This window comes from Rousettus aegyptiacus, unplaced genomic scaffold (assembly GCF_014176215.1).
Source record: "Rousettus aegyptiacus isolate mRouAeg1 unplaced genomic scaffold, mRouAeg1.p scaffold_m13_p_17, whole genome shotgun sequence".
Lineage (NCBI taxonomy): Eukaryota > Metazoa > Chordata > Mammalia > Chiroptera > Pteropodidae > Rousettus > Rousettus aegyptiacus.
The window spans coordinates 15,040,971-15,160,913 of NW_023416292.1; the positions used below are offsets into that span (position 1 = coordinate 15,040,971).

Here is a 119,943-nt window from a genome sequence, read left to right on the forward strand (position 1 = left end):
ACATAAATAGTAAATGTTAACTATTGTAATCATGTTATAGTTTTTGTATAGTTTTTTGAGTTGCTTTAGGGCAGAATCATGTCTTACTTTTTGGTTTCACATTACAGTGTCTGCAAAGCACAGCATCAAAGGCCAAACTTGGAAGGAGAATCATGCCTGAGAGATGAGGACTAGGGTCCCCATAAAGCTGAGAGATGGGAGGGCACAGGCATGCAAAGCAAGACACAGAGAGGACTGACTCTACCAACCATTTACACAGTTTGGGTGGCGAAGGCGTTCTGTCTCATTCATTATTCAAGTTAGAATCTGTTGGTTGAGCATAAATTAAATCAGAAGGCTTTGGCTAGAAATAAATAATATTTATTCAAAGGTTTTAATGTTTACAACCAGAAATAAAACTGGGCAGAATAAGAAAGAGAAGCTGAGGTTCTTATAGTAAAAAAGTACATTCTTAAGAAGCAATACTGCATTCTTAGCCTCTGGATTGGTGGGAGATGGTAATCTTCTAGAATGGCAGTCCCCAACCTTTTTGCCTCCAAGGTGTGGTGCTCTCATGAGAAGCTATCACTCGGTGATCTGAGGTGGAGCTGAGGCAGTGGGAGCAGCGACAAATACAAATGAAGCTTCCATCGCTGGTCCCTAGCTCACCTCATGTTATGAGGCCTGGCTCCTAACAGGCTGCGGTATGTCCCCGCCCTCCCCAGCGAAGGGGAACTGGGGACACCTGTTCTAGAATACTGGTGGTGTAGATAATGGATGTCAGGTGAGCTAAGTAAGTGAGCATTCTTTCCGTAGTCTTTGAGCGGTATAATCAGACGTTACCTGCTGATTGGATGGGTATCCAGCCATTGAGGCAGGACTGAAAAGTGCGTAAATTTCAGTCTCCAGGCTAGTTTAAACAAGAATGATCATGTTCTCGGAACCCAACCTACTTGATTTTAATTTAGCAGCTTGACTACAGTAGCTCCATTTTATTTCTACACTCTGTGCCAAACTCTCAAGCAACAGATGCTGGGTTCAGAGGCCTCTTTGGGGTCGCCAGGGACACACAACACTGCAGGCAGGGGCTCAGGCGGAACCTTCCTCCTCAGTTTCCTGTTTCCCACGACTCCGCTTCTATTGCTACACAACCATATCTAAGGCCTTCCCTCGCCCGGTGGCCTATCTCGACAACGGGTTCCGAAACTGTGACTTGTTATTGCAACCAAACAATTAACGGACACCCAAACGACTGAAGACAGTTTCTCCGCGTAGCGTCTCCCCACCGCGTCCCAGGAGCAGGCCTTAACGCGTGACGTGTAACAGGGAACAGCGCACACCAGCCCCACTGGCGCAGAGCGCAGCCGGCGCGTGCTCACGGGCGCGTGCTCGTGCGCACGCCGCTCGCGCTCACGTCGCCCCGCCCCTGCCGCTCATCGTTTTCTCTCTCGGACCTGCTGGCTGCGTTTCTCCCAGACCCCCGAGCGGTTGGAGGGACCCTAGGCGACCCTGAGCGTATAATTAGCTCCGGGAAATCAGAGGAAACTGGATCTGCGGAGAAGGGCAGCGGAGGAGGGTAGCAGAGCCTACCCTGCACGCTGAGTAGGGGAAATGGGAAGGAGACAGAGTTAGGTGAGGGAACGCGGAGTAAGTGAGCTGGGGTCGGACTGCAGCTCCGGCTCGGGACCCAGACTGGTCGGCCAGGCCCTCTAGCCGGTGTTACACCCGCTCTGAAGAGGGCAGAGCGGACACAGGCACGGACCGGGCAAGGACACATGGCCTCTCCATTCCTGCCCGCGGGGGCCACCACTGGCGACAGTGGCGGGGAGCTGAGCTCAGGAGACGACTCCGGTGATGTAGAATCCCTCCAGAGCCCCGAGACCGAGGCATCCAGGAGCCTGGCAGAGCTGTTTGAGAAGGCTGCAGCACACCTCCAGGGCCTGATTCACGTGGCCAGCAGGGAGCAGCTCTTGTATCTGTATGCCAGGTACAAGCAGGTAAAGTCGCAGGGAGGGGGTGGGTGCGAGAGCGGCCAGAGGCCTTTTTCCAAGAAAGACTAATAGTAAATGTGCTTGGTTAATGGCTAGTAATGAAGTGAGTGTGCGTGTGTGTTCTGTTTTGTTTTGTTTTTAATCTGCACTGAATGATGAGCATTCTGGACGTGGAAAGGACCAGTCTGCTCTCTAGGAGTGATGTTTAGCTGGACACCCAATGGCAGTTTCCCTGTGTCTTCTCTGACTTGCTCCGTGACCTTGCACTTTTTATCAGCTTCATAACCTTTGTAAAATGAGGATGACAAATTAAGATTTCTCATTCACTCTTGCCAGAGGGTCCAATGGATGTAAATATGGTAATGTTTAAAACAATGTTTTGAGATCCAATAGAATGATATGGTTGTTAATTAAAAGAGTGATGCAATACAAAATAAAGTATTATTACTTTTACTATTTAAATTTTTTTAACTCTAAAAATCATAACTCGTGTTTTGACTGAATCCGCTTCTGTCTGTTAGATACAATTACAAAAATTTTAGAGCTAGTAAACACCAGATGAAATAATGTCCTTCTTTAACCGAAAAGGAAAGGGATGCCCAAAGAGAGTAGATAACTTGCCTAGGGTCATACAGATAAATCAGTCAGAATTAAAACTAGCTTGTAGCTCCAGACTCTTTCTAAGGCTCTGAACTTTACCTGGAAATATGGAAATAAAAATAATAATGTTATATAAGATTTATCATTCAAAGAGTCATTGGTTAGGTACCAGAAAGAAAAATAATTGCTTTATCATCAACAAATACTTATTCAACACTTTTGTGTGCAAAATACTTGGATGTTATGCTTACATCCAAGAAGCAAAAGCATTATGATACTTGTCTTGAAGAGACTTACAAAGATAATTGAGGAGTCTATATGTAAACATTGAAAAATTGCTGACATTGTTAAGTAACAGTTCAGGGAAACTAGCTGTTTGGAATACTGGAAGCAATGAAGTGTTAGATAATAGCCCATTTTATTTTATTAAAATTTTAAAACTTCTTTGGCCTCTTGGTATCTATTTTCCCATTTATTCTTTTTTAAAAAAATAGTTGCGAGGTTCCTCTGTAGTCAACTGAAAATATTGAATACAGCTGAATCTTCTTTTGAGGGTAGATGAATATCAGTTAAAGTGACCTGAGAGATATAGTTGTAGGTACAAAGGGTATAAATCATTGTGTTGAATGAAAATTGCCCCTGTATTGGCCTTGGAATTTGCTTTCTTTCAAAAGCTCTAAGTATCTATTTTCTGTTTGGTCATTTACCCTGTCCTAATAACATTAAAATGAGACTTGATTATTTAACAAGAATTTTTTGAATATTGTGGTAGGACCTGTTACATGTCCAACTGGTGACTTTTCTGGGCAGTAGCAGACTAACTTTCTCCAAATTCCCTAGAGAAAATTTTTTTTCTTTCTAGGACTTTATCAATATCAGTGTCATCATTATTAAATATCCGATTTCCAAGACAGTGAACTCCAGTCACCTGGCATCTGGCAGTCATTCTCTCTCAGGTGTACCCACTTCATCCAAATAGTCTGGAAGAGGCGTATCCCTCACCCTTTCAAGAACTTGACATTAGGGTGTTTAGAGATATTCTGTATCTGGAAAATAAAATTCTTCGTTATTAGAGAATAAGAATATGCTTACTTACTTATGACTTCAGGACACCGTTGTCATCAGTCTCGTCTATATATTATTTTTAACAGAATTCTGAAAGTGTTAAAAATAGTGTCTTTGATAGAATAACAAAGTTGAAAGACCAATATAATTTTTGTAGGCTGAATGAGGTAAGGTTGTCAGCAGAAAAATGATAAAAGTATGCTGAGATCTGAATCTATTTCTCTCAAGCAGAGCCCGAAAGTTACCTAACGTAAAAGCTGATTTAGTCTCAGATAACTCTGTGTCTTCAAAATTATCTTTGAAGTTTCAAAAAGATCATACCAATTAAGTTTTTTTTTTTTTTCTTTTCGGTCCTCTGAGCATTAGCCTACGTTCTCCCAGCAAAAGGTAATTGATCCTGGTGAAAACTATAGGACAATGAAAATTTCAAACTCCTGTTGGTTTCATTTAATGGAACCTTCAGCGCCAGCACAAGTGAAGCTACTTAGCTTGTCCTCCTGCTTTACCCTGGGTTCACTAGGTTCATTGGCTTTTGCCATTGTCAACCTTTGTTGAAATAATCTGTTCTAAAGACACTGGATATAGACATACATACATACATATGCACATACATACATACATCTATATGTATGTGTATATATATATATCAGATAACAGTATTTAGGTGCTCTGTTAAAGTGGTACATTTTATAACTCTGCTTTATAACTTACAATTCATTATCTAGTGATTTGGAAACTTGCTCATGATGTCCTAAAATTCCCGTAGTTTTATTTCTTAGTCTTTTCTGGATCCAGAGCTATTCTTTGAATTTGGGAATACAAAAGCTGCTTCATCAGTTGGAATACAAGGTCAGCTGCTGAATGTTTATTTTCAGTTCACGTAATGGTGTGGAAGTAGGTGATCTCAGTCTGGTAGGGTGTTCCTCTTCACGAGATCATCCAGGGGCTCAGTCCTTTTTCTATCTTGTACCTCAGCCATCCTCTAAAGGCATTTCTCAAATTATTGTCTACAGACCCCAGAGAATTGCTGAAACTTTCTCAGGGGATCTATCAGGTGAAGCTATTTGCAAAATAGTACTAAGACCCAATTTGCCTTTTTTCGATGCTGTATGGTGGATAAAACTGCAGATGCATTGGTATGAATCAAGGCCCTGGCAGTAAACTGTACTAGAGTCATATTTCTTTACCATCATGTACTCAGAGTTAAAAAAAAAAAAAGCCAGTTTTACTTAAAAATGTCTTTGATGAAGCAGTAAAAATCATTGATTTTTATTGAATATTAACTCTTGAGTATAAGTCTTTTTAATATTGTGTTTGATGGAATTGGGGGTACACACTAAGTATTTCTGCTGCATACTGAGTTATGTCAGGTATTTTGAGGAAAAGCCCTTGTGTAATTTTTGAGTTGCAAGCTGTGCTATCCACTTTTTTAAATTAAACATTATTTTTACTTAATGGAACAACTCACAGATAAACTATGCTTATTTGGATTTGAGTACTTGGCAGACAGTTTCTTGAAAATGAATGAAACGAGCCTGTCATTTTAAGGAAAACAACTGACAGTATTTGTTGCCAATGATAAATAATATTTGAGCCTTCAAGCGAAAATTAGAAAATTGGAAAATCTGTATCTGCCAAGTGAGTTTGACAGCTTCCTAATACTTAAAACACTTTTTTGATGAGATTGGTGATATCTTTAATGGTAATGAACTTTTGCTATTGTGTAATGAAATGTGTCAACATTTGGAAGGTCTGCATAAGTCAGTGAACCATATTTTCCAAATATTGCATGGAATGATATTACAAATTATGTTAAAAACCCATTGAGTGGAAGTCAGACCAATGAATTTTAATGTTAACAGTATGAAATTTTTTTTGATATGAGTTCAGATTCCAGATTGCAACTAACCTTAAAGAAGCTGCCACTTGTTGAGTTTTGGTGTGGTATCAAAAAAGAATATCCAAAATTATCTGAAAATGCTACTAAAATACTTTTTTTCTATAGCATATCTGTGTGAAGCTGAATTTTCTTCATATACTTCAGCCAAAGCAGCACATTGCAATAGATTGAATGCAGAAGTAGATTTAAGAATATACTAAGGCAGATGTTAGAGATTTGCAAAATGTAAAGCAGTGTCACTTTTTTCACGAAATTTTTTTGCTTTAGATTAGATAGTGATTTTTCATAAAATTTCGTTATTTATGTTAACATGTAATGAGTTTATTATTTTTAAATTAATACATATTTTATAATGTCTTCGTTTTTAATACAGTAAATATTAATAGATATAACCCACGTAAACAAAAGTTCTTTGGGGTCCTCAGTTTCTAAGAGAGGGACAGGTTCGTAAGACCAAAAAGTTTGAGATCTGCTGCCATAAGATCCCCTTTCCACGGCCAGAGAAGGTTCATCATCACCACAAGCAAGTTTTAGCCATGACAAAGGGAAAGGAAAGGACAAGCCCTTTCCTGTATTAGGTGCAATGATTGAGTTAAAAACAGTTTCTTAAAGGCTGTATTCTAATAGGAAGATGAGGCTTTATACAAATCTTTTCAACACAAAGTAAAAATGATATCATAGATTGTATTATACAGAGTTTATCAAAAAGAGAGATTACGTCTGGTGGTGGGAACCAGGGGCTGTTTAGCAATTCTGCACTTGTGCATTTGCATGAATTTCATTTATGCTTATTCACGGTGTGGATAATTATACTTTAACTAGATTAGAAGTAATGAGATTATTATGGAATAGATAGAATTTATATTGTTAAGAAACCCTTGAAATTTTTTTTGCACAACTTTCAACATTTAAATTTGTATTGATTACTTTCGTAGTAGGGCACTTTCAAAGGAGTGTGTTTGGGGTAATGAAATGCTGATAGTGTTATGAGAATGAGCATAAACTGTAAAGCTTGTTTATTGCATGTTTAAAAATTCTATGTAATTGGTAATAAGGATTGCATAATCTATATTTATAATTTGTCATATATAATTTGTCTATTAACTTAGGAATGCAACTGTTTGTCACTCCTATTTTTAAATGTATTATAGTATTAGATAACAGTTGTTTTGTGCAGTAAGTCAAAGCAGCCTGAATTCCAAGTTTGTTTTTTTGTTTGCCTTTGTAAAAAATGTTAAAATTTGTTATTCTGTAGATGTAAATATTTTCTAATACCTAGTTATTAAGTATGCATTATAAATACAAAAATAAAAAAGTTTCTCTGGAATTTCATGAAAAATAAATTCTTGATTTCCACCCTCCCCCCCCTTCATTTAGGTCAAAGTTGGAAATTGCAATACTACTAAACCAAGCTTCTTTGATTTTGAAGGAAAGCAAAAATGGTAAGACATTCTTAGAATCTAATGAAGTTGTTGGAAATGGTTTAGGTGTTTAGGAATTAGAGTCGTGAGCAGATTAAAGAATTATTTTTATATTAATCCCTCCGCTGTAGACTGCTGAGGGCAGGCGATTGAGAGAGATTAAAAGCAGATCCTGCTTTCAGCTAAGTCTCCTAAAGGATTCTCATGCCATGGTGTTGGTACATAGTTCACAACAGACGTACATTCCTTACATAAGAATAGCTTCTTGGAGATTTTCCTTACTCAACATACAGTCCCTAGTGGGTCACCACTTCTCCCTCTGAGGGGTCTTTGGAAGGCCAGGAGGACAGAAGAGCAGGGTAGATCCCCATTTCTTACTGTTCTCCCTGCCTCAACTTCCCATCCTTTCTCCAGTCCTCTTGCGTTCCTTGCCCCTCCCCACCACAGTGAGGATGTGCTTATCATAACCTCTTGGGAAGAAGGAAAAAGAAATCAGGTACTGAATTCACTTCTTTCCTGAATACATACAGATTATGCCCTCCTCAATTTTTTACTTATGATTCAGAGGTTCTCTTATCATATGAAACTTTACCTACTCTAAATGAAAAAAAGAGAAATTACACACAATTGGAAACCTTAGTTATAGCAGGAGGCACTTTGAAGAATTAGCCCAGAATTAAATATATAGAGGGTAGGGTTTTTTTTTTTTTTTAAAATGAAATATGGTTAGAGAGAAGTATTAAAAATGGATTCCAACTTTACATTCTAGAGCAGTGCTGCTCAAAATGTGGTCCCCTGGACAAGTTGCCTGTGTGCGAACTGTTTGTCACTAAGTTGCAAGGAGATGCAGAGCTTGAACCGGATGTAAATCAGCTATGGCGTTAAGTGCACTATTTAGTTCAACTGACGTGTGTGTATATAGGACATTCTCTGAAGAAAGCAGTGCTTCGATTTGCATTCTGGCACAAGCTTTCTTTGCCAGTGATAACGAGAAGTTCTCTGACTGGCACTTTATTACCGTTGTAGAGAATACCTGACATAACTTTTATTATGAGCGAGTTTTGTTTCTAGAATTTCATAACCACCATTTTTTTTTTTGCAATAGTTGCCTGTTTTTCATTTCTTAAAATGATTTATTAAGTTTAGGTTTTACAACCATTATAATAAAAATTCAGGCAAGAATCATCATTGGATGCTAAAACCATGAGATGAAAAGCTACTGGGGAATAATATTTATGCAGTGGGACCCACAGGTTACTTAATCACAAAGAAGAAAGTGGGAGAGACCACTTTTACCAAGTCGTCTGTCTTATCGTTAACGATGGGACAAACTGGTAACACGTGCCTCCTGACATGATGCTTTGTAAGGGATATGTCACCCATATTTTGCTCTTAACAAAATGTTCAACATGAGCTAATCATGATGAATTGTTTTGGGGACAAAACACTCTGTAGTTGAAGAAACAATCAGACAAATCCAAAGTGAGGGATATTTTATAAGCAATTGGTTTGGACTCTTAAACATTCAGTATTATGGAAGACAAAAAAGGCTAAAAATACATGCAACTTAGTGCTGTGTGTGAATCTTGATTGGCTCCTGGTCTGGGAGAAGAGCTATAAAAGATATTGGCAAATCAGGGAAATCTGAATGGCTGTTATACATTTACATAATAGTAATGATGTTAAATTTCCTCACTTTGATATATGCTGTTATATTTAGGGATAAAGTTTTAGGATGTAAACAAGGAACTCTCAAGAGAGTCAATAAAAATAAATTAGAAATCTTCAGAGTTATATTCATCCTAGGAGCAAGAAGGCAGAAAAAACTGGGGTTGAGTTCTGTTTTACAGTGGATCAGTGCATCTGCGTCCTGGTTGGAAGCAGAAAAAATTGATGGGGAAAAACTGAGAAGGAGCTTGTCCTGGCAGCTTGCAGAAAAGAATAAAAAGATGACTTGGAAGGGGACTCAGGACTGAAATATTACTCTTGGTATTTATACTGCAGGAAGTCCCCACCTTCTTACTCAGTATCATTGCCGTCCTTACCAGCTCTTATTTTGAAGTCCCTCCCTGAGGCTTCAGGATCCACTACTAGCAACTTATAGACTAGATATGAATTTTTTCAGGGAATATTGTTTTGTGTGATGATTAGTTTCCATAGTACCATAAGCATAATTAATTCATAAGATGGGAACTACTTTTATTGGTCTGTACATCAGCCATTTTCAATAGGGGTGAAAGTTGGGGGAGTTATAAAATCTTAGATATTACAGTGATTCATGGTCTTCAAAAATTCAACAGATATGCATTATTTATGGTTATTAAAATTTCATGGGAGAGGGTGATTAGGAAAAAGACATCTAAAAAGGCTCCTCACTTTGGGTGATGAGGTCTGTATGGCTGTAGACCAATGTGAATGCAAAAAGAGAGGGTACTCATCTATGGTTTATTGTATCTATATCCCCAGACTCGTAAAATGTATATGTCAATTTATTTAATAATGAAAAGAAGTATGCAGTTTGCTTTACTCACAGTTAATGATGGATCATTTTGAATATTCTAGGGAAGCGTGGAAGGCGCTTAGTGATTCAAGCCCGAGCCAGGCAATGCAGGAGTATATTGCGGCAGTTAAAAAATTAGATCCAGGTTGGAATCCCCAGGTAAGATCTAATGGTTATCAATAATACCTCCCAAACACATATCCTCTTTGTCTCAAATAAATGTTTAAAACTTAATTTAGGCTTAAGTAATGTTCTTAAAGTTTTATATTCTCAAATCAAAATAATATAAACTTACTGTTGTTTATCCATCCAAAATACATTGCTTAAATTTTAACGTAACTAGCTACTGATACTGAGGATATCTCTGAATTGTAGAGAATTTTTAAAAGCATAACAATAATTTCAATCATGTAAAAACATTTCAAAATTTGAAAGAGTTTAAAATGAGATCATTATTATCTTTAGAAATGGTAGGTTTCTCTTTTTTATAAGCACCTGTGCAAGTACAAAATTCTTATTGATAAGAGATAAGATTTGAATAAGACACGCCTTCTGCCTGCATGTAGTTGAAAGTATATTAGAGAAGACAAAACATACTAAAATATGATAATAGCATAAAACAACAACAACAAACTACTGTGGGATCCAGCTTCGGACTTTGAGGGCATTGGATATTGTTCACTTAAATGTACCCTCTTTTTCTAGTATATATATGTATTAGAGAACATCTAGAAAGAATTTAATAAAGGTGGGGTTGCTATTGTATTAAAACATTTTTAAACCATGGTTGACAGGTGCTTCACTGGGGTAAAGGCTGGATGAATACAATGTCACAAATACAAAGTGAATCTGTTTCTTTTCAATAAAAATATTCAGGCCAAACTTTTCAGTGGTAAATGAATTGAGCAGTTTCGAATGCTTTTAGTGATTAGTGGTTTTATGGGTATGTATTATCAGTATGAAAGAATTTTGTTCCATGAATCATAGAATCTTAAAATGGCAGAGTTGTGAGGAACAGTTAAGATTCTCTATCATGACATATAAAAGTGTGTCTTAATTATGAGTATAAAGGGGTGGAGATGACCAGCCTAGGATATCTTCAGTGACACGACTGCCTTGTGGAGGTCGCTGAAACATTCCCTAATGTCTTTGATGTGCATAAGTATTCATTCTTAGAAATATTCCATTTTATTAATATCGTTTATAAAACATCAAGTTTGCATACAACTACACATCAGAAAGCTAGAAACTTAAAATCCGAAATTCAGTGGTCAAAACAGGTTCCCCTGTGAGCTGAACTCAGCCTGAACACATGGCACAATGTTTGAAAAAACAAAGCCAACCGCGAATGGGAACGCCTTTGGGCGACTGCTTCATCCTCAGGTGCAGTCTGTGGTCTCAGTTCTTCCTATTGATTTACGCTCAGCTGTTCAGATGCCTGACCTACAGAGGCATTTGAGTTTGTAACTTCTGATAAATGACAAAACTTATGATTTCTTACCTTAATTACTGAGTAAAATTCTGTTAACTCTGACTCTTATAAATGCTTGCAGAGTCCATGTGGTTAGGTAGTTCTTCCTTATGGAAATCTAGATAGGCATTAAGGATGCTTGTTAAAAATATCTAACTCTTACCTATTGAATGTAAACTTGAGTAAACTAAGCAGAACCAAGGGCACTTTCAAATAAAGATGACCCTTCAGTACATTGTTCTGAAAATATTTTAACATAATCTAGTTGTAAAGAGGTATTTTGTATTTTATTTACATTTTAATTGTTAGATTAGACACCCTGAACTGGTCCCCTTTGACTCAGCCTTTTTTTCTCCTTGTTTTTGACTAGTATGGACAGATCATAACCTCAGTCTCAAGAGATTTGGTATTTATTTAGTTCATTATCTTTTAGGTTAAAGAATAATTTATAAAACAATAACAACTCATATGCTGAATGTGCTATTGTCCTTTGAAATTTTCACAAAACTTAATTAGAAACGATTGTCTGCATTTTAAGAATGAGAAAATTTAGGCCCTCAAAGGTTTAGTACCTTGCCAGCTGGTAATGGTGGTGCCGGGACTTGGACCTATGTTTGTATGAGTCCAGAGGCCCCGTCTTAACCACTCTGTTCTCTGCTCTATAACTGACATTTCGCATATATATCATGTAAGCTTATGTGCACATATATGTATAAAAATTTCAAGTAAAGGTAGTTCCTTTTTTAATCCAAGCTACATGGTACCTTCAAATATAAAATGATCAATGCTTTTTAAAATGCAACCCTTTGAGTATGTTTTATGTTATGTTTCATCTTATCTCAAGAATGTTTTGAATGTCTAATGTAATCAAGGCAATTCTTTTTTTTTTTTTTCTGAGGAGAGGAGGGTGCATTTTTATTTTGGTGGGGAGATACTTTGAGACTATGTAGGTATCTTTTTCCTAATCAGATTTCACCCACTAGTTTTAATATCCATTAATGATTTTCTAACTCCCTCATTTCTTCTTCATTTATTAGTTAGCATTCCACTGTAAAGATGGGCTTTCCTTTCTCCCCCATTATTTATTTATTCACTCATTGTCAAGAACTGTGCAAGGTCTAGGGTTGTACTCTACTTGCAAGCTAATAAGTTAGTTTATTACTGTTTCTTAGATGCTGCCAGAGGTGCGAGACTTCTGGGTCTGAGCCAAAGGACTTTATTACTCATGTCATAGCAAACTGCATAAGCTGCATTTGATTCGCATCAGGTTCTCGTGTGCCCTAAGTCCCCCAGGATAAGGCAGGTGGGCCTAGATGGATTTCTGCATACACAGTGCTCCAAGGAGGGAGCATTGAGCTTTGGGGATTCACCACTTTCAAAACAGGTGGAAACAAGCCTGCTCTTTGTCAGTGGCTGGGAAGACACTACCTCATCCCTGAAGGTAGCTTAACCCTGAGAAACTGCCCGGGTAAGGAGTGGTCACAGCTTGGCATAGTGAGTGAGAATGTGTAGGGACACTCAAGGCCGGTGGTTGATTGCTTCTCCCAACATTCATCTGTTTATATCAGTATTATTCATAGGTTTCTCTCTTATTCAACGGGTTGTAATCTATTATCAACATTATTTAATTAGCCACTGGGAGCCCCTTAAGATGACTTCTGTGTCCTTTTGATATGTCCTCATTATTCTTTGAGCATTTTCTTACTTTCTGGCACAAGATGTTTCAGGCTATGTTAGTTTCCTATGGTTGCCTTGGCAAACTATCACAAACTGGTACTTTGTAGTTTAAAACAGCAGAAATTTATTTTCTGGCAGTTCTGGAGGCTAGAGGTCTGAAATCAAGGCGTTAGCAGAGCTTTGTAGGCTCTCGGGAAGAATCCTTCTTTGCCTCCATCAGCTTCTGGTCGCCTCAGGTATTTCTTAGCTTTTGGCAGCATAACTCCAGTCTCTGTCTCCGTCTTCACTTGGCTTTCTTCCCTGGGGTCTCCGTATCTGTATCGCCCTCTTCTTTCTTTTACATAGACACCGGTCGTCTTAACGCACCCCCAGTTTTAATGAGATACAATCGACATATAACACTGTAAGTTTAAGGTGTACAATGTGTTGATTTGATCACCTTCATCATGTCACATAATTACTGTTTCTTTTTTTGTGGTGAGAACATTTAAGATCTCTCTTAGCAACTTCCAAGTATGTAATGCAGTATTATTAACTATAATCGCCATCTTGTACATTAGATCCCCAGGACTTACTCATCTTAAAACTGGAAGTTTGTGGTCTTAAACCAAGGTTTTCCACTCTTCCCTCTTTCCCCCAGGCCCCTAGTAAACAACACTCTACACTCTGTTTCTGTAAGTTCGGCTTTTTTAGATTCCACATATAAGTGACATACAGTATTTGTCTTTCTCTGTCTCATTTCACTTAGTATAGTGCCCTCAGGGTCCGTTCATGATGTAAGTGGCAGAATTTCCTTCTTTCTCATGGTTGAATGTTATTCCTGTGTGTGTGTCTTTGTGTATGTATATGTGTATGTGTGTGTATATGGTCTGGCAGGCATAAGTCATTAAATAAGTACGTAAATATTATAGTGTAGTAGAAGGTGATTAATGCTGTGGGGTGAAGGCAGGGGAGAAGGTTGGGGTTTACAGGAGCCGAGGTTGCAATTTTAAATAAGATGGTCAAGGGGCACATGGAATATTCTGTTACAAGGATTATGGCTCTTACTCTGAGTGAGAAAGGAAATACACTCTTTGATTATAAACTTATAAAAAGATACAGGTATTCTATATTGTCCAATAAATAACATTTTAATGAAAGTAGTACAGGCATATGGAAATAAAAATTCGGACAGTTCGGAAGAGTATTAAATGAAACTGAAGTTTCTTGCCCTGTACATCATATTCAGTCCTATTTTTAGAAGTGTCTGTTTGTGACTGATATTGTAATTCTGCATGGCTACCTCCAAAACATTAAACTCTAAATTCTTTCTTTTTAACAAATGTTCTTTGTAAATTGAACGTATATTTGTCTGACATAGATGAAGGTTAATTTGGATAGTTTCTGCGGTTTCTGTTTGCATTCTGCCTGTTCGTGCTCACTCAGTAAAACCTCGTGTGACCACCAGAGGGAGCAAAGTTCATTATAAATAAGACACTATGTTCTCAGGAATTCTAGGGCTGGTAGTATTGTTAATACTTTGGTTCTCACTGAACATCTAATCTTTTGCCTTTATTCTTTTTTTTTTTGACTCCTTAGATCTTTAAAACTTTTATGTTTATTTTGGATCTTATTAGTACCTTTATTTTTCTTCCCGGTATGACGACTCTTAGACTAGCATCCATTTGTTGCATTATATTTATATATTGTCCATGAAGATGAATAGCATAGATATGGAAACTGACACTCTACTCTCTTTTGTTTTGATAGCCAAATAAGTGGTTATTTATCCAGTACCATCTAGCCTTTGAAAACTGTGGTTTTTATAGTATTGTCTATTTATCTTTTACCTATAAAAATTCATCGAACATAAGAGCAGATAAATTTGCACATAAAGCATGCTTACCTATAAAAGTAGTTAGAACTTTTGGAATTTCTGTTTAGAAAATGATTCGGTGTCTATGGCCACGCCACCCTGAACGTGCCCGATCCCGTCTGATCTCAGAAGCTAAGCAGGGTCAGTCCTGGTTAGAACTTGGCTGGAAGACCACCTAGGAATACAAGGCGCTGTAGGCGTTAAGACAAAACAAAACAAAAACAATGAGGCAAATATGTTTTTTGCCAAAAATTTATCTTATTTGATTTTTTTCTCAACATTCAGATTTAATTTTCTGTTGACTATCTGATACTGCTGTTGAATTGGGTTTCTTTTCTCTAGCTTCGTTATGCTAGATTCGTTCTTCAAGCTGCATTTTCTCATGTGTTAAACTCTCATCTCAGAAAGAACCTCATCTGACCTTTTTACTTGATAGTACTATGTCTAGCTTAAAGGCTCCTCAGAGCCTAGGACCATGTCAGATTTAGCTTTGCGCCCCGACTGTGCTGTCCACAAGGTTTAGCACGAGGTTTAGCAACTGCAGGAGTGGTAGGGAGAAACATCATCGCGCGCTGAAATCTCCGGCAAAACAATATCTCATCATGCAGAGTTTTGCTTTATGATATTCCTGTGGTCTTTACCACATTCAAGTCTTAATTCAAAATGCACTTTCCCCGTGTGTGTGTATTTTAATCTCTTCAGCAACATTGTTAGTACATAACCAAAATGCTGAATTTTCTATTTATTAGGTAGTTTTTTTAGAAATTAAAATAGCATCCTGCATACCTCATGCAATATAAATGCTAGCTGAATTAAATAAACTAATCCCCCTAATTCTGAGCAGGATCAGTTGTGCCCTGGAACTTGAGGAAACAAGAGGGAGCCAGAAGAGGGTTAGAAATCAGGTCCTGAGTGTAAAGGGATTAGTGTGATTTGAGAAAGAAATCAGAATATTCTGAGAACTATTTAGCAGGTATTTAGCACAGAATAGGGTTGCAGTATTTACTGCCCTACATCTTACTGTTCTCTACCTTCTGATCTTGGTTCAAGTTGTATTCTCCTCTCTGCTTAACTAGATGAACTTTGCTCATCCTTCAAGAGTAAGTTCCGGGCACTTTTACCTCTAGGAATCTTGTCCTCATTCCTTGAACCACACTGAGATAGGCAGAGTGCCTCTTCCCTGGGGTCCATACTTGCACTGTACTTACCACTTTGAATCGAAATGACCTTTCTCTTCCATCATACTGTAAACGTTCCCGGATTTAAGATGACATCTCACTCATGTTTATATTCCCTGTACCCACGCAGTCTCTGAAACAGCTGGCCTGGCAGTCCCGCGTGTGTGACACAGAAAGACGGCTGGGGACAGTTCGAACCCACATGCCCCATATCGCAGTCGGCTAGATTACTTTAGTACCGAGTGTGCTCTTCGGCTTGTTTCTGCTTTCTGTAGCTTTCCCAATTATAATAGCACCAAGTTAATTTAAAAAATCAAGTTACAACCTTGTATACTTTAAATTCTGAAGTCACTCACTATCTTTGTTCCTTTTTACGTGGATTGGTGTGTGTCTATGTTTTCTCAGATATGTTCTATCTGGATTAATTGAGGTAGATTAATTGCGTTAAAGGCTGTATTCTTTAGCACAAACATGAAAAATAATGTCATATTTACTACAAATGGAATTGTGGGCGAGCTGAAGGAAAGCAGAGACTTTACAAGAGGTTGAAGGATATTTGAAATAGGCATTTGTCTAGGGTAAATCTATTTTTAAAGAAGAGCTTTATGGAACAGAAGAATTTTGCTTCTGGAAAATCCAAAATTCTTAGTCCGCATTGTATTGTTCAGATTTAGGTAAATTAAATTGTTTTTTAATCCAGTGGGCTATAGAGGGCAGTGTTTCACAGTTTAAAGTTACTGTGATTCCCTGCGAAGATAAATACACTTATATTGTGCTTACTTTGTATTTGTTTCTTTTATAGACACATATTACAGTAACTGTAAGGTTAGAAATTAATTTTTTTAGCTGTATGTAGTCAAAATATAATATTTCAGTGAAAGATAATGTTATAGCTTCAATAAAGAACATAGCTTTATATCCAAAAATGTTATGGCCTTAGAATAATAGATGAGAACTAAAAATGGAAAAAGACTTTGTTGTCTTGTTCAATTCACATAATACAAATAAGCAACGTAAATTTCACTTGGTAATCTAAATTTATTAGAAAATTTAGAGAACATTAGTATATTTTGTAACTAAAAATATCTTTTACAAAAAATTCTTAAGGCTTTCTTGTGCAATAGAGCATTATCTATTTCTTTGTAAATAAAGAAATTATACATTTGATTAGACTAATTAAAGCCACAGGCAAAAAAGAAATAATCTAGGAATAGTTCTTTTTATATAGGTTATTATTTCAGGTTTGTTTTAGTTTAAAAAAACAACTGGAATATATTAATTAGGAATTAGAAATTGAAACTGAATTTTTTCTCTAATTATTTTTCCAGATTATAAAGAGATTGTTTTTTCTACCAAAAGCCATTTGTTCTAGTAGCAGAACTCTATTATACATATATTTTATTATTAGGAACAGAGGTTGAATATATTTTGGGTCAAATTTATTAGCCTCCATAAGCAAGTAATTTCTGTTACAGTAAAACATCGTGAATTAGTAAAAACATAAAGTGATCTACCCTACTGACTTTGTAAAGGGTTGTACAATATGGAACTATAGAATTTTTAATGTTCATATGTGTTATGCGTGTGTGTGCGCGCGCGCGCGGGTTTGCCAGTTAAATCTAGTGGTTAAAAAATGGATAATATTTCGGTTAGCTTTAGGGGAAATTGACAAATTGATATTCATCTTATATGTCGTTGGGTATTTTTACATTCCTTCCATGCATTTACTTGTTTTCTCCTGTTATATTTGCCAGTCGAAGAAGCAGCATGTGTGTATATGCCTGTATAAAACTTTTGCATAGGATACAAATTTAGGGGATGGGAAGAGGAAACGTCTAGTATTTGTACAATAGTTGACTAAATCATTTCTACTACTATTTTAATCCTTGTATCCTTTCTGCATATTAATTTTTATACTCCATGGGGGCATTTGTTTTGTGTATGTTTTATTCTGTAGAATTATTCTATATTTTTGTTCATTGCTCGAGTACTATACTAGATTTCTAGACTTCCAAGTGCCATAGTCTTTGTTTTCTTTTCACATCGATTTATGTTGTAAAACTAGGGGTGACTGTGTTAATTTGTCCTTTGAGATTCAATTGAGCTGAGATTTATTGAGCCTTTCAGGTTGTATTTCTTAGCATAAACTAGTGCTGGAATCTCGCTGAAATCTTATAATAATAATGATTAATTATATGTCATCTGAAATTTTTAAAGAATTGATGCACTTTGGAATGTGATTTTCCCAGTAAATTCAAGATACCAAATCACTCAGTTTTTACTTCCTTCCTCTAGCATGCCCACCAATCGATGTAAAATCATGAAATCATCCAGTTCAATTACTGTGTCATTGGGCTATGACTTAAAAAAAATTGAACTAGAAGATTTTATGATTTTTTCATAATTATTGGTGACACACACACACACACACACACACACCCACCCCTATACTTCTGTGTTTGCAGTATCTTCCAAGGACATTTATATTGGGGGTGTTTCCCTTTAGACCAACACCTAACTGATCTTTGGCTTTATCCGGAGTGCTTTAACTGAGTCTGCCCTAAGTCACAATGCTGCCAGAATCTAATACTCTTGAGTCTTCTTGTCCATCTGTGGGGTGTGTAGCATTCTTTCTCAATCTAGCTTTTTGCCAGGTGTTACCTAACTGTATAAATCTGAGTGATGAAGTAATGGAAGAGTTAACATATTTGATATCTAAATGGCCCCAGCAGAGGATATGTTTACCTTAAAGAAAGGGTTTGACACTGTGCTTGGAACCCCCTTCAGTCAGGCCTTACCTGTGTATATGTAAGTTCCTAAAATTTCAGTACATCAGAAATAATATCAGATGCATAACTTTAGTAATTAGAAATGTGAATAGTTTTCTGTTTGCACAAAATGTGTATGTGTAGCTTTGAGAGGTTTTTGAGGAAACACATTGGTATAAACCTCAACTAAGGCTGAAAACCATGTGTCTTGAATAATTTGTTATACTAACCACACTTGTTTTTTTGTGTGATCATTTTTGTGCTTAGTTAAATCTGTACTCTCTTTACTACCTTATGCCTGTTGGAAGAGAGTTAATTGTCAGTTATCTCCTTCCAAGATGACAGATTAACTTTCAATATTTGTATCATTTAGGAATAAGAAAATATCAATTGCAAAATGAACAGGACAAAAGTTCTTAAGTCGCAAAGTTCTATTATGTTGTTTTCACAGTTTAATACAAAATGCTCTGAAATTTTGGAAAACTTAGAATCTACTTCTATTCAAATAACAGTTTGAAGAAATGGGTTTAACAAAACAAAAAATTGAATGAATATTTTAAGCCATCGTCACACAGTGGCATTTGGCTTAAATGCCATTTCAGTCATATCCTTAAAAGTCAATTCAACTTTATATAATTCTTTTAAAATATATTTTATAGTGACCTTTTAATGCCTGAATACAATAAAATGTTGTGGATGTCACATTTGTTAGTCTAAAATGGCAAAAGCTGTGTTGCTGACGTTTCTGGGCCTTTCATCAACTGTGTAAATATAGTATCATAGGAGGCTTGCGATCTTCTAGGTATTTGAAATGCTGTAATATGTACCCTGGTCTGTGTGTGCTGTTTTACAGATAGCCCTCATTTCATGCAGAGTCCTGTATTTAAATAACTCATATCATTGCTATTCTGCATAGTGCTTTTACAGTCAAACATCTGAAAGGTGATTGACTTTTTTTTCCCATAGCTCCATAATTTATAAGAAAACATAAAATGAAAAGACTAGCCCAAGATGATTTTGGTGCATGGATATAATCTTATTATCAGTATTGAAAATAAAGATTAAATCTGTTGTGGATATACTGGTTAGGTAACTGATCAACTTGAATTTCATAACTCCTTTTCATTGTTTAGTTTGTGTTTTTTTGCATTCAATTTGTAGGTGTCGAGTGTCTTTGATTTTATGTCTTTTGAGAAATTTATGATCAGGTACTTTATTTATGACATTGTAGCCTCAGCTTAGGCAATTGATTGAAATACAGTACAGGGAAATTTAGTAGGTATTTTTTTTAAAGCTTAAATTGGGAACATGAACCAACAGTGCCAATGTGGAGTTTTGAAGAAAGGTAAGGGAATGGCAGGTTAATTTCTTTCGGTCTTTTATTTTTAAAATCTTATTCGCAACATTTGATATGATTTGCCTTTGGAAATTTGTAGTGTATTGTCATGTTTTAAAGCTGTGAAGAAAGATTATAATTCATTGAGATTATAATGTAGAAAGGAGTTTATAAACTGTAGAGTGTAATGCAAATATAAATTATTTTTATTATACCAACTATAATATTTAACAGGCAAGAATTTTATTAATATGCTACCAAAGACTAAATGTGATGCAATGTTAGCGGTGCTGGGAGAAGTTAGTGGGTGATAACATAGCACACGGTAGGCTGTGTTGAATAAATGACTTGGTTGAAATTATAGAGAAATTATTCAGAGGGAAAAGTTAATATATTTCCTTTTTGTGACTTCAAACCCTGAATCATATAGAAGGGATTCAGTTACATCTAAGTCATATTCCTTGAATTTAGAGTTGGAAAATACAGTTTTTCTCCATATATATTGAATCTGTCAGCCGTATGAGTTAGATTGTGTTAACCAAGTGGAAAATAAATACATTCATTTAAAAGTGTATATCACAAAGGTCTGAGTTTAAAACACTGTCAGAATACTCTGTTGTTCCCAGTCTCGCTTTAGAGCCACCTTCTTCTGGAGTGCAGTTTTATTCACATGAATGTGAAGTAAGACTTGTAGCTATCTGATGCAATTTCCAATTTGAGACCAAAAATATTACTAACTTTACAGCTTTACAATCAAAGCTACTTTATGTTCGTTGATCTTTCAATTTTCAGACTATGGAAAAGATAAAAAAGAGAGTGGAGTGATGGATTAACCCTCGGGTACAATGCAGAAATCAAATTTTAAAGAACAATCAGGGTAGTTCTTAAAAAGAAAAAAGAGCATGGGAGGGAAAAGATGTTGTTATAAATTTGGGTCTGAATTTCTTGGTTTCCATCTTTGTATGGAAAAAGATTCTATATTGGAGACGGTTACCTTATGGTAAAAGCAAATTTCAACTGGACACTGGCAAAGAAGCTTAACACTTAGAGGTAAAGATAATGGCAAGCAGGGGCTGTCGTTCTGACTGATGCAGAGCTTTCTGAGTAGAGCTTGAGGACATGGAAACTGGATGGAAATGCAGACTTTTCTTCTATGCCGAAGTTTCCCAATCATGCAAAATGTAATTATGGAAACTGGGGATAAGGAAGTTGTCATGTTCTTGCCTTGTCCTTTTCTGTTATAGCTGTGGATAGAATAACCAGCGATGATTTCGTGATGCCATATTTAAGCTGATAGGCTTAAGGATCTGTTTTATAGGTACCTTGGAGTAATTTTAGGTAATAGGGCAGAACCGAGAGATAGATGGCAGGGAAAGAATTTACCCCTGAAATTTATAAGAATAAGCCATCGCCAGAAGAAATACAAATGCCAGTAAATAGTGAAAGATGCTCGAGCTCACTAATAATATCTATCTATCTATCTATCTATCTATCTATCTATCTAGACATAGATATAGATATAGATATGATATAGATATAGATATAGATATGATATAGATATAGATATACAGTGCAGCATTGTTTGCCTTCCTGAGATTTTGGAAGTAATCTAAATGGTCATCAATTGGGAAATGGTTAAATAATGATATATAATGGACAGCTATCCAGCAATAAAAAGAATGATATGGAACGTTTCCCATGATAAATTATGTGAGATAAAGTGCATGTTACCGTGTCTGGTTTGATCCCATTTGGGGAAATTAAGCCACCAGGCAATTATAGGTGTGTTTGTACCTACATGTGATTTTCAGAATTTTTCTCTAGGTAAATCTGTGGCAAAAACCGTGAGCCAGAGTTGCTTCATAGCACCATAGGATGGAAACAGTGTATAGAATTTTGTGTATAGAACTTCGTGCATAGAATATTAGTTCATAGGACTTGGAGGAAAAATAACGAAATATAACTTTAAAATCTAGGTGGGTTAAACTTTAATAGTATTTATCTACTGACATTATAAATGACTGAATACTTGTCTCTTCCCTTCTCTAAACTTTAAGCCTCAAGACCTATCCGTCTAGGTCACTGCTGTACTACCAGTTAGGAGGCAGTAACTATAAGTCGAATTAATGAATAAATGAGAAATAAAGGATATATACAGTGAAATATGACATCTATTTCCTGGGTCATTTGTAGAACTATACCTACTGAGCTTTTGGACATATGTTGTGATGTTGCTAAAAATGTTTTAAAGCTGTATAAGTGAAACTAACATTCCCAATTTATTTAATTAAACTGTCTGTTTCATATGTTCATCCCATTTCATAAAGCGAGATGGTGAACCACCATTCAGTTTTCACATTATACAGCCTAATTACAAACTCAGGGTCAGACCTATACTGGGAGGCAGCAGACCAATAAATCTTTATTACAAATGATATGCCCCAAAGGAGTGTTTACTGGTTACTTTAGCCAACTTGTAAATGAATAGCTTAAGACCAGGAGTGATTAGACAGGATCTGGAGTAAAGAATCCTTGTAAAATGAATGGCAGGTCTCTTGGTATCTGAGAGTCGTTATCTCCTTTATGCTGATTCTTTTTTTTCTTTTTTTCTTTTTTCTTTTTGGTAATTAAGTTTATTGGGGTAACATTGGTTAATGCAATAATATAATTTTCGGGTGTACATTATAATTTGACATCTGTATATTCTATTGTGTGTTTACCACCCAAAATCCAGTTTCCTTTAGCTACCATATATTTGATTCCTTTTACCTACTTTACCCTCCCCCTTCCCCCCCTTTATTTGACCCCCTTTACCCTATCTACCCTGCCCCTACTCCACCCCCTACCCTCCGGTAACCACTAGTCCATGTCCATGAGTCTCTGTTTGTCCTGTTCATTTGTTGCTTTTAGATTTATAAACCACATGTAAGTGATATCAAGTGATTTTCAACTTTTTCTGTCTGGCTTATTTTGCTTAGCTTGATTATCTTGAAGTCCATCCATGTTGTCATAAATGGCAGTATTTCATCTCTTCTTATATCCTTTATACTGATTCTTGTTCTTAGTTGTCACTAATATTCTCTGTGCAGGCATCTCAGCTTTCACTTTCAATAGTAAAAGCTAGATAATCTTGATTATAACTACTTTGAAATAAAAATAAATCACATGGAAGCAGCAGGTTTTCTGGGCCAATTAGAAAGTGTTTCTTAAACTTTGGTATTCATGGTCTGTTATTTTTATGCATAGGAAAACTAGTAATTAAAGATGAATTTTAATGACAATTCATTGTAATTGTTTTAATAATAAAACTAAGTACTTATTTAAGATGTAAATACACCCAATAATACATCATTAATTTCTTTATCCAACAAGTCAAGCAAACCAGCAAGTGTTGAAAAAGTGCCAGGCCTTTGCTGAATGAGCATTATAATCAAACTGTGAAGCCACTTACAGATCACTTGATAGATTGCCAGTGACTACCCAAAGCCTATGGACTTAAAAAACTTTTGATCTAAAATATTTAAAATACTGTCTCTATCAATCCAGATTAGGTAGAACTATCATCTAAAGCTAGACTTAGATTAAAAGATACTAAGGATAATTAATTTAATACACTTGGTATTTTTCTTTCTATGAAAGGATGATGATGCCTCATCTTTGAAATATTCGAAAATAGTTAAATGGAAAGACATAGTTTAAACCGTGTGTTGATCATTGTTTCACTTTATTTTATTCATTATGTTAATAGTTTATTTCTTTCTAAATGTTCTTTAATGTTCTTCTCAGTCATGATATTCTTAACTTAGTGGATGTTAGGGTAGCATCCAAAATATTAAATTTCTGTAATTTGCATTGTACTGCTATAATATAGCTACTGCTACATTTGGGGATATAAAAGTAGATAAGACATAATCCTTTCAGAAAGATCAAAATCTGGTGAAAGAGTAACGTTTAACCTGGTCATTATGGTGGAGTGAGAATACTGATGGCCTCGTGAACAAAGGGCTGCCTGACCTGAGGGAGGACAGTCGCTAGCCGGCCATCGGGAAGTCGCGAGGTAGCCGTTAAGCTGGGTCTCACGAACTGAGTCGGTGTGTACGGCGTGTTCGTAGAAGCAGGGAGTGGAACGGCGTTCTGGGTAGAGGCAGGAGGTGCAAAGGAGCAGAGGTAGAAGAGACTTTGGCATATTCAGAAAATGGAGAAAAGTTTATTGTGTGAGTCATCGCTTAGGAAAATGTGGATGGGTAGATGAGGGCTGGGGTGTTGTTTTAGCAGCATTATGAAGTTCTGTCTGGAGTGAAGAGAAACGACCCTGTACAGGAAAAAACAGTAAACATTAAAGCCTTTAAATTTTATAATTCATATATTGAAAAAATATTTAAATGCCCACTTTTGGCAGACCTTAGATTATTACTTGGGAATTATTAATGTAATGATTTAAACTTAATTGTAAGATGTTTATGTATTGATTTAGAAAAATTCACATGTGGAAAAACTAGGTTTTATGACTATATGAAAAAGTAAAGAGGTAGGTCGGAGAGTGTGAATGTATCTTTAGTGTTTAAATTTTTCAATTTTTAATGATATAGATTGCTACAGAAAAATTACAGAGCAGTGTGTAGGTCTAACATACTTAAAGAAAACTATTAAATTTTTTTTTGCATTCTGAGTGTGATGTGTTAATAACATTTTAATCTACACTTTTATCATAACAGTGTAATAAAAATGCATTGTTAAAGAATCATAAAATATGTTAAATGTTCATTTTTCCCATTGATTTTAGCATGCTTATACTTATCAAGATGTAAAAATAGAAACAATTTTGTCAAGGATGTTTTCTCCTTTAAACTTGTAATTTTAACTATCATTTTGTTTTACCAATATCTGAAGGATTCTTTTTCATAAACCTTTGGTATCCAGTACAGTCTATTGCCCCAGCTCTGTTGTGAGATAGACCTTATTTACCAGATTTCTCCCAGCGCTTATATCAACCAAGTTGGAATATCGGAAGGAACAACTTTCACCCTAGTTTCAAAGGGAACAGTCATCGGCAAATTCAGGAAAAAAGGAAGCCCACTCAGGTGATGATAACCTGGAGCGGTCGGCAGTTCAGGTTACCAGTTTTCCATCACGTGTTGAGTGTTGAATATACTGGACAAAATTCTTTCAGATTTTTAGTGGTTTGGAGTTTTTTTAGAATTACAGAACTCTTGGACATTATTTGATATAGCCTGGAAGTATCCTTCCTTCTGACAGTTTTAGAAGTGACAAAATGGACCCAGGTTAGGCTGTCAATTAATAACTTGAGAAATAACCTAATGAATTTCCTTTTGGAATTGCGATATTTCAGCCTTTTGGAATTCTTTTTGGAATTGTGATAGTTTAAAATCACTATCTTAGACTATAATGCTTATTATATATATTTAACTACATCGTCTATGAAAGTTTTTTTTAACTCATAAGATGTTATGTGTATTTTGAAAATAAATGACTCCAAATTTATTAATTATTATGGAGGTTATAACCCTGTTGTGAAAGACCGCTTCCAAGTCACATGTGTAGTAAATATTTTTATAGACACATGGTCATAAGTAGTTCCAGGAAATCCCTCTTGAATATGTTATATTTACATTTCAATTTTATGTTCTTGGTTTGTTGATTTAAATTTGAATATAATTAGAATAAATAACACGCTAATGACTTCATTTTACATTTTGAGTCAAAGCTTATTAAATTAAATCTTTATCCCCAGAATAACATCTTGAGGAAGCATATGCAGTTTACCAGGTTTAAATGTTTTCTTGAAATCATGTGTGTTTGATTTTTCCATCTGTAAAAGTTAGGAATGTTGTATAAATAAAACTAGATGCCTAACGCTCTTTCCCTTGTACAACGCTCTTTCTCTCTTTTAATAGAATTTTGAATAAGAGGAATTTGTGAATTAATTAACAAATTGACTTAAATTTTTCCTCTCCCCCATGGAACTTGAGGATCTTGGCATTGCACATGTGTTACCAGGTGGGATGCCGAAGTCCTCTGATTATGTGTGTTACAGTCAAACTAAAATGAATGTGTGGAGCATTTTCAAAAATGTACCAACAGCTGTAAGTGAGATCCCTAATCCCAGGTAAACAGACCTTTATGTCAGGAATAGGAGAGTCACAAAAGACCAGTCTTCTCATTTGCCTATCATCATCATCATCATCATCAGGATGTTCACTAGCCGTTCATCAGCTGTGAGTCCTCGCTGACTTGAGCTGAGTCTTAGCTAACCTAGGATTGAACTTTTGGGTCTGTGGCTTTAGGAACTGCTGTATTTGTTCACATCTAGGACACTCTTAACAAACTGCACAGATATGGGGGGAGGGGCGAATTTCGGGAAATAGAACAGTAAATTTTAACTATGGAGAAAGTACAAAAAAAGTTAAATTATTGACATGGTTTCCAAATTAGAAATGTTAAGGTGGAATGGTAATCCAGATTACTAAAATATTAGAGAATTCTCTTAAATAACTAGAATATCTTAAATTCTCTGTTGCATTACTAGGTTGCCCAATGAGTTTGTCCCTTTCCATATCTTGATATTATAGATAATTTTAGAGTTTCCTAATATGAATTGCTTTAGTGCTTTTTACTACTGAGATCCCAAAAAATCATTTCTCTTATTAGAACATTTGAAACTATATGTTTTAAAGTTTTAGATTTATACTAAACTTCTTAGGAACATTAACTTACATCTAAGTGTTTAATTCTTACTTTCAAGTCCTCTGTAACCTGTATCTCTATCCCCAGCGCTCTGAATCCAGACTTATCTCTGACCTTACATACTTTCTACTTAACGGTCTGTACTTGACGCCCATCTGACACGCCGCCCGATTGTCCCTCAGATGCCTTAGATTTAGTATGCCTCTCTCTCTCTCTTCATGCTCTTTCCTGAAATGCCTTCTTTACTGTTGCTCCCTTTCTTTTAAGCCATAATCCCTGTTCACTCCATGAAGCCTATAGTTTCCACTAATTTCCTCCTTTCTGTAAATCTACCACATTTATTGTCTGTAGTGTACACTTTAATATTTGATCTTATTTGTCTTAAATTGTTTCTTATCTGTTTTATGTGGCAACATCTTAAATCCCTGGTAATACTAAAAATGTCTTGACAGCAGGTACCTTCACTGATGTACGTTTCGGTGATAAGCTCAGTGTTTGAGAGTAAATGTTTAAAAGTACTGTGTTGAATTGAGTCAAGCTGAAACATTTAGGGATATTTTAACATAAATTATGCCTAAAAATATGGCATGTATGCTCTTCGAATATGGCTCTAACAATTATGTACATTTTTCATTGACTTTTTGAAAACATTCCAGTTGCTGAATCATGTTTATTCACTGATGGGTTATTTTGAGCCATGCCATAGGAGAGAGTTGTTAAACTAGGATGTATATTATCAACATTGTTAAAAAGTTAATGTTTGTGGTATGAGGAGACTTTTTTAATATAATACATTTGGTGTTTGTGTATGTCTGTACGTCCTTACATTTTATTATATGAGATTTGTCTTCTGTTTCTTCAATTAATTCTCCCTCTGTCCAAAGAAGCCGCTCATTCTGATTCATCTTAGCCTGTCCATCTCCTTCAATGATTATAATTTTTCTCTGACTGCTGATTGTAGGTTTCCTTAGCACTGATCTGATTTTGAGGTCTTTTGAGACTGAGAAGCAAAGGCAGAGGTAGTTTTTTTCTTAGTCTAGTGGGTTAGTGAGCTAGTATCCTCTGATCTCCCACGGAGAGGAGGTGAGATGGCGTAAGAGAGACCTTTCTCTTCTTAGGGCTCTGCAGGTGAGAGCTGAAAAAAGATAGGTCCCTTCAAAACAAAGATTTGGGGGAGTATGGCCCACCAGGATGGTTTAGGACTGACAGAGTAAGCAGGATTCATGGTGCATAGGACCTACGTGTATCAGGTGTGCCCCCTTCTGCTTGCTGAGGGAACCTGTCTTCATCAGGTGGTTAGGGCCCTGAAGGTTTAGGTTTTACTGCCAAAAGAAATTAACACCCCAGCCTTTGCCTCTGCATCCTCTCCTTTTAGGTGCAATCAGAACTTTTTCCAGGCCTGTTTTAGTTGTCAAGCTTCCCCAGTATGCTCTATGGAGAGAGACGGAGCCAAGGCTCTGTGTTTAGTCTACCATCTTCCTATTGTTTTTAGGACAAGCTTGTTGTTAATGCTTTCTTTCTGATGTTTCCAGAGTTTTCAGATTCAGAGTTTCTATTTAATATAATTTCCAAATACCCAGTAAGCTTTCGTTATGGTGTGATGTTATGAAAGATAATTTATTTGACTCTTGCTAAATAAAAATTGTTTGGTCATACAGATGGTCCCCTACTTACAATTTTTTGACTTTCTGATGATGCAAAAGTGATGATGCACATTCAGTAGAAAACATACTTCGAACTTTTTCTTGAGCTCATCATTATGATACTGTCTCAAGATGTTGGACAGCGGCAGTGAGCTGTCGCTCCCAGTCAGCCACAGGGTCAGAGGGTAAACAACCGATACTCTACAGCAATGGTCCCCAACCTGTTTGGCACCAGGGACCGGTGCTCCTATGAGAATCTAATGCCTGATGATCTGAGGTGGTGCTGAGGCGGCGATGCTAGCGCTGGGGAGTGGCTGCGAATACAGATGAAACTTTGCTCACTCATCCACTGCTCACCTCCTGCTGTGCGGGCTAGTTCCTAACAGGCCACAGACCGGTAGTAGTCCATGCCTGGGGGTTGGGGTCCCCTGCTCTACAGTGTACTGTGTTGTCAGCGTTTATTGGATATTGTGTTTTGTGTTTTTGTATCTTGTCGTGTCTCCAAAATGCCCATCTGTGTCTCCTACTTTTGATAAGAAGAGGAAGACAGTGACTCTTTAGATGAATCTCAAGATAATTGCCCCACCATAAGCTCATGTACATGTCTGAGGATGTTTAAGGTAGGCTCAGCCAAGCTATGATGTTTGGTAGGTTAAGTGTATTAAGTGCATTTTCAACATAGGATATTTTCAACTTAACAATTGGTTTTACCTCCATTGTAAGTCAAGGAGCATCTGTAGTCATCGTGTAAGCTTTTCTGATATTCTTGATAATTAAGTGAAAGGTGTCAGTGGAAATACTTTTTACTATTGCATATTAGTTGTTTCTGTTTCATGCTTTATCAGTCTTTTGTCAAAGGAATATTCTGCCTGCCTGCTGTGACTATAACCCGTGTGTTCACACGTTCCTAGACCAACTGCATCCAAGCTGAAGTTTGCCATGAATGCTCTTCGAGCTGACCCTCAGTAGTAACAGAAAATGCCAGAGCAATTACTGCACACACATTAATGGTCTTCTCATCTCCAACCTTGCATGTAATTGCTGCTGTCAAATACAATTACTGTCTGACTGTGTTTCTTACCCTGGGGGCAGTCATGCGTGCCATGCCTTGATACAGAGTTAGAAAATGAAGAGAGTTTTTAAAACTCTTTGAAGGTTTTGCTCATAAACTTATCTACATTGAAAACTATAAAAAACTGTAAAATAACCATTACCTGTTTTATTTTTTTAAACGACTGACCTGAGCAAGTCTGACAGTAATGAGAAAAATACCAGAAAAAGATTTGGGGGCTCATTGACTGTAATTATATTTCTGAAAAATTAGTTTTGAATAAGAATTCTTCATCTACATAAGAATCCTTCATTGTTTTAAGACAGGTTTTAAGTCTCCTCTTCTTCAGGCTGATATCTCTCATTTCTAAAATTGTTCTCCATCCCCATCACCATCAAGTCCCACTATCATCCTAGTCCTTTTGTATGAACAAGTTTCACCCTCAACACCTCTGTTACAATATGACTTTTGGAATCGAACAGGCTATTGGAGATATAGTGTGGCCACTATCGAATAAAACTTTCATTCGAATACTAAACTTTTACTGATGTAGCTTAAAATTATTTTAATATTTTTGGCAGCCACATTACAGTTAATTCCTTAGCTTTCAGAAAATCTTTTTGACACATTCTGTTATGCAGTCTATTCTGTATTAAGCTCAGTACTTTGTACGCATATTAAGTTCCATTTATTTGATTTATCATATTATTTCAACATTAAGATATCCTTTTGAATTGTGAGTGTGTCATACATTGTATGAAATATCTTTTGTTGATCCTGTCATCAAGACATTTGACTAGCATACTTTTTTGTACCTTATGCCAATTATTGATGAGAGTGATATATAGGATAGGGTCGGATACTGACTTTGCCACTAGAAACTTAACTGGATAATATTGATTTCCACCTGTGAATTTGTTATGGCATTAGTAACCGTTCTCTTGTGTACTTAAAATGAAAATATTCATGTGATAAATTTGATTTCATTTTTTGAATTCTGCTTATAGTTGACCCTTGAATGACACAGGAGTTAGGGTGCTGACCCCCCATGCAGTTGAAAATCCTCCAAAACTTTACTACTAACCTGCTGTTGACTGAGTCTTACTGATAACGTAAATAGTTTATTAACATTTTTTGTTTTATATATATTACATACAGTATTCTGTATGTAATATATATAGAGTAAGCTAGAGAAAAAATATTTTAAGCATAAGGAAAAGAAAATACATTTATAATATTTATTGAAAAAATCCACATATAAGTGGACCTACATAGTTCAAACCCATGTTGTTCAAGGATCAACTGTATATTAAATGTACTACTTTTGTTGGTGGGATTATTTCAACCAGATTTTGAACTGCGAACCGAGAAGTATGATTTTGCTATAGGTCAGTGATATCCAAGTGACTGATTCGTGGATCTGATTGATGGCGTTTAGGTCATGTGCTCGCACATCCTAGTTGCAAGGGAGTCTGTAAAATGAGGGGTCTGAGGATTCTGCTCTGAAAAGTTGGAATTCACACTATGGAAAGCTATGAAAATGTTGAAATAGTGTTCAGAAGACTTTGGTAAGCTACAAAGAACAGATGTTCACTAAACTTGCCTCTGTACCTCTCTTTCATGAAATCATCCATCCTATTACAATAGTTGGTTGAATGGAGGCAAAAGTAAGAGAAAAAAATGGAATGGAAATACACCTATTTTAGCAATACTAATTATTCATTTGGGTATTCCCATTTATGCATTTCATTAAAGTCATTCATGGTTATTGGAATTCTGGGGAGATGGCAGTGGGTATAGCATAGTTTTCAAGTATTCTCAAATGCTTCCTCAACAGAATAAACAGGGTAGCATAACCTTAGGTATATATCTATAACAAAACTAGTTGATCAGAGAAAACAGGGACAAACTTACATCAACCGCTACAACATTTGTGTAGCATTGGCATCTCTGTAGGAGGAAGCACGAGGGAGTCTGACCTGCGAATGTCAGAATCCTAAAATCGCCAACAGGTGACGTTCAGAGGGGTTTTTGTAAACTTCAATCTGTGTCATGGTAAGGTTCTCTAGAGCTTCTAAAATTAACCGACCAAAGCTCCCTTCTGGTTCAAAGCCTCATACAGAGAAATCTCTGGGAATTTAATCAAAACCAAGCAAAATATGGATAATAAAGACAAAAGGATACAGAAGAACCAGATACAAGTGGGAGAGGGGAACAGAGCCAAGTAAGCTTGAAAGTATCCCAGCGGCCAGATTTTGAAATACTTATTGAAAACAACAGAAAGGGTAGCATAGACCAAAATACCTATTGTGATCGACGTTTTAATCTTAAAAATTCAGGAACATTAATTTCATGTAAAGGTGAGGATTGTAGTTGAACCTATACAAAGTTACTATTCTTCAGGATTGTTATTTTTTTCTTATAATATTTATAAACTGTATTAATGCTAAAAATAAGGCGTGCTAATATTTTTAAACCTCTGTAACTTCAGATATCTAGTTGTCTGCTCATAACCATGGCCTGCTTGTCCATTTGAGTCTTAACATTTTTCTTACATAAGTGATTTGGATATATTGCTTATAATTTAAAAATATTAGCCATTTGTTTTATTTGCTTAAAATACAGGTCCTTTCTTATGTATTTTACTACTTATTACAGAAATGCCATTTTAAATATTTGAATCTGTTGGTCTTCTATGATTTTCTCTGGTGGTTAAAATCTAAGGAAAGTTACAATTTCTGAGCAGGTATGATATATACTATATTCAGAATTTTACAAAGAACATTTAAATCTTGGTCATTGTTACATTTCTAGAAAGTTAGTCATAATAACCTGAAGGTAATTTTCCACAGGAGCTGTTTAAAAATAACATTAAATAGCGTAAAAATACTTCAAAAAGATAAATACCTTATGTATTCTACAGTGGAAGCCAGGCATATGTACAGGTGATAATCTTTTGTACCTAGAACTTTTAAAGTTGACAATAGCCAGGAAATTAAGAAGACAAATTAATATATTTATTCTTAAATTACATTATAGAGTGATAAAAGAGCAATTTACCATTTTTCATTTTGTTGTACAGAGTGATGAAATTTACTTGGTGGATTACAAGGGACTGTAGGGTTCTGTTGGCCATTTTAATTATCTGGAAAAAATATTTCATATGTTTTAGTGATGCAGATTAAAGTATTTGGTAAAAAAATTTTTTTAAGTTTTTTCATCTTTAAAAAATTTTCATCACTTTTTAAGCTAGTATACATAGTATATATGCAAAAAAATAGGAAATGCTGAAATTTAGAGGTTTTGATAAAATATCTACTTACATGTATTATTTTGTCTTTCCTTTTATTTAAAAATTATTTTCCAAGAATAATTTAAGCATTTATGTAATATTTCTAGATAAGCGACATTCTTATTAAATGCCATTGTTGTGAAAGTTTTGGGGAATGATTTTTTAAACTATGCTTTGCCTTTGTAATTTTAAGAAAAACTAAGGTTAAAAAACATAGATTTATGGCATCTACTTTTTTTGAGAAATTTTATACATATTGTTATAATTAGCAACCAATAATATTTTCATGGTAAAGCTTTTATTAATGCTTTTAATGACAGATAATAGTTGAGATGAGATTAATATTCTTTTGTATGTGGAAATTAATAACTTCATATTTCAAGAAAACTACAATGAATATTTTTAAACCATGATTAGAAAAGTGTTCCTTTAAAAATGCTTAGAACTATCGTCTTAGTGTGTTTAATTGATGAAATTGTACATAATTTATCATAATAAATTAGCCTCAAAAAAGTGAAAGTGTTATATATTTATTTTAATTTAAAAGTTTCTTTTTGAACTAATATAGTACTTTAAAAAGCTTATTGTACACTTAATATAGAGAGCAAAATTTTAATTCAGAATATTGTAAATGTGTAATAATGCTTCCTAAAGTAGCTTGGAAAGGTCGCATAGTTTTGTAAAAAGAGCACAGACTTTAGATATCAGAAGATCATGGTTCGAATCTCAGTTCTGCCACTTACTACGTGGCATTAGATACTTTGCCTTTCTTATTTTCTGTTTTCTAATCTGTAAAATGGAGAGCTACTTCGCTAAATATAAGGCAGACAGTTCTTCAGTTATTTAAAAAATTCTGGATGTGTCTTAAAATTGATGGAGTGTATATTATATTTAATTGGCTGTGTTTTTCTTTAGCATTATATAAAATAATGGTGCTTTTTATAATTTGATATCTTAATATGAAATACAGTAAAAATGCCAACCTTATAGAATTACTTTGAAGTTGAAATTGGGTAATACATATAAAGTGTGAGGTACATGGAAGACACTCCTTAAGGCTTAGTTTTATTTCCTTTTTTTTTTTTAAATGACCGCATTGTTATGTTAGGTTTTTTTATTTGGTTAGTTAATTTTGGGGTGTGTTGTTTCATCAGGAGAATCAACAGTTTAAAGCTATTAGATAAAGACTCATGTTTCAATACTGTAAGTCGCCACCTCAAAACATCGTGTATCTGTATGGCTGAGACACTTTTGCTTTGCAGAAATGGCCATATTTGGGCTACCGTGTAGCTTAACACTTACTTATATAGTAGCTAACACCACTTTGTGCTGGGCACTGTTCTATTTTACATATATATTCTAATACTTTAAATACCCACATAAGGTAGCTACTATTATTCTTATTTTTATAAAAGAGGAATCTGAGGCAGCGAGGTTAATTTACCCAAAGTTCTGCAGCTAGACCTATAAACAAATTAAGCAAACAAGCCAATAAAACAGCAGCCAAAAAGATAGCACATAAAAGTAAGAAACCCCTCCTTGTATATATTTGCCTGATAATGTTTGGAATAGTTATTTTTAGGATGGAAAAGAAAGTTTCACAAGGTTTTAAGTCTTGACCCTGTAACTGACTAATGTGGAATCTGAATCCAAATGGTAAAGATCCAGCCAACAACCTATCTTTTCTCTTCTGAGTGAAGGAGCATTTCACTGTCTCAAATAATACAGCCTGAGGCAATGTAAGAGCTGGCAGATTTTATCCTATGGGCTGCCAAACTAGAGTCCCTTTCTTTAACTGCTGATGCAACATAAAAATAACTTAATGGATTTTGAGTAGAGAGAAATGGAATAAACTTCTTAAGCTGCTGTGAGAAACATTTCACTGCAGTGGAAACCTGGAAGCGAAAGTCGCCAGAGCCTCCCCCTTCTTGTAGATGAAGTGGATGGAGAGGAAAACTAATGCATCTTTGACAGCTTTATTCTGAATTCAGTCCGATAATGGCAGATTATTTTAAAAATATTTCTGCTTAAGATATAATCTTCCCTTCCCCCACACCTCCCAAAAAAGTTGTCACCAGCATTCTGACATGCTTCGTGTAGTTGCTTCAGAATGAGGAATTAATCACAGGAAGACGAAATATATTTAGAATACACTGTAATCAAATAATGGAATCAAATTTTTTCCCTGAGGATTCTAATTACAATTGTATTATGCTTTATGTACAACAGTATTCGTCATATCTTTATGAGTAGAAAAGTGAAAATTACCTAAATAATGGTTAAGTAAATTGTGTTATATTACTGCATGGAATGTTATGCTGGTTCGTTAAATTAATGTTTCTGGAACTCCAGGCATAGAGTAATAGGGATGGGATTTATCCTTTTGCCTAAAACAAGAAGGTAACCAGACATAATAGACAAAATGATAATTTTCAGACATGGCACTAAAAGTAATGTAAAACTAGGAGAGAACAGAAACAAAGTGAACTCTACGATTGCCTTAGCTTATTTATTACCTGCAAGCAATTTCCAGACTATAGCGAAGGGGAGGGGGCCCAAAAGAGCCTGGCAGTCTCACTGATTTGAGTTAGGAAATGCAGGACCAAATAATAGAGAGGATGTTCCTGCATAGGAGAGAGAGCTCCAGAGATCTGCAGTAGGGAACCTTTGACTGAATACTAATCTCTGTGTGTGAAAGGAAACTAACAGGCTGGGAAAAGAAATACAGGAAGGCAGTAGGCCAAACAACTCTTGGAGATGATATAGGACTGAGAATATTTCATTTCCTACTAGTTAGTGGAAAGAAAGATGTAATATATGGGGTATATGATAGAGGCCTCAGAAGGATTTCAGTTCAGTAGTGAGTCTAAATTAAGCTTGAAATTAAAGGCTGCTCTGCCCCTGCCTTAACAAAGCTTTAAACTGAGCCTTGAAAGGGTCAAATTGATTCCATATAACTGAATTTGTGCCAGAACAAAGTCTAACATAATTTAAAGGAACACAACAAAATCAGCAAACGAGTGTAAAATTTATAATGTCTGGATTACAGTAAAAGACTTTCAAGCATTCAAGGACAATAGGAAAACATGATCCATAACCAAGAGAAAAACCAATGAAAGCAGAAATGATAGAGATGAAAACAGCTGTTATAAACATATTCTGTATATTACAAGAAGTAAAGGAAAACATGAACATAATGGAGAGAGTAATGGAAGCTACAAAAACACCCAAATGGAACTTCTAGAGATGTAAGAAAATAATATCTGACATGAAAAATCAGCTGGATAGGATTAATAGCAGATTAGACACTATGTAAGAAAAGCTCTGTGAACTTGAAGATGTAACAAATGAAACTAATAAAAATGAAACAGCCCAAAAAGACTGAACAAAAAATGAGAGCCCTAGCAGAAAGAAGAGAAAAAGCAAAAGAGAGAAGACAGAAAAATTTAGTAAATGATAGCTGAAATTTTAAACATTTGCTGAAAATAATAAACCAGAGTTTTTCGGCCTCTGCACCTTTGACATTTGGGAGTGCATAATTCCTTGTTGTGGAGGGTTGTCCTGAACATTGAAGGATGTAGCAACTCTAGTGATGCCAATAGGACCACCAATTTACGACAACCCCAAATTGCCCCAAACATTGTTAAACATCCTTGGAGGGAAATGGGGAGCAAGAAGTCTCCCCTATTTGAGAATCATTGCCATAAACCCATAGATCCAAGAAGCTCAATGAACCCTAAGCAGAAAAAATGCCAAGACATAATCAAATTGTTAAAAACTAGTGGAAAAAAAGAGAAAATCTTAAAAGTGTCTGGACCAAAAAAAATAGAACAAAGGTAAGAACTACGGCAGAATTTTTTTTCAGAAATCTGAAGTCAGTAGAGGCAACACCAAAATGGAAAAACTTTCACCTTATAATTCTATACCATTTAAGATTGCTTTCAAAAATGGAGGTATAATTTACTTACCATGATAATGGACATTTATGAAAGAGCCATAGATGCATTATACCCAATGGTGAAAGACAGAAAGCTGTTCCCTTAAGATCAAGAATAAGACTTGGATACTGCCTTTTACCACTGCTATTCAGCATTGTACTGCAAATTCTACCTGGGAAAATTAGACAAGAAAAAGAAATACAGCATCCAAAAGGAAGAAATGAAACTATCTCTGTTGACAGATAACATGACCCTATATATGGAAAATCCAAAGGATTCACACACTACTAGGGTTAATAAAAGAATTCGGACAGTTGCAAGATACAAGAGCGACATGCAAAAATCAGTTGTGTTTCTATACACCAGCAATGAACACCGTAAAATGGAAACTAAAAAAACAATTCCATTTACAGTAGCATCCAAAAGAATAAAGTACCTGGGAATAACTTTAACCAAGGAGGTGAAAGATTTTACACCTGAACACTGTAAACCATTGCTGACACAAAAGAAGACTTAAACAAATGGAAAGACATCCCATGTTCATAGATTGGAAACTTTTATACTGTTAAAATGGTAGTGCTATCAAAGTGACCTGCAGTTTCAGTGCAATCTCTATCAAAAGTCTAACTGCTATTTTTGCAGAAACGAAAAAGCCAGTCTTCAAATTCATATGGAATTGCAGAAGGCTCCAAATAGTCAAAACAATGCTGAAAAAGAACAAAATTGGAGGATTCACACTTGCAATTTCAAAACTTACTACACTGCTGATAGGAATATAAATTGGAAAAGTTTTGCCGTAGCTAGTAAAGGTGAAAATAAGTATATGGTCTAACAGCTTGAGAAATGCATGAATGTATGCACCAGGATACATATACAGAAATGTTCCCAGCAGCATTGCTGTTAATAGCAGAAGTAGAAACTCTCCAAATATCCAACACAGTGAAATTAAAATAGTAAATTATTGTATAGTTATAGAATATGAATAACTAGACAGCAATGAAAATAAAGTTAAGGAACAATAACATTACTAACATTACGCTGACAAGACAAGAATAGAAACAGCATATATAAATATCAAAATGAGACAGATGTTAACTATATCGATTAGGAGTGTGTATTTAGATGAATTTTATTATCTTTATAAGGAAGAGCAAGGAAGTGATTAAAAGTCAGGATAGTGCTCACATCCAGAAAAAGACAGGAGATTGTGATGGGCTTCTAGGGTGTTGGCAAGATTCTGTTTCTTTCCCTGGGTCATAATTACTGGGTGTTTTCTTATAACATTTAAAGTGTACAATTTACGTTTTATGTAATTTTGGGTATGTGTTGTATTTCACATTTTTAAACCGAAAAATTGACACAGTATAGGTGAATAGATCTATAATCTGTGCTGAGGAAGGCATAAGTATACTATTAAATGTAGAAACTATAAAAAAAAATTTAATGTATGTTGTTTAAGGATGCACATAAGGTTTGTGGAAATAAAGGAAAAAGTATGTATGATTACTGTAAAAACCAAGCAGAAACCTCTAGGGGAGAGAGGGAGAGGAGTTACGGTCAGAAAGTCACACATAGACAACTTCTTGGTGCTGCCGATGTCTTATTCCTTGACCTTGGTGGTGACAACATCGGTGCTCACTTTATAACTATTTGTTTAATTGTATGTTTTATGCATTTTCAATATGTTTTTCATATTTTGCAAATGAAAAAACTTTTAAAATATGTAAATTGAAAGATACCTCAAAAAAAAAAATAACCTACTACAAAGCTGCAGTAATTAAAATAGCGTGGTGCTGGTGTAAGGAGAGACCAGTAGAATAGAATCGAATGTCGGTATTGCAGGAGATGTGGGCTTTTGCAGAGGTTGCAATTTAATCCTTTCAGACAGTAACAACATTCAGGTTCACCGCTTGCACGTTACATGTTTCGGAAGAATCTTATTTCTAAATTTAATCTCGTGCTTGTTGAGAATATTGAGGGGCGGAGCCTATTGAATACTTGATTTTGGAAAGCGTTTTCATGACAGTTTGCTTTCTTATTTTAGATCCCAACCTCTTTTGCTCCCTCCCTTCCACTTTCTCTTCTTTCGTCTTGCCACCTAAACTATTTTTTTGTTTGTTTTTCCTTATAATTAAATTTGAAGTTTTACTACAACTTGTTTTTTTCCTTTTTGGGGAACTTTAATATTGTTAATCTAGATATAATTTTCCTCATCATATTCCTGTCTGGTATTTATATTTCATATTTCATTTTCATTTTTCCACATTGAACATTCATATTTTCTCCAATGAATATAGCTAAAATAATCAGCAAAGGGAACGGCTTTTAGGTGGCTGTAGAAGGCAGAAGTAGAATGACCTTAGCTCACTAGTGGCTATTCATTCCACTCGTGATGATGGCCTGAGAGTCCTGTTGCCTTTCTGACAGTCTTGAAACTGTTACTTGGGCCTTGCAGAACTGGCGGACGGTCAAACCTTTAGTATCCCTTAGCAAATTGGCATTTTGTAACTGGCTTGAATATACACAGCTTTAATCCATATCTCTTTTTCTACCTCCCCCCCCCCCTCTCTGCCCCCCACAGTCGCCAGAGAAGAAAGGAAGAGAAGCAAATACTGGTTTTGGTGGGCCAGTTGTTAGTTCTCTGTATCATGAAGAAATCATCAGGTAATTTTCTTCTGGTCTTTTATAATAGGGATATTTATACGTGTGTGTGTGTGTGTGTGTGTGTGTGTGTGTGTGTTTAATCTTTAAACTTCCATCTGTGAAGAACTTTTTCTTAACATGAAACTGATTTGGTGGTGTCTCTAGTAGGATAATCAATGGCAGGAAAGAATTTTTAGTTATGTAATCTTTACAATCAGTGTGTCGGATCCATGCCAGACAGTTGCTCTTCACACCACATAAGCAGTTGATAGGGCAAGGTTCTGTCTGGGACAATCTAAAGCTATGGGTTTTAGTTGTTGTTAGTTTTCTCTAAAATGCCAGTTTTTTTCTTTTAAAGAATTTTTATAGTTCATTTACTCTAGCTACAAATTAAAAATCATTTTAGAATGTAAAATGGTGCAGTAAAGAAAATGTTGCAGAGGTTCCTCAAAAAATTAAAGAATTAATATGTGATCCAGCAAATCTACTTCGAGTTCTATAGCCAAAAGAATCTAAAGGAGAATCTCAAACAAATATTTGCGCACCCATGTTCATGGCAGCACTGTTCGTAATAGCCAAGAGGGGAAAGCCACCCAGGTGTCCATTGACAGATAAATGGATAAATAAAACATGGTATATTCTAAGAGTAGTATTCAACTTTAAAAAGGAAGGAAATTTCGAAACAGCTAAAAGATGAATGAACCTTCAGGACATTATGCTGAAGTGAAATAAGGCAGGCGTAAAAAGATGTACTATATGAGGTATCAAGACTAGTCGAATTTATAGAAAGAGAAAATAGAATGGTGATTGTCAGGAGCTGGAGGGAGTGGAAATGGGGAGTTATTTAATGAGCACAGAGTTTCAGTTTTGCAAGATGAAAAGGTTCTGGAGACTGGTTGCACAAAAATGTGAACATACTTAACACTGCTGAACTGTACACTTAAAAATGGTTAAGATGGCAAATTTTATATTATGCATTTTTAAAATCACAATTTAAAGAAATTTAAGGTCTTTTTTTATTGTTTAACAAAAGTCTTAAATTTTGTATGTTACCTATAAAATTTTTTGGATTTTTCTTCACTGCGTTTGTGTAAATCAGGAAAAAAGATTCTCTTCATCTTTGAAGTCACGTGACATTCTTTTAAGATTGTTACTTTACAAATAAAAACAAGAAATAAGAATCTCTGATGCTCTTACCTTTTTTGAGATATCTGAACTTTTTTTATTCATTAGCATAATATAAATGAGCCTAATTTTCACGTGGAAAATTGGGATTACCTGAATGTATTGAAGGGAAATAGTAGAGTGAAGAGGAAATTGTACCGAAAATTTATGCTTCACTCTCACCAGAAATGTCTGCCGACATTATCCAGGTTGTGATGAGAATGCCCAGGTAACATTCTGTGAGGAGAATTATTGATACCACTCTAAGTCAAAGACTGTAAATGCTTATAGTTTCCACTTAATGACCAGTCAGTTAATACCAGGGTCCTGTGTCAAATCTACTTGCATAACAAGCGCACCATTTTTACTTAGATTAAATGTTTATTTGGGGTGGGCTAGGGAAGGGCTGAAGGAGAATTGAGGGGAATGAGAAACCCTTTAAGGCTGCTACTGGCCTGGAGTACATTTGCCACCCTGATCCCTGTTGGGTTCCCTGACAATGCTGAGGAGCCCATACAGTTTTGAGGAAGCATAGTTTAAAAACCATTTTCAGAGTTTAACTCCCCTTCCCCTGAAATCTTATATATTCATAAAGTGTTTGGGGGTTCTTAATTTGTATATTCTGTCTTTAGATAGTCTTCTAAAAATTGGCATCTTAGAACCTTAACCCTACTAATTAAAGTCTAATAACTCTTCAAATCAAGTAATTTCCTCCATGATAGGAGAGGAGGTTAGTCATTCCTTCTCTGCTTTCCCATAGTCCTTTGTTCACATTTGTGTTACAGCATTTATCATGTTATACCACATTGAATTATAATTAAAAATAAAAACCTTCTCCTTTCCCCTAAACCTTTCGGTTTTGGAGGTCAAGGATCATTTTTATCCATCTCTGTATTCTCACTATCTGAGGAAGTTCCCAGAACTCTGTAGGCATCTAGTAAAAGTACTCAGAAGTTGGGAGGTATCCACAGCCTCCTGAGTTGCTGGTAGCTCAGTGCTTGTGCTGCATAGACTTAGCCTAGTGGCCTAAGAGAGTGCTGGTTTGGTTTTCCTGTGATGCACCCATCCTCCCCGCTTTTCCTAGGCAATTAAGAAAATGTATAGGCTATTTTTCTTTCCTAGGTAGATAAATAAATTGAGATAGGTTCTTGAGTTCGCTTTTTTAAAATCACCATACATACTTCCTAACAATATCAATCACTTATCTATAAGTAACAGTGGCCTCTGTTTTGTGTGCCAATTACTTTAAGGGCCCTCAGACTCTAGTATTTTTCAAAATGACATGCTGAATATGGATTCTTATGGAATGTCCAGTGACCTAACTGATCACAATACTTCTACAGAACAGTAAACAACTCACATGTACTCCAGCCAAAGTGAGAGTAGATATCTGGATAATTCGAGTATTCCTAAAATAGAGTTAACCTACCTGCATATCCCTCATCCAATTCCTAAAGAAGTGACTCTCAGATTTAGATCAATTGTTAAAATTTTGATCATGAGAAACAGTAAGAAAATAATATCACTTATTTTCATAAAGTAGAGATTTTAATTCAACTCAACACACATTATAAATCTGCGAGACAAAACATTGGATATTCGTGCCTCTCAGCTCCTTCACCTTTGAAAAGTATGTTCTCCATATTTTTGATGTCTACATGTATGTTTAATAAACACTATTGATTAATTGAATGAAATATGAACCTCTGCTATGGACAAAACTGGTTAGTCTTGATTTTATTTCCTTAAGTCATCTAAATATTAGTCTTCTTATAAGATGGTCTAAATCTTTGTATTCTGGAACATAATGTTAAAGTATGAAACAGTAAGAATGTGACAGAAATCTAACTATGGGAAGTGAACACACAGTGTAAATATGTGTGTGTGTGTGTGTGTGTGTGTGTGTGTGTGTGTGTATGCCTTACTGTTAGTGTACAGCTGAAACTTACTGGATTTCATTAACCAATGTCACCATAAAAAATAAATTAATTAATTTTTAAAAAAAGAAACATGAATGTGGGAGAGCCACTGAAAGCTTTTTAACTATTATAAACAGTAATTCTGTTACTATAGCAAATCAGTAATTATAGTTCCTAGTCATTTCTCATATTAGAGAATTCATTTTGTAATTGAACAGAATTCCAGCATCACAATCTAGATCACGATAAAAAATTATTCTATACTGGAGTGTTGGATTACTCCAGGGAAGGCCCAGATGTAGTCACTATTGTGTGGCGAAGGGAAATCCAGCTTTGGGTGGTGAACCCACAATGCAGCATACATAGCACGTATTGTTGAATTGTACACTTGAAACCCATTTGATTTTATTAACCGGTGTCATGGCAGTAATTTTAAAAAAAGAAAAAAAAGAATGCAGTTACAACATTGAAGACAGGCTATTTGTTCAAGTTTAGGTGGCCACATTTTACTTGTACTTTGGTGAAATATAGTATCCGGTGTTTTATTTTTTCCAAGAGAAAGTTGTGCTGAGGCTAAATGCAGTTTCCTGGCAGAATTTTGTTCAGCTGAGATGAAAGCGACAGTTTTAGAGTTTCAGAAACATCAAATGGTAAACTTGAATGAAAGAAAAAGTTTTCTTGTATAGAATCATTGCTTTTAAAAACATTTTAAAAAAAAGTATTTCAGAAGCTTTTACATATAAACCTCTAATTTTTTTTCACAGTTTTAACGATCAGGAAAACTAGTGTCTAATAAGCCCATTTGGTAAGGCTCGGGCTCCATTGTTGTGGCAGTTTTCCTGACCAATGTGCACCGTAGATGATAAGTTAAGGACCCATTTTAGTTTTATTGTAAATGTTTTTGAGCCAAGGACCGCCGGGGCCAATTTTGAGCTTGCTCCCTGCCTGTTTTGGTTCTGACCTTTCTTTCCACTCTGTCACAGAAAGTGACAATATAATGTCATAGTTACAGATCTCTGTGTTACTATTCTGGAGCCCGGACACCAGTTTCTCAATCTGAAGCTAGTTAATTGTTCTGTAGTATAATGGAGGGAATATAGTGTGAGGTTAATTAAGTATAAAAAATTACAGACCCAAACTACCAACATTCAAACGTTGGTTCTACCACATAATAGCTTCGTGACCTTGGAGATACTACTTATCTGTAAAATGGGGTTAACTCTAGTACCTTTCACATGTGGCACTTACATGAATTATAGGAATGCTAGAACAGTCTCTAGCATTCCTATAATTCTATAAAAGGCATCCTAGAAGAGTATCTGACACAAGTTACTATGTCACTGTTAGCTTTTATTCGTTTTGTTACTCGTCATAGACCCAGGACATAAGGGTTACATTAGGATCTAAAAATCACATGTCAGTCTGGTTTGAGTTAGGTACAGATTGTTTGCATTTACAGATGAAAATAGAAAACAGGGAAGGGAGAGCCACCACTGTTAGACCTGTGTTTGGAACTACAGAAGCAAGAGAGTGAGGAATCCCGTAACTCACAGTTACTCTGGTCTGGAGATCACTTGCTTCCTGTATACTGCAGACCGACAGCAAAAGCTTTGCGTGATAAGCATAGGGCTTTGCGAAGAGTCCATTGGTTCTGTACTTTGTAGATTGACTCACTTAACAAGAAATCACTTTCAGTGACTTGTATACATAAAAGGTTTTATCTAGACGTTGACACATAAATTGAGAATTAGGGCAAGAATTAAAAATATAATAAACGAAGCGTGTTCATATCCATACCACCCCGCAGTAAGATTTGATCTTCCCTGTATATTTTGTAGTTGGATGCTGTGTAAATCTATCAGAATTTTATTAATCCCACTTACACAGGCGGCCATCTGGACCTTCTCTGAGTAACACCAGACCAGTATACAACTAAAATGATTGATGGGCTCTGGAATTGATTAGTTGTTCTATGAGACAAATGAACTGTTTTGGCAGAAAATACCAGAGGTCACTGCTGTGGTCAGACACAAAAGCCTGTAGAATTTTAAAGAGATTCTTTCAACATTGACTTATAAAGTTAACATTTTTAAGCAATAATGGATTTTGAAAATATTTTAGAAATATCTTTTCATCGACTGATCTATAGTTCTGATTATAAGATGGAAGACTATAAGTCTAAAAAGCTAGAATAAAAGTGATTATTTTATGCTTTAATTTTGTATTTTTGGTGAAATATGAACGGAAATGAAAGTAGCATAAACGCCTGCCACTTACACAAATACCGTTCTCTGAAATTACCCTAGAAGAGGTGTGATTGGAGGAAAAAACTACAGCAGATGTTGTTCTGTTGTGATTTCTAAAGTCAAGAGATATCAAATTCCATTTAGTTATTTATTCAAAGCTTCACATTGTTAGAAACTCGTTTTTAACAAATCTGTATAAGACACTGAGGCTTCAATAGTATGTGTTGTTTACATAGTCGGTATTTTAAAAATTGAGAACATTTGGAATTTTATGCTTTCAATGGGCTACGTCATTCTGGGATACTACTGTCCCATCATTAAAACCACTCACTGCCCTTAGCACCGAAAAGACTGTCCTGCTTCCTTCCATCTCTGTGGCTGGTAATAGTGACATCCGTCCCTGTTTTACTGTGTTGCCCACGATCAACATTGTGCTAACACTTTGGTGATAGGTGATAAATTGGATGACATATGTCTTGTTACATTCTGGTTGTTCTTTGAGGACTACACAAGTGTGGATAGGCAAGTGGGAAACTCCCCCATGAGAATCTGACTGCTCAGAATGAACTTGAGTTATGGATTTATTCAGCCTGTAAAACCTCAGCTGGCATAAATAATTGAGAAAGCAAAGGTTTGTCTGTGGTGCATACCTCTGGGACTCATGGCTCCCTTCCTCCTCTCTACCTCCCTTTCTTATGAAAATGATCCCAGTTGCACTCCTAGATAATAACACACCAAGCAATTAAAAGCCATGGGTGGCTGGAGAGAGGAGAAAAAGGATTAGTTAATGAGCTTTTCCTCTTCCAGTGCCCATGAGAGCCTCAGGAATGACAAGGCGATTAAAGCAAAGAGATAATTATAGATTATGTGAAAATGGGTCCCTTGGGACAAGTGGGTCTTGACATAAACAGTAACTGTCGTAAGAATCTCCTGGCTCTCATAGTCACCCTTTTCTTATGTGCTTTATTTAGCTCCTGTGTCCTCAGTGGCATGATGCCAACCAAGCATATAGGCAAATCCACCTGTTTGCATATCAACTGCCCTTTTTGAACAAGAGGTCATTCAGCAACTAAACCGATCATCTTCTCTTCCCCTCTCCTTTTTCTTCCCCCACTTCCTTTTCTCTACTTTGTTCTCTCTTTCTGTGTACCCTTTCTTGTAATCTTTTCCTTCTCTCTTATATTTTTATCTCTACGTGGTACCTGTGAAGCGCCTAGGCACTTAGACTTGTTTACAAATTTAGTGTGCAAATGTGTGCGTGTGTGTGTGTGTGCGCGCGCGCTTGTCTAACGATGCATGTCGTCATGGGTATGTTGTTCCCAGGTCTCTGTGTCATGTTGGTGTACTCTTTCATCCCCTAACATATTAGACATTGTTTCTTCAGATTCTAAAATAATACACATTCGCCTACATTTTCATTATCACCGGTATCATGCCTTTTGCATTATCATCACTACTCTTAAACAGTCATCTCTTGTCCTGGACCACAGAACGGTTTGAGACTAGACTCCTTCCTTCCGATGCTGTCTCTTCCCCAGATTTATAACTCAGATCTCTTCATTCTCCCACTTAAAGCCTTTTAGTGATTTCCCATAGCACATAGGATAAAATTTTTAAATCCTTAAGATGTCTTACAGGGCCCCTCACCCTCTCATCTAGGGCCAGCTTTCTCTTCCCCACAGCTCCTTTGTTCACTCTGCTCCAGCCTTGGCTTTTTTTTTATTCCCTCGAAGGTTGGATTAACATTTGTTAGATGAGTTGATTGACAGTGTTACATAAGTATATATGAGAATCGACCCCAGTTTACAACCTATACTAAAATCTTAAGGTAATAATAATGTTAGCTAACCTTTGTTGACCACTTCTTATATGCTAGTAACCATGCGACGTGTGTTATATGTGTTGTTTCACTTAACCTTCAGAATGATCCTATGAGTTTTAGATATTATTAAATCTCTGTTTTAAAGATGAGGAAACTGAGACCCAGAGAGCTTAGGTTACTTGCCCAAGGTCACATGGTTAGTAACTCTGCTCTTAATTGCTACACTATCATGCTCCTGAAATGTTTGGAGAGTCCTTGTAATCTCCAATTAATGAAATTGAATTCGGCAATTCTTATTATATTAATATAGTAAATATTTTCAGTTTAAATGTTTAAATTAAATCTCTTTTGCATTTACTGTTTTTTTTTTTTTTAACGTGCTTTACTGGTTAAATTAGAGACTGTAGTCTTTCCATTTATCAATATACTGACGATGATGTTTTCTTGGATTAATTGTTTTTATTGATTTTAGACTTACCTTAATGGTTAAGACTGTAACTCAGCTCTGCAGAGCCTGTTAGCCAAGGGATTCTATAGATTTTTCTGATGTGGCCACTGGTTTTGCAGGAATTGATCACAAGTGAACTATGTTTTTTTATTGTAGGCATTTTGAGTATCAGAAATTTTCAACCAACTTTTTTAGAGTTAAGCAGATTATGAGAGGTGAAAATGCATTTTCAGTAACTGGAGTCTTTATAAATCATGGTGAAATAACTTTTCTAGTATAAAGAGTTATCTACAAGAAGTACCAGATACATTGATCTTTTCTTTGTCATTACTTGCTTGATAGAATGAGAGAAAAATATGTTAACGGCATATTAACACCATAAATAAGAAAACAAATAGGACTTTTTCTTTGAGGCTTTTAGAATATTCTAGTGTTAGAACTAGGTACACTGCCCCAGTCTCTTAAAATAGTTATTATTTGCTGAAAGATGTTGGCATAACCACACAACAGGAAGAGGAAGAACTGGTCAGTTATTTCTTACATGTAACTGTCTGAAGCCAGTGGCAGAGCTAGTAGCATTCTGGGTGGGGAGATTGTGATTCTTTATCTATGAATTCAGTCATTGTTCATTTGTCCACTTAGTGCTGTGTATTTTGAACCTACTCTATCACTTCATTGACTCTAAAGCACCATTGGTCTTAAAACACCATTATTTAAATACCATTAAGGAAAAAAATGGCACGAATCAATTATAAGATGCTACACGTTATAAGATCTATCAGAGATATAAAAATATGAAAAATTATGTTTTAGATTCAGTGAAATATGACAACTTAACAATTTCTGAATGTTATTTGCCATCTAGGATTTCAAGAATTATTTTAAGAACAACAGAACAAACGACAAAAACGTACTTTCCTAAGTGCCTAGATCTGAACACTCGGCATCATGAGCACCGTTAGTGTCCAGGTGTTTTACCTGCTCCAGGCCTTAGGATCAAGGTGTTTCGGAAGGGAGACACAGTGCTAGTTGGAGTTTGGACTCTCGTTTATGGTCTTTGGTGAGAATGAGGCTCAGAAACAGTATTTTACAGATGAAATTAGCATCTAAAATTTGAATTCGATATTAATTAAAAGTGGGTTTTTTTAATGTGCTAACTATGACAGCTATGACAACTATTTAATTCCTGAATTAGAAGTTGACTTTACCTATTTTGCCTTCCAGATAAGCCTCACACCAGCTTTGCTAAAACCCTTTAAGTAAGAACAGATTCTTTCTTTCAGGGAGAGAAGCAGCTATAAGTAAAATCATATTTGTAAATTAGAATATGCTTTTTTTAAATACAGAGAGTATTTTAATTTTCATGTAGACATTTTATCTCACCTTCTATAAAATATTGATGGTTTAGTCCTATCAAAGATTATATATGAATATTATATATAATCCTTATACATTACAATATTTATGTATTGTAATTTATAGTTAAATATAAATTATATAAAGATAATATTTAAAGGAATCAACATTCGACTTTGGGCTTTGTATTTGGCACACACGATAAGATGTCAGAAATCACAGTCAAATGAGGTCAGTGAGATGACATTTCCTGCCATCATATTTGGACAGAATAGTAGTCCTTTACCTTTCAGATTGACAACTTCTGGCCATACCTCCAACAAATAAATTAGGAACTTAAATTCCTACAAAGAAGTCATACTCACCAGCAGTACTAGTGAATTTTGTAAGACAGTGTTCAGGCTTTCATCCTAGAAAGATTGGTCCCTAAGGAGCTTCACAGAGTGGCTTTTTGGTGAATTTACCACAAATAAGAGTCCATTCTTCAATCTCAGAGATCTAGAAAAAAGATCCATAGAGCAGATTCTCAGAGACAGAGTAGCAATCATAAAATTCATCTGAAATTGAGACGTAACTAAAAGGCTTATATTATATATTTACCAAAAAGGTGTATCTTTGTAGTGACCCAAGTACTTAGGTGACCTGGGCACCCTCTCTCTGAGTATTGAGGAACCCAGAAAGACAAATTAGATGACCATTGGTGAACATGTAAATAGAGTGAGAAGGTGAATCATTTTGAGAGCTGCTTTAGCCAAGGCCCTAATGAAGCCTTTTGGTCTCCCAATGGAGAAAAATTTCTCAGAATGCTTTTTTATTTTTTGGTCAATGTTCAAAATTGGCTTCCCTGACTTTTTTCCCTGTGTGGTTCATTGCTGACCATAACTCCTACTGATGATGGTTGTTTTTGTTTTGTTTTTGTTTTTTAAGATGTGTTAAGGTTAGTGTCTGAATCAGGTAGTTCTTTGAGTCTGTCTAGGAGATAGTCCTTTTCCTTTCATTAGTAGCTTACTTAGCTTAAGAGGGCAGTCAGTCATTGTGCCCTTTATTCCAGGTTTTGGAAGTCAGATAGATAGCTTTTTGTTCCCCAGCTAACTCGTTCCTTACCTTTGTTCCTTAACATTGTATGCAGCATGACAAGGTTCTTCGTGAGCTTGTCCAGCTTATCCCTCCAGCCTTATCTCTGGACACCCTGCCGTAACCAAGTGCTTGCGGTTCCCCTGAACACTTCCTTTTGATGATAACTTTTTCTTTCTTTTCTTCAGAATCCTTCAGTGACACAGCTGTGTCATCAGCTCATCCTTCAAAGCTAGGCTGTAATGTGAGCTCTTCTGTAATGTTTTCTTTGATCATCCTTGGTTGTTAGTCTGCTCTTTGCCCCGGACCCCTACTTCTAGAATATCGAGTTAGAACCGTGATACTCAAACTTTTTGCCAGTGTAGACCCTAAGAGAATTTTGATAGACTGTGTTCCCTTTATATCTTTAAGATAACATCTAAATTTTTATTTAAAAGTGTAAATAATTGCAAAGGGAATTATTTCTGGCATTTTGTAAATAATAAAAATTTAAAATAAACATTGTTCATTTAGATGTATCCAATAGAATCTAAATGCTATTTTTGATGATCTATTTTTTAAAATACACGAACATGCTACTTTTCAGAGAAACTTGGAGAACAGTACACAGGGTCTCTGTATTATTTCGTATAGCTGTATGTGAATCTTCAATTGTCTTGAAATAAAAAGTTTAATTAAAATAAATAAAATTCTGATCTTGGCTTAAAAATACATGAACAAGTTTTTTAGCAGTGAGAAATTTTATCTTTTTTTCTCCTTTTATTCTACTTCTGCCACACAATCTTATTTTAAAGAATATATTTTTATGTAGTCTTATCACACTATCATAATTCTCTGTAACAAAAATATATATAAATTGGACTTTTAAAATTTTTAATTCTCTGTGATCCAGAGCTTTAAGCATTAAATTTTTCTCATTTATAATTATAATTATTTCTGAACAGTTGATCAATAGACATTATAAATTTTGTTAAATAATTATTAAGCGTAAGTAAAATTTTATTGAAAATGTGTCAGTGAGATAGATGAGGCTTTTTAAAATAGTTTATTTAATAGACGAATATTATTTTTTATTCGGATGAGTCAGAGTTCAGCATTAAGTCTGTTTTTTTGTTTCGTTTCTTTTGCCTCTTCTTTTTTCTAACCTTAGTTGTAGGAAGCTTCCCAATTCCCAACACCATTTTTTTCATGGAAATTATCCCTTTATTTGGTAGAAGATTTTATACCTCAAAACAGTACAACCTAGGGTTGATTTTTCTCCTCCAGACCTTTCCTAGTATATTAAACAATATTTACACAAAAGAGTAACAGCTTTAATTGACAGTTATATGCTACATCTTTGTAAAATGTTTTGGTTATACTTCCTGTAAGTATACCATCGTAAGAAGTGTGTTCCTTTCCTTTATAAATTGGGGTGGGGAGAGGGGCAAGTGATTGAGCAGAGTTGAAATGTTGAAAGGAAAATGGTGATGAAATATTTACCACAGGAGCCTTTTCAGGTCAATCAATTTAGGAAAGAATACATCTATTTAGAAGTCGAGCAGAAAATTGAGTCACTTAAAATTTTCCGTACCTACACATCCCTTTAAAGGTCTTCGTGTGCCCCCAGACTCCACAGATTTACATCCCGTGGTTGAGGAATTAGTGGCATTTGTTTATATTTATGTTGATATTGGCTTACTCTTCTTTGTGTTTTCATTAAGTCAAATAATTTTTCATTGTCTACGTACTGGAATACTGTTTTTATATCTGATTGCTAGTTGATCGACAAATATATGAATTGAGTTGAAATATTTATTGAATATACTATTAAATAGATATTTGAGCTGGCCCCATAAATGTTTTTTTTTAATTCTAGGAGGGAGATGAAGTGGTAGCAAATAGACTATAGGTGGCCTCCCATGAAACCTAACTCTTTGAAACAGCCTTTTGAGAAAACACAATCCTTGTAGAAAGTGGTACAGATAGCATTTTTATGGGTGAGCACAGGTCTATCTTCCTATGATTGGTGAAAGACAACCATACTTAAACACCACCCCTTTTTTCCATAACAGCATGCCCTCATATCTAAAAAAAAAAAAAAAAATCTGGTGATTTTTTTCCCTTCAGATATTTAAATGTATTTCCTGTCAATTTCAGAAAATTTGGAGTAATCCAAAGAGACTCCCTGTCTTGTGCTAGGGGTAATGTGGGACATCCCTGAGGATGGCATCACAAATATAACTCACACTCATCCACAGAGAGTGATTTGATAATTTTATCACTCACACTCAGCAAAGAGAGAGAGGACGATAACTGGGTAAGAATCATTAGAGAAAGGAAGATAAAAAGGAAAATGTAGATGGGCACCAACATTTATTAAGGCTCTGCTAGTTTGGTAATGGTCGAACTCATCTGCATATGTTGTTTCATTTAAGTAAGGATTGAAGAGGGAAAGATTGCCTGTGGAAGACTATTTACAGAAATGAAGTGGGAAAAAGGATCTGATTCATATGTTGTGCGTAATCTTGTTAGGAGGCAAGAAAGGAGTTGAAAATGCTGCTCCACGTGTCTCTCCATTTTGGCCACTAGGTGGTGACATTGTATTAAGACAGCTTGGTTGATGGCGAGTAAGATAGGAAAACTTGGAGTGCGGGTAGATAACTGTGTTTAACAACTAAGCCCAAAAGTATTATCACCTAATCGTTTTATACACACACACACACACACACACACACACATATGTATATACATATATATATATATATATATATAATTAGTCACTCAACTCTGGCACATTTGTGGTGATTTTATGGAAATTCTTTTTTGATATTTATATTGTATACTCTACCCTGAGGTATTTTATAAATCCCTCTATTTGCCAGACATATTTAGCAATGATAAATTACAGAAACAGGTATTCAGACAAAAAAGTTTCCCCCACCCTCTAAAAAAATTTATGTACCAAATCAAAATAATTGATATAAATGGTGCATATAAGAAATATATTGAACACATATTAAACAAAATAAAAATTTAAATATGTTGCTACTGTGTTTTCTCCTTTGCTGCCGTGGCGTAGGTATGCATGCACATTTGGGATTCAGGAAGAGGGGCCACTCAGAAGGTCCTCTCGTGGGGGTGTGTTACTGGGTATGAGTTACCTGCATCCCAAGGATCCTCCTTACTTTCTGTGCCTCACCACCAACTCCCCATTATTTTCAAATTCAAAACAATTGGTGAGTAGTGTATTTTTTTTTTACTGACTTCAAATGAAACAGTTCTTTCTCTCACATTTGAAGTTGCTGCCTCTTACAGGGTTTTTTCCCCCTCGATTGTAGGAACATAGATCCCTATTATTCCCAAACTAGAATTCTGAATGCACCTTTTCATTAAAAGTTTTTTTTTTTTTTTTTTTTTTTTTTTGTGATAGTTTAAAATAGCTAAAGTAGTACTATATTCAGCCTTAATTTTAAAAATCAGATTTCTCCTTTCTGGGTTTTTGGCTTCAGCCTGCTCTGTTTTCTTTCAGAGTAAATAATCTGGAAAAAGCATTCCCTCTTCTATAAAATGGACCTTTTCAAGAGACCATACATTCCTTTTCAACGTGATTTCTTCCTGGACACCTACCTCATTTTCTGCAGCTTGAAGCAGGCTATCTCTCCTCTGTACTCTTTTAGTCCTTTTTAAAGATCTGATTTTACCTTACGTTAATGTTTTATACATTTTATCATTCCAACTATACTGTACATGCATTGGATGCAAAGTTTCTTGTTTACCTTTGTTATCTGTTACCAACAGAATTTTGGCCTTGCATGTAGTAGCTGCTCAATTAAATTAATCAAATGCATAACGAAAACTTAGATGGTTAAGGCCAAAGTAGTGTGTTTTAAGTTAGTTACCTCTGACAGGAAATAATTTTTATAGAATATAAAGTATTTAAATTGACTTTGAAGATAGAAGGATTCCTATGGCCAGGTGCTCTTCTGTTGAATGGAAGCTGTGGCCTCAGAGGTTATAATACATACTAGTTATCATTTTTAGAACTCAAATTGCATTCTTTTATGCCTGTCTAGAAGATGCAGTCCACGTAAAAGCAGTTTTGTTGTTAACATTGCAAATTACTTATCCTTTTGAGAATCTCACTGAAGCTACTCTACCCCGCCCCCCCAACACACACAGTATAGTCAGAAAAATGCATATGCATTTACAAAGGTGATTCTGTATCCTATTTTGAACTTATAGACCTTGTATTGAGAATTGCTTTAGCTTTTGGAATAGACTATAGCTGACTAGTCAAGATGTAGCTTGTATAATAGAAAAACATAGTATGTACAGAATCAGTTGCTCTGAGTGACTTCTAGCTCTTGTCCTATGTTTAATGAATGCAGTGCCATTTGGCAGGTCATAAAATCTCTCCTGTTTCTTTGTGAAGTGAATTTGTTGAATAAGAGTAAATTAAATACTACATTGAAAGAATAGTGCTGGGTACGCAGTATGCTTTCCGGTTTTTGTTCTCAGTCTTTCTATTATCTCATGAAGGATTTCTGAATTTTGTGATGCTCTAATTAACTTTTCCTTAAGAAAATTACTGTGGCGTGTGTGTGCGCATGTGTGAAACTTGGGTAGCAATCCACTTATTCTCTTGTCTTGTAAGTCAAGTAGCATGCTGTATTCTGATCTTTTGATACCTCTGTGCAGACAACGGTAAATGACCTTTTCACTGCAGCGCTACAATTGAAAATTCTGAGTCAGAGGAAATATGTGCCCTGTCAGTGTGTAAAGTAACTGGGAGAGAAAGAACACTGAGAAAACTTACTCAAGATGTTGTATTCGTTTGCTAGTGGAACTTGTTAGAGCAATGAAGCTTTTTTCTATAATTATAGTTGCTAAGAACTTTAGTCTTTTCAGAATTGGGCATTTTCTGTCTTATTGGAAACTCATTATTGGTCATGTAAAATTCTTTGTAAAAACAGCGATTCCACTAATGTTTGTGAGTAGCGAACAGATTGTGTTAAAAATATGTAACTTTCATATACTACCTAGTAACACAAATACTTTTTGTTTTTACTCTAATTAGGGAAGAAGACAAAAATATATTCGATTACTGCAGGGAAAACAACATTGACCATATAACCAAAGTCATCAAATCGAAAAATGTGGACGTGAACATAAGAGACGAGGAGGTATGAAAAACATGCCGTTAATTATTTTCTTACACTTTCTTCTTCTGTCCTAATGCTTTTTTGTAAATGGCAGGTCTATGAACTACAACCCAAAGTACACTATGGTTAAGATATATCAGAAAATCTGAAAGAGATGGTAACATCTAGTTAAGATACTTTTGTGTCCCTACCCATCATGTTTCTGTCCGTGTTGCAGAAGTTACTAGGTGGAACTTGCAGCACTCAAATAACTTCTGTTTGCTCATCATGACAAAGGGAAATCTATAGGAAATGTAAACATATTTATTAATAGCTTTAGTGTCTTCTATCAATCATGTCTTAAACAGGTATATTGCCTTTTGCTCAGTAAATATATTTCTAGAAAACTGCCAAAATTTTGGTAAATCCAATCATTTAAATGAGGGTCCACTATTTAAAGGGATCCTATATTAAATTATTTTGTAAAAGATATTACTTCTTAAATTTATTTGTTTTGAGAGTAAACTTCACACATCGAGCATAAATCGTCCTTGAATTACAGGTGTTAAGAAAGAAGCAAAATTTACTAATTCACTTTTAATAATTTTTCTCATTCTTTGAAACAAACAGAGCTAAGAAAGATGTAGCTAGAAAAAAGCAGAAGCCCGATTGCAAAATAATAAAACAAGATTTTACGATTCCAACTAGGGATCATTTTTCGCCTTTTCCATTCAAAAAAGAAATTTTTTAAAGTAAATCAGGCATAATTACTTCCCTTGATTTTATTGTGGTTTCTTATTTTTGTGCTTGTGATTTAAGATTTTTATCAAGTGAATTTACATGTAGAGAGTTCTAAGAAAGTCTTATAACAGAAAACCATTCCCTTACCTGCATCTTTCTCACATTTGATTCTAGCTCCCTTAAGGGAAAAATTTTCAATTCTTTTAGTTGTTTCTTTTGCAGTTTACCTACATAATTCTTTATAATATACTTTTATCTCTTGATTTTTAAATTTTAGACATTATTGATTTTTTCTGTTATATTAGGATTTAGCTGTTTTATTCCTCCCCCCCCACTCCCTCCCCACCCCTGTAGCAAGTTATATCAACAGCTCTTAGTTTCAACTTTCTGACTCTCTATTGAATCAGTGTTTATTATTATTATTATTATTATTATTGCATAATTAATTATAATTAAGAATGAAATAATTGCATGATTGTAATCGAGTGTATTATTATGACTGTAAATATCGCCCACTCCCGAGCTGTGGACTGTACCGTGTGGATCAGCTTCTATGTTTCTATCATTCATTCTTTCCTCAAATTGCCCAGCAGAGGTCTTCTCAGTGCAGTCGAACATATCAAGTAATCAATCCCATGTGTTTTTCAGTACCATCCCTCCTGGAACCCTCTTTCCTTCTTCGTCTCTTCTCTGGGCTGGTTGCTCTCCAGGCGTGACGTGTGGATGTCATCCTGGGATTACGCTTTACCCCTGCCCGGGAATTCTCTTCCCATCTTTCCTGGATTCTTCTGTTTTTTGAACCCCAGGTCTTCATCTTTTATTGTTTATTTCTATGTTTCGATGGAGGATCTCTTCCAGTAGCTCTCTTTTATTTTTTGGTTTTGATGGAGCATTTCCTCCAGTAGCTGCTTGAGAAAAGTAAATGTTTTGGAAACGTCTCTGTCAGAGTTGTTAGCATATTCCAAATGCTCGAAAAACAAGATGAATTAATGAATGATGGGGTGAATGAATAAGTAGGAGCAGTATAGTATAATGGTTACTTTTACAGTACCCAACACACACATAATAAGTACTCAATAAATTTTAGCTATCTTGATTATTCTTAATAATATGAAGAATGATAATATAATGAAGAAATGAATAAAGAAGGCACTTCTTTTTTTTTAACTTAATTTTTTGAGAGCATTTTTGGGATTACAGTCAGATTAAGGAGAAGTTACAGAGATGACCCTTTACCCCTACCCCTATACATGAATGGCTTCCCTCGTTATGAGCATCACTTACCAGAGTGGTACATTTTTTACTTAGGATAAACCTACATTGAGACAGCATAGTCACCCAAAGTCCATAGTTTACCTTCGGGTTCACTCGCAGCGGTATGTGTTCTGTGAGTTTGGACAAATGTATAAAAATAGTACTAAAAGCCAGATCCACTTATGACCTTTGCAGAGATCATTGGACAGCAGTGATAGGGATAAAATAAATGTCTAGTATACAAATAGCTTGCACTGAATAACACAATTTTTTTTTGTGAAAATGAAAGGAACACTTGTAAAATGTATTGCTTCTGTCATTTGGTTACTTTGATGTAGTCTGCTTCCCAGGTCTTCCAGTTTGTTGACCACGCAGCTTCCTTCACCCCCAGCCTGCCAGAACATTGTGTTTCCATGAACAGATGAAGTGCTTACACATTCATAGACTGAGACGCCAAGAATTCAGTTGGGTTCTCTCATTGCTCCAAGCAGATTTCTGCCCTCTCAGCCATGACAGCTCAGGCTGGGCTTTGAATACTGATGGCAGGCCCTTTTATTATTAATCGGGGATTCGTATGAATTAATTTAAGAACATGAGGGAGACGAGAGCTTAAAATTAGAATTAAACTTAACATCCTAAATAAAATAAATGGCACTGTTTCATGATTTTTAAAGCTCTCACAAATAAAACAACTTGGTAAGCTTTGGAGGTGAACCAAAAGTATATAACCTCAAAGTTAAGTTGCTAGATTAATACTTTTAACCTCTTTATCAGAAAAAAAGAAACATTTCCCTACTATAAGTTGGGTAACAGTCAGTCTTGAAAGGACATCGGTTCTTTGTGTTTATCTCTGTGATATGGGAACTCGAGATATTTCACTATTGCCTAGGATTCTTTGGGATGGCGTAAGACTTGATTTAAAATGTTTATCCAGCAAGTTCAACTGAATATTAGATCCCCTTCGATGACTAAAAATTAAATTTATTGCACTTAAAATTCACTATGAACACATGAAGAAATTTATAGTCACAAAAAGATAAGCTACATTTGCATTCCCACATATTTGAAATAGAACACAATTATTTCCAGACATGCATGTATTTGGATCTATAAGTATCATAACACATGAACATATGTATAAGATGCCTTTTAAATAAAATATCGATATTTCATAATGACATTTTATTATATATATGTATAGTTCTAATATTTTTTTATTCAAGTTGTTATTACTACTGATAGAACAGGGCATATATTTCTAATCTGAGAAAATTACATGATATTTCCTACTAATAGAGTAATTAGGACACTGTCTAAATGTCACATAATAGAAAAAAATTTTTGGTATGCTAACTATTCAGGAAGCTATACATCAGATGTTTTAAGGTCCAAGTTTATATCATCATGGTATTATATGTGCTCATATTTTTATTTAAATTATAACTTTTATTACATTTTTTAAACATTTGCAGAACTGTTTAGAAATTGAGGTAGAGAATATAAAGAGAAATATAAAGGAGAAAACCTAAAAGCCTATTAATTTTTTTAAATGGTGGTTCAATTTTTATCGAGCTATATTAATGTAGCTCCCCACATATGCCAAATATTTATGGTTTTTCCAAAAAATATATCTTTTAAAGTTAAAGAATTATTTAAATAATTTGTAAAGTATATTTAAGATATGAGCAGAACATTTCTTATCAGTAGTCAAACACAGATTAATTCTGCATAATTCTTGTCAAACGCCTTATTTCTCAAGTCAGTGCTGTATACAATAGACACTAAATACATGCTTATTGATGATTAAAGAATATTTTAAACTTTTACAAGGACAAATGTAGCAAGCAATATAATAATATTTGAACAAAATATGAGTTTATTAAATACTGCATTTATTAAACAGAATCATACAATATGTGTCCTTTTGTGACTGGCTCCTTCACTTAGCATAATGTCTTCAAAGTTCATCCATGTTAGAGCATGTGTCAGAACTTTCCTTTTAAAACTGATTAATATTTCATTGTGTGTTCATACTGCATTTTGTTTATCCAAATATCCATCATGGACACTTGGGTTGCTTTCATATTTTGACTGTTGTAAGTAATGCTTGTAACATGGGTGTACATATTTTTTTTTCCTAACACTTTATTATGAAAAATTTTAAGCATACAGAAAAGCTGAATAATTTTTACAATGAATGTTTATATCCCTGCCACCTAGATTCTACCACTGATATTTTATTATGCTTGCTTTATCAATATCTATCCACCTCTCTAGTCATCCATCAATCTCTTACTTTTTGATGCATTTTTGATAATCAGAGTATTTTGCAGACAAAAATACTTCTAGATGCTTCTCAGTGCTTCAGTGTGCATATCATTAACTAATTTAGTATTATTTGGTTTTTCTTTGAAGATAACATTATATACAATGAAATGCACAAATCTTAAGTGCACATTCGATTAAATTTGACAAAGGCATATACTTGTGTAGCCGAAACGCCTATCAACATATAAACCTTACTTTCACCCCCAGGAACTACCCTCATGCTCCTTCCCAAGTGATTCTTTCTCCTAATTCTATAAAGGTAACCACTGTTCTGATCATTCTTCTGCTACAGACTGATTTTGTCTATTCTAGAACTTTATATAAATGGAATTATAATATGTACTTTTGTGTGTAAGGCTTCTTTCATTTAGCATAATGTTTTTGCGATTCATCTGTGTTGTTACATATATCAGTACTTCCATTATATTTCCTATAATGGAATATGTCATAATTTATTTATCTTATGATGGAGATGTGGACTGTTTTTATGGAAACTTATTATTGCTGTTATTACTTATTTTATACAGGACGAAGTCATATCTCCCTAGCTTATTCCTTAAGTCACTACCATTATGGCTTAGTGTATGCTCATGAAGGATTTTTTTTTTAATTCCCTAATAACTCAGCAACACCATTTCTCTCTTCTTTAGATCTTAACCAATGAAAGAGATCAAATAGTTGCTGATTTTAAATGTGTCCCATGTGTGTTTGTGTATGGTTTTCTTTTTTAATACTAGTAAATAAATTGTCCCATAGGAAGCTACTGGCTTCCGTGCTAGGCACATCCTGAGATCATAAACTACCTCCCAGTCGTACTCCCGTCCGTAAGTTTTTGAAACAACGTTGTCGGTTCACTGTTAAGGAGGTAGAAGTAGGAGGCATCGTATGGTGTCCGGGGGTCATACGTGGGGGAGTTCTCCCTGTAGGCAGCTACTGTAGCAGTAGCAGCAGCAAAGCGTTGAAGATAGGGATAGGGTAGAGGACAGACGGTCATTACAGGTTATGGGGAGCTCGAGTCAGTCTCTACTACAGTCGTAAATTGAAACTCAGTTTTTTTGCAGAGAGAAATTCAAGTCGACCTGTTTGCAGGATTCCATTTGATAATTAGACAGTACCGTACCCTGTCATCTTTGCTAGAATGGCAAGGTGACAGCTCTTACAAATTTAAACATACCAACCTTGCCATGTTTTGGTTTACTGTATGTGTAGTGTACGTGCTTTGTATCTGTTGTCAAAATACCAAGAGAACATCAAGACTTGTTTTACAATAGAATTTCTTTTTATTTAATTTGTGATATCCCAGAGAAAATCTATGTTTTAAAAAAAAAAAAATCTACGTTTTAAGGACAAGTAACTAAGGATATCAAAGAAGCATTTAAAATATTAAACCCACTCTGTATTTTCCAGACGGTATGAAAGTAATACTACTTAATAGGTGAGCTGCCACCCTGCACTTTTAAAGCACTTTAGACTCATCCATCTGTCTGAGGTAGGACAGTATTAGCACCCTTGCTTGGTTAATAGATGAGAACTCTTTACCCCCCTGCGTTTTACTGTATTTGAATTCCAGAATTTATCCAGAGCTATCTAAACAGTGCTTGTGGGCTTCTGGTAGCCTAACAAAGATTCCTTTTTATGATGGCTTTCTCCCCGTATTTCCTAAGTATTTTTGGGATATTTTTTCAGGAGAATAAAGAAGTTAAAACTAGATACAAAAGATTGTCAGTTTTAGTGGTAGCAGCAAAAATAAGTTTAACTTGAAAATTTGTAAGAGATGGTGTCATTCATAGAAGATAAAACAATTATATATGAGAACAGATGAAACAGTTAACAAATTGGGATCAAGTCTTTAAGCAGATAGAGCTTTAATGTGCACATCCCTAATCATGGTTTTCCTTTCCACAAACAGGTATGTTTGTGGTTAACAAAGAGAAAGGAAAGAAACCACAGGTGTTTATTTCCTGATTTTTCCATAAATGGTTATGAGGATAGTATTTCTGCAAATTACTGTCTGTCATTACTTGAACTAATAATTTTTAATTAGAGCATGTTTGTGGGAACTTACAATTTGGAGAAGTAAGGTATCATTGCATTCAGACACCTGGATATGCTGGTCTTTGTTCATTTAAATACAAAACATTTGGAAGGCAAACATTCCAAGGCCTGATTTATTTTATATATGCTTATTTACAAGTGTGCTTAAATCCTGCTCTTGTTTTTGAGTTTCTTAATACTCTGCAGTATTAAGTAAAATATTAGCCATTAGGTGGTCTTACTGTAGATAGCTTCAGCACTTCTACAGAAAGTCATTGTCAGAGAAGTCATTCTAATTCAAGGTTAATTAGTGTACCATTAAAATAATGTGTTACAAAAATTAATTACATTGCAGGTCAAGCAACGAGTTAAAAAGCACAGTGTAGATGTCTGAGAGCACATCATCTTCCTTAAAACATCGCCGTGTGGGCACCACCCTTCAGGAAAATACATCCAAAGTGAAAATCACTGCTGAGGTCCAGTCAGAGGTGTCCCCCTAAAGTAAATTTTTGGCACCACATATGGGAAATTTAAAATATAACGCCCATTAACAGTAAAATGTGTTGCTTGTCCGCTTTCCCATCGAAACAGCTAAGGATTTCTATATTAGTATTAATCGATGTAACCCTAGTGGCTTAAACAAGGAGAAATCAGGAACCTGGTGGAGAAGTAAAAATTATCTGTATATCTTGTGGTAAAAGTACTAGATATATTAATATATATATTTTTTTACTTAACTATTAGTTAATTCTGATAGGAGCCCTGTGAAAGTATGTCAGACATCATTTTAACTCTGTAGTAATTCTTGTTAACAGTTTAACTTAGTAGCCATAAAAGGTACTCTTAAAGTTAGAACTAAAAATGATAGAGACTTTGAAATTTTATCTGCTCCTTTTAATGTAAAATCTGTGAAACAGTTACATTGAACTATAAAATATTTTATGAATTGTTATTTGTTCTGAGAATCTTATTAGAATATTAATTATTCATAGGAGAGTTTTGGAATTAGTGCCCTGGTAACATCAGGTCAGTACACATTAGAGTTACAGAAATTTTAGCATAAGAAACTGTTCTCTACTCAACAGTGCATTTTTACTCGGCTTTTAGAATTGTCTCTATTTTTAAAACTTTTTTAGTGGGCTCTGAACAAAATAATTCTATTACAACAAACTGTGAATGATTTGCCCACATTTTTAATTTTCTGCTTCCTTTCCTCTTTGGATTCTGTGTAAGCCTATTATTGGAAGACATATTTATAGGTAAATAAAAATAAATTAAGCTAAAGAAAGAAAAAAGAAAAGAACAATTTGTAAGGAAGAAGTTCTCTTTGTTTTTTTGTTTGTTTCAAGAATGGATCCTGGTTTAATTAGTTGCACTAATAGGTGCTTCAGGAGAATCTGGAAGATAAAGAGTGTAAGTGGGTTTAGAAAAGCTTTCTTGAAAGATGCTTTTTACTTTAAAGCCATCTTTGTCCCGGCTTACATCTACTTAAATCTTTTCTAACAAGACATAAAGCCTAGATTTCAACTTAATGTGGAAAAACATTCCATCCCTTAAAAATGACAACATCACTACCACCCTCAAAAAGTAGTGTTAAGCTAGACATCACTCATTTCTTCAGAAAAGCTCTTAGCTTTGGGAGTTTTGTTTATTTGTTGGACCAAGTAGGCTTCTTTCATTAACTAAAGATTTTCCGATGGTGGAGAATGGAATTAACACGTCGAATCGATAGTAACTATGAGTTTTTGGTAGATGGTGGTTAAATTAATGTATACTTGGTACCTTGTCTCCTTACGCTTGATCATCTATTCTCTTTTACAGTCAGCATTTGAAGGTAGATGCCAAGTAGACTGCATTAGTGTTTTTGAGATATTTCAGAATGTAAATTTGGGATATTACGGGGAAGTGTTTAGTTTCCAACTGACTAAATTTTCTTACATTTCAAGTAATAAACTTGAGTAAATTTAGATATACTACATTGAGATTGTGATTTCTACCTAGGTTTAAGTACTCGTTTATCCAGAAGAAGTGAACATAATTTAAGAAAACTGTCTTTCGCATTTATAAAGAAGTACTTCAAAATGTACAGAGCATTCTCTTGCAACTCATTCCTTCAGCAAATACTGGTGGTATTGCTGTTAGTGTTATCCTTATTTCCCCTCCCTGGGTGAGGAAACCGGTCAGGCCAAAATAAGTCTTTGGGCTGGAACATAGCAGATCCCAGAGGTAGGACTCAGGATTTCTGAATTCAGAAGTCTCTTACTTTTCCCATAGAGCATTTTACATCATTCTTAGGCTAATGAACCACAATTTTACATATTACTTTATCTTTCTTAAAACGTTATGGCTTTTATATGGCCCCACAACTGGATTAACAAATTCTTTATCTTTTTCTGTGTTTTTAGGGCAGAGCTCTACTCCATTGGGCATGTGATCGAGGACATAAGGAACTAGTCACGGTCTTGCTGCAATATAGAGCTGACATTAACTGTCAGGTAAGAGTGATAACGAGGGAGCATTTTTAAAAACTTGAGGTTAAATTCACTGTATTAACCATTGTAAAGGGTACAGTTCAGTGGCATTAACACATTGAACAGTGTTACACAATCAGCACAACTGTCTTGTTCATCACCCAAAAAAGAAAGCTTGTCTCCATTAAGCAGTCACTGTCTATATCCCTTCGGTGTATTTCTGGGCTGCTTTTCTATGCCATTGTTCTGTTTTTCTGTTCATTTATTTGTGCTGCGCTTTTTAAAATATCTTAAAATATGTTTTGTAGCTTCAAAATATGTTTTAATATCTTTCAGGATAGATTCCTTCCTTACTTACAGAATTTTTCCTGTTATTTTTGCTTGTTTATTTTTCTGTGCGAACTTTGAAATCATCTTTCCAGCCATTGCATTCCCCAAGCGCCACCACCACCACTAAGTTAAAAAACAAACAAAACAAAAAATGAACTGTTGATGCACTCATGTCCTTCGTTTGGTTTGGATTGTTAGGGAATATTTTGGAAGGAAATGGCCCCAGGTGAGGCACAACCTGAGGTTTTTGCCTGTGGGTTTCATGTAGGGGTGGGGGTAGGGCAGGTAATATAAGACAAACAATCCAAAAATTGCCCTGTGTGACTTTATAGAACATTCTTTACTGAACATCAGCTTTAATGCAAAGTAAAAGTCCCATGTAGGTTTTTAGGATGGACCGTTAGGACGATATGTGTTCCCTTTGTAGTCACCTGACCACTCCATATGGACCATAGCCTGGATCCTCCTTTGTCGTTGACAGTCCTAATGCATGTGATCCAGCCTCAGTTAGGGAATACTTCTGGCCCTGTCAGTTTGGACTGCTAACATGCTTCCAAATCAGAGGGCTTTCGGAGATTAGCTCTCAGCAAAGCTTTCCTCTTGTAATTTCCTCTTTGATTTCGTTACTTAAAACTCTTTTAAAATATAGACAATACAAACATAATAAATGGAAGGAAAGGTTCATCTCCCTTATGACTCCGTCTTTCATAAACAACATTATTATTGACTGGCCAATTGGTTGCCAAAAAAGAAAATCAATTTTATTAGAAGTATTTGCTCGGCCACAGATCTTGGTTACTAAACCAGCAGAGACAGGCTGATGTTATCAACTATCTGAGGACTAATTTTTACCATTAGCCTGAAATGGAGTAGTAATTCGACATACGTCACAGTCTGCTCTGTGTTTTCATGTTATTTTTACCCTTCAGTATCTCTGTTAGATACTTTTATTGCTCTGCAGTTTCTATATTCTGTGACCCTGATGGAATTGGAACTTTGGGTTTTAGTTCTAAGATCCTTTATAGATTTCATTTGTTACCTAGCAGTATTATGGACAGAGTTTTGTCTCTTCCTCTGCTTGTTACTAATTTTTAGTTGAACTCTGGAAGCAAGGTCCTTAACCACATTTGAGATTAGGATATGGGTTAAATACATACACCATTCCACAGACCTCTTAAGTAACTTTGATCTTTCGAGCCCTGGAGAAAAATTGAAACTAATCCCAAAGTATTTGAATGCTAAAGATTTATTGCTAGGTTTTCTCAGATTTATTGTAAAGTAGCATTAAGGAGATTAGCGGGGTAGGGAGAGAAGTAGGAGCATTGGTGGTGTTAGGTGTCTACACTGCATACTGGATGTTATTAAATTCAAAAGGAAAATATTTTGTTTAGTCCTGAAATGTTTAAGGACCTTGGCATTTATAAATTACATAAATTCGTGGCTTATAGAATGGCATAGAGCAGCACACCCTCTCAGTGAATGCCTTGGTGACCATCTGTGTGTTGTAAAAGATTTCAAAAACATGAGAAAACATGGGATTTAACTAGACTGACTGTAGTGATCATTCCACAGTATATGCAAATATCAAAATCATTATGTCGTATACCTGAAACTAACAATGTTATATCAATTATATATCAATTTTTAAGAAGATTACATGTGGAATGAAAGAATAAATGAATGAATCTGGAAAAAAAAAAAGAAATTCCATGAACATACATAGTTTAATGAAATAAACAGAAAATGTTTTTTAAAAAAAGAATGGGGATTATGACAGTTCTAGATTTTACCAGGCAATTGTGGGGCTTCAGATGGCGACAGCAGGCCCTCTGCATCAAGGCCGCCCTGCCACTCCCGGCCGAATCTGCTCCTCCACAAGTCCACAGAGCATATTGCTGCCAGCAGAGCCTTCCAAGACTGCTGCTTATTACGTCACTGACCTGGTCAGCACTCTGTACTGACAGCACTGCCTACAGGATAACTTCCAGATTCTGTACATTTGAATTCAGAGTTCTCCATCATCTGAAAAAACAAACCAACCATGAGAAAGGTGTAAAGCACTGAATAAAATCACCTGTAACTGTTATGTGGCAGGGCGGCCAATATAAAAAAGTTTCTTAGTATTTACTGTGTACCAAGCATTTCATGTGTATTATCTCTTTTAGTCATCACATCAATCCTATAATTCAGGTATATTATTTCCTGCATTTTACTGACAAAGAAACAAGAGCTTTGAGAAGTCGTAGAGCTACTATTAAGTGACAAAATCTAGATTTGGATGTGCCATTCTGACCCCAAAACCCAAGCTCTTAACCTCTTCACTGTAAAATTTGAGTACATTTCATTCTCATCTTTACTTCCTCTACTTATACGTATATAACATCTTAAAGATGTCTGATGTAACTCATACAACTCAATAACAACAACAACAAAAACAAATGATCCAATCAAAAAATGGGCAGAGGACCTGAACAGACACTTCTCCCTAGATGACATACAAACGGCCTCCAAACATATGAAAAGATGCTCAACATCGCTAGCTATTAGGGAAATGCAGATCAAAACCAGAATGAGATACCATCTCACACCTGTTAGAATAGATACAATCAATAGGACAAGTAATAAAAAATGTTGGAGAAAGAGGAACCCTCATACACTGCTGGCGGGACTGCAAATTGGTGCAGCCACTATGGAAAACAGTATGGAGGTTCCTCATAAAACTAAGAATTGATCTACCATATGATCCAGCTATCCCACTGCTGGGTATTTACCCTAAAGACTTGAAAATCCATATCCAAAAAGATATTTGCACACCGATGTTCATAGCAGCATTATTCACAGTGGTCAGGACATGGAAGCAACCGAGGAGTCCTGTGATAAAGGATTGACTAGATCAGCCATTAAAAAAAACCTATACAAAGATGTTTAGTGACAAACAGTATAGATAAATTAATACTTAGGCAAATTCACCAATGAGGTCCACTTAACCTAGAAGACTTTAAATTACAGATTTAATTTCTTTAACTGTTACAAGACTGTTCACATTTTCTTTGTTTTTCTTTTGTCAGTTTTAATGAGTTGTGTTTTTCAAGGAACTTGTCCATTTCATCTTAAGTTGTAAAATATTGACCTGCTGTCATTTTAGTGTCTCTGGAGTGTATAAAATTTTTCCGATATTGGTAATTTCTTTTCTACTGATTATTCTTGCTAAGGGTTCATCAACTTTATTAATCTTTTCAAAGAACGAGCTTTTAGCTTTTTTGGTTATTTCTATTGTGCGTTTGGTGTCTATGTCATTGATTTCTGCTCTTTATTATTTCCTTCCACTTTCTTGGATTTAATTTGCTGTTATTCTTCTGGCTTCTTGAAATAGAAGGCTGGATCATTGATTTTCAACTATTCTTTTCTAATAGTTATACTTAAAGGTATAAATTTCTCTTTATGTAATACATTAAATGCATTTAGCAGATTTTGATATATTTATTATCCTGTAGTCAAAATATTTTTTAATTTCAGCCGTGATTTTCTTTGAATCTTGGGTTATCCAGATGTGTGTTGTTTAATTGCCAACATTTGGGGATTTTATAGTTCTCTTTCTGTATTCATTTTTAGTTTGATCCTGTTATGATGAGAGAACATAGTCTGGAGAGTTTCAGTATTTTGAAATTAACTCTTGCTTTTTGGCCCATCGTGTGATGTATTTTGGGGAATGTTGCATGTTCACTTGAAAAGACTGTGTATTTTGTAGTTGTTTGGTGTAGTCGCCTACAAATATTATTTAAGTGAGGTTGTTAACGGTATTAGTCAGGTGTTCTATATTTTTATTGATTTTTTTTTGCCTATTTGTTTCTCAGTTACTGAGAGAATTGTGTTAAAATCTCCAGTTATTTATCTGCTTTTCCTTTTAGATATGTTCATTTTTTATATACCTTGAAACTATGATATTAGATATAAATTTAAGATTGTTTTATCTTTTTATCACTAAAAAAATGACCATTTTAAAATCTATTAATTTTTCTTGCCTTAAAGTGTGCTTTGTTCAGTATTCTATAATGACATCAGGGTATTATCGCTGGCATGTTACTACCATCTAACCTTTATATATCATTCAAATTTTGTCCGTTGTCCTTATGTCTTTTATAGCAAAAAAAAAAATCAGTTTAGAATCACACATTGTACTTAGTTATCATGTCTAAAAGAATCTAAAGGAAACTAAAGATCTCAGAAACGGTTACACAGTTTCTCCTTGACTGTTATGACTTTAATACCTTCAGAGGTTATCGACTAATTATTATATAGAATGTTTCTCAAGTTGAGTTTTTCTGATGTTTCTTCCTGATTATGTTTATGTTATATCTTTAGCAGGGATATCATAAAAGTGATACTCCATTCTCACTGGAACCTGTCTTATGGCACATACCTTCAGTTTGCTCTATTGCTGATGTTATTTTCATCACTTGGTTTTAAGGTGACATCTACCAGGATTCTTCACAGTAAAATTACTTTTGTCCCAAGGAGGGCGTCCCTTCTCCTCTGTCAGGTATATAGGTTGAGGGGCCGATCATCTCAGGCCAGTGAGGAACTGAGTTGGGTCTGGGTGGTAGCTTTAGTTGGCCCTAGTCTACCTCTGCTTTCCTCTATCTCCTGGGAGAGACTTATTAGGGCTTTTGCTTGTTAGCCTGTAAGCCTCTGCCGCCTGCCCTGAGGAAGTGATTTTTTTCTGCTTTGAGCTTTGTTCTCCAGCTTCCTGCTTAATTTTGGCCAATACATTCAGCCAAAATTTGTTGTTTGAGGCAGGCCCTCTTCCTCAAGCAGGACTTTGTCTTTCAGATGTTGCAAAACAATGAAAGAGTCCTGAGTGCTTTTTTAGAAACTTTGGCTTCCCACACAGCCTCTGAATTCAGAAAATAAATCATGTAGAAGAACAGAACTTTGTGTTTGGGACTTCTGAAATTTTTGAAATGTTGAGCCAATACCACACAACCTCCAAAAGTTTTGCTGATCTTATTTCCCCCAGTCTCATCATTCTATTTCAGCCACTCATAATCCTCAGGCCGTGCACAGAATCAGCAAATGCCTGATTATGTATATACATATATGTGTGTATATATGTGTATATACATATATATGTGTGTGTATATGTGTGTATATACATATATATAGCTTATCTAATCGAGACCTTATATCCCTGGCAATAGAGGGGTACATGATATAGACAAGAATATATGAGAAACCATAAAACAAATCTGGTGCACTTTCCAGAGTATCCATTTTCCTTGAAAATTTGAAGAAGACAAATAATTTAACTTAGAAGCAGCTCTGAAAATCATTTGATACATAAACACACATAGATATGTAATTGTGGAGTAGGATATAACATGTGCACAAATTGCTTAGATGAAACCAGACTTCAATGAAATTTCCTGTTTTCAACAAGGCCATGTAGTTACTTAAGGTGTTCTTCCAGTTTTTCTTGTTTTTCAGCAACTTTTCTCCCTACAGGAAGTCGTTTTGGTTTTAGATTTATCTTTCTGCCCTTTTTTTCAGTATTCAGATATATATCACTAAGTATCTCATTTTCTAAGTTTAGAAAGCGTGTATCGATCTCCCTTTTTTGTCTGCCTTTAACATATCCTCCCTGGGAACTGGAAAAGCTCCTCCCTTTATGGCCTTTTCCTCATTGTATATGTGGACACCGTTCTTGGGCATGCGTATTAAAATAAGTATTTAAATTAAACTGAAAAGGTTAGCCGTTTTAAAAAAATAGAGTTTACTATTATAGAATAAATGTCATTGGAATATATCTTTTTTATAATGTCACTGTTTCTTGGTTCCCTCATAGAGCTGGGAAATTTCTGTCTGTATACCACCTCATACGTATACGTGCACATATTTCTGTGTCTATCTGTGTACATATTGAATAGAATGTCTTTATACCAATACTTTCTATTGCAATCCAACGCCAAAGGGTTTAGTTTAGCCTTTCTTTGTAACTTTTTTCTTGCAGTGATGAAAAACTCAGCTCTCCTTATTAATTCAACTCTAGTGTACACAGAGTAGTTTCAGAATTGCTAACTTCTGTGAAACACACTTACTGACTAGATTAAAACATTTATGTATAGTTTATCTTATTAGCATTACAGTATCCAGTCAAGGTACTGTTTTTCGAAATTATTTAGGTTACTTCTTTTCTTCCTTATCCTCGTTAGTATGATTATGTTATTCAAGTCAGGTTAATTCATCCGTGTTCGTATACCATTTTAGATTTGCCTCACATACTGATTGGCTTTAACTTTTATTTATTTTGGGGTGATGTAAAACATTACTATGGCTCTAAGAGTCAAAGCTATTTCCCCCTTCCCTTCTTTATTTATTTTCTCACCTGCTCTGTATAGATAACCAGTCTGTCCTGTTTCTGGCTTATCCTTCCCAAATCTCTTTTGCATGAATGAGCAGGTAAATGTACATTTTCATATATCCTCTTCTAATTTATATGAAAGGTAGTATACTATAGATACTTGCACTTCATTTCTTTCAGCTAACAGTGTGTCTTAGGTATTACTCCATATCATTTCATAGAGACCTTCCACCCTTTTTCACAGCTGCATACTACTCCCTTGTGTAGCTGTGCCATAGTTTATTCAACCACTCTCCTATCTAGGGCCATTTATGTCATTTCCAGTATTTTGCAGTTACAAACACTGTTGTAACTAATAACCTTGTGCATATGTATTTTCATATTATTAGATAGAACGTTCAGGACAGATTCCTAAAAGTAGAATTACTGAGCCAAAAGGTATGTGCATGTGTAGCTTTTTTAGGTGTCAACAAATTTCCTGCTGAAGGGTTGTACCAAATTGCATTCCCACCGGCAACATATGAGATGCATTTTCCTTATGGTCTAGTCAATTAAGTATGCTGTGATAGTTAAAAAATTTTGCCAATATGGTAGAGAAATGGTATCTCAGGTTTGTTTTAGTTTGCATGTATGAGTTTTTACACTTTTTTATAGGTTGAGGATCATTTTTATTCCCTTTTTGATGTGAATTATTCATATTTTTCTGTTGCATGTTTGGCCTGTCATACCTCAGTTTTTAAGAGTTCTTCGTAAAGGGTGTTTGCCCTTCGTGGTATATGTTACAGATATTTTCCCCCAGTTTTTCCGTTGTCTTTTGACTTCGTTTATAGTATCTTTTGTCATTTAAATTTTTTTAATTTTTATGTAGTCAAATTTATTACTTCGTTTTCATTGCTTCTGGATTTTAAGTCATGGTTAAAAGCTTTTTCATACACCAAGGTTAAAGAGGAATTTACCCATGTTTTTCTTCTAGTACTGGTATGGTTTTTTTATTTTCTGTTTAGGTCCCTAAATGTATGGTGTTAGATATGGACTTATATTGTCTTTTTCCAAATGGTTTCTCAGTTGCCCCAGAGTCGTTTATTTGGAAATCCATTCCCAGTGATTTGAGATGCTGCCTTAGTCATATATGTAATTTCCACATGTGTTTGGGTCCAGTCCTGGACTTCATAGTCTATTCAGCTGGTCTCTTTGTCAATCTGTGTAATAATACATTATTTAATAAAGTGACTTTAAAGTTAAGTATTAATGTCTAGAACAGCCATTTCTCAACCTCATAGTTTTTCTTTGTAAATGTTTTACTGGCTATTCTTGAGTATTTGTTTGCTTTATATGAACTTTAATATCAATTTGTATAACTTCATAAAATAACTTGTTGGTATTTTTATTACAAAGGCATTAAATTTATAAATTAGGTAGAACTATCATATTCATAATACTGCATCATTCTATCCAAGTAAAGGAGATATCTTTCCATTTGATCAGGTCTACTTTTGTGTCTTTCAGGAGTATTTAAAATTTTTCTACGTATAGGTTTGTACATTTCTTGTTAAATTCTTAAGTATTCTTTGTTGCTATGAATTTACTATTTATATGTTTTTCAAATAACATTTGAGATTTTTAGATATCTAATTTCTTTTCCGTAGTTCCCATACCATTGACATGATAAGTCATTGTCTACATTTCAACTATTTGGACTGTTAACAAAGGCTTATGTTAAATTTTCCTGTTTGCCCTCACAGATTGTCCTCTTGACCCTAATTAAGGGGTCATTTGGAAAGTTTGGGCTAATGTGTTAAATCACCTGTATGATTTGCTAGAGAATTGCTTTAATTCCACTTAAGAATATGCAATTAATGAAAGTCAGGTGTAAAAACAGAGGCTCTTTGCCAAAACACAATACATTTTGTCATTCGATCATTTTTTCCTGCTGAGTGGATCATTATAAAAATAGCCTTCAAATTATTTCTTTAATCCTTGATTGTCTCACATTGTAAAGAGTCCAGTCCTCATACCAGTTTTACTTTCCTCCTCTATTAGTAATGTTTGGGGTGCTGAGGAAGAAACGTTTACTATTACTTGAGCCTAGAACCTTTCCATGGGAAAATATAAAACTCTTTGAAATGAATGAAGTTTTGCATAATAAAGAACCCAAAAGAGTGTATGAGGTGGTGAAGGGAAGTAGGGGAATGGAGATTAAATCCAATAGCTCTACTTTTAAAAATTATCATTGTTTTATTTTTCATTATAGGAACATTTCCATATATACCTATTTCTTTCCTACAAGATTATTTGATAAGAACACTTCCAATTGTAAAGGCTTGATAAATCACCAATTTATAATGTTATAGCAAATCTTTTTACCCCGAGGACGTGGCTTCTGAATATACATGCCATTCTTGGCATTTTGAAGGCAGAGTTTGATTTTGTATTGCTTTTAGCATTGAAATTACTACTACTACCTTGAGGCATGCTAGTTAAATTTTTTTCTTTATATTCCCTAGAGCCAATCAAAACTCAACATTTTAATAAAGAAGTAGAAGGGTTTTTACTTTGTCAAAAACATCAGTTGATAATATAAATGGTTTTTAGAATTCTTTTATACTTTCTAAAAATCTTACAATTTCAGTATCAAATACCAAATACTATGATATTCTTTACATTTAAAATTTTTTTTTATCTTTAGGGGATAAGTCATAAAGTAAGAATAGTCCATTTAGCAAATCTTGATCTCACTCATTATTGTCGATATCAATAAGATTCAGAATTCTCTTTGGCCAATATGTAATATGTCCCTGAGCTAAAAATAAATAATTTGCACATTTTTGTGCTTTGCACACTCAGATATTACCTTCTCCATGACATTCTGATTTACCTAGTTTTAATGAATTAAGCAACTGTAGGAAAGGTGCATTTAGCTAAAGACTAATATTTTTTCTAGATGATGATATGTTTCCTCATGCTTTGAGATTATTAAATGTTTTAAGTTGCATTTTTGCTAATGATTGTTTGGATGAGTTACTCTCTAATGAAACCCTAAAATAGCAGCAAAGTACGAAAATGGCAAGTAGTCCTTTGATTTTTCTATGCAAAGAACATGTTTAGAGAGCTGAAATAAAGGGAAATTCCAATGAAGGAAAAGAAATAAAAAGTAAATGAGGTAATCAAAGTCAGAGAAATTGATATTGGCAGGTTCTGAATGATGTTCCTAGATGAGCAATCTTTCAAAAATACTCCTTGTACATAGCTGCTATTCCTTTATTTATTATTAAAATAACATGATCCATGAGGAGCTTGGGGTGACTCCCGGCCTAGCTCATTCTAATTAATCCAGTCAGGGAGAGCAGTAGGGTAAGTGGAGCAGTCTATCGGATTGAAATTCATAACTTAATTGAGGTCAAAGTCCCGGTCTGGGAGAACAAAAGTCTTTTGCTAGGACCAGGCAGATCAATAGCAATAAATATCTGGCTTGGATACAAGTAGCTTATAGTGACAGATTATCTGACAGTGGCCAGAGGTCTTGGTTCTGTTGAGGGCAATCTTGAGCATGCCATGGTTCTTGCTGATGTTCAGTCCTTACCCGTGACACTTAGGAAGAAGTGGTACTCTCTCTCAAGAACTCTTGAAAGTCTTCTGGAGGCACTGTGGGAGGAACTCCAGTTGCTTCTATCTGTTATTATCAAATGAGCATTCTGTAATGATACCTTTTTTTAATGTCAGAAGAGTTTCTATCATCAGATCCAAAAGATTTGCAAAGTTGATTAATCTTGAGAGCTAACTTTCTCATTAATAATTCAAAAAGAGTATATAGAATTGCTTTGGGGGAGGAATGTAAGGCAAGAGCATGTTGTCTTGATTTGCATGTAATTGTAAAGTTAAGAGGATCACATTACCCTTAACATTAGGAGTTAGTGTTAAGTCTTTTAAGTGTGATAATGGTATTGTGGAAATTTTCCTTGTTTTAGATGCACACTGATATATTAAGGGACAAAATGTCTTAATGTCTATAATTTCTCTAACCTACTTCAACAAAAAAGAAAAAGAGAAAAAGAAAAAATATGGCAAAATGTTCTCAATTGTTAAATATAAGAAACAGGGCTCCCTTTCTAAGCATATGGATATTTCCATTAATAAAGTAACCACAAAAAAAAAAAAAACGTGTAATAAAATCATTAGCCCGTGTGCTACTAGGAACGGTTTCCCTCTGTCCCATCCTGTTCATATTTTTATTTCTACTTAGATGTTAAAAATTCGAAACTTCTTTTTATGCAGTATATTATTGTTCCTCCATAATAATAATTAGTACAAAACTTTGATAATTCTGCTCATCATTTAATAATATTATTACTCAACTACCATCTGACTGTAGGAAAGGAACTCTACAGATTTGCAATTGTTGGTCTTGTGTAGTATATATGCGAGAGAGCTTCATAGTATGTATTTCATTTCCTCTGGCACTTCCGAATTCTAAACTACCTCATTTCTTCATCCATATATTATTGTGGCAACTTATTAACGTGTTTTTTTGATCCTGTGTAATTTTGACAGTTCAGTCTTCCTTAAACATCATTATCTAAATGCTACGTCAGTATCTAAATCATTCTATTGTCAAAACTTCTAATAGTTTCTCACCTATAAGTCAATTCTCAACTTGTATGATTGACTCTCAAAGCCCCACCTCTGTGACCAAATTGTTTTATACAGTGTTCCTCATACTTTATGAAGTCGATGAGCTCACTTTGTATATCCTGAAAGTTTGCAAACTGGAATCAACCATAGATCTTTTTAAAATTAAGAGGACTCTTGAAAATCCAGAAATTATGACTTAGTAGGTGAGTAGGAGGTGGGGATGTTGGGAAGATAGGAATCTTAAAATTACCGAACAAACATCTACACATAATTCCGTAATGTCAGGTTTGTAATTCTAAACCCTATAATCACTAGCCCATCCTTCAGTGCTATCTATCTTAAGAGTTAGGATAAAAACAATGAGACTAAATTAATTAAATTCTGCGATGAATCATTAGCAACTGTTTAGAATTCTCAGCTAAGGTTGCATTTTTAAAGGACGGATGCAAATTTAGATATAATCCTATTGACTGAGCAATTGCTATTTTTCAAATAATCGTTCAAGATGTATCTACATATTTGGTGTCCTTTTTCCTTATAATAATCTTGTGAAATGAATTTTTTCACATAAGCAAAGTCACACAGCTGCTGGAACATCAAGATTCAAATCAAAGTTTTGCGATAACAAATGATCTCTGATAAATTTTTAGTTTATCAAAATAAAGTGGAAACATTAAAGTTTTTAGAGAAGTTATTTTAAAGCAGAACAAATAGGCAGTCCAACAGAGATCATTTTTCAGCATGTTTCTACAGTTTCTGCCCTTAAATCATTTTGGAATTCACCGATTTTCTATACATTTATTTGCTCACCAAAATCATAATGGAAACGACAACTTCTCTCTGATGGCAAATTGGAGGTCAAGGTGGGTCATTCGGAAGCCAGAGGCTAGCTACCCTAGCTCAAGGAAGCATGGTAGAGAGAGTCCTGTCCAAGGGAGATAAAATTAAGTAGGAGGAACCTCAGTTCTCAAAACTCCACTACATGTATAGAATGTTCTCCAATAGTTTTATTTAACTAGTGTTATTGTGTTGATTGTATTTATTGTCTACCTTATATTTTTCCTCCAGGTGGATTGCGAGTTCTTTGAGTGCAGAGATCATGTTTTCTGTTTCTTTAACATTTTTAGTGGTCTCTTGCATAAGGCTTGACATATAGTCCATTCAGTAAATATAAAATATTGAAAAATGGTTGTTCTTTTGAAGATAGTCCCCCGGCCTAAGACACATAGTATGCATGTGCACCCATGTGTGTGCGCACGAGCACACACACACACACTCTCAAAATCCTTTTCCCTGTACTTTCTTCATTAAAGCATCCCCTCTTTTGGGAAGACCTTGACCTAGCCACAGTCCTTTTCCTCCGACCACAGCCTCCCTCTGTTGCGCTCCTGTAATATACTTTGTTTACATTTTTCATAGTATTTATTCTTATAATTATCTCCATTCATTAGATGCCAGGCTACTTAAGAGTATGAACTTTGATATTTTTCTATTCCCAAATCCTCTTGCATTACCAGATATGTCATTTAATATGTACTTGATATAAACAAAGAATAAAGATTTAGAATGTAAATAATACCTCAAAGAAACTATGTCTTTTAGAAATTTATGGAAAGAGAAAAAGGAAAGATTAGTAAAACTTGATCTTAACAACATTGTCTGAGGACTTCATGACTTTTTTTGACATATCTGGTCAATATACTTAATTTCTCTTAGTTGTCTCTGTAGAGAATTGTCTGAGTGAGGCAGGCCTAAACAAATATGCTATAACACACATATCAGATAGGCATTATTGAGCAGTGGATTCTAAAAACTTGATTCTAAAGATAAATTAAATGTGCTCTTAAATGAAAGTTATGCATTATGAGATCACAGCGCCCACACTGAGGTGACTTACTGCTCTTGATAAATATCTTGGCAAGGGGCTGGTTTCGTGTCATGTAACTGTTACTTATTTTTTTTTCAAACAGTTCTTTATTTCTTAGAAATGCAGTTTCTTATATAACATACTTTTTAAAAATGTGAATGGGTTGAAACAAATATAGAGAACCTTACAAAGCTGGTAGAAGATACTCATTTATGACTAGAGAGGACAAAAGAGCGGAGGTATAAGATAATCATGTCTCTTTTATTTTCCCCTTCCCAAAATGTAACATTTACATCTACTTTGTACTTTTAAATCACATCTTCACCAGGAATGCAATTGGCTTATATAGAGACCAGTCCAGATAACCTAGTTTCCTTCCAGGATCCGACCCAAGGGTAGATCATGCCGCTGGTATGTGTGCCCCTGGGCCTGACCGAGGAACGAATAAGTGAGAGGTGGGGAATGAGTTGAGCTTGGGCATGGAAGCTAACGTGTCTGGAATCACGTGTGTGAGGCCCTTCATGACGCAGGATGGAGCCAGGGGTGGGGAAAGAAGGGGTCCTGGAGATATCCACTTGTACCCTTGTCCTGGGAACATACAGGTGTTGGAGCAGACCTGCCTGCCATCTTGATGGCTTTCAGAGTGCTCCGTGAACCCCACAGAGGTGCCCAGAATTTCCCTCCCCACTTCAACGTTTACCTATTTTAAGATTAGGCTTGTAAATAAGGTTTTAAGAAAGAGTTCTCCTATAATGAGTTATGAAGGTAGAGACTAACTAACTCTAGTCTTCACTGTGCACCACGCCTTTAGTATTATTTTAGGAGCTATGGAGGCATTGTGTAAATATTTGTTGACTAATAGAACAAATGTATTCAGCTTCTTATACACAGGAATCTCTAAATCTCCAGAAAAAAAACAGGCAGACTTTTCTGGGTTAACAACGAGCCAAATGTCAATGCAAAAGAAGTCTGAAAATTGTGAACAAAAATTATTAGTATTTAAAGATCAAATATTTTTATGATTTTTTTCTGTTCTACAAAATACATTCTCACACACACACACACACACACACACACACACACACACACTCATTTTATCCCTACAGGAGTCCGGCGTGGTACTGTCGAGCAGTAGGTAGGATCACCAGAGTTCACACCTCGAGCGTGGGGATCGCGGATGCCCCTGCTTCCTTCCTGCGTCGAGCTGCCGCCGCGCTCTGTCACGCTGACTCGGCGCTCTTAGGATTCACAGCTATCTGATGCATTTTATGAGGATGACAGTAATCAGTTCTCCACGTCCTTAATCTCTTCTTATTTATAATGGCATTCTTATATGCAGACATTATTTTGTTTGCCAGGTTTTCCCCTTCCGTGCGACTTTTAATAAGTTATTTTTTTCTGTCATTTTTATATTGAGTACTCAGTTCTTTTGTAAAGTTGGTATCTGAGATTGAACAACTGGCTCACAGTACAATGTGAATCAAGTTCAAATTACTTTGAGTTCACAGAACACCCAATGTCATCTTATTTTTACATCTAACTGAATTATAGGAAGCTGTCAAAGTGTTCTGTCCTGGTGTAGTGAATTGCTCCTTCTTAATGGCCCCCTGGCTAGATTCTCTCTGGCTATTGCTATAAACCAGAAATTGTTAACATCTTACATTGTTGTAAGCTTGAAACAAAAGAATTGTTTTTTATCCCTAGGCAATCCGCCTTCTTCACCATAAACATTTCTGAACTTCTTAGCTACCTACTACCAAACTATAACATTTTGTGTACTTTAAAGTTGATTGAGCCCTCAGAATTGGATGAACTCTGAAATTCTGTATCTTTTTAAAAAGTCATGCAGTTCTTCCTCATTCAACTCAAGAAATGGATCAGTCATTGGCCTTAAAAGAACTAACTTGTCTGAATGTTGAAATAGTGGCTCACTGATGACTTCTGAGACTCGTTATTGAAATGTATGCGTGTTATACAATATATTTGGCTGTGCTTCGTGTTGCTGAGTCTAAAATGTTCTTCTAAATGTCATATGAGGATGATTAAAAATGAAGGAATTACACGAAGTAACGAATGAGTCAGCAGACTAAGGGCTAAAAATGGTCAAGTGTGCCTTTTTGATGACCCGAATGATACAGCCATGGAGTGGTTAATAATTCCTGAAAGGTAAGAATAAGATAATTCAGGGAAAGGATGACTCTTCAAAGAAAAGGTGGTTTTTCTATAAAACCAGTGCTATCAAATATTTATGGTCAATATCCATATGTAGAAATTGATTATGTACAAATATCATGTGTAGAAAATTTAATGGTCATTGTGCACCATACATAAGCAATGAGACTGCAACGTCGTGTCAGTATTACCAAAGCCAACTTAACGCTGCCACCGTAGTAATGAGAATGTGATCTGTGATATCAGAGCGAAATACTATTATACATAGCGGACAATAATTAATATAAAGCATAAAGTTTAGATTTTTGTATTTCAAAAAAGGTGTTGAAAATTTGAAGAAACTAGAGGAAGATTTTTAAAAATCAGTATTTTGGAAGTAGAGTTTTTGAGGAAGGTCTGGTCACAAACCAACATGGGTCATATGCAGCCCAAAGAGCTATTTTGGTTTGGCATCCTTAGTGTGACCCACAGTTTATTTGTAATTTACCACCAATTAAATTCACATAACAGAACAGATTTTTTAGGATTCTCTTGAAAAATCTGAAAATATGGCAGTACTGGGCACATTCCCGGGTGGCAACAAGTAACTAGAGCTGAGTAGCTGCTGCCCTCTGTTGACAGGCCTGGGGCTCTCCAGTGCCCCGTGGCCCCCCCTATTGCTGCCCTGACCCAATTAACCTCCCTTTTTTATATTTACTGCCTGAAATCACTTGAGAGGTTTGTAACCTTGCCTTTAGAAAGACTAGGTTTGGAGTCAAGTTGCCCAGGTTCCAGTTTCTATTCTGCCAAAAACGCTATTACCTTGAATAAAGCGTAGTTATGAAATCTGAAAGCTAGAAAGGAATTCGGAGATCATCTGGTTCAGCTTCCCACCTAATGCAGAAATTTTCTCTGCTGAACTTCCAAAAGGTGGTTAAGCCAGCTGGCCTCTTTTGAACATTTCTGTTTACTTTTAGAAAGCTCTAATTATTAGAAATTTCTCTTATATGTTGAGTTTACATCTACCTGCATGTAACACTAAAACTGTACAATTATATAAGGTATCTTCTCATTAGTACAGAACAGAGTAGAACTATAATAACTTAATAGATGTGACATGAAAAACAAAGCATCTACCTTCATTCTTTTATTTGAAAGTGTAATTTGTGTGTAAAATGTGCTAGGCCATCAAATGGGTGAATACTTTTATAGCAGAGCACTGTGGAGTGTAAATACTGTTATAACATTAGTCAGATTTTAGCCAAACCAGTTAGAGTTTCATTGTAGACTTAGTAACCAGTTTTTATTGCATCACTGTTTTAAATATTTGTCATCTCTTTAAAAAAAAAAAAAAAGGAATAAAAAGGAAAAGGAAGGATTTAAAGAGACCTTGTATTCTTTTTGGTATAATGGCATTTGTCGGTGTGTTCGTACTTTTTAATTTCCCAGGACTTGCAGACTTAATCCCATGAGCTCACTTCTAATATTAGTAAAGGGTATGAGCTGTCTGTGCGGTTCAGGCGGCCACTTGAGGGTTTCTCCTTCCTGTGGAGCTTTCTAATGGAATTCAAGGTTCCCTCTAAGGGTGAGCATTATGAAGCCTCCCCAGGCTGCTTGAGAGGAAGCTGTGCACCACAGGTTCAAGGACACATGCAAAGTTTAATGTGCACAAACATGCTTCTGCTCCTGCTCCTTCTTACTCTGATTGGCAAGGTTAACTCTGAGAGGCTGAGCTTTTTAAAGTGATTTGATTAGACCTACCACTTTATTCCTTTCCCTCTGCCTCCCCCGCTACCCGCCGCTTTCAAGCACCAAACCAGCACCTGCCTTGTCTCTGTAGTCTTTGTTTTGCCAGTTACCTTTTCTCTCTTCCTTCGGTCTGATTTTGTGTCAAATTTTGACATTTTGTGAAACAGAATAAGGAATTCGAAAGTAAAGTCACGTGTATCATTGACAGTTTTGGTGTGAAAGGTTTCCATACTTATGGATGGTTTCTGCACTTGTTTTATAAAACTCCAAATCTCTTACCTTCATTCTGACTCACTGTGTGACGTAAGGACATATAGAATTGTCACATTAGCAGTTCACTTAGATCGACAGGTATTCCACAGTCTTCTATCGAGAATCGATTTGTATATAAGGAATTCCTTTCACAACAATTTTTTAAAAAGAACCTTTTATTTACAAAAACTTCAACCACGTGCAAAATTAGAATCGTGTAATGAACGTCCGTGTCCTCGTCACCCAGGTCCCGCAGTTTGTGCAGTTCGTGGCCAGCCGGTAATCCGTGCTGCTGCCCCACAACAGGAAGGGTGCGAGGGGAGCCGGGAACACCAGAGGGGGACGACCTGCGTGTAAATTTTTTGCAAACAATGTTAACAGGTTCATACATTTGCCAAAGCCCTTCTGAAGATGTCCAGGAATCTAAGAATCCAGAATAAGAATTCCTGCATTTCAGTAGAAAGAATGTTATATTTTCTCAACTTTTCTATTTTCCTGATTTGGGATCAGCATAGGTTCTCCTGTGAAAAGAGTGAAGTTAAGCCAATGGCAGAGTCTTTTAATGATTAAATATTCATTATAGAATCTTTTAACATACTCCTTTACCCCCCTGTTTAGTTCTTTTCCCTTTAGTTGCTTATTAGTTTGTCTTTTTACAATTAATAGTTCTTTTTTGCCAAAGTTGACAGATTAGGAAGACTTTCAGTGACTCAACTTTCAAAGTCTAGCAACTTAGAATTTCATTAGATTCTCTGAGTTGTTACTGCTAACAGCTAAAAGAGGGAAACTATACCCCTCCCCGTACAGAGAGGAGAGAATAACTCATAATGAAATGCATTAAGTTGTTAGGAACTTAAGTAATGAAGCCGGAGTTTCCATTAAAAGAGGAAACTGGCTTTTAAATACTAATTTTAATTCATAATTGAAGCATACTTACTGAAAGCATAGGGACAGCTGATTGTACGTGACAGAGCGCAATCTTTCCTTTTCCCGGCCTCCTTTACATCCTGCTTTTGACGGCCGGCACTTTGCTCAGCCTCTCTTTGTAACAGCTGTGGTCACAGGGTAGATGCAGAGCACAAGCAGTTAGTAAAGTGGCACCAGCAGCCCGCAGGGTCCCTGCAGAACTACGCCATTGTTGAGCCCTATGCCACCTGGCCCTGGTATGAGCTGAAAGTATTTTCAAAAAGCAGGTAATAAGAATAATTGGCATAATTTAATTATTAATTATTTCATTTTTTTAGTATACTAGGATTTGCTGTCTTCAGCATAGTTTCCCCTCTCTCTCTCTCTCTCTCTCTCTCTCTCTCTCTCTCTCTCTCTCTCTCTCTCAGTATTGGGAGGTGGGGGATAGAGTAAGTTGTACACAATTCTCATTTGAGTATGGTTAAAAATATTTTTATTAAGGTAATTGAGGAAAGGAACCCCTCTCATTTATAGTCATTTTTTTAAAAGTCCTCCATTCTGGTATTCTTCCCATACCATTTTGTTTTGTGTTTAGAAGTACTTTGAGTATTTTATTAAAAAGAGAAAAGTTCGACAACAACAACAGAAAACTCCGAATATTTAATGATTGTATCTACTCAAGAAATACACCAAAATAAATATATGCTCTTAGAAGGTAAATATAGGTCACTTTATTATATGTTTTTAAAAGGTATATGCAATCCATATGCAATAAATCAACTTGTTTTCATTAGTTGATATTTGTATAGTGTTTTGAAAGTTGTAAAATGTAGGGTTTTACCCCATTTCCCTGGAATCACATAGTGTGCATCTTTGCTGTGCAGTACACCTTTCTGGAAGACTGCTGAATGCCTAATCGCCGAGTTCTCCTTTGGGGTAGGCTTTGTTCAAGGACAGATTCTTTAAGAAAATTTCAAGGAGCTCAATACAAAAATATCACCCATAAAAAGATTAACCATCACTTTCAATAGATGTTAAAATATTTTCTTGTTAAAAGTACCCTTGAAATTTGTTTCAGATATTTTAGATTCCGTTATGGTTCATTTGTTTGTTGTTTGGACTGATGTTGCACAGCCGTTTAAGGCAGTGCCTCGACCTCTCTCCACAGAGTGACAGAGACAGGCTTAAGCACGTCTAAGCACCTGTTTAAAAAAAAAAAAAAAAAAAAAAAAAAGTTGCCTGTAACGAAAACTGTCCCCACCTACAATTTATTAAACCTTGACATACTGCATTACTTAAGAGTTCTCAGAGAAAATTAAACCCCTTTTGACTGGGTTTTGCAATGCAGGGAAATTTTTAGTGACATTTAAAAGGTTTCTCTTGTGTTCCTCTAATGGGATAAATAAAAAAGGCTTGTTTTAGCCCAGCAAATGGGGGGACAATCCAATTTCCTTGATTCCATCAAGACACTCTTAAAGCATTAGCCTGTGCAGTAAAAAAAAAAATTCGACTGACCCCCTTTGCCTGATGGCTTTGAAAAGTGTCCTGATGTGTAGGTATTTGCCCAACACAGCATACTTGGTTATCGCTCTTCCAACACATCCGTTGATGGAAAAATCTTATGTGAAGCTCCAATAAATGTCAGTTTATGTTATAGAACTATAAAAACAGTGCACCAGACTATAACGGTCTCTCCGATGGGCACTAGAAGATGAAAAGAAATCCAGTCAAGTATGTTTAAATTTAAACATTAAGGAAAAGATAAATCACTTAAAATAATATTTTAGGAAACTTTTTATGTCATTTAATTATTTCACTGCAGTTGATATTTATTTCTATTTGTCCAAAAGATGGTGCTCATTTACAGAGAATATGCTGGCATAGGGCAGTGGTCCTCAGATGCTAGCTAGCCATAGAGTCACCTAGGGCTTGTTAAAATGGATCGTTGGTCCCACCCCTAGAGTCTCTGTTCAGTAGGTCTGGGGTGGAGCCTAATAATTTGCATTTTTAACAATATTTCAGGTGAAATAGATACTGTCAGCCTGGGACCTACATTTGGAGAACCGCTGGTCTGGAGGCTTGGTAAAAGAGATACTCACCTCTGGATCAGTGATTCAAAATTTGAATCAAATCCTTTAGTCTGAAAGTAGTTAACATCTGAGAGGACTCCGGTGTGCTAAAAGTGTGCTCATGTATGTCAATACAGTCAAATGGACAGGCATGTATTTGACTTTTGGCCTCCTCGTTGACAGTCTGTACAGCCCACTCTGAAGAGGAGAAAAAAAGTTGAAGACAGCTTTTATTTTAGAGAAAAGTGTGGGTGCCTGTGTGTTATTTAAAAGAATAGAAACTGATTATAAGTTTCCTATGACCCGTTGCTTAGCTGTAGAATGATGGTGTTGTTTATGGTATCCTGATATTTAGAAATTTCTTTTTAATAAGATCTTCTGTGCTTCAACTATGTAAAAATCCAAAGCACCTCCTTACTCATTTAAAAAAGTCAATTGAATTATTTACTATTCTGATTCTTTGAAATTCGATCAATTGTGTTGTTCAGAATATTTTGCTCTAGTCATATCAGAATTATTCCTTTGAAATACTTAAAAGTGATGTAAGAGCCCACTTTTACTCTAGAGTCTTGAGAGTTAGACACATACTATTTATTCACTTGTCCTTAAAATGAACCTGTGTAGTATAGGGGACAAAAAAAAATCACCTTTTTGACAAGAAGAAATTATCACAGAGAGAGGTTTGTTGACATCCAAAAATCGGAGAAGCAGAATTAGAATGAAAGGGGCTTAGGAACCCCAAATAGACTGTTTAAAGAAGGTGGTCCACACCTGTTCATTTTCTTCTGATAGAATACGTACGTACGATAAGTACACGCGTACATACATGTTCTTACAGTGTTTGAACGCTTTGTAGTGATTCATGTTCTTCTGTTTCGACTTCTGTTTTCTTCTGGCAGTCCAAGTACTTTCCATCCGAACAAATCTTTTTCATAATATATTTATATATTTTATATTTGCATAACACTTTTTTTTTAAAAGGTCTTCTATATACATTGATTTCATGTCATCCTCGAGGCCGTTGTTTTTTTTAATGGTTTCCTTTTAAAGTCATGGAAATACCATATAATAGAGATACTGACTGAAAGAATACCGTTTATTATAAATATCCTTGTTTTATTCATCGACACTATCACCTTTTAAAAATATTTGGTGAATTTATAGCTAGCTTTGAAGCAAAATAAATGTTGTTTTTAAAGAGTTATCAGTTGCTTTGTGCTTCCTTTGGGAGTAAGGATGCTATCTGCATTACTTAAAACTCAGTTTGAAAATAATTAAAAGTGACTCTGAAATTGCCATGAGTCAAATGAGTGGAAACCAGGCAATCAGTCTTTTGGGGAGCCCTCCCGCATCTCCCTGTTGTCCCCTGAGCCCTACATTTTGTGATTCCTTTCCGGCACAAACTTTCTCGTTTTGGGCTTTGTTTTCCTTAGCTAAGGGTAGGTAATCAAGTCATAGGATGCTGCTGCACGTTGCACCAGGTAGCAGCATCCTGCTGACCTTTTCTCGTGGTGCAGTGAGTGCTGAAGACGGGGCCCAGAGAAGCCTGCACCGAGGAGGTCAGTGCCGAAGTGGTCGTGGTTAATCTCCCTGCTGCTCTGATATCCGACAGCTGGTCTCACGTGGGCCCGGTGCCAGCAGTGTCTTTACAGGCTTTGTGGCAGAGATTATTTAAAGGAGATTAATCCTTCTAAACCCCTTATATTTTAATTATTTCTGTATGTATTTATAAAACCTGCAGTCTGCTTGTTTCAGGACACAACTGTCCAAGCCCTTGTCTTTAACCTGGTTTCCACAGTCAGACAAGTATGTCTGTTACCGGAAAGGATACACCATCACTTTGATTTTCTTGTTATTAAAATTGTTTGCGTTTTTTTTTTTTTTGGTTCATTTTTGTTTTTTGCTTAATATTGTTTACTGTTTCTTGCAAGGGTAACTAAAGTTAAGATGACTTATTTTAGAATCTCTGCTAAGTTACTGTTTTTGTATTGTATGATAGAAATCTGAACTTGTAGACAGATAGAATGTGAAAGCCTTTGAATATTATTAAGCACAGTAGGCTTTTCAGGGCATCATTTTTTCAAGATGGATTAGTAGACATGCCTACCCTGGTGTCTAGCGTTGTCAGCTAACTTTATACTTGACCAGGGCACCCAGACCAAAGATTGCTACTTCCCCCAATTTATGTTATAAAAATTTCCTCTGAATTTAAGAGTTTACACAGTAGGAAGGAACCAGAAAAATCTCGTGAGAGCTTATGAGCTGTCCTTTGTGTCATTGGAGCATCGTGTCTCGGCCACCAGGGAGGCACCTCTCGGTCTTTAGCATGCACAGAGGCAGTTCTCTTTCCTCGCGCACTCTCTCGCCCTTTCAGACACTGAGGAAGGGAACTCTTTAGGGGTCATCCTCTTGAAGGTCTTCCGGTTACTAGGGAACCTCTAATAGGACCTGTCTTGATGCAGAATCTGTTCATGTTATTTATATGTTCTAAACACTTGTTTTAGATTGTTTTATTTTAATGTAACGTTACTATTTTTAGTGACTGAGACTGTCTTTTCTCCTCTTAGTTGGATTTCTTCATGCTTAGCTGAATGAACATTGACAGTATATTTGGGGATGGAGGAGGAATCTTGGTTAGCCAAAATGGTAGTAGCTAATGTATTATCCAAAGTCAATGGTAACTTTTGCTTGTGGTCTAGAAATGAGAATTACACACTGAAATTGGAAAACTTGCCAGTTCTTTACTTCATTTGTGTTAGAGGACATAAATTTAAGTTCTAATTCTGTTGTTTGCCTTATAGATTTGGTCAAGTTTAACCACATTGAATTTCAGTTTCCTTATTTATAAAATGGAGCTAGTACTTACTTACTTCAGGATGTTAGTTTCAAATAATTTAGTATATATGAAAGTGTCCTGTAAAAATGATATACAACTATAAATTTTTATTTTCTTAAAGGATGGCATACCTAAATTAAGGAATATCTGTGGGAGAGTAGGTAATATTGTTAAAGATCTTTTATGCCATCCATATTTTTTGGATGTTCTTTTAATTGGCATTAGTTAAGCTTTTTCCTTGTCTCTTTCCAAAGAATGTTCTTTTCCCTGTAATTGTTATTTCTCAAAAATGTCCTTTAACATGATAGCTATTACAGAAGCATATATTACCATAAAGAATTAGATTCTAATCTAATGTAATAGTATAATACAAACAATAATATATTCATTGTTACATATTATATATAACCTAATAATATAAAAAAATCTTTATGTATTGTATAATATGTTCTTATATTTTAACTGATCTAAACTTCCTATATGTACAATATTAATATTCAAAACCATAACAATATGACAAATTCTATTCAAAACTAGAGAAATTCTTTTATTTATTTATTTATTTATTTATTTATTTATTTATTTATTTATTTATTTATTATTATGTATGCCTACAGCCCCTGGTCTTCCTAGGTAGTCTCCCATCCAAGTATTAACCCGACCCTGCTTGGCTTTGGAGATCAGACATTGGGCTTGTTCAGGGTGGCCGTAGACCATGGACTGTGGCTTCACTGGGGCGTGATCCCAGGACCTTAAAACGTGTAAAGCAGACGTGCTGACCACTGCACTGTGGAACCACATCCCAAACTAGGGAAATTCTGAGTTAGAAATTCTTATCTGACTTGAAGACAATTAGAATATGCTTCAAATTTTAAATAAAAGAATGGCATGCTTAGGACAGTGCTTGCAAAAGGGATCGGAGACCAGATTAATTATTAGGGAGGCTCTTGTAGGAATTAATGGATTAGGAGGTTAAGAACCTAGATAGGGTCCATTACTATGAAGAAAGAGTTAGAGGTACAGTAGGGAAGGAGACTTCACTTAGCCACACTTGAAAGACAACATAAGAGAGGAAGAAAAAGGATAGAAGTTGAATATGACTTCAAAGCTATGAGCAAAAAGGATTTCTTTTCCTGACATTGCTAATTTTCGGGAGCTATCATGAAATCCCTGAAAAATATCCTAAAGAAAAAGAAAAGCCATTAGCGGATATTTGTATACATAGAGATGTTTTCCCAAAAGAATAATAACAAGAGGGCTGAATCTCAATTTTAACACTTCAGAATACTGAAAACTCTCCATATAAACATGAAGATGTACAGAGAGCACCACAGAATCCCGGTGGTATTTAAGAGCATAAGCTTTGGAGCCAGAGACTTAAAGTTCTGGCTCTGCCACTAACAAATCATGTGGCCTCAGACAAAGTTATTTAATCTCACTGTGCTCCAGTTTCTTCACTTGTGAAATGAGATAATTTAATGCCTACTTCATAAGGTTATTGGGTGGATTAAATAAGAGAACACATGTAAATTGTTTAGTGCAGGAAACAGATTAGCCACTACCATAATTGTTTTTACTACCAACCAACTAAAATCAGTCTTTCCTGTTACATTGACAGGTTATAAGCAGAAAGGTATAAAAAATAAAGCATCATGAAATTGCCTAGAATGCTGCATCTTTGTTTTGCTCCTTATTGAAGATGATGCATGTAACTTTATTACTGGATTCGAATGCATAGGTGACTTGATGAAGTCTTTTGTTCTTATTTTTAAACCAGTATCAAAAATAAGACCTTTTTATTTGATTCTTAGTTGTACAACCATACACAAAAGTTATTAAATTACAGTAGGGCTGGGAGGAAGAGGCAGAGTAGGGGAATTACCTAAAGCTAACATTTATTGAGACTCTATTCCCCTTAATACAATCATTCATTCCCCTTAAGAAAATCAGTCATATATGCCAGAAAAATAGCTTCAAAATAGTTTTATCTTGGAATGTATAGACTTTGTTACTTTTCTTTTCATAGGCTATCTCCTATTTTACTGGGTCCCCCAAAGAAAGCAGTTTATTAAATATTTCTTTGGGAAACCCAGGAAAGAATTTACATAGCAGGACTAATATGGACAGTAAAAACTGAAGCAAAAATCTTTCTCTGTTTTTAAACATGTAAAAAAAAAATTACGCTAAAAGAGAATGAAAGTGTGTGGACCACCATTTGATGATATTTGTAGGCAAATAGTTTTGAAAAAATTATAACACGACAATCTGAAACTGTAGCTTCAGGGTAGATAGAGGGTTAAATCTCTGAGCTGTAGAAGCAGATTGTGTTTTCCTTTTGTGATCTGGGCTGACAAGACATCAGTATTCTATTCATCTGTTGGGAAGTAGGCTGTTAATCCAATCAATGACTCTTGAGTGAGCTGTGGCCTGCCTCCCCCACTGGGGAACAATCGGATCAAACTGCAGATTGTTTAAGAGCACAGTGCTGTCCTCATGTCAGGTGGAATTCTCAAGCGTTCCCTGGTGGGCTGGGGATGGGGAGAGCTGTCTTGGCCCATTTATCCTGCTCCTTAAATAACCAGGTATCTGCCTCATCCATACGAAAGCGTTTGGCAATAGTGGCAACAGGAATGCGATAGAAACGCATTAACTTTAACTCACAAAAGTGTGGGTGAAAGGAAGGAACGTTTTCAAACACCCCGCAAAACAGCTTGCATCAAAGTTTTCTCGCTTTATTCATATTTTTTTCCTATTCTTTAAACCCTAAATCATTTTTTCTGCTGGGCTTTATTTTTTTGGTGGTTGCGAACCTCTTTATGTCATTGAATTTTGTTTACCACCACAAGTTCTTCCTGTAAATTTACCTTACCCTGCTTGTATTTCTATAAGTCAACAGGGTACAAATAAATTTTAATATAGATCATAGTAACACTAATTAAATAAAATTTTAATTTTAAAATATCTTTCTCTGAGGAACGCTAATTAAATAAAATTTTAATTTTAAAACATCTCAGTCCGAGCATACATAGTTTTGACATCTTTTGCAGCGTAGCAAAATTTGATTTCTAATTACTGATTTAATAGTCCATTAAGTACATTTGGAAATTATTATTGAACTGATTAGATAGATGTTAGGAGTTGCAGTTCTTGTCTATGAAACGCTGTCCCAAATTTTTCCTTTTAAACAATAAGATAACGAGCTATCATAAAACAAAATATCCAGAGTGGCCAAGAGAGATCCTCAAAGAAGGTACTTACTATTCCAGTCTTAGTGAAGACAGCTTAAAGGGTAATTTTAGTGCTTTCTATCTACATCATATAAAAACGTTCCAGAAAGAATTTCCTAAATCTGCCAAATGTATCCATTCACCCTGTGAATATTTAATATTTAATGTGTACCCAGACCTCTTCTAAGCATTGGAATTACCATGGTGAACAAGACAGACAAGGTTCACACTCTTTGGGATCATAAGTTCTGGTGAGGAAAACATACCAAAACAAGTAAATAAACAAGTAAGAGACAATATCAGAAAAGAGCTAAGAAATAAATAAAGCAGATTGGTTGCTATGAACAGAGTGATGGGGTAAGACTTTCCTGAGAAGTTAATGGTTAAACTGAGTCTTCAGTGGAGAGAAGCTGCTGTAAGCCATGCCCCAAATCCCTGACGCGGGAATGAGCTGGACCTAGCAAGAACAGATGAAATAGAGGGAGCCGAGCATCTCTCCCTAGAAATGCTGATTCAGCAGGGCCAAATGGAATGGCATCTGCGTATGTGGTGCTGTGAACAGTACTGAAAACCTCTCTCTGGCTAGTGTAGTTTCTTACCTTGAATACATTCCCTTACCTACTTATGCGCGTGCCTCTGCTCATGTGTTTTCTTTGCCTGTAACGTTCACCCTTATCTTCTCACACATACATCCCTCTCAAATACTGTCTGCCCTTCAAGACCCCCCTCCCAACTGGAAGCACAGAGTATACTATTCATGAAGTATTCTTACCAAAAAAAGTTGAACCTACATCTTATAAAACCTATAAAAAAAAATGCATGTGATAGCGACGTAAATGACATCAAACAAAAGTAAATAGCGAATGAAATTCTGCCGAACAACTGAACTGACTATTTCTAACAAGTCAGTGGCATTGAGGAGGAAGTGAGTGGGTCAGCTCCAAGTGGAAAGTCACCTAGGAGATCTACCAGTCAAACGGAACACGTAAACCTTGTTGGGATCCTCAGACCTACAAGTCAACTGTAAAAAGACATTTCTAAAACACAATTAGGAAAATTAAGGGCTGTGGTTATATAAGTGAATTCCCATGGTTTTTAGCATTTCATACAGAGATGTGGGGGTAATGACATCTCCGGGATTTGCTTTAAATTATTTCAGTGAGAAAAAAATAAATGTAGCAAATAGCACAATCATTACAGCTGTTGAGTCTGGAAGATGGGTATGTGGAAGTTAATATTTTTGTGTATGTGTGAAATTCTTCATGGAAGATATTTAAAGAGCATGAAATTTTTAAGTTTATCCAAAGAGAACATGAATATTTAAAGGCTGAGAAATACAGTACATTTTGCCTTACCAAACCGATAAAGTTAAGGATACTTAGTCACACTATAAAAAGATTCCATCATTTCTCGGCCTTTTGGCTAAGATCAAGTGTGAAAAGATACTGCTTAAAAAGATTTATCATTGAATGCTATAATTCCCCATCGTGTTCAGAGTCTGCTTTGACATGCACCTGACTTTTCAGGAGTAAATCTTCTGCGTGAAACGAGGCAAACCTCTAATCCCCATGGGGCACGCGATTTCACAGTTTTTAATGCTGTGCTTCATTGATGGAAATCTTTGCTTAATCATTAGGATTCCTCTAGCACATAGAATAGTCACATTTTTAGAAAAATATTGATTATCTGACCTCTTAATACAATAAAGTTTAAAGGAACTTTTACCTTAACGTTTAGTAAAACAGAGAAAGGAAAGATGTGTGTATGTGTGGAGGGCGGGGATCAATCCAGGTCATCTAAGGAAGAAACCTTGGCCTGCTGGGAGCACGATACAGCTAAAAATAAATAATTTAAAATGGAAATATACATGATAGGACTCGATTAACTTGAGTTTTATTATCAAATATATATTACATCTAAGCGTACATGTATACGTGAGAAAAAAGGGCAGTATCATTCTGGTAAACTCATTAAGGCCCATGAAGGTAATTATCGTCACGGTTGCCAGTAATACTTACTTACATTTTCACAATGACTTGTTTCCTGTTAAAAGAATCTCCTCCTTACCCCACCATTCTGCATCCGATATTAACCTTGGAATACTTAGCAATCTTATATACCATTCAAACTACTGGTAAAACAAGGTGAGCCTGGCACTGAGGGCCAGAATCAGGAATCCAGCTAAGCACACAAGGTTCTGTCAGGGTGAGTGACATCCGGGAAGGCTAAGAGGTTAATCAGAGCAGAGCCTCGCGTCGAAGAGTTTGGACCGTCGGCCAGAGTCTTAGCTTCTGAATCCAAGGCAAGGACTCTGCTTTTGTCCAGTTGCCTGGCGGGTGTAAGCAGCCCTGGGCGCCTTCACTGAGTGAGCGTTGGCACATTGCTAGAGCGAGGCTCTGTTCTAGACCCAGGAGGTCATTAGAACAAATAGACTAAGCCCTTCCCATGCAACTTCACCTCAGCCTGGAGTGACAGCCGGCTCCGTGGTGACATATGGGATGGCTGCTCTGATAGGAATGCACGGGAAGTGGTTCGGCCGCCACAGCAGAGGACGCTGTTGGTTTCTGTCTCTGGCTTCTTGGAGGATGTGAACTTTGGCTCCCTGACTTGACCTCTTTACATAACTGGCCACTCTTTCCTTGACACTCTTCCCTCGGCGTCAGCTTTGGTTCTTCCCCCACTTTTGGGGGGTCATTCCTTTACCAGGCTTATTTTCTTCCGGCTGCTCTTTTTAAACAACAGTTTCTACCTTCACCCCACTTCTCACTGTATCCTTTCTCTAGATTACCCCATTAACACCAACAATTTCACTTGTTCCCTCTGGCCTGATGGTTTTCAAATCCGTATCTCTCTAGTTCAGACTTGGCCCTGTTATCTTATGTACCTAACTTTGAATGCTCGACCAGCTTAGTTAATTTTTTAAAATTTATAGACTAAGCTACAGCTCTTGATATATGTGTACTTGAAAAAGTACAGCAATCAACCAAAGAGAAGTATAGATGAGCGGGTGGTCCTGTAAAGGATGATTATTCACTCTCTGCGTGTGATATATTAATTCGGAGATTACGGTTAGTAGGAATTACACAGCATGCCGAGTGTGACTATAATTTACGCTACCTATTGTCTTTAACCTGCAAAAACAACAAGTTCAACCACATTTCTCCTTACTTGTACTTATTTGTCTTGATTCCCCTTGCTCCTTTTCAGCAGCATAGTATAGTTGAGAAAACATAGATTTTGATGATAAAGGGCCTGGGACCGCGAAGAAGTTATACATAATCTCTCCAAGCCTCATTTTACCCGTCTTAAAAATGGAAGTAATGCTTATGAACTAGGGTCGTCGTGAGGATTAAAAGAAAGACGTTCATAAAACTTCCAGCACACAATAAGAATTCAGCGAATGTTTGTTCCTTTTTCTTCCTATTCTAATAGACTCTTTACTGCCTGACACACTTTGGAAAGTTCAACATTCCAGATTAGTGTTGGTTTCAAGTAGCTGAACAGCTATATTTTGCTTTTTATTTTTTCAATGTTTTTCTATAAATTTTTTTCTGCCTCCTTCACCGCTGCCTTCTTCAGCCGTCGTACTGTACCATGGGTACATATAGGTGGTGCGACGCATACAGCTAAAGCTGCTTCTCTCTTGAGATTGCTAAATCTACTGGTTGGCGAGCAGCCCAGCCCTCTTTATGGCTGGCTGTTCTCCGTGGTCTAAAATGTCTGCAACTCGCCACTTCCGTCACAGCTTCTAATTCCTGCGGGCTGCCGCCATCTCTGCCCCCATTCTTTCTTCTAGTCACCATTAGGCTTTGCTGGCCCTCCTACCATTTCTGCTCTCTCCTCCTCGCTTGCCTTCACTTTCCACCTTCCATGTCTCTCCTGCCTCCCACCGCATCTCATATTTCATGGGCAAAGACTGGCCTTTCATTGCTTTCTCAAACCAGGAAGAGGAATCCTTCTATACAGTGAGCCAACTAGCCACCATGCGTTTAATATGGTCCTTATCAGCATTTCCCCCCATATTCTGGGCCCTATTCCAGGTACTTAAGAATGCCAAAACTCAAGTCCCTGAATTAGTGAGGTGTAACCATATTTGGTTTTCCTACAAGTAGTTTATTTTTTAACCTTATTTAACTTTTATTTTATGTAGAATTTTGTGCTAGATACAAAGGAGAAAGGAAATAGAGGTCTATAAATTTAAACTATGTCATGGTCCTTACCTTCACAAGAGCAGGAAAACACAGACATGGTCATATAATACAAGGTAAAAGGTGAAGGCGGGAGAGAGGAAATTTAAGTAAGGATTGTGAAGGCTCGTATTTCTGCTTAAAATTATAAAGACTGGCTGCTTTTAAACACAGTCTCAGAGCAGGGTGTTAGTTTAGATTCGACAAGAGTCAGAACAGAGGACAAGGCCGATGGAGAGGTGCTTCCATGGTTCTCTGCCATTAAAAGGTAACGGTAAAGAATCGCTTAGGGGATCATGGGTATATTTTTTTTCTTGCTTGAGATATGGATCTTTAAATTTCCTGTTATTTTGTCATTCATTTGTGTTCCTTATGAATTTTTATTTGGGCTGAAAAGATACGGCAGTATAGTGTAGACATTGCATATTTCTATGCTTTTGTAGTTTGAATTTTAACCATGGTTGAATTTGTCTACATTTTAACTTTGTTGTGTAATTTTGTTTATTTTTAATTCAACTGAGTATTTTTATTTTACCCAAATGTATAATTCCTTACAAAGATTTCAAATGTATGACCAATTTTAATTTATTAGAATTGTTTTTGCTACTGTTTATAACAACTCCATATTTATTCAATTTGAACATTTCTTTTAAGCTAAAACAGAAAGGAAAGCATAAATAATCATGACAAACAACCCTATTTTGGTGTGGTCATTTGAAATGAAACAACCAAAAAATTTAATCAACTTAAATTTAGAAAAATTAGCTGATATAAGTTGTAAACTAGATGAGTAAAAGCTTTCACTTACTCATTCTTGACATTCAATTCCATTTATTCTTCATAATATATTTTAAAATAGAATGTTTGTAAAAACTAAGGTTTGGGTTCCTATATCTTATTTTGAGGTTACCAAGAAAAAAATGTTCAGAGTCATATTCGTGCTGTAATACAAATTCCACTTTAACATACAAAGAGGAATAACAGAGGTAAGAATTTAGTAGATATAAGATGATGTTTTTATTAAAGCATCATAATCATAATCATAAGAGTATTGTAATGTAGTCAATTTAAAATGATTTTTAATAATGGTTAAAAACCGAACAGGGTTTATATTAGACATAATCTTCGAGTTCATTGATCAAACATTTCTTGCAGAGTGCTTATTATGTGCTAGGCACACAAAAGATGAATGAAAGAAGAAAAATTTACATTTGGGGCCCTAAAGACTACGATTCGATTAAAGAATAATTTAAAATAATCATCCTTTCTTTGTTTCACCCAAATACCTATTCTGTAGACATGTCAAGTAGTTAGACATATAAACAATTTAGAATTGAGGCAAATCCTTGATGTCTTTTTGAAGCACTCCTTTTCTAGTACTTGTGGAAGATAGAAATCGTAACGGAATTAGAAGAGAAGCTGGTTGTCCTCCCGTCTTTCTATTCCACACTTGCCCATCAATTCTGTGATTGCAGTCATGGTTCTCATGGTTATGTCCCTGCTCTGATCGATTTCTTGGTGGACACACTCTAAGTTGAAAGATTAAAAATCTGAGTATTTCACATTAAATGCTAGAACACCTCAGCTCACAGCATCTGAGCTCAAAAGCCTCCAATTAGGCATGGTGATCTGAAGACCATGGCAAACAAGAAGTGGATGGGGCGTGGGGATGGGTAACTCTATTGTAATTGTAAAGAACCGTTTATAAGTAACCATGATTTTAATTGTGGGGGAGGATAAGTTTTTATTGGAAATAGCTAATTAATAAGTATAATCGCTGGAAAATGCTTGTAAACATATAGATGGTATTCAGATTCAGGGAGAGTATAAATGAATAGTAACTTTTTCTCAATACGTGCATGCTCACAAGATAATGTTCCAATCTTGAAAAAACTGCTGATAGATTTTTCACTTTCTAAAGATGCCAGTTAAATGAAGTGTTACTATACCTACTTTTTTTTTTCAAGAAAGGAGTATACCTGTAACCGTCCGCTGAAGGCTTAACTCTTGTAGCTAGAAAAATTCTTAGAAAAATAATCATAAAAAATAGATTTACAAACTTCTGAATTTTGGTTTAATCATACTCTGTTATAGTCACAGATCTCATAAAGAGAAGCGATACATTCCAAGCTTAGAAATAATATTAAAAATTACTCGAAATTATATTACTAATCACAACTTTTGTCACTAGGTCTAATTCCTCACAGTTTTCTTGAGTGTCTCCTTTATATATTTACTTGAAATGCTGTTTTTAAAATAAAATTTATATTTAATATCAAATTATTGGATAAGAACAAAATTTCTCATTAGGCACATGGGAAACCTCATTCCCTCTATGCAGCTCTTACTATTAATTTTATTAAATTTATTGGAATGACATTGGTTGATAAAATTATACTGATTTCAAGTGTACAGTTCTATAATACATCATCTGTATATGGCATTGTATGTTCACCACCCAAAGTCAGGTCTCCTTCCGTCACCATATATTTGACCTCCCTGAGCCCCTTCTCCCTCACCGCCTTTCCCTCTGGTAACTGCCATACTGTTGTCTGGGTCAGAGTTTTTAATGGTTTGTCTTGTCTGTTCATTTGTTGCTTTCAGTTTTACATCCCACATGTGAGTGAAACCATATGGCTCTTGACTTTTTCTGTCTGACTTATTCCACTTAGCAAATCTCAAGATCCATCCACATTGTCGCGAGTGGTGATATTTCATCTTTTCTTATGTCGGAGTAGTATTCTATTGTATATATGTACCACATCTTCTTTATCCAATCATCTATCGAACGACGCTTTGCTTGTTTCTATGTTTTGGCCACCATGAATGATGCTGCAGTGAACAAAGGGGTACATATATCTATAATGAATAAATGTTTTCAAATTTTTCTGATACCCAGAAGAGGGATTGCTAGGTCATATGGTAAATCTATTCTTAATTTTTTGAGGACCCTCCGTAATGTTTTTCATAGTGTTTGTACCAGTTTACATTCCCACCCACAGTCCAAGGGTTTCTTTTAATCTGCAACCTCTTCAGCACTTGTTTTTTCTATCACAAAGAACAATGTAAGAATAATGGGTGTACCAGAAGGAGAAGATAGGGGAAGGGAACAGAGAGCCTATTCAAACAAAGAGTCTACAAGAACTTCTCAAAACTATGGGAAAAAACTGGATCCTCAAATTGAAGAAGCAAAGAGAACACCTAGTTATCTCAACCCAAAAAGGCCTTCTCCAAGGCACGCTATATTAAAACTGTCAAAAATTAATGATAAAGAAAGAATTCTCAAAGCAACCAGGGGAAAGAAGACAGCAACCTATAAAGGAAATCCCATTAGATTATCATCAGATTTTTCAGCAGAAACCCAACAAGCTAGGAGAGAGTGGAATCAAATATTCAAACTATTGACAGAAATCACCAGCCAAGAATAATATATTCAGTAAAGTTATCCTTTAGACGTGAAAGAGAAATAAGACCTTTCCAGCCATACAGAAGCTGAGGGACTTTACCACCATAAGACCTGCATTACAGGAAATGCTGAAAGGGGTTATTCCACCCGAAACAAAAAGACAAAAGGATACAAAACTATGACTAAGATAACTCATAGACAGAAACAGGAAACTGCCGTCTTTTATTCAGAATAGGGTATTATATACTTAAATATAACCTATAGATCAAAGATGGTAAAAACATTTTAAAAAAAAAAATCGAGAAGAAAACAATAGCTACTACAATTTGGGAATGTTTTTACTCTTAATGGTTCATGCTGCCTTACTACTGTGTCTTTAGAACTAACATTGGCAGAGATGTTAATCAAGTCTGAATTGAATTAGAGTATCAATATCACTGTGGTCACACACACAAAAAAGAAATCCAGTAACAGTCAGGAGAATTTTCTGCTCATAGAGAACATCTACGAAGCATGACTGCAGTGTGTGTGTGTGTGTGTGTGTGTGTGTGTGTGTGTGTGTATTTTAGACACGTGGCTCTTGATTCTGTTTGATAGAATGCATTTAGCAGTTGGAAAAAAAATCAGGACATGGCTACAGAGCTTATGCACAGAAAACAGCAGTGTTATCAGTGGCTTAATGTTGAAGGGATAAAATAATGTTTCCACTGTATCAATTCTGAGCAAATACTTAATATTTTCATCAATACTTCATTTAGTAGAATAAAAAAATATACCTCTTATATTTGATAGCATGACCAGTTTGGAGATAAAAGAAAACTAAGTCCTTAAAGAAAATAATTATTAATAAAATGGAAGCATGCTCAAAAATAATAAAGTAAAAAAAGATTAGTGCGGAATACATGTGGAAGAGAAATAATCTCTCACGAGAGACCAACTTGTTCTGTGCACAAGTAGAAGAAAAAAAGGATCTACAGGTCAACCTGAGTGTACTAGTGATTTTGCACTTTGTTAACTATAAACTAAATCTCCTATGCATCGTTGTTTATGCTCTCATTGGATTATCACATCTGGCATTATATTCCACACTTTAGGAAATACGCGTTGACTTTTTAAGTTTGGGTAAAAGAATAAAAGTAGTCAAGAGGTTAAAGAATAAACCAACAAGGAAAGATTAATATATTTGTTCTCTCATTTCGTGAGCATTTATTGAGCACACTACGCAAGACACTGTGGTGGGCCCTGGATGCAGACATAGCACTCGCCTACAGCTCACAGTCTTGGGAGAAGAGACAGAAAAGTATGTGCAGTGCGTGCAATGCCACAGTGGTAGAAAGAGGGACACCTAACCATGCCTGCGGGACTGGGGAGGGTCCCCGAAGAAGGAGGACTGAGCCTTAAAGATTGTAAAATAAAGCTTAAAAAAGAAAACCAAGACTGTAAAAAGAAAGTGGTAAGTTTAAAGCAACACAGGGCTGCTCCGAAAGGATTTGCCAGCCTCCATACCCATGGGGGAGAGATCTCAAAGAACACCAACCGCCGTCAGGAGAAAAGCAGACTAAAAAATATCTGCCCACTGCCACAGAGTTGGCATAGAGGATTCGTCTTGGTCTGTGCTCCAAGCCCGGTGGTGGGAGATGGGTTGGGAGAGAGGTTTGCCCTTTCTAAATTAACACTGCTTGAGTGTTCAAAAATCCCCACGCTAAGAAATCAGCACAGGGATCTCAGACTGATAATATCTCTGCTGTGCCTGGCACAAACCAAAGCAAAATCATTCCAGAGGGAGAGACCCTCAATCCAGGGAACACAGAGTTTTTCACAGATAAAACCCCAATTAAAATGAATTTACAGTCCAAAATTATAGAGAACACAGGAAGCTATCGGCGGTAAGCCAATCTCATTACAACACGCAACATCACCCTGCCTCGTCTCCCTGAACTCAAATCAAAGAAACGTAGGGACTATGACATAAGTCTACTTAAAATGCTTAACTATATCAAAGACAAATTTTAAAACATGAGAAAAGAGCAAGACACTATCCCTAAAAGGTTGGAGGATAGTTTTTCCAGCAGAGCGAAGAGCATTTACAGGTGTGGGAGTTGGCAGTTACAAAGTTAGGAGAAGGATTGGGGGGAAGATGACCAAGGCTCAGGTCGTGAATCGCCTTGCATTCTGTATTAGTGAGCATCTAGTTTGCAGGTGACAGAAAGATCGCAGTTGTCTAGGGAGTATTTGGTTGTTGGCTCACCCGCCTGAGAAAGGCAAGGACCAGACTCGTTCTCTCTCCATCTCTCACTGCTACTTTTTTCTTTGTGAATATTTCATTCTCTCCTCTGCAAACTGGCTTCCTCCAAGAAATGGAGAACGTCACCACTGGGGGTTTTGGCTCAGAATTTTTACTTTTCTTTCTTTTCTGGTTTTTGTTTTTATTTTTGCTTATGTTTTTGTTTTGACATTTATATAATTTACAAAGTGTCCCCCCTGTAGTTTTTACAGTATTATTGACTATATTCCTTATGCTATACTTTTTCGATTGTGGTACAATATACATATAAAATTAACCATTTTAACCATTTTTAAGTGTGCAGGTCAGTGGCATTGAGCATATTCACGTTGTTGTGCAACCGTTACCAGTATTCATCTCCAGAACTTTTTCACCCTCCCAAACTGAAATTTCATACCCATTAAACAGCAGTTCATTCCTCCCTTCTGCCAGCCCCTGCTCACTACCGTTCTAGTCAGCATTCTCCTTTTCTCCAAGACAGAGCTTAGTCAAAAGTTACTGAGAGGCTCAAAGAACTGACTTCTTCGTTTCCTCTATTACATATACCTATGGACTTTGTAATCTCAGATCTATTTGCTAGAGCTTATGGATTTCCTTACTTTCACGATATCCTTGACTTCTAAAAGTATTATTTTTTTTCTTTTCTAGGACAATGAAGGTCAAACAGCTCTGCATTATGGTAAGATAGTTCTAAATTGTTAATTATTTGAGGCTTTGTTTATCTCAACTTTTTCCAATCCTATATGTCCTATATAGTGCTTAGAAAAATGCCTGGCCACCAGCAGAGATACAGTGACTTTTTATTAAAAAAATAAATAAATAGATTAATAACCTCTAAAGTTGGAGATATGTTAAAATTCTTATGGGCACATTTATAGTAAATCAAGCATTTCTACACTATCAACAACAATGGAGGCTTCTTCAGCCCCCATTTGAAAATTTATTATTTCATGCGTGTTACTGTCAGTGACAGGTAAGATGCTAATTATCGTCACTGTAGGAGCCAGAATCTCTCCTACAAGCAATACTTCCTTGATGTAACTAAAGTGAAGAAAATAGGTTTCTTCATTTTAACTCATTTCCCCTACTAATTGCTTAGCCTACTTAAGTAATATTCACTTAAATCATCTGTAAAATAGAGGATAATCTGTAAGATGGAAATAACATGACCCAAAGAGCTACTGGGTAAATTCAGTGAGATAAAGGATATTGAAATGTTTTGTAAACTTTATTAGTAAACTTTATTTAGTAAACATTATTAGTAAACGTAAGAAAAACTTTATTCTTACTTTTATTCTGTTGGGGTGTGAATATGGTTGAATAAGTGACAGCCATCAGTATTTAAACCAGATTAAGGATGGACCACCTTCCGACCTTTTGGGAGGGAGTACATTGGGCTGCTTTGCCGATTTGGGCGTCTGAGACCTCCATTCAATAGTAAGGGGCCCAGGTGCCCCTCGGCACTTTTGTCTACTTGTTAGCTTTTGCTCGGATGTCAAGAACCTCACAGGTTGTCTTGGAGTCTAAAGTGTTGGGCTAGCTGTTAATGATAACTACATTTGTCAGCCTGATAATGAAGATTACATGTCACTAAGTGCATGCGCCAACTCACTGGTAAGTTTAGCTAATATAATCTGGGAACCAAAAACTACAAGAAAAGGAAATTGTGAATCGGTCTCACTTTTGAACATATATGCAAAAATCCTAAATAAAATATTAGCAAATGAAGTCTAATAATGTATTTGAAAAAGAAAGTTTAGTACCTATGTTTTCTTCTATGTATTTTATTGTTTCAGGTCTTCTATTTAGGTCTTTGATATATTTTGAATTAATTTATATGTATGGTGACAGATAGCAGTCTAATTTCATTCTTTTGCATGTGGCTTTCCAATTTTCCCAGCATCATATATTTCTGGGCTCCCAATTCTGTTCCATTGGTCTGTATGTCTGTTTTTCTGTCAATACCATAGTGCTTTGATTTTCATTGCTTTGTAGTATAATTTCAAGTCGGGGAGTGTGATACTTCCAGCTTTGTTCTTTTTCTCAGGATGGCTTTAGCTATTTGGGGTCTTTTGTGGTTCCAGTAATCTAATTCTTGATGTATGTGCCAGTTAGTTACATGGATAAGTTCATCTTTAGAAAATTTTTATACATGATTATAGTACTCTTCTGTATGTATTTATACACAGATAAAAAATTTACACGCAAAAAAGTCCAAACCCGGACGGACATAAGGTAGTGTTACTGTTTTCACCTACATTCTTTCTTAACATTGCCAACAAATGTCTGAGCTGGGCCTTGCTTTCCTCCATTTGCAGATGAGAAACTAAAGTCCAGAGAGTTGAAGTGACCTTGAGAGGGCAACGCAGGTTGTAGGTAGCAGAGCCGAGACACTCGTGAAGGTCTTCTGATTCCACTTCCAGCCCTCTTTTCAAAATGTCATAAATAATGACAGTCCTAGTAAAGCGGACATTATTTTGTGGAAGATAATCTCTTCTAGAAATAAAATTAATGAAAATCCTTTATCATCGGTCCCCTCAATCAGTGAGTCTAGGCTATTTTTCAAAACTGTATTTGCGAGTAAATACAGGTATCAGTATCCCTGCCTATCTGTGTGCTCTTCATATTCTTATGTCTATTCGTCGAGAGTTTAGACGTTAATAAAAATTATCTCGGATTCAGGAATCCTGCCCAGAATTGATCTAGTAAAACAACCTCTATTTCTGTCCTCAGATTATATTATTCATTATGGAAGGAACAAAACAAATACCGTATATGTTATCATCAAGGTAATTAAACACTAAAATAGTGTTATTAGTTAGAGGTTTTGGCATTACAGATACGTAAAATTAAAATATTCTGACAACCCAAGAATCTTTCTTGAAATTAATATTTTAAATTTAATTAATAATCACTTATAGGAGAGATTCATTTTTAATTTAGAATTTTTTTTACCAGGTCGCTGACTTTTGCCAGTTTCTAAGGTCATCAAAATAGTTTGGCATATAATAATTATTACTATTACCTTTTATTAAGTACCTACTATATGCCAGGGAATCTGCTAGGCATATTTTATCTATTTAGTCACTTAACAACATTTAACCTTTTTTATTTAATAGGCAATCAGCAGCTATTTGTTGGTTTTGTTTTATTTTAGGCCCCTTAACCTATTCTTGGGACTTTCATAAAACTATAAGTACAGTTAAACCCGGTGAGTGCAGACAGTGTTGAGGATGACTTGGGGGCTCAGCTATTATTTTTTATGAATTACAGTTTGGCTTGACAGCTGTCCTTGTGTTGACAGCTCTTCTGATTATAGCAGTTGTCAAACTCCATCCTTAAGCAGGTTGTAAATCCTGGCTTCTTCCGATTAAAACTGGGTCAGAGCCAATGGCAGGTTAACTAGAGGCCAGTATTCTACTGTACATCCTTACTAGTTCATTCTAAATGAACTTTGCATAGCAGCATACTAAAACCCTTATTTGTCTCTATTTTACTTTGGCGCTTTTGAATCTTCGGATATTGGTCCCCCTGTTATTTTGTGATTAAACGTGGTCCTTGCTGAAGAGTATATTGGTATAAGTGTGGTCTTCCTTGTAAATGGCCTGTTGGCCTTCCCCCCCTCTCCCTCCACTGGGAATACTAACATCATTGCATCTGTGTCTCCCAGGGGAAATCAAGGCTTTTCCTTGCACGTGCAGTCATGTGATTTCAGAGTGGGCCGGCTTTGTATCCTCATGAGCCCTCGGTCTTCCACGTAAAGCACCATCTGTTCTGTTCCTTCCACGCCGTTACCGGGCAGTGGGAGGAGGCATTAGAGGGAAAATAAATAAAATAAAAAAAAGAAAGAAATTCATCATCAAAACCCCGAGGATTAATGGAGTCAGAAGGCTCACTGTTCTGAATGGAAATTCATCTTCACCTGTGCCAGTGTCAGGGCTGCCTCCGTGGCACTTGACGAATAGAGGTTCCCAGGGTACCATAAATTCAGCAACTGTTCTAATCCCTGTAGGTTTGCTCAAGCTTTTCCGAGATGGGCTTGTGACTGTTTTTGTATTTCCCAGCACATTGTGGGCACCAGTATATCGCCTCATTAATTGGGTAGAATGTGAGCCCCCTTTCCTCCTCGGCTCTCTCTCATCTTCTTCGCTTTGTCCGTTTCGAGGGGGTGGGCAGCTCGCGCGTCTCCGAAAGACAGCTTCCGCCTTGTGAATTGCGCTTCACTGAAGATGCCAAAGGCAGAGAAATCAATTAACTAATGAATTTTGAGCAAATACTAAGTACCCAGCACTGTGCTAGATGGAGCAGAGGGTATTAAAAAGCACAAACTCAAGTAGCCCAGGATCTAACTGGGGGTTCAAAGCCTGTTCTTTTAAAAACTATGCGTTGGCACCTACGTGTGCCAGTAGGCTCTGTGAGGCGTGAGCGTCATTGGTGCCTGTCACCGGTGACTCCGGGAGGCGGCGCCACAGTGCCCTTCTCGTGCCCGGGCACTGCCCCCCGGGGCGCTTTCCCTGTCCTCTAAGCCAGTCTCTTCTCTTCCTTTGTGTCTCTGCTACAACTTCCTGATTGCTTATGCTCTCATATCTGTCCTCGCATACACCACAGGCACTTGTTAATAAAACTTTCTCTGTGGAAACCGTATCCCTTACTCCGAAGTACGGTTTTCGCAACCCTCAAATTCCAAATGAAAATCTCACTTTATAGTTAGACCTGAGCTAAAATTGTATTCACATTGGTTAGGTTAGGGGATTGTTATACAGCCCAGTTAGGCTTTTCTCAGCTGGCTGGCTGTAGTGCTCTAGATGCGGAACTTTAAATTTCAAGCTTCATTCCTGGGTTAGTCCTCATGGGTTATATCATTTCTCACTGCCCGAGAGGTTACTTCCTTGTACAGCATGTATGGAATTAGTGCCCCTTTGTCCGAGACGGCCAGCTTAGCGTTTTCAGCCCGAGTACACATCTACTTAGCCTTGATATTCATACTGAGCCTCAAGTGTCGGGTCAGATTTGAGCTAAGTGTGGTCTGGCAGATCACGCTAGTTATTATCCTGTACTACAGATTTATACACTGGGAAATTTATTCCTCTGATACTGCTTTCAAAGTTCCAATTTTAAAACCTCACCAAGTGTTTCTCACAATAAGTTGAGACTGATAGCTGCGGCAAAAAGGTTAAATGATTATTTCTCAAAATATAAATGTCATGTAGCTAGTTCTATGCAGAATAAATATCCTCTTATCACAGCTACTTGTTACGAGGCAATGTGTCTTTAACTTTGTTATATTTCGTGAAAAACTGTTTTCCATTGGAATCTAATTTAGTGTACAGTGATTCATAGTAGAACCTTTCAGAAATGTAAAGTAAAAATGTTCATTATATTATTTGGGGAGGTAATTTAAAATTCTCAATGATGTGTTGTAATCCTAGACACTTTCTGTTGAATCCTGGGCCTTGGTAAAGGTATCCAGTCTCCACCTTCCTCCTTGTCTGTGATGTACCCCAAAATATCCAGCCCATCAACATCTTCCCCAGGATTAGAATAGGCTGTTCTTAACCTTTCTCTGCCTTTCTCCTTTCCATTCATTCATCAAATATTAAGTTAACATTTATAATTTTAGTAGTTTTCAAAGACATCCCATACCACTGACGGCAGAGATAGCATTCCTAGTTGGTCTGATTTTAACTCAGAAAAATGTTTGCCCTTCACCTTTGTTTACTTAGAACCACCTCTCAGCCTGTGCTATCATAGATTAGAGTCTGGTGCCTAAGTTTGTTAGGATGGGCAATATAAAAGGTCATCAAAGCTGGTCCAAGTTTATAACGAATCACAACCCAGTTTGGGCTGTTGGCTCTGTTCCCACTTCACAGCATGCAGCCGGGGAGCCCTGAGATGCAAGCAGCCACCAGCGGAGTGAAAAAGGTCAGAGGAGCCAGAGGAACTCTCGTTACCTGAGGACCAGCAGAGCAAAGGAAGAAATAGCATATCAAATCCCTTAAAATCCAACTCTGGAAGAGTTCTGCTTCCACTTAAGGTCCAGCAAAGAAAACCAGATTCCAAAGACTGGCAAGGCCCCTACAGGACACACCACCCATTTCACCTTTGGTGGAGCACCTGAGGAAGAGGTGGCCACCGAAAAAGCAGAGAAGAAGAAAACCACTAAAATTAACGTATTCTTAAAGTGAGCTAGTATCACGTTGTAGAATAACTCAGACCCGAGAAGAACCCTCACTCAAGTACTCTTTTTCATTAACCATACTCTCAAAGGAAATTGAGAATGAAGAGAGCCCTCCTCAGAGGCACAGTCACAAACTTTCCATGGACCCTTATTTCATATAAAGCAAAATCCTTAAACTGCTGGGGAAAGAGCAGAAAACTTTTCTGTCCTCTTCCTGTCCCTGGGCTCATGCAGACATCCACTGCTCTTGGAGGAAGAGTAAAAGCAAAATCTGCCCCCAGGGAGGGACAGGGAATGACTGAGATCAGGACCCAGCACTGGCACAAAACAGACCTCTCACCACTGGGGTGGGGCAGGAGACGCTCCCACTCAAGACATGTTCTTCCTCACGTAAGGCAGAGTCGGGCTGCCAGTTGTGGGGCAAGAATGCCGAGCAAATCCTCTGGCAGCCCAGGCTGCACACAGCACGCCGGCAGCATCAGCCCGCAGTCGGAAGAATCTGAGGTGTGCGACGCGCCGAAGTCACCTGTAGCACCAGCAAAATCGAACCCAGTTCAGCTGCTGACTAGGTTGGCTCAACACCCATGCTAATGGCATGACATAAGAGGAGGCATGATTTCTGGGGGTAAATAGTATTATTTACTTCACCCTCCACTGTCCTACACACAATGTTCTGCATTCAGTGAAAAATTATGAGGCACAGAAAAGCAAAGACAAAATAATCCATTGTCAAGCACTAAATTAGTAGTTGTTAGAGCAAGTAGGTAAAAATTCAGCAAGGGTATGAAAGACTTGAACAGTACTGCCAGTCAACCTGACTCAATGAATATCTATAGACCATTCCACCTAATTAACAGAATGAACATTTCAAGTATACATGGAACTCTTTACCAAGATAGAGACTATATATCCTAGATGATAAAACGAACCTCGACAAATGTTAATTATACAAAGTTTGTTCTGTGACCACCACAGAATTAAATTGGAAATCAATAACAGACATATATCTGTAAAATCCCAAATTGTAAGAAACTTGAACACTCTTCTAAATAACGCATAGGTCAGAGAAGAAATTTCAAGGAGAATTAGAAAATATTTTAAACTGAATGAAAATGAAAACACCCTATCAGAATTTGTGGGATGTTGCTAAAAGCAATGCTGAGAGGGAAATTAAATGCTTTTATTAGAAAAGAAGAAAAGTCTCAAATCAGTGGTCTAAGATTCTACCTTAAAAAATATTAGAAAAAGAAGAGTAAATTAAGCACAAGATGAGCAATAGGAATAAAGTTAATAAAGAACGGGGCAGAAATCATTGAAATAGAAAACCAAAAATCAATGAGAAAATTAATGAAACCATTGAAAACCTTTGAAAGGGTCAATAAAACTGAAAGACTTCAAGCCAGACCAAGAAAAAAAGAAATAAATTACTAATTTCATGAATGAAAGGGAGATATCAATGCAGATTTTACAGATATTATGAAGCAAATAGAATTTTATACCAATAAATTAGGTAACTTAGGAAACAGACAAATTTCTGGAAAGACACAAACTACCAAAGTTCTCTCAAAAAGAAATAGATAACCTTGATGGCCTTATACTTATTAAAGAGGTTGAATTTGTAGCTAAAAATTTTCCCACAACAAAATCTTTAGGCCCTATTGCTTCATTGGTGAACTCTACTAAATGTTTAAGACAAAAAATAGTACCAATTCTACACACACACTCTTCCAGAAAATAAAAGACCAGTGAACACTGCCCAAGTCATTCTGTGCAGCCCACATTACCCTAATACCGAAACCAGGAAATCATCCTAAAGGAAAAGAAAACTACAGACCCATCTGCCATGAACACGGACACAAAAATCTTGAGTAAAATGTTAGCACATTGAACCCAGCGATATTCAAAAAGGATAATGAATTATAAATGTGTTTATCCCAAGAATGCAAGGTTGGTTCAGCAATTGAAAAATCATTATATTTCACCATATCAACAGATCAAAACCAAAAACAAAAACTAAGATCATCTCCACATGTGTAGAAAAAGCAGTTGAAAAATTCAACCTCCCTTCATGATTTAAAAAGAAAACCGGAACAGCACACACACACACACAGCAAAATAGGAATAGAAAGGAACTCCCCCAACCTGAGGAAATTGATGTTAACATCCTTCTTAATGCTTAATGCTGAGTGCTTTTCTCCGCCTGCGAGCATGGCAAAGCTATACATTCTCTCCACTCTGATTCAACATTTTACTGGAAGTTCTAGCCAGAGCCGTAGGCACAGGAAAAAAAAGAAACAGCACATACATTTAAAAGGAAGACCAAACTTCCTTTATTCACCAGTGACATGTATCAGACCCTGAAGAATTTACTTTTAACAAAACTATGAAAATTAAGTGGGTTCCGCAGTTTTGCAGGATACAAAAATTAATACATAAAAATCAACCATATTCCTATACACTCATAACGAACAATTGGAAATTGAAGTTTTTAGAAATACTATTTGAGAACCATAAGTATATTCAACAGAGGATCCAGATAACGTGCCAAAAATCCCGAGGCCGAAATCTGTGTCTTCAGAAAGCCCCGTCGTATCAGAGCGATAGCAGTGAGTGTGTAGATGGTTTGGTTTCTTTCAGGTTCGAATCTCACCTTCCTGCTGAAGCCGTCCGTGTAGATGGCCCCTAGTGCCACTCACCTGTCACGTCCCAAACCACAGTTATTTCTCCCTCTCCATAGTTTGTTTCTGTCCCCTTCCAATACTCCTGTTCTTCCTTCTTCTGGTTCCTTATTCTAGGGATAATGTCTCCAACATCCGTGCGGTCCCCCAGACTGGAAACGTAGTGTCATTTTCGATTCTTCTCATTCTCTTCCTCATTGTTCTTTTGGATTGATTTGTGAAGGCTTTTTAAATAGTAAGGATATTATTTGTCTTATGTATTCAGATGTTTCCAGTTTGTGGTTTACCTTAGTATATAGTATATATGGTGGTATAGATGTTTTCAATTTTTGTGTTTCAAATTTACCAATTTTAGGTTTCTGCGCATTCACATTTATCAGTAATTTTCTTAATGGTGTCTGGGTTTCATATCGAGTATGAAATTACTTGGGCCATTTTATTCAGTAAGCATTATGACCATAGGCCTTGGGCCTAAGCTTTTCAAAAACCTGTAAAAATATTTGAAACCCGAAATAAAACAAGGAAAATTGCAAAATATAAATAATTAACTTAATCGAATGTGTATGTGTCCATAAATATAACATTAAATCAGCTTCATTATTAAATTTCGTGTTCACAAACATTTTTGAGTACATTGCTGTATCACGCCGACTTGAATTTCAGTGGCTCTGGTATTCGGCCCCTTCTTCCTGCGGCCCCCGGCGCATCGCGAGCCCCGTGAAGAAGTTCGGGCGTCCTGGCTGGTGCACCGCCACAGATCTCTGTGCTCTGCAGGTCGCTCTTTACATAAAGAATTGGCGTCCAGCACAGAGGCGGGAGCACGCCGCCCCCGTCCTCATCAGGGCTGGACTTGTGGGCGCAGTCGGCCTTCGAGGCTCCGAGGCTCCGACGGCTTGACCGAGACCCAGCCCCTGTGCGTGTGAGGTGTCGCCGCTGTGAGCCAGCGGCCAGTTCTCTCGGCCCTGCCCGTGCCCTCGTGCCCCCGCAACGCCTTTCCTTCTCGGTTCACCTGGAATTTCGCTCTGTTCTTCGAAGCTCAGCTTACATCCTGCCCACTTGTGTCTTTCCTGATTCCTCGACTTCCTGCTCCCCCCGCACCACCCCTTTGCTCTGCGTGTGCGTTTCTGCCACAGAACTTATTCATTCTTTTGTGTTGTGTCGCTGAATTGCAGATTAGTCTCCCAGATGTTTTATGATAAGTTCCCCAGGGCGAGCGGGGAATCGTGCCTGTATCCTTGATGGGACCAGTAACACACTCACCGCATCAGGCTTCTTATCCTCCGAGCTCTCCTTTAACCTTTTCTCATTGCTGCTGTGTAATGTATCGTACCACGAAAGAGTATGATAAAATGTATATGAAGAGTTTAAAATGCCGCTTCGAAAAATGTCCCTACCACCTGGCTTAAGACATGGAACACTGCCAGGATCTCGGGACCACACCGCCCTCCCTGCACGGCCCCCACCCCGCAGATCAGCCCTCGCCCGAGTTCTGTGCTAATTATTCCCCTTGTAGTTTCGCTGCGTATTTGCTTCTCTGAACGGTGGTGTTTCGTTTTGTCTTTTTAAAATTTTGTTTAAATGAAATCATACTGTGTATCCTTCTCACTTTCTTTTTTCCTTCAACATTATGTTCTGGAGACAAACTCATGTCACGTGAAGCTAGAGTTCATTCATGTTCAGTGTCGTATGGGATTCCATTGTATGCGTGCTGCTCTGTACATCCTTGCCCATGTCGCCTGGAGAACGTGGACAGAGGTTTCTGCAGAGTGGCTGCCTGGGAGTAGAACCGCTGTGTCAGAGCGCGTGTGTCTAGATTTAACGTGGAATGTCAGGGTGTTGTCCAAAGTGACCACAGCGGCGTCGAGGGGAGTGTCCCGTGCTCCAGGCCTCCTCAGGGCGCAGTGTAGACTAAGGTTTTCATTTTCGCCTGTAGAGTGGGTACGAATGGGATCTCTTGGTTTTAATCTTAGCTTTCCTAATGACTGATGTGGTTGCTCATCTTGTCACATGTTTATTGCCATTTGCATTTCATGTTGTGTGAAATGCCTGCTTGTGCTCCTAGCCCAGTGGTCTCGGTGCCGCCTAACTAATGCATCTTTCCTCACCGATCTGTGATGCCAGCATCGTCGTAAATCAGCTTTCCACATACGTGCAAAGGAATCGCGGCTCTCTGCTCTGGTCCTTTGGTCCATCTGTCCATCCTGGGGGCCGTACCATACCGTCTTTATTACAGGTCTTGGTACCTGTGGGTCCTTTTCTCCTTCCTATGCCCCTGTGACTGGTTCCATTTATTATTTAAGGGAAGAAAAAAAGGTTATGGAGAGGGATGGTCTGATTACTAGGCCTTTTTTTTTTTCATTTACAAATTTTAAAGTTTAGGTACCCACTTACCCCTATTCAAAGACAAAACAAAGCCTTTTCTTTGACATTTACAATATTTTTGGCCTTTCGATGTAACCACAAACCTATCATTATTCTGATCATAGTTCAATAGATATTAAATACTCTTTGTTCTTTCCCCTCATCCCATCCTTAAGAATAGAACCCAAAAGCCTCACATTTTAAAAAATGTACTTGTTCGTTTGCTTCTGGGCAACCAAAAACGTAAATTTGATTTTCCTAACGCTCGCAAGTCCGCCGCGATGGCTCAGTTCTGGTCACCAGGCCTGGCCACCCTCCAGCCACTGTGCGGTTCTCGTCGCTGAGGCTTCCGTACTGCTCAGCACTTGCCTTTCCTGCCGAACCCTAGTTTCTCTTTGTCTCCGAGTAACCTGCTTTCCATATTTCTCAACTTCCCTGCCAGCTGCTGCCTGTGAGTTTTTGGACATCGTGGAGCTGCTGCTGCAGTCCGGCGCTGACCCCACGCTCCGGGACCAGGACGGCTGCCTGCCGGAGGAGGTGACGGGGTGCAAAGCCGTGTCTGTGGTGTTGCGGCAGCACACGACTGGCAGGGCCTAATCAGAAGCCTAGGAAGCCACAGGCCGTGCCGGCAGAGGGCTTCGGCGACGAAGGAAAACTGTGGAAATCAGACTTCTGTTACGCCCACCTTCAGTGCACGTTGGTAATAAAGTCAGTTCTGAGAAACGAGGATTTGACGTCTCAGCGCTTTATTCTGCTTGCATGCATTCCTGCGAGCACCGTTTGGGCGATGAACATGTGTACTGTGCATAATGCAAGCCAGTTCTGCTGAGCGTGCTCTGAGATTCATCTCCGTTCTCGGGGGCGGGCGGAGGAGACGCGTCGTATTTCACAGTATTAAACGTAGCTGCTCTGAAGAAGCATACAGAGAAAAAAATGACTGACAATACTACACTGACAAGGAAAGTTTCCTGAAATCGTAGTGTGGTGGGGATCGTGTGATCCCTGGCATTTTGTACACTGTGTCTGAACAGGGAGCTAAAGTGTCTGTTCTTTTGGTGGGTAGAATTGGGAAGATAGGAGAGAAGGGGGCGTTAATGGGGGGAAAAAACAGAAGAGAAAGGGCAGAATTTAGTCACAGGGGGATATAGAAGTCAGAGGAACAAACAGAAGTACTGAAAACCTCGAAGCCTTGGGCACTTCAGAGCACGATTCAGCAGCCTCGCTCTGGTATTAAGACACAGATTCTGGAGAATTCCCGGGTTAGGTCAGGACTCCTTAAACTCACCTTCGCAAAACAGGAAGGAATTTCTCTAGGGCCCTTCCGATTGGCTGCTGTCCCTGTCGAATGTGGCTGCAGTCTCTGTACACAAGCTCGGGCCTGGCCTGTTAGACTCGTTTGTGTCTCGTGTGAAAGCCAGAAGGTGCCGATACTTAGGTGTGAGTGAAGTTGTTTCTGGATACCAGGAGAGCTTCTATTTTTTATTAAAACATAGACACAGTTCTTATTTAAAGGACAGACAAGTGTGCCACTGTTAAAACTGGCCCTCTATGTTTTCCTCTTTAAGCCTCAAGAACTCCATCTGAGGAATCCCTTGACATTTCTTCTTATATAGGAAAGGAGATAGTTGTCACAGGAAAAGAGAAGGAGAAACAAGCTGAGCCGCAAAGACGACCATTTAAATGATAATTTTTCTAACGTGTCACTATTTAGATAAGCAATAAATTTGCTTCGTGGAGCCCTCAGCGGACACGGTTTTCAGTAGCCCAAGCTAACGTGTCCTTCCGGAACGGCATATTAATGCTGCTACTTGGTGATTTTTCCAACCTAACTTCTTATTGTCTGAGATGTAAACCAAACCGTTTACCAAGACTGTTCATGGTTTAGTTCCCCGTGGAAGGGCTGTGCGTGGAAGTACACGCCGACGTGTTACTGCAGTTCACGGAGAGCTGTCCCCTCGTCATCTCTTCCCATGACCCAGCTCCATCGCAGTAACAGAGACCAAGACGTTACATAGAGCGTTTAAGTGATAGTGCAGTTGATCCTTGAACAACATGGGTTTGAGCTACACAGATCCGCTTATACAGGGATATTTTCCAGTAAATACTGTACGTATTTGATCTTTTTAGTAACGTTTTCTTTTCTCCACTTTACTGTATTGTAAGAACACAGTTTATATTACATACAATAGACAAAACATGTTAATCAACTATTTATGTTATCGGTAAGCACCCCTCACTCCCGTGTTGTTCAACTGTACTTTTGCAGTTTCAGGACATAAGCGAGTCAAAAAGATTTGCTATTCATTTCAGATTTACAGGGTAGTTATCTGAGCAAGAAGCTGTCGATCTTTTTTTTTTATGTCTTTTGTTTTTTGACCTTGATATTTCTTGGACAGGTTTTTATAACCTGTTTTGCCACATCTAAAATTATAGAGATTGTTTTTAAAAAGAAAAGTTTTTTATTATTTTAAAAGTTAATTTACATTCAAAGCTATCACCAAAAATAGTCAACAGTTTCAAATTGGTATTCAACATCTCTATTGTCACGTCTATCATATAACAATCTATATGTCTTAAAGGGAAGATTTCATCCATTATTGTCAGAGAAAACTAGATCTTGGTTTGTTTCCATTCCCCTTAAATTATTGAATTATTATTTAGCACATCGCACGTTAGCCAGATCATGAGTTTCATTGCTGAAAGCTGCAATGGCTTCCACCAAGCAAGGAACACAAATTTGCTAGAGCAGGAAGCCGGCTCACTTCAAGATACATGGTGAATCACGTCTTCATGTAGCTCAGCAGGATAAAATGAGGACATACTTTAAGTTTGGTTCTGCTACACATAAATTTTCTTTCCTGAGCAGATTAGTTATGTTCAAGCCTATTAGTATTTTAAAATATAGAAAGCCTTCTTCTGGAGGTTCATTTCTGATCATGATTCAGTAAAAACTTCCAAATAATTGGCTTTCTTTTTTTTTTAATGTTTACTGAGATTGGAATTTACCTCATCCTTGATTCAAACTATTACTTTTAATGTACGTGAATATTGTAAAACTCGAGTCGCCAGTGAGTTTTCAAACTAGAAACCAGTCGGGTTGGAGGAGTCATAAAGTCAGTTGAATGGTAGAAACCTGAAGACATTTGTCAGTTATGAGCGGTCGCTTTATGCTACTTTTCTTGACCATTTATATATTGCTTGTTCACTCTTACCTCATTCTCGATTCCATTTATTGTCTTGTCCTCCGACTACCTCTGTAGATGTGTGTTTACACACAAAAACATACCTAGACACGTTTTCCTGTCTTTTAGAAAAAAGTAAATTTGTTCCTTTTTCTTTTTTTTCTAATTTCCTGAAGATACTGTGATCAGACAACATTAATGACTTTCTGTATTGAGTATCGACTCATGACTGTCATTTGCTTTGCCCTCTACCAAATGATCTAAGAAGCTCTGATTGCCTCACAGTACTATTGATACCCACTAGTGAAGAGAGAATCGTGTAAACAGACATCAAAGAGGAGTCACTGTCTTCAGAACTCTTGCTCGAACCCTCTACATCGGTGCTCTTAACTCTCGGGGAGTTCCAGCTCCCTGTGCAAAGCTGTGAACCAGCCCCTTCCCCTAGAGCAGAGGTGGGCGTGGAGTGGAGTTCGGAGGAATTCACAGATCTCCCCATGCCCATCTGTGGACTCCACAGGGGTCTCTGGAGCTCATTCTGAATGCTTTTTTTTTTTTTTTTTTTTCCTGGCTCCTCGTTAACAGTATTTCAGGACAGATAATTCTTTTGCTGACTGACCCAATGTCTATAGTTTTAAGGGTCCCTACCAGATGGCATATGGGGTCCTGCCATGCCTACGTGAAAGAATGGGAGAATCACTTTTTTTTTTTTAGCAATTGGTTGAGATTTCAACAATATGCACAATGTTTTATCACTGACCACCACAGTGCTAAATTTGGGAAATTTTTAAAGAAAACTGGCCACAAAGTTGGACCCTGACCTCTGATTCCGCCGCAGAGCAGAAATGAGCCCACATGTTAATTCTGCGTGATTAATGATGACTTTTTATTATAGGTGTTTAGCGTTTTTGACTTTCCGGACTACTTTCACAGGCATCATTTAGTCTCATCACCCCTCCGCAGTAACACCGTGAGGTGGGCGATGCGGCCGCCGGTAAGGACAGGCGGGCACGGATGGGTCTGAGACACGCAGGTCCCTCCCACTGCCCCGGATCACAGAGGAGTAAGTAGTAAGAGCCACCGCTGGGACCAGGCCGCGGAGTCTCAGCCCTTGCTTCAAGGCCACAAAACCGAGGTGAGGTGGTAAAGCGCTTCTTCCTTTCAATCTGCAAACGTCTTGAGACTACACGGCAGGCACTGCTGTAGGCCGCGTCATTCCCTAGGCCCGTTATCATGTCTATTTAGAATAATTCATGTTATTTCGAGCCATCGCGTAAGATATCTTCAGAAATCTCAGAAATTCATAAATTACTAATCAAAATCTAGATCTTTTAAACCTACTCTAACTGTGTCTGTAATAAAGATGTAAGAAGTCAGCCAACTGGCCACGTATTGTTATCCCTTATGCTTGTCAGGTAGAAGGGTAACAACCAAAGTATAATATCTGGAAGAGCATCTATTATATCTTTTTTTAATGTTTCAGCATTTTCCAGCTAAAAGGTTGCTATCATCCAGTGAACCTTTCTATTAAATAGGTATTTCTTAGCTTCCTGCCAGGTTTAACTACTTGGCTATGGATTATTATTGCATGTATAGTATGGCATCTCCGAGGATTAATGAACAGGGAGTGTGACTGCAGCAGAGCTGGGCTTGGGTTGCCGAGGAATTAAGTGCCCAGGCTAATACTATATGCTTCGGTTGAACATGAAGACTTTAAAATGTTTATTTAATATTCATCAGTTGAAACATGAAGGCTTTCATTGAATTTCAAGTCCATAAGAGATTCCTTTATAACTACATGTTTATCACAGGTTAGGTATGTAACGCACCAGCCACAAATTAGTAATGAAAATACTGAGCTTAAATATTTATGCATGAATTTCAAATTCCAATTCCTAAGACGTTTTGGGTCAAATGCCTTTAATAGTAGTTATAATACTATATTTGATCTATGTTAAGGCACACATTTTTATCTAAATTCGATTGTCTTTTACAAACAATGGTTGAATTGACAGCATTTTTTTTTCTTAGTGATAAACTTTCTTTGCATCTTACAGTAATTACGCCTTACCTTTGTACAGGGCTTTTATACATGAGCATTTTAACTGAGCCTCAGAATAATTGTAAAAGTAGAAATTGACATTTTCCCTGTTTTACAAAGGAGAAAATTGCAACTCAGAACTGTTAGGGAAATTATCCAAGGGCACACAAATAGAAACTGTAAAAACGCCCATCCTTACATAGACATTTATGTAGAAAGCATTTCAATAGACATGATCTTATTTTTTTCAGGATCAAGGGGATTCTCCTGTGATACCAAGTCCAAAAGTCTTTCCTGCACTGTATTTTCAGGATAAGCTAACGTGAAAACAAAAGCAACTACACTCAGGTACATGATGAAGCCCTTAACGGGTTTTATATGTGCACATCGGACTTTCTCCTTATAACCTAAAAAGCCTTCGATGCAGTCTTCTGTTGTCATGTGAGTTGAAAAATTACGACAATCATTATTAGAGCTTTACCTTGAGCATCTTTAATTATTTCAGTAATCATTCTCAGTTCCTTCATCAGAGAGATTTTGGGTCAAGTATAGTGATTATCAGACTGAGGAGGAAAAAGCTTTCTTGTTGTACTTATCACCTAACATTTATTATGCACCAAGCGTGATCCATTTTTCAAATATGCGTTAATTGGCATTACACTAAAGGATTGAACAGGAAAAGCTATTTAACCTCATCTTTATTCACTTACCCCTGAAATATTCTTGTCATGCTCCTCCTTGAAAAGCAGAACTTAATGGCTTGAACCTTGTATATAGATCACCACAGTTATTGGGTGTTCGTGGCATTTTATTTCTTGCTATTTTTACTTTTATATATAAATTCTTTGGAATTTTCTTTCCTGTGTTTTATTATATCATTTTTTCTTGGCACAGTTACACAAGAAGCGTCATCATTTTACATTTTTTACTCTTCTTTTGGGACTCCTGGACAGGAGTCACTTCCGAGGGCGCTGTTCCTTCCTCCAGCGACAGACAGGAGGCTCGCAAGGTACCCGCTAATTTATACTCAGGACGAGACCTTCCCTGCCGACATCCTTCCTACATGTTTAGAAGGAATGGGTGTGAGTTCGCAAATGAACAGTGAGGTTACAAACCAGATGGGACCATCCAAGATGCCACCCCCATAACATGCCTTTACCCCATGGTCCCACACTAGGCTCTCTCATCGGTGGGAAAAATGACCTAAAGCTCCTGAGTGCCGAACGCGTGGGAGCATGCAGCCACGGAGGGGCGGAGGGCACTGTCGGTGGGCTGCCCTGGGCCGCAGCCGCAAGTTCGTCGTCCACCCTGCAGCCAGGGTTTATTCGTCCTCTCACTGGGGTGGCAATCCCGGTTTCCGTTTTAATGTTTAGAAGGTAAGTTCAGCTGATGGACACTCTGTGTAATAGAAAGCTCTTTTAAAGTACGTGCTCACACACACACACAGGATAAAAAGCGGCACCGCTCAGAGCCTGCGGCTTTCATGGAGTACATTTGTAGAGCCCAAAGCTTAGTCCTGGATGTGTTTAGAGCACTTTAGCTCGGTTTGTGAGTTTGGAACCCTTCCAAAAAAAGAAGAGAAAGACATATATTATTGTTTATAATCTGCTTTATTCTGCCAAACCTCGACTGAACAGACTCGTGGATTGCCGTTTAAATCCCTCGGTGCCTCTAACTACCGAGAGGGAAAGTGGCCGATGCGCATCCTAAACGAAGCCTGGCATCCGCTCCAGAAAATCACTTTAATTGAGGAGCATTAAATGTTAAAATGATTCTAAAAAAATAAATAAATAAAGCCAGCACACACATCGAGTAGAAAAGTCCAGGCCCGTCAGTCATCTAGGGTCTCGGCTACCATGTGCCTCCAGCCTGAGTGAGCTTTAAGCCCCACAGGTGACAGGTGTCGGGAAAGTGGCTTGCAATTCCCCGGGTGGCTATCTGCAGGCGGCCACCCATCCACCACCGGCCAGCAAGCACGCAACCTTCAAGGGCTCCACTTTAGAGGAGGGAAGGGAGCTGTCAACTTTATAGATGTTTGTTTTTCTGGACTAATAAGTCCCAAGTGACTGAAATATGAGATTTAACCCCGAAGTCCTTGCCTGGGCTTTCCATTGCTGCACTGAAGCCATCTGTTGAAACCTATTTACCATTTTAATGGCCTTTTATAAAAACTGCATATTTCCAACACCAAGTGTATGCCAAGACCACGCTTTTGGGTCTATATTTTATCTTTCCAAAATACCCAAACCCTTCCCAACCAATAGGAGGAGATCCTGGCCCAGGGCTGGCCAGCAAGCGAAAGAGAGATCTTTAAAAACCAAAACAGAAGCTCTCCCCAGCTCCAGAGATGGCCCAGGCTGCATCCGCCTTGAGAGTTCTGGCCAGGTCAGTGATCTGCTGAACAACCCGAAGCGTGAATGAGTCCTGTCGACAGGTAGCCGGACCCCCTTCCGTGAAGACAGAAAGCATGCACTCTGTCAGGGACCGCCCGTGACTTGTTCATTTAATTGCACAATAACATCCCATTTCATAACATACCTAAATTCAATGTGTGTGTTTAGCAGGGGAGAGGGCCGAAGGAAGAATCACCAAAGATTCTAAAGGACAATCTTGAAGTCACATTGGACAAATATGAGAGAAGAAAAATGCATGAAAAAGTCGTAAAGAGGAAACGTTACAATCAAAAGCCCAGGCCGGTTTTCTCTGAAAGGATGTGTTCTCCTCCCCTAGGGCAGGACCCGACGGTTTAGAAGGCCTTTATTTAAGAGTTTGGATGGGCTCTTTTTATTCCTTTTAGAAGGATGATAATAAAAGTTCCCTCATCTTAATGATTTGGCCTCATTTTATAAACATTGGTTTTTTTCTCCCTCCTAACACAGTATTTCCTCTCCAGCAGTAACCATCGCTTACTTCCCTGAGGCAGCCATGACCCAGACAGGTGAATGGACACCCAGGTGGAGCCCCACCGCTCACGGCACGGCCAGGAGAGGATGCTCTGAGCAAGGCATGGGGAGTTCCAGGTGATACAATAGCATTCTCTGAAATAGCATTCTCCTGAGGAGCTACGGCAAAGGGATGCAACAATTTTCTGTTTATACTATAAAGGACAATTTTTAAACTGTGACACTGTCTCTCTTATGATTTTACTTCTAGTTTGGCAACTGCTTAAAACTTAAAATACACTGACTTGCCGTTGATCTCTTTTCACTCCCTTTTTGATTGTAGCCGAGTAGATTTCTGGGCCCAAGGAGAAAGAAGGCTCAGAGAGCAGTGAACACTGACTGATGAGCCTTCATCCGTTCTCCTGAGTTTGTGTCGTATTTCATTCCTTCTGGCCAATGATTCGTTTCCTTTATTCCTCTTTCAGCAGCTGTCCTTTTGAAAAGCCACCGTCAGAAAGAGAATCACGTGCTCAGGAGCCGGTCTCCAGAGACCAGACCAGAAAGAAGGACCAGATCCTCTCCTTTCCTTGTGAGCTGAGACCTCATTTGAGAATTCCAAAATGTTACTAGATTAGCGCTGTGGTGGGGCATTGCGGTGTGGTGGAGCACAAAGTGGAAACAGCCCAATGAATCATCAGCCTGATATGCTTAAAACAATTGCTAATGTATTGAAAGCTAAGACTTGATCTAGAAAGGCGGGTGATAAGGGGTTTGAGGATGGAAGACTAGACATGGTTATGTAGTGTGTGTGCCGGCAGAATTCTCGGGCCCAATTATTAATGCCTTAGGAGTACTCAGATGAGTAATTAAATTTAGTAGCAACTGAGCCCTTCATAGCCACTTGGCGAATTTCCCTAACCACCACCCAAGGGCCTGAGCTAGGGAAGGAAAACAGTCCTCGGGGACATCACCTCCTGTGTTCCTCCAGCAGCAACCCACACCCATCTGACGCTCTCGTCTTCACCCTCCCTTGCACCTAGTGAGGTCTCTCTCATCCTCGGCCTCCTCAGTACATAACCCGGCACTAGTAAGGTGTTCATCACAGGAGATGATTTGGCAAAGGACCATAAATCCCTTCCCGAAATAGCAGAGGCTTGGATGTCCACTAAAAGACCTTTCAGCCCTCCAAGAATCCACTGGCGGTCCTGCCTGGGAGGTGCTGTCTTTCTTGTTTGACTGGGCAGACTGTGGGGCACAAAGTAGGTCTAGGACTTATAGCGTCCCAACAACCTGGTGGCAGCATTTGATGGAGAATCAGAGGCCAGAGCCCTGCCTCATGCTCTGTACCTAAACAAGTCATTCTTGTGTGTAGCGCCACAC

General features: G+C 36.7%; 1 protein-coding gene and 1 pseudogene across 1 annotated transcript; both read left to right on the plus strand.

Moving 5' to 3' along the window:
* Positions 1–1,379: 1,379 nt before the first annotated feature.
* On the plus strand, positions 1,380–111,190 carry ACBD6 (acyl-CoA binding domain containing 6). The gene is made up of 8 exons (XM_016141154.2): positions 1,380–1,976; positions 6,913–6,977; positions 9,519–9,615; positions 38,952–39,034; positions 54,102–54,207; positions 62,928–63,017; positions 99,893–99,923; positions 110,904–111,190. The coding sequence occupies exons 1-8, from the start codon at positions 1,755–1,757 to the stop codon at positions 111,056–111,058; spliced, it is 849 nt and encodes a 282-aa protein (XP_015996640.2). The 5' UTR covers positions 1,380–1,754; the 3' UTR covers positions 111,059–111,190.
* LOC118613165 lies at positions 14,541–14,659 on the plus strand (annotated as a pseudogene).
* Positions 111,191–119,943: the final 8,753 nt, after the last annotated feature.

What these genes read in the sequence shown, in the direction of transcription:
- ACBD6 (XM_016141154.2), top strand. Translation starts at nt 1,755, where the DNA reads ATGGCCTCTCCATTCCTGCCCGCGGGGGCCACCACTGGCGACAGTGGC. An exon ending in ATCCAGGTTGGAATCCCCAG is followed by an intron (nt 9,616 to 38,951) that starts GTAAGATCTAAT and finishes TGCCCCCCACAG; the next exon opens with TCGCCAGAGAAGAAAGGAAG. An exon ending in GAGCTGACATTAACTGTCAG is followed by an intron (nt 63,018 to 99,892) that starts GTAAGAGTGATA and finishes TTTCTTTTCTAG; the next exon opens with GACAATGAAGGTCAAACAGC.